The sequence below is a fragment of the Phytophthora ramorum genome, assembly GCF_020800215.1.
Source record: "Phytophthora ramorum isolate Pr-102 chromosome Unknown Phyram_PR-102_s0004, whole genome shotgun sequence".
Taxonomy (NCBI): domain Eukaryota; phylum Oomycota; class Peronosporomycetes; order Peronosporales; family Peronosporaceae; genus Phytophthora; species Phytophthora ramorum.
In genome coordinates, this window is record NW_027150650.1 from 288359 (window position 1) to 400983 (window position 112625).

The 112625-nt window shown below is 54.1% G+C and overlaps 19 protein-coding genes across 19 annotated transcripts; 14 read left to right on the plus strand and 5 right to left on the minus strand.

The window, feature by feature from the left end:
* Window positions 1-19589: 19589 nt before the first annotated feature.
* Window positions 19590-21758, plus strand: KRP23_4829 (uncharacterized protein; the record flags this gene model as incomplete). Its single annotated transcript, XM_067889834.1, has 1 exon — window positions 19590-21758. One exon carries the CDS (start codon window positions 19590-19592, stop codon window positions 21756-21758), a length of 2169 nt encoding a protein of 722 aa, XP_067746431.1.
* Window positions 21759-22335: 577 nt separating this feature from the next.
* KRP23_4830 (uncharacterized protein) lies at window positions 22336-23136 on the plus strand (the record flags this gene model as incomplete). Its single annotated transcript, XM_067889835.1, has 1 exon — window positions 22336-23136. The coding sequence occupies one exon, from the start codon at window positions 22336-22338 to the stop codon at window positions 23134-23136; it is 801 nt and encodes a 266-aa protein (XP_067746432.1).
* Window positions 23137-23359: 223 nt separating this feature from the next.
* On the plus strand, window positions 23360-24390 carry KRP23_4831 (uncharacterized protein; the record flags this gene model as incomplete). Its single annotated transcript, XM_067889836.1, has 3 exons — window positions 23360-23646; window positions 23720-23911; window positions 23991-24390. 3 exons carry the CDS (start codon window positions 23360-23362, stop codon window positions 24388-24390), a joined length of 879 nt encoding a protein of 292 aa, XP_067746433.1.
* Window positions 24391-24501: 111 nt separating this feature from the next.
* KRP23_4832 (Dynein axonemal heavy chain 6) lies at window positions 24502-42326 on the plus strand (the record flags this gene model as incomplete). Its single annotated transcript, XM_067889837.1, has 15 exons — window positions 24502-24687; window positions 24765-24894; window positions 24954-25388; window positions 25457-25578; window positions 25640-25830; window positions 25896-26118; window positions 26188-27885; window positions 27949-28197; window positions 28258-28485; window positions 28554-28802; window positions 28867-29835; window positions 29905-30075; window positions 30138-30347; window positions 30419-35161; window positions 35226-42326. The coding sequence occupies 15 exons, from the start codon at window positions 24502-24504 to the stop codon at window positions 42324-42326; spliced, it is 16905 nt and encodes a 5634-aa protein (XP_067746434.1).
* A 1677-nt stretch (window positions 42327-44003) lies between these two features.
* On the plus strand, window positions 44004-44548 carry KRP23_4833 (uncharacterized protein; the record flags this gene model as incomplete). The annotated part of the gene is made up of 2 exons (XM_067889838.1): window positions 44004-44042; window positions 44099-44548. The coding sequence occupies 2 exons, from the start codon at window positions 44004-44006 to the stop codon at window positions 44546-44548; spliced, it is 489 nt and encodes a 162-aa protein (XP_067746435.1).
* Window positions 44549-47750: 3202 nt separating this feature from the next.
* Window positions 47751-48485, plus strand: KRP23_4834 (Alpha carbonic anhydrase 3; the record flags this gene model as incomplete). The annotated part of the gene is made up of 1 exon (XM_067889839.1): window positions 47751-48485. One exon carries the CDS (start codon window positions 47751-47753, stop codon window positions 48483-48485), a length of 735 nt encoding a protein of 244 aa, XP_067746436.1.
* A 906-nt stretch (window positions 48486-49391) lies between these two features.
* Window positions 49392-50303, plus strand: KRP23_4835 (uncharacterized protein; the record flags this gene model as incomplete). Its single annotated transcript, XM_067889840.1, has 3 exons — window positions 49392-49832; window positions 49904-50179; window positions 50238-50303. The coding sequence occupies 3 exons, from the start codon at window positions 49392-49394 to the stop codon at window positions 50301-50303; spliced, it is 783 nt and encodes a 260-aa protein (XP_067746437.1).
* Window positions 50304-50494: 191 nt separating this feature from the next.
* Window positions 50495-51502, minus strand: KRP23_4836 (Protein LSM14-like protein A; the record flags this gene model as incomplete). Its single annotated transcript, XM_067889841.1, has 1 exon — window positions 50495-51502. One exon carries the CDS (start codon window positions 51500-51502, stop codon window positions 50495-50497), a length of 1008 nt encoding a protein of 335 aa, XP_067746438.1.
* A 135-nt stretch (window positions 51503-51637) lies between these two features.
* On the minus strand, window positions 51638-54603 carry KRP23_4837 (Cytochrome b5 domain-containing protein 1; the record flags this gene model as incomplete). Its single annotated transcript, XM_067889842.1, has 8 exons — window positions 51638-52888; window positions 52957-53276; window positions 53353-53378; window positions 53448-53516; window positions 53705-54162; window positions 54235-54308; window positions 54377-54440; window positions 54511-54603. The coding sequence occupies 8 exons, from the start codon at window positions 54601-54603 to the stop codon at window positions 51638-51640; spliced, it is 2355 nt and encodes a 784-aa protein (XP_067746439.1).
* A 25154-nt stretch (window positions 54604-79757) lies between these two features.
* Window positions 79758-80189, plus strand: KRP23_4838 (uncharacterized protein; the record flags this gene model as incomplete). The annotated part of the gene is made up of 1 exon (XM_067889844.1): window positions 79758-80189. One exon carries the CDS (start codon window positions 79758-79760, stop codon window positions 80187-80189), a length of 432 nt encoding a protein of 143 aa, XP_067746440.1.
* Window positions 80190-81308: 1119 nt separating this feature from the next.
* On the plus strand, window positions 81309-82364 carry KRP23_4839 (uncharacterized protein; the record flags this gene model as incomplete). The annotated part of the gene is made up of 1 exon (XM_067895857.1): window positions 81309-82364. One exon carries the CDS (start codon window positions 81309-81311, stop codon window positions 82362-82364), a length of 1056 nt encoding a protein of 351 aa, XP_067746441.1.
* A 4633-nt stretch (window positions 82365-86997) lies between these two features.
* On the plus strand, window positions 86998-88524 carry KRP23_4840 (Carbohydrate oxidase; the record flags this gene model as incomplete). Its single annotated transcript, XM_067889845.1, has 1 exon — window positions 86998-88524. One exon carries the CDS (start codon window positions 86998-87000, stop codon window positions 88522-88524), a length of 1527 nt encoding a protein of 508 aa, XP_067746442.1.
* A 1673-nt stretch (window positions 88525-90197) lies between these two features.
* Window positions 90198-90614, plus strand: KRP23_4841 (uncharacterized protein; the record flags this gene model as incomplete). The annotated part of the gene is made up of 1 exon (XM_067889846.1): window positions 90198-90614. The coding sequence occupies one exon, from the start codon at window positions 90198-90200 to the stop codon at window positions 90612-90614; it is 417 nt and encodes a 138-aa protein (XP_067746443.1).
* Window positions 90615-90848: 234 nt separating this feature from the next.
* Window positions 90849-91803, plus strand: KRP23_4842 (uncharacterized protein; the record flags this gene model as incomplete). The annotated part of the gene is made up of 3 exons (XM_067889847.1): window positions 90849-90944; window positions 91011-91086; window positions 91196-91803. 3 exons carry the CDS (start codon window positions 90849-90851, stop codon window positions 91801-91803), a joined length of 780 nt encoding a protein of 259 aa, XP_067746444.1.
* Window positions 91804-92535: 732 nt separating this feature from the next.
* KRP23_4843 (uncharacterized protein) lies at window positions 92536-92978 on the plus strand (the record flags this gene model as incomplete). The annotated part of the gene is made up of 2 exons (XM_067889848.1): window positions 92536-92611; window positions 92683-92978. 2 exons carry the CDS (start codon window positions 92536-92538, stop codon window positions 92976-92978), a joined length of 372 nt encoding a protein of 123 aa, XP_067746445.1.
* A 303-nt stretch (window positions 92979-93281) lies between these two features.
* KRP23_4844 (uncharacterized protein) lies at window positions 93282-94847 on the minus strand (the record flags this gene model as incomplete). The annotated part of the gene is made up of 3 exons (XM_067889849.1): window positions 93282-94228; window positions 94301-94517; window positions 94608-94847. 3 exons carry the CDS (start codon window positions 94845-94847, stop codon window positions 93282-93284), a joined length of 1404 nt encoding a protein of 467 aa, XP_067746446.1.
* Window positions 94848-106104: 11257 nt separating this feature from the next.
* KRP23_4845 (uncharacterized protein) lies at window positions 106105-107068 on the minus strand (the record flags this gene model as incomplete). The annotated part of the gene is made up of 7 exons (XM_067889850.1): window positions 106105-106233; window positions 106311-106371; window positions 106430-106502; window positions 106630-106701; window positions 106767-106797; window positions 106873-106924; window positions 106989-107068. The coding sequence occupies 7 exons, from the start codon at window positions 107066-107068 to the stop codon at window positions 106105-106107; spliced, it is 498 nt and encodes a 165-aa protein (XP_067746447.1).
* A 688-nt stretch (window positions 107069-107756) lies between these two features.
* On the plus strand, window positions 107757-108858 carry KRP23_4846 (Phospho-2-dehydro-3-deoxyheptonate aldolase, tyrosine-inhibited; the record flags this gene model as incomplete). Its single annotated transcript, XM_067889851.1, has 2 exons — window positions 107757-108209; window positions 108292-108858. The coding sequence occupies 2 exons, from the start codon at window positions 107757-107759 to the stop codon at window positions 108856-108858; spliced, it is 1020 nt and encodes a 339-aa protein (XP_067746448.1).
* Window positions 108859-109037: 179 nt separating this feature from the next.
* On the minus strand, window positions 109038-109706 carry KRP23_4847 (uncharacterized protein; the record flags this gene model as incomplete). Its single annotated transcript, XM_067889852.1, has 3 exons — window positions 109038-109239; window positions 109301-109556; window positions 109628-109706. 3 exons carry the CDS (start codon window positions 109704-109706, stop codon window positions 109038-109040), a joined length of 537 nt encoding a protein of 178 aa, XP_067746449.1.
* Between the last annotated feature and the right edge of the window lie 2919 nt (window positions 109707-112625).

Below are 112625 nucleotides of genomic sequence, written 5' to 3' on the forward strand. Positions count from 1 at the left end.
CCTTGCTTGAGGCAAACGACGGTTGGCACATGGACAGAGCAATCGAACACTTCAAAAGAGCAAACAGCAACCAGGAAAAGATGTTTCGAGTTATTTTTGTAGAGAAAGATCTGAATGAGATCCAAGTCTTATAAAGCTACGTCCCGACGGTTGTATCGTGATTCTTTATTTCCATGCGATTAAATATTTAAAAGATAAACGCGTGAAATCCGAGTTCGGCAACATATCATCCAAAGATCCCACTTCCATTGATGCTGCCGTTAACAAAAATAGGGTATGTTTCAAGTCAAAGAGAGTACGACCGGCCCTTCAAGTCCCTACTTAAGTTGAGTGTTCGCATAGGTCACGATGGTTTCTTTCAATATTTCGAGCGCAACTGGGATAGTTGCCAAGACATCGGGGTCATGCAGCGCCGCGCGCAGCTTCTTCACTTCAAAACCACACTAACAATCCGTTTTTGGGGATATAAAATATGATGTAGGTAGGTCCATGGATATACCAATAGCATTTGAGTTTAATATACGAATATGTAGTTGCATTGCACTTGTTCTGTTAGTACTAATATTGAATATCATGTTTTCCGAAATTCTTCCGAAACGGACATTGGCCTGGAAAGTTCAGGACGTTCAATGAGGACAGCACCTGGACTCCATTGCGGGCTCATTAGCCGGATGTACGGTCAATATGAAGCTGCATTTTGGTCTGTGCCGTAAGAAATGGAGATTTTGATCCGTTATTACAATCAGGTGTTAGTACAGCTCTACTAATCACGCAATAATGTCTTACTACTAAAACTATATATCGGTTGCTAAAATCAACATTACCATCGTCTCACGGTTTGCTTGACCAATGACACCACAATTATGGCACTGTACGAGACGGCACTGCTGGAAACGCCAATGATATCGCGTTTATAATATTCAGTTAGACGACTTTGGTGTTTGTTCTAGTAAAGCAGAGGCTCGGGGCATAATACAAATTTGTTTCATACTAATATTGTAGTACTATCGTTAGTCCTAACCATCACAATCCTATCAATCCCTCATATGCAGTCACTGGCGAAGACTTCACGAGAAGATATTAATTATGAACAATGGATCGTGAGAATTCAACTTACCACTTTAGTCGTAAACCAACCCCCTTAAACTACGAACGACAGCATTGTTCGCACACCACGGGTGGCAAAATTGAACTGAAGGCCTTGACTTCCTTTATTCGTAACCTATGATAGTGCTGCAACTAGAAACGATACCAGCAATCTGCATTGGTCAGGTGGAGAACTGTGTAAGCAGCAAGTATTTTGTAGAACTTCGTGTTGGGTCGTGCAATCGGACCATACAAGAAACCACCGCACTTGTTAACGACACTGACCTGAGGTTGCACTCGGGTTTCTCTCTGTGTTGCGTATCAGAAACTAGCACGGTTGAAAATGCCGTTATCATACGACTGGCGGCAAGTCGATCATGTACAAGAGAAATGCGCTTCCACGGAGAAGTTAGACTTGGTGCACTCTATCAATTCCTATGCCACCATGAAAAGCGCTGTTCAGTATGCTAGATAACCAACGACAGTCATCAGATGCGGTACATCCCTGTGTAGTGATAAGAATACTCGCCGCATTCGCCGGACATAATACTGCTGTCGTACACCTCGGGCGAGGAGAAATCACGCGAAGTGACGAATGCCCCGCCCCCGACTGGTCCTCTCCGGACGAACTCGAATTCTCCGGAGAAATCACCACGTGATCCAAGATCTCAAGATAGATTCGACGGGTCAGATCACAACCGGTGCTCGCATTGTGGATCTCGTAAGCATACGGATCTCGGCTGTTGGAGACGCCTTACGTGGCAAGCGAGGACACCCTGCGGATCACTGCCTGTTTGTCTGCCGTGGATGTGGCGAGCTTCATGATATGGGCAAATGTCCGATGGAGGAGTTCTACAATCAGATCCGCCAGTGGTACAACCCGACCAAGCATGCCGGGATGTTACCAGCGATGGCAGAGAATATGTTAAACTAGGACGCTCGTCGGTTTGGAAACCGATACGAGCCGAGCGTTATAGGTATTTCATTTATGCATTTGTGAATAAGCTATCACAAGATCAAGGTAGTCAACGACCAGATCTATGCGGTAATACATGTGATCTGCACGAGGAACAAGTTGCCAAGATCTCCAGCCTACGATCAGATGAATTTGACCGATCGGGGGTTGAAGTGTCGCTAGATCTACAGTCTGGAGAATCTCGCGGATATTGGGGCCAGCGTGACCAAGAGGAATGGTTTCGACCAACCGATGAAGAAGCTGCCACCGCGACCTCTGATCTAGATCTACCCCACATCAGTGAATTCCGCAGATCTGGCGCCAGACCCTCTATGGATCTCCTACCCGGAGAGTCGAGGGGGTATTGGAAACACCATGCGCCGAGGAAATGGTTTCGCCAAGCGAAACTGACTGGCAAGATCAACAATGAGAAGGCGATCTTACTCCTAGATACAGGTGCCGAGGTGTCCATTGTGGACACCACCTTTGCTCGTAAGGTTGGGTGCTATATCGACACGAGTCAGACCCAAGAATGTGTTGGAATTGGCGAGAACGTATACAGAGAACCCGGATCAAGATCACGTTAGGCGGAGTGTTCGTGTACTTTTTTGACATCTGGGTTGGAGATTTGTCCGGTCAGGAAGCTATTCTAGGCATGGATTTCATGGTCCCAGCCGGGATCAGACTGGATCTAGCCGAAGGATCCATTTTTCTGCCAGATGAGGTCCAGATCCAGCTTAGCGGACGACGCCAGCTCTATAATGACAAGGTGAAGATGCTACGGCTGCATCAGCACAGACAGATTGGAGTGGGAGAAACGGTGGAGCTGCCTATACGACTGCGACTGTCCGATCGAGAGAAGCTATGGATCACTCGCGGAGATCGCTGGGTTCCAGCCGTGGTCAAAGGACCAGGAAGAACAGGGTACCTGCAGATCACCAACATCAGTGAAAAGGTCCTAATTCTACAAGGCGATGAGAAGGTCGGCATGTGGTTGGCTGGAGACCACGTTCCCCGCTTGCCAGGTTTCGTTTCGGTCGGATCTCGTCGCTACATGGAGTGGCAGAATCCAGTACTCGAGTCTACTGTGGAGTCGAAACCGATGCAAGCAGATTCACCAGAACTCGATCAGGGGCCCGCAGTGGAGCGTCCAACATATGTGACCCCACGAACGATACTTCGGAGGAACCCGATCGCCCAGATCACCCTTGATCTGAGCAAACTCGCCACTGGAGACTCGGATCCGGACGTTGTAAGATCGCAAAAAGGAGTGGAGATTGCCCAGAAGTGAGACCGAGGCGACCGTCAAGACGAGGATAGAGCGGCAGGATATGATCAAGAAGGCCCAGGTGCAGAGCATGCAACGGAGTCAACATCGGAAAGGCCAGATCAAGATCAAAGTACTCCTGATCCGGCTCTAACCGCTGACCCATCTCAAGAGGAGGAGCACAGGATAATTGTTGTGGACGCAGAACTAGGCACGGTTGGCCAAGATCAAGGTAGACGCAATCCCGCCGATCAACCGGATCCGGAGCGCCGAACCGATCGACATGGTTTGCCTGCCCCACCAAAACTGCCGGAGCAACAGGACGTCGAGATCCCAGCCGAAACCGATCAGATGCGGAATGTCCCGTCTGGTTGCGTTTCCAGCGATTGTGCCGATCCGACGGCGGCCATCCCGACAGATCAGCTGGACACATCAAGTGTCAGCCAGAGACGGCACGAAGATCCAGACCCAGATCGACTGGACACATCAAGTACCGGCCAAAAACGGTACGAAGATCCAGATCGGTCGATTCCGGTGGTGGAGTCGGAACTGAACCAAAAACAGGTTGCGGAGCCGCCTGAAGATGGACATATTTATCACCACGAAGCTGGTGATCTGCTAGCTGAAGATGTGGAAGGCGAGATGGCAGTATTGCCAGAGATCACGGCTATTACGAGGGAAGTGACTATTGACGATATCCAGGTGGGTGATCCAGATCGCAGCACTCCAGATGAGATCGATCGTCTGCGGCAGATCATCTGGCGGAAACGACACATGTTGATAGGCAAAGGTAATGCCTTACCGCCAGCTGCCCGAGGAGTCGTGTGTGATATCGATGTAGGGGGAGCAAAGCCGATCGTGCAACGGGTGCGGAAAATAACACCGCAGTTCCGGGAGAAGGTGTCAGATCTGATCAAGGGGTTGCTGTCAGCAAAGATGATTCGACATTCGACATCGCCGTGGGTATCACCGATCGTGGTGATCATCAAAAAGAACGGGATCGACATCAGGCTGTGTATAGACTACCGACTGGTGAATGGTCTCACTCGACTAATGATCTACCCTATGCCTCTGATCAATGATCTATTAGAGGATCTGAACAAGGTGTCATGGTACTGTTCGCTGGACATGGCAAGCGGATTTTGGGTCGTGTCGATGACGGACCGAGCTCGCGCGATCTCGGCTTTCATAACTCCGTTCGGCCTGTTCGAGTGGAACCGGATGCCTTTCGGACTTAAGAATGCGCCTCAGATCTATCTGCGGCTTCTGGATAATGCGTTATATGGGTTTACACGGATCCTGCCTACTGACGAGCCAGGACTTGCTCCAGATCTTTTTGAGGCTGGAGAACCGGAAGATCCAGGTCGTCCGTCAGTGTTAGGACGCAGATCCTACATCGATGACATCATGGTAACAGCTGGATCTTGGGATCAACTGTGCCACCGAGTGGAGAATCTGCTCGAAGCGTGTGATAAATGGAACCTGTCTATAAGTGTGGTGAAGAGTTTTTGGGGTCTTCCCCGGGTGGAATACTTGGGACATCGAGTGTCCGACGATGGCATCGAAGCTAATCCGAAGGACTTGAAGACTTTGACGGATCTACCTTTTCCGGGATCACTCAGATCCATGCAGTCGTTTTTGGGCAGCCTGAACTATTACAGCCGATTGATCGAGGACTATGCGATCTATGCTGCCGTTCTATATGAATTACGTGAAGTGGTTACGTTCGCTGAGTTGAAGAAGCGTCCAGATCTTCGTCGGATCCTGGACCACAGTTCGTCTGAACCCGATCCCGAGATCTCCCACTCAACTACTGCAACCCCGGTAATGTCAGGTGTAGATGCAGCTGACGAGATGTGGGTCAGAGCATATAGGTCGTTTGCGGCGTTGAAGGACAAGATCGCCACCGCTCCAATTCTGCGCCACTTCGATCCCGATTTACTCCCAGTAGTAGTTGTATTCGCTAGCGAATGGGCTATTTCCGCCGCCTTGATGCAGAGTCACGATCAGATCTATTACCCGGTCACTTTTGCCAGTCGGACACTGAAGTCGAACGAGCTGAATTATAATGTGGTCGAGAAGGAAGTGTTGGCGTTGCTACGGATCCTGGATCTGAATTACAACCTTCTGGTAGGACGTGAGATCCGGATCCTGACTCGACATTCGACGTTAGCATGGTTGTTCCGATCACCGGGGCTACAGGGACGTCTGGGTCAATGGGCAGCTCTTCTGTCGCAATGGACACTTGAAATTATGAAGTGCACCAAAGGCGAAGACGAAATCCTAGGGGCGATGGCTGCCAGTATTACACCTAGGTCCGATGTGGAAGAGGCGTTGATCGCGATCGCGCCTAAGAAAGAACCCCGACGGCAGATCCAAGCTCCTGTACCCACGGTGAAGGCTGATGAAGAATTGTACGTGGTAAGCTTTGACGGATCGGCCCGAGTAAAACGAGGAGGAGGCGCGTACAGCGCGATCCTGTGGAAACTACCAGAATGGACCGTGCTGAAAGCCCGATCGGGTTATGCAGAAGGAATGACGGTGAATGAAGCGGAGTATAATGGTCTCTTGTTGTGTTTCGACCTCCTGGCTGAAGTGAGGCGTGGACGTTTAGTGATCTGCGGGGATTCCAACTTGGTGATCCGTCAAGTGAGAGGAGAAATTGATTGTAAGGCCCCAGGTTTGGTTCTGTTGAAACAGAAAGCTCTAGATCGAGTGCGAGAGTGGCCAGATCACGAACTGCTACATGTTAAGCGAGACTGGAATGGTTCCGCTGACAGCCTCGCCGGAGCTGCCCTTCAGCGACAGGCGGGAATCCTAGTGGACGAGGAAGACTATCCGGATTTGGTGACCCTAAACCGGTTGGACGAGATTCTAACCGTACAGTCCAAAGAATCCGTGGTCCGGGTTTCGCCGGTGATCACCCGATCTGGAGTCAGATCCGGATCCAGTCCGAAGGTAACGCAGGAAGAATTGGTGAGGGAGCTCAGGATAGAGCGAATTCGTCGGGCCCAGGATGAAGAGTCCTGGATCGCCGGAATGAAGAAGTATCTGGTTGGCCATGTAGCTACTTTGGCCCAGGAAGAAGCTCGATCTTACAGCAATCTGGCAATGGATTACGAGATGGATCTGGACGGATTACTCTTCTACTGTTCACCAAACCGAAAGTCGGACGAAGATCGAGATCTCGCGATGCGGTTGGTTGCACCCGAAACCCTCCATCAGGATATCCTGCACCACTACCATGCTAGTGTAGAGGGAGGCCACCAAGGGATCGGCCGCACTTACCAGCGGATCCGAGATCACTTCCACTGGAGAGGCCTGTACCGGAGTGTCCAACGGTATGTTGGGGAATGTGTAGACTGCGAGACCGGAAAAGGTCGGCCCACTATCCAAGGCGAGTCACCAGGGAATATCCAGGCGACCTATCCGTTCCAGATCATAGCCATGGATCACATACCTTCGCTGCCGAAATCGCATAGAGGCAACACGGAGTTGCTGATCTGGGTCGATCTGTTCACTGCCTATGTGATGGCCAAGGCCAGCTCATCCAGGACGGCTCAAACGATAGCGGAATCCTACGAAGAATGTGTGTTCCGCCGATTTGGCGCAAGCGAGGTGATTCGACACGATCGGGAGCCAGGATTTATGTCCGACTTCTTCCGATCGTTCAACAAGATCCTAGGACAGCGTCAGAGGGCCACTATGGCTTACCGACCGCAAGCAAATGGGACGGCGGAGCGCATGGTTCAAACGATCACGCGCGCACTCAAGATGCATGTCCAGGATCTGGATCAACAGGATTGAGACGAGTACGCCGAGCGGCTTACGTTTGCCCTTAACACAGCCCAAGATCGGATCCGAGGTGATACGCGTTTCTATTTGGTACATGGTTGGGATCCTAGATATACATTAGAGGCCACGATTCCGGTGGGTAGTACTCGACGTCAAGATCGTGATCCACGCCGATGGCGCTACCGGATCCAGCGTTATTATACGCGGGTCCGAGAACAAGGCAACGAAAGGCTCCGTGAGGCGATCGCAGATCGAGCAGATTCGCACAATGACGACGTCCGACCCCACTCGATAGAAGCTGAATCTTGCGTCTGGCTGTACCTGGATCGCGTGAAAGAAGGTTACGCCCGTAAGTTAGCGCACCTGTGGCACGGGCCATTTCGAGTGGCAGAGAAAATCCATGAGTATGCGGTCAAGCTCGAAACTGCCGGAACAGATTACCGTTTGTTCCCGGTGGTACATGTATCGAAGTTGAAGTTGGTGAAGGAGTTCCCAGATCGCCCGCTAGTTCAGTTGGTTGTGGACAATGTAGATCGGCTAGACTTTGATGAAGCGTTATTGCCGAAAGACAGCTGGATCTCGGATCTCGGATCCGATGAATACGAAGTCGAGAAGATCACGGATCTGAGATCCGGCAAGCGTACGAGATATAGACGGATCTATCGTGAGTTCCTAGTACACTGGCGTGAATATGAGGAGCCCAGCAGGATCGACGAAGCGGATCTCAACTGTGGTGCGTTGTTGCATGAGTTCCTACGGGATCGCGCGAATCACAACCGATTTGGTGTGATGCAGTCTCACGAAGAATAGTGTGGCGGGGCCCGTTTGTGTGGGTTGGCCACGCCGGCGGGAAATTGAAGAAGGAACTGTAGGAAGGCTGCAGTTTTGGAGGAGTGGGATGTATGTAAACATATGAGTATGCAATCGACGAAGAATAAGTGGTGACAACCCCGGATCGGGATCTGAAATCGGTGAATTGGGAAAGCAATATGAAGGAGCGGCTAATCAAGAGACGGGAGAACTACCTGAGCTAGCAGCCACGCTTCCGCAGGAATCACGGAGTAACTGGTGTAGCAGGATGCACACCGAGGAATTTGCCTGCGATGCGGGTAAGGCGGTACGCCGGGTGATCGTGAGGAGAGTCACGAAAATGATTGCGCCAAGGATCTGCCTCGTTGCATTCATCGAGAGTCTCCAGGAGCGTTGTCGGCTCGTCCTGTGATATAAGAGGATTAGCCAGCTTCGCGAGGCGTAAAACGACCCCAGGGCACCACGTGACCTTCTCCGATCTGGTGGGGAAGTGAAAGAAGTAAATGTCCAGTAGAACATCTAGTTCACACCATCCATCCCGCATAGCCAAGATCAGGAGCCAGAGTACATGCTTCCAGCGAGTTCCCGCGTGACCGCGCCGATTGCTACGACTCTTGCGATAGCGAGCTAAGCACGGGTTGGCCGAACACTTAGCCTTCGAGATCGGGAAAGAGTGTGCGCTCTCCCAGTAAGTCTGCAGATCGCGAGTCTCGTGGACTAAATACTCTCGGGCGAACTGTCCCGAGCGGCCGGCAGGTGCTGAATCGAAGGTGATAGCCTGGCCAGATTTTTCCAAGACCTCCCAGGGACGAGTCGTCAACAGATCCCGCACGTTCTGCTCGGTGATCAGCTCTTCGCAGTATTGGTCCTCTCGCAGCGGCGGCATCGCAGTCTCGTCCGTAGGGAACATCCACCCCGGTCGGATCGGGAGAGTGGGGAACAGCACAGCAATCGTGATATCCATGATCGTGCTCCGGTTAAGAGTGCGGACGATCCAAGGCTCCACATCCTGCACGTACATCACTCGACGCTGCGAACGTCCCGGGATGCAGACCGCATCCGGTCCGAAAGGAGCCGCAGGTAGCGTGGTGTTGGCTGGAAGCTGGGGATCAGAACCTGGGGAAGTAGCGTCCTGACGTGGGGATCTACCTCCATGGTCGGATCCAGGCGCAGGAGATCCACCTCCGGGATCCGATCCGGCAGGAGATCCAGACGGATCTCCCGATCCGCCTGCACCCTGGCGGGGCGAAGGTCGACGGGGAGGCGTCGCGTGTTTATGGCGGCGATCTTCAGATCGGGACTGGGCCAGAGCGCGCAAGGTGTCCTGATCGAAAGCCTCATCAGCGTCTTCGGCCTCAGCTGAGTCTTCCTCATCACCGTCCTCTTCAACATCACCCGACATTTCGGACGAGGAGGATCGAGAACGATGCTGGTCGGACCCGCTGCTACGCTCCGATCCATCCTCGGGAGGATGTTCGGGATCTTCAGAACCTTGGTCCGGAAATGTTCAATCTTGGCCCCCATCGTCGTCGATGTCGAGGGCTTCCTCCTGGCCGTCTTCATCTTCAATCGCGACGGGACGAGCCTTCTTATGAGGATGACGAGGTGAAGATCCGGACGACGGAGATCGGCTACGCGGATGTTTAGGCGAGGCAGGATCCGGAGATCCTGGGAGGTCACTCGGTGGACCACCGGAGCCGCCGTCCAGATCCCAGGTGCCTGACGTCTCAGGCAGATCATGAAGCGGAGACCCGTTACCTCTATGCTCAGGATCGGGTTGACTGTCCTGAGGGACTGAATCCGGTTCGCCCAGATCGGAACCCCGATCTGCGTGAGGGATGCCCTGATCAGGCACGTCACCTTCTGCAGATGGATGGTGTTCCGGGGAATGAGGAGCCAGAGTCTCTTGCGCGTTCGCTTGACGTGGGGGCGACGCACCAACCGCAGTGGCTACGATCGCCAAGCGCTGGAGGGCGACGTATCTCTCGATCATCACAGCGTTGTGATCACGCGCTAAGGCCGATCCCCGGTCGTTGAGGTCAGCCAGATCATGCTGTAGGCGCGATATGGTGCGACGGGCCACGTCCAGCTCCCCTCCTGTGGAAGCAAGTTGTGTGAGTTCCAGATCGATGAAACGGAGGCTTAGACAGCTGAACGTACCCAGATCGGTTACGTGACCGTTCAAACCGACGATCTCGCCCTGTAGGCGGGCAAGATCCCGCATTTTCTGACCCAGATCAGCGTCCAGTTTCGCGCGGTCAGCTAGAGCGACGGCGAGTTCGGATCGGGCGTGATCTCGGTCCGAATCGGTACGCGCTAACGTGTCCCGGAGGCGTTGGAGCTCCTCGTGGGTGGAATCACCCGCCGCAGCTGCCGCTCGTGCTTGATCTAGCTGAGCACTCCGGATCACCGCCTCGTTCTCAATGGTGTGGATCATCGCGTAAACGCTCTAGAAGATCCCCGGATACTCGCAGATCGTGGTTGGCATGCTCCAGAGCATGGTCAGCTTCATGGCGTTTCTCCTGGGCAACCTCAGCCTCGTCGCCAGCCAACTGCATCTCGCGAGTCAGAAGATCGCAATTTCCTCGATACTCGTCTCGCTGACGGGAGACGTGGCGAAGCTCACGCTCAAGGTCAGATATGATGGCGGCTTGCCGGCCAGCTCTCTGACGAATTGCAGGATCGGATCTGGCTGGTCACCGTCCGGATCGGATCGTGATTGCAGGTGAACGACCTCGTCTTGGAGGCGACCTATCTCCTCCTGCTGGCGATCGCACACTCGCTCACAGGCCCGCAGATCCTGAGTGGACGGTACGAGGGTTCGCTGTGCGTGCTCCTCCCCACGGAGGGCGGTGTCTCGAGCTTCCCGTACGATGCGAAGCTGGGATGACAGTAACGCCGCCCGCTCGGAGAGATCGTGTACCTGGCGGCGCAGCTGATCCGGGGTGGCGGCGACAGGCGATGTTGGCGGCAATTGGTCTGACGAGGGTGATGGCGCCCGATGCCCGCCGGGATCCTGGCCATCCATGGAGCGGCCTGAGGCTGATCCAGAAGCGGACATGTGGCAAAAGCGTCGAGGATGACGGGAGTACACGAAGGCGTGCCCGCAGTGATGCCGTTGTGCGGCAACAACTACGCGCAGGAGGCGGTTGTGGTGAAGTGCCTTCCAGAAAATGCGATCGGAAATGAAATGCAGAGGTCACAGTCCCGAGACAATGACAGTTGGACGGATCCGGACTAAGATGGCGATGCCGCCAAGAAAAGGACCAGAAAGGACGAGGCGAGTGATGGGCCCCGCCATCGGTGCTAGATCCGGCGGATGACCCAGGCGCGCAGCTGTACCAAGGTCGGGATCAAGATTTAAGTATACTCGAGGTACACCGCGGTTCGTGGAAGAATCGTTAAGGAAAGCGATGCCAAGTCAAAGAGGGCGATGTGCAGATTGAGGAAGTGACGGCGCACCCAGATCAAGCATCGCCGAGATGGGGAAGCCTTGGGGACCGAAGCTGGCTAGATCGGGATCTGGCCCCACAGTAAAGTTCGCCCGGATCACGATCTGGCTCGATACTAAGGCCGAGGCAGATCCCGGATCTTGATCTCGGATCCCGCCCAATAGTGGAGCATGGGATGGTGAGGTGTCGCAATCAGGTGATTACATCAAGGTACCCCGTACAGATGACGACGGAAAGGATGGGGAGATTGTAGAAAAGACGCAAAGTCGGTCGTACACCGTGGATGAGTGGATGCAGGATAGGATCAAGGATGTGATAGGACTTAACTATAAATCAGAATCGAATTTGCCCTGAACTACAAGAGTGCTTCGCCTCCGCCAAGAAACGGGAACTACATTGGCCCTACAAGGTGTTGGCAAGACAAGGAGTAGCTGATCTAGTGGTTGTGTAAGTCTGGATAATATATTGGCCAGATCTTACCTACTCTAGTGATCTATTATCAAGTGCAGATCCCAGATCCGACGGAGTTATTACTTGGCCCGAAGATCTCTCGATTTCTCAAACCCCCAGAGCCCCCGCTATAGGAAGCGGCAAGTAACGCAAAGGAAGGAGATATCCACACACCCAAAGGCAACCCCGGCCCCGGATCAAGTCCAAGCCGCCAGATGAGAGCCTGATTGAATCGCTCCGGATCTGGATCCATAACCGGCAGCAGAGCGAAGACTTCCGCGCTGCTCCACCCCATCCCCGCGTCCCGCCAGGACGGTCAAGAAACACAAAGCCACATCTCTTCGGAGCGCCGAGCGAGAAGATCCAGCCCACCAACGGGTAGTCAAGGTGAGAAGTTCAGTAGATCACGGATCATCGGGGGACCCCCTCCGTTAGTTGGTGTCTGGGCGCTGTTGGGAAGCCGGATCCAGTCTTAACCAGATTTTGACGGATCCCGCTACACCACAGAACTACCTGGTCAATACCTGAAGTTTTGACTGGGCGTGAATGATTGCCTTAATTATTTTTTTCTCCACAGGATCTCAGCGAGTCATTTAGTCGGAGGTGGCATTGGCGCTAACTATGTACATATTTTTTTGTCTCGGCAGGCATGGCATAGGTTTGGGGAAAGATTCATTATTTCCAACCATTTCTAGGCGCTAAAAAAAACGTTACAAAGCTAATCTGAAGCCGTGTCGATTCCACGAATCAATGCATGCCAAGCTAGGACACAGAAGGGAAAAAAGTTTTCCATCTACTTTTGCAGGCAATCATTCATGACCGGAGGAAGTACCTTCAATACAGAAGCCGTTGTAGCCGTAGTAACAGAGGGATTTCATCATCCACTTGCCGGCATTAACGAATCATAGGTGGCGGTGGGCACGCCATTGCGATCGCTCGGATGGCAAGTCCTTCGGGTTGCGATTATTCTTAGTGCAACCTGTCGAAGTGCTTGTAGAGAGAAATGGATTGGACCCAGCACTTCCACATGCTTCAGGGTGCAGCTTTCAAAGTCATTTCATAAATCCATGGGCAACTCGCCTGGTTATCTGGTTTTTCCAGATGTGGAATAGGCAACCTTCGGGCAACATTCATAGGCAGAAAGACCCTTGCACTTAAAGTGTGGCGATGAACAGCGTTGTAAAAACCTCTCGATTAAACGAAAGTTGGGGTGGATGATTACCAGTCTAGGGGCGGATGGGTAAAAATGGAGGTATAATCCAAAATCACGAAACAAACAGTCTATCTGGGATTTCCGGACAACACGAAGCCTGCGCTGCACTATGAAACGTGATCGTCCGACGCGGACTAGCACAGATCCTCTGATAGCTACTGCACGGTCAGATAAACGAAAATATGCGAGTGATACATCATTCATTAGATGTTTGACAGGGCATACACATATTCTACAGACCACTCAGATCCGATATGTGTGGGGATTTGCCAGGACTCCGCTGCATTGACGACTCCGGCATCAAGGTTTGCGTGCACGAGTGCTATGGACGACCCAGCTACCAAGTGCGCGTGGATGAAGCACTGCAAGCTACAACGCGTGCTGCTGCAGCATTGAGTGCAAGGGTGTAGTTGCTCTGCAACCACTTCACTTGCTGCAATGCAGGCAGCGTAGACAAGCAAGCTCCCAAGAGCGATGGGAGGCTTTGCAGGTAAGCCGCCTTGGCGGCGTAGGAAGCAGTCGAGTTCAGTTTAGCCTAACGAGTCAATCTCACTTTTGTATTTGCCTTTAAGCAAGCAGTTCAAGCGCAACACATCACAAAGTTAACTGTAGCCCTTGTGGACCGCTCAAGCACGCCGAACTCGACCCAGTACGAGAACGACGGCGACGTCATTATGACGCCGGCCCATCAACCTGTCTTCGAGTTCCTCCACGCTCCAAAGTTGGAGGGGTGGGGCCAAGATGCACTAGTCACGTGGAAGAAGCAACGGGAGCAGTACGAAGAATGCATCCGTCAACGCTGCGTCGAAAGCGGCGAGCGCCCTGAAGTGGCGATGCGGCCGATCAAGTTAACCTTCGAACCGAAGCTTCTCGAAGCATTGTGCCTGTACGAGCTGCAGAAGCCTGTCGATGACGTTATGGACAACGAGTTGAGGGCTCTGATCAACCAACGCGTACAGAGCGTGAAGAACGCCCAGGTCCCGGACTTGGACGCGCTCTTCAAGAAGCATTTGAACGTCGATATGCACGAAGATGATATCGACGCGCGGGTACTGAAGTACTTCCGCGATTTCTCCGATTTGGTCGAGAAGAATGGCCTTGGCGACATCCTTGGTGTGGGTGACCCGTTAAAGCCCGCGTACAACGAGCGAATGAAACTGCGTTGTAACTTCCTCGTCGACAACTTGGAGCCTGCAATCCTTCGGGATGAAGTGCGACGCCACACGAAGTTCGTGGACCAAGAGGCAAAGCGCAATGATTTTGTGCTGTTCAGGGTGATTAAGGAAAAGGCCTTGGCTCAGCACAAGTACCACGTTTTGACGAGAGATCAAAAAGGCAAGTTGAACTCTGACAAACGGGACAAGGCGACTACCGGTAGTGACAAGTCGCAAAGCAACGGCGGTAAGAAGTGGCCGCGCCCAACTGGAACTGGTGGTGCTCGTAGCAGTGGACCTTCAAAGACTACTGAGACGAAGAGCAAGCCTCCGAGGACCGGTTGCTGGCACTGCAAGGGTGATCATTGGCTGCGAGACTGTCCGACGGCTACGGAGGCCAACAAGGCTGTCGCCGTCGAACGGATGAAGGCCCTGCGCAATGGCTCGAAGGCCAAGAAGGTTACACCGTCTCTAGCAGTCGGTGAGGTGATCGTGAATGGCCTGATTTCGCTGCCATACTGCGCCGACTCTGGGGCCACCTCATCCTACATTGTGAGGCAGTCCGTGGAAGAGCTGATTGATCTCGGTGCTGAAGTCACCGTGAAGCCTCTGCCAGAGCCAATGGAGGTTACGGTAGCGGGTGGAGCTGTGATTGTGTGCCATGACTCAGTCAAGTTGGATTTGAGGCTGCAGACAGTAGCTGGCTCAGTCCATCTCACCGAGGTGACTTACACGGTGTTCGAAGGACAAGAGGAGGAGTTCATTTTGGGAAATGATATGCTTGTTTCTCTTGGAATTGACGTGAACGCTCAGCTTTCCCAGCTGGCAGGAGGACATGTCATGCAAGATAATGACCCCTTTGAACCCGAGGAACCTCAAGGATGGATCCGTCTGATGTACGCCTGAGGCAATGGTTACTGCAGCTGGTGAAAACGGATTCCCACTCGAGTATCTGCCGCCACTGCTGGATTTGGTGATGGAGTTTGAGGACGTGTTTCGGATTGAGCTTGGCAATGACCCGCCAGCCGATGTGGAGCCTCTGCGGATTACGATTCGAGCTGGATCCCAGCCATATCGCACGCGCCCTCGTCGTTACGCACCAGCCCAGAGTGATTTTCTCCGAGCGCATACGCAGCAGCTACTTGACATGGGATTCATACGACGCAACCAGCAAAGTCATTGGGCTTGTGCTGCCGTACCCGTGCCGAAGGCGAATCGTCCATCGACATTTAGGCTCACGATCGACTACAGACCGGTCAATGCAGTCACCGTACCAATAGCTGGAACGGCGCCCGATCTTGCTGCTGCTGCCCGTAATGTGCGAGGCGTGTGCGGGTTTGCCAATTTTGACATGACGAATGGATTCACGCAGCTTCCACTGCACCCGGACAGTCAAGAGGTGATGAGCTTCGTTACAGATGATGCAGTCTTCACGCCTACACGGGTGCCTCAAGGCGCAACCGACTCGGCCCTTCATTTCCAAAACCAGATGCAAGTGGTGTTTAGGAAGATGCTGTACAAGAATCTACTTGTATGGATCGACGACTTGTTGGTGTATGCCCGTTCACCCGTTGAGTTTATTGCTGTGCTCCGCCAGTTCTTCGAGTGTGTGCAAGGTGCCCGCCTGAAGCTCAGCGTGTTGAAAAGCTGTTTGTTTCAAACAGCAACGAAATGGTGTGGCAAGATTTTCAGTGGCGAAGGTATCGCGCACGATCCAGCACGAGTGAGTGGACTGCAGTCCTTGCCGCTCCCGGTTACGGCAGCGGACTTGCAGCAGTTTCTTTGTGCGGCCGGTTGGCTGCGCGACTCCATCATGGACTACAGTCGAGTCATGCAGCCGCTCCATATTTTGCTGGAAGCTGCGCTGCAACAAGTTGGCCGCACCAAGCGGTTGGCCGCAGGTTTTACGCTTTCGTGGAATGATGGCGACAAAGCAGCCTTCACGACCGCGCGCAACCTGCTCGCGACTACGCAGATGTTACATTTCCCTGACGACTCTGCCAGCCTGTGTGTTTTCAGCGATGCGTCTGAACGTGGTTGGGGGCTACTGGTCTCACAGGTCCGCGAGTGGAATGATGCATTGCCTGCTGTGGAGCAGCAGCATGAGCTTCTGCTGTGTAAGAGCGGTGTCTTTAGCGACACAGAGCAGCGCTGGAGTATCATTGAGAAGGAGGCATTCCCGATCATTTTCGCTGCGCGTAACCTGGGATACCTGCTTGTTCGTCGAGGTGGATTCCGTCTCTATTGCGATCATAAGAACCTCGTGTTCGTTTTCGCTCCAGACAAGGAAGTGAAACGCCATGTTCGCGGCAAGCTACAGCGCTGGGCGCTTTCCCTCACTGGTCTTGCGTTTCAAGTTGAACACATTGACGGCACCGATAATCTGTGGGCAGATTTGCTTTCTCGGTGGGGGCTTCCGGTTGAGGAGGCGGGGGTCAGTATGCAATGCAAGTTTATAACACGAAGCCGCGCTCGCGAGCTCGCAGAAGCTGCTGACACGGAGGAGTCTGAATCTGTTGTGGAACCAGAGGTGCGAGTGGACCAGGATCACACTCACCGTGTGGATCAAGTTCATCGTGGACATGAGCTCCCAGAGCACTCGGAGGTGCTAGTGGACCCGAACCACGCCGAACCTGTAGATCAAGTACAGCGGCTGCACATGATATCTGACGACTTCGAGTTTCCGTCGTTGGGGTCTATTCGTGCTGCACAAGAAGAACATGCAAGCAGCGCACCGTTGGAGGTGGGACGCGATGACAATGGCCTCGTGCTGGTGAATGATCGCCTTTGGGTTCCCGCCGTAGCAACGGAATTACTGCAACGAATTTTCGTGATAAGCCATTGCGGCTTGCAAGGCCACCGTGGGTTGGAGCCCATGGTATCGACAATTGAGTCGGTATTTTCTATCAGTGGGCTGTCCGCACTGTGTCGTCGTTTCCTCAGCCGTTGCTTGCTTTGCAAACATGTGAAAGGCGGCAACGTCATCACTCGGCCGTGGGGCCCAACTTACGACGCTACGGAGCCGAACGAACTATTGCTCTGGGATTTCCTGTTCACGGGTGAAAGCGCAGGTGCTAACAAGTACGTCCTGGTGTTGAAGGATGGACTCTCGCACTACTGCGAGTTGATAGCGTGTGGTACTGCCTCGAGCATCGTGGCAGCAACAGCTCTAATGGACTGGTGGAAGAGATTCGGAGCTCCTTCGGTCCTGATCTCGGACCAAGGAAGCCACTTTAAAAACGCTGTAGTACAGCAAGTGTGCAAGAAGCTGCAACTACGACAAGAGCTTGTGGTGGCCTACTCGCCCTGGATTAATGGCACGGTTGAACGAGTCAACCGTGACATTCTACAGGTGATGAGGGTTCTCTTGATGGAGCTCAAGCTGGACACCCATGAGTGGGTGTACCTGCTCCCGTTGGTGCAAGGTAATCTGAATCACACACCAGTGGCAATCGGTCGCCTGTGGAGACGTTTACTGGTCTACGACGACCATATCCTTTTGATCCTGCCATCATTGAGATGAATGGCAAACAGGTGGTGCTTACGGAGGACATCGCGCTAGCTGGTGATCGTATGGAACGTCTTCGTTCCGATCTCGCGGCAATGCACCGGGAGGTTGTTGACCTCCGTGAAAAACGCCGACTTCAGAACATGCAACAATCGAAGGGATCGCCGTGCAACTTAGCAGTTGGTGATTTCGTGCTCTGGTCGAGGATCGACCAGAGGCTAACAGCGGACAAGCTGCTCGCCAAATGGGTCGGACCCTTTGAGGTAGTGGAAACCCGCCCGCACTCGTTTGTCATCCGACACTTGGTGACAGACCAGACATTCGATGTCCATGGCTCGCGTTTGAAGTTTTACAGCGACAGCATGCTCAACGTGAACGAGGAGATGCTCGCTCACATCGGCAATCAGGGTATGCTTCTTGGAGTGGAAGCTATCAAACAGCATCGCAACGAACATGGTGATTGGCAGCTGTTTGTATCTTGGGTCGGCTTTCAAGACGAAGAGGATTCCTGGGAGTCACTGCGATCCATGAACGCCCAAGTACCGGCAACGGTGGCGCAGTACATACTTGCTGCTGAGGATCCCGCTCTGTCGGCTGCCTACAAGGCGATCGCTCAGCATTAGCTACCGTGCTCATGGTAGCCGATTTGGTACTGCGACAATGGCTACAACGAGGAGCAGCGCCACTTGTATATCTGCATTTGAGACCCGTAGGCGACGGAGCCCTTGGGGGGCTGTGTGGGGATTTGCCAGGACTCCGATGCATTGACGACTCCGGCATCAAGGTTTGCGTGCACGAGTGCTATGGACGACCCAGCTACCAAGTGCGCGTGGATGAAGCACTGCAAGCTACAACGCGTGCTGCTGCAGCATTGAGTGCAAGGGTGTAGTTGCTCTGCAATCACTTCACTTGCTGCAATGCAGGCAGCGTAGACAAGCAAGCTCCCAAGAGCGATGGGAGGCTTTGCAGGTAAGCCGCCTTGGCGGCGTAGGAAGCAGTCGAGTTCAGTTTAGCCTAACGAGTCAATCTCACTTTTGTATTTGCCTTTAAGTAAGCAGTTCAAGCGCAACACATCACAATATGTCCGATCGAATGACTTACAGAACTAACCTCACCCTACGCTTAGTTTTGGTCAAAATTCCGTCTTACGTTGACGAGAAAACTTCACATAATGATATGATACGGGGTTCTGATATTATACACATCGTTAGTGTTGTCCGATAGTTTACCATATTCATCCATATCACCGTGAAGGTGCGTACAGTGAGAGAATGAGGATGGGTGGGGCGGAAGTTGCGTATTCGATCTTGCAAGTTCCAGATATCAGTGGCCAAAAGAGGCGACTGAAGCTTTGTCACTCTCTTCCTCTGTGAGTAGAACGCTCTCTCCGTTGGAGTGTTGATGACAGGAGCAGAGCTTGCCAGCTCTTTAAAATGAGTAATATCGGAATAGTAATACAGTACTATAATATAACTAAGTATTCAGTACATTGGAAATACCCTTAATTGGAATTACTAAGTAGTATACTAAGTGTCCTAGTATTAAAACATTACTTAACGTACTAGCACAGTAATAGAATATTATATTGCAGTCATTTAAAATGTAAAGTAGTATCTACTGAGTGATTCAGTAGATTCTCCAACGCAGCCTCCCTCATACAGCCAGTGAATAACGAAAAGTGCTAATACTGCAAGCAGTCACTTGAGCGCCTCTTCCGGGCTGCAGCTCTACTGACAGGCAGTCGCTTGAGATACCTGCAGCTCTGGTCATTTGTCCTGTCATTTTTAAAAACGTTTAAATTTTTGATTCGTAATTAGGCAATACATGACTACCAATAACAAATATGGAAGACTTTCGACGCAATAATTGTCAGAGTAAAAAGTTGCAGTTGCACCAGCGATGGAGCTGCTGCGCGACGGCCTCCAGGACCCGCACGGTATCCTATCCGCGTCCTGGGTGCGTCCGGTGCTCCCTGAGGCCTCGCAGTTCCCGCCCGACGTCATGTTGCACGTGGACGGCTGCGTCTTCGCCTTGCACGAGGAGGTACTGCGTCTACGCTGGCCCTGGCTGCATTTGCAGCTGCAACAACTCCAAGCACCGGATAAGGGACAGTTTACTACAAATGGTTCAGACTTCAAACTTCACGTAGTAAAGCTTAAAGACCTGGATAAGAACCACAAAGCAGGCACCGCAGCGTGTCCACTGCAAACCATCACGTTGCTCAAGCCGCTGCTGTACACCACGTGCTTGGCTGCAGATCACCAACGTCAGGAGATCGAGGACGAAGACTCCAGCAGTTGCAGCGATGAAGAAGGTGGAAGTATTGATAGTGAAATGGGAGGTAGGAAGAGGCGACGAGGAAGTTTCAGGGCCCTGGGACACAAGGAGAATGAGAATCGACGACTGGGGAAGAAGCGAGCGAGAAAGGTGTTTGGTGCCGAGATGGCAGATGTGGTTATGGTTGAGAAGCCACGGGGGGTGATTCATGTGGAGCTTCTCGGAGCAGCGGCCATGGCCGTGGTGCCCGTGATCGAGTACGTGTACACGTTCAAGGTGCGACTACTGCACGAGTCGAGCGCGAGACAAACACTGAAATTGGCCGAGTGGGTCGGCATGGGGGACCGCATACGATACTCGTGTCTGCGGGTTGCTGTTAGACAGGTGACGTTGGATTCGTGGATGGAGCTGCTTGTGGCGTCTGCGGCGTTGACGAAAGAAGACATGAGGAGGAGAGTCTGCGACCGGTTAGTGGACTTTTTGTATGAATTGCAACCAGTGCAATATCAAGAAGCGATGGAGAAGATTAAGCCGGTGTGGATTCAGGTTATCGACGACCACGATATGCTGGTCCGTGTGGTTGTCGCTTTGATCAACAACGTGCGCCTTGTCGGGTTCTGGAGGGACTTGCTGGACGCAATGGTCAATTGGCTTAAGCTGAAGTTCGAGTCACCGCAGGTACCATCACTTCGCGCTATGCACCAGCATTTTGTTACAGACTGGGAGCCGTTCGTGGAGTTGTCTCGCGTCGAGTGCTTCACAAACACTCCCAGCGCCAATGCCGTGCCGCTCCACGTGACGCTGTATGAGTTCGGCGACTTCGTGCTGCAGGCGTGCATCAATGCAGCAGGCTCGTCACCGCTCTTGTGGCGTGTCATTCGTCGTTCTTCGCCCAACTTCTTCTCTGAAGACCCTGAGGTGGCGGTGGATTCGGCAGATCTAGCTAACGACCCCGAATTCTGGATCCGAGGCCAACTCATCGTCAAGTACCAACCTGCCAATCGAGGCGGTGGTGTCGTGACTGAAGAAACGCACATCGAGTACCAGCATTCGCGCCATCAGTATTGCATGTGGAAGACACTTGTATCTTCAACGCCAGCAACGTCAGTTCGGACCACCAGTCCGAATGACGAAGGCTGGGTGTACTACGAGGACCCGGTGCACAGCTACTACCGCCGGACTGTGTGCACCGTCAGCGGCAAACTGTTTTTGTGGGGCGACCCAATCTGCAGTCTATACCATCAGTTGCTTCAGACGACTTTGTTCTACAGCGCTCCGATCAACGTGGGCTCGGAAGTGGCCGACATCCTCATCGTGTCGGAGATGCAGAAGCTGCCTGTGGAGACGCTGGCCCTGGTACTCTGCAGCGATCGTCTGCGGGTCCCAGAGGGCGAGAAAACGCTTCTGCGCTGTCTGAACAAGATGGTGTTTGGGCTGGACGTTTACCACCTCGAGGCAGACGCTCAGCTGCCTCGACCATCCAGCGGTCGCATCGACGACGTAACGAAACTCTACCGATGCGTGCGCTGGTGCTTCGTCCCGCTGGACGACATGATGCAGGTGCTAACGTGGTCATCCCGCGCGCTGAAGCTGTACGAGATCATCGTGGACAGTTTGAGAGACCCAAACCGATCACGCAAGCGGCGACGTCCGTTTGGCTGGCGAAAGTTCCGGGACGCGTACATGACGAACGAAACGAATCTGAGCGAGTTCGAAATCGAGGCCGGCGACCTGCACCTCGCACCCAGCGGAGCCGCCGCGCTCACCGCACGCAGTCCTTCCTTTCGGTAGGCTCGCATTGAACACTGAAGCAAGAGTCAGCGAAGACGTTCGGAGCAAGTATGTATCGAGTTGAAGCCATCGTAATCAGAAAGAGTGGTCAACAGGCGGAGAAGTGTGGTCAGCCGAAAATCAACCTTGTCCACGAGCGGCAGAGCACCACAGACAACGTGGAGCTGACATGCTGCTGGCATGAAGTGAACCCACGCGGCTTCTACAGCTGTGACTACCACTGGTGTAGTCTACCAGCAGCAGCTCTTGGGTGCGCGGTACTAGACAGCAGCATTGGCTACAGCACGACTGGAAAGGCGACTTTACCCAAAGGTTTGGGCCAGAGCTACCACGCCGCGTTGGGTTCTGGTGCAAAATCAACCTCTGAGACGCGCGAGTCAAACGCAGGTCGCTCGATTCCCATGCACGAGCACCGTGCGGGATCCCTGGATAGTCAACTGCTGCGCCATAACCAAGGCAGTTACCGGTATTTGCTCCAACACTGTACCCAAAACCTGATCGAGGAGGATAGGCACCGCCTTGTGTTCGCTCATTTCCCGATTTGCGGCCTCGCACTCAAGCGCCTCAATCGATCAAGATGACGTCCGCCAAGCTGCAGCCTCTGCTGCTGCTGCCTCTGTTGGCGCTGTACGTGTCCATGGCCTTCGCCCAGAGTGCGTCCGCCTCGGACTCTGCGTCTCTCCGCGGCTCGTCGTCGTCCTCCTCTGACGGCATCGTCGAGAACATCTCGGACACGATTCAGGTCGGGCCCAGCATCGCCGCCATCATCGCCATCGTTGGCGGTGCCGCCATGGCTTCGTGTGGCTACAAGCTGCTGCGTCCCGCCATGTTCGCCTGCGGGTTCCTCGTGGGTGGCTACATCGTGTCGGCCGTCGTGCTGTACATCGTGGACGGCCACTCGTACGAGCGCACGGCCTTCTGGGTGGCCTTCCTCATCGGCGGCCTCATCGTTGGCTCGCTCGTGGTCTCCATCTACAACGCAGGCATCTTCCTCATTGGCGCAGCAGGCGGCGTCTTCCTCGCCACCATTGTCAACGCCTCGTTCGGCTACAGGATCTACCCGAACGACCCCACCACGGGGCTGCTCATCCTGGCCATTGTGTTGGGTCTGATCTGCGGCCTCTTGGCCTTCAAGATCGAGAGATTGGCTCTTATTGTCGCCACGGCGCTGGTCGGCTCGGTCGTGCTGGTCAACGGTGCTGGTTACTTTATCGGAGACTTTCCCCGACTCACGGACATCAAGGACTACCGCTACAAGGACGAGGACGGAGACTACGTGTACGACATCCCCAAGGAGTGGTGGGGCTACCTCGTGGGCATCCTCGTGGTCTTTGTGCTGGGACTCGCCATCCAGATCAAGAAGACTGGCAAGAAGTAACCAGATAGCCACTCTACTCTATTAGCCACGAGGTCCTAGTAACGCACAAGGAATCTCGCACTTTTGTGACTGTTCAGCACGTGTTTAGCGCTTCTACCGTGTACCAGCATGGCAATCTGTACAGATGGACGCACGTGCAGCAGACTTTACGAGAGCTTTCACAGATGGAGAACCCACGTCCGTTTGGCCAGGGTCTCTTCGTGAAGAGACTTTTGGCCTTGACATGGCGTTGGCTACACTGCAGGAAGAGGAGGTCGTTGAAGGGGGAACCACAGACGCTAAAGCAGATGGCCAGACAGCTACCAACTCGGAGTCCCAGCAAGATGGGGCCGGTGCAGTAAAGATGCCACGCGTCCTGAGCGCGTACGTCGCCGTCCTGCGTGAGCGAAAGGAAGGAGACTCGAGGGAGCAGATCGCGCTGCTGATGGGGAGTCGCAGCGTCTTGCCGCAGCGCGTGCTCTATCTGGTGGACTATATATCGCAGACAAACACGCCGCTGGTTCGGCTTTGGTGCGCTTGCTTCAATGCTGTCGTGGTGATGTAGCAGATCGCATGCTTATCTTGGCGCTCTGTCTACGTGTAGCTTGTCCAAGAACCCGCTCGGACCGGAAGGCGCTCGACTCTTAGGCAGCGCACTCGTGACCAACAACACGCTGCAGTTCCTGGAGCTGGACGCCTGCGATCTCGTCGGCAGCGCGTACCGGCCGCAACATGAAGGGATCCTCGCGCTGTCCAAGGGGATCCAGAGCGTTCGGTCGCGCCTGTGCTACATCAAGTAAGTGAACTTGTCCTTATGTCGTCATGCTACGTTCGTCACGTGTGTATGCCTTGCGTGTACGCTGCACGCTGCTCAGCATCGCGAGCAACGACTTGCAGCCCGAGGGCTGTCGTATCATGCTAGGCGCCTTGTCCTTCCACAAGACATTGACAGCGCTCGACATCTCGGATAATATGCTGAGCCTCTTCAACGACAAGCAGGGCTTCCTCGCGCTCTCGTACGTGCTGCAGTACAGCAAGCAGCTCTGCTGGCTCAACATGGCAGACAACCCGCTCACTTTGACAGCAGCTTCAGCAGTGAAGAAGAGTTTGGCCTCCAACCACTCGCTCACGAGTCTGTATGCGACGAACTGCGGTCTCTCACGAGATCAATGGCTAAGCTTTCAAGGTAGTAGCACTGAAGCCGCATCGCCAAGCAGAGCCAGCAAGAAACCGCAGCAGCGACCAAAGCAGCTCTTGCACACGTTGAAGTGCTAACATGGCTACATTTATTATCATTGCAATGATATATATCGCTCAATCATTATATTTAGTGCAATAATTGTATCCGTACGACCGGTCGTATATCCATCTTCCTGCGCACTCAATATGCAGGACCACGTGCTCTTTGGCGCTCCGCCGAAGCTGCGACCTCGCACGGCAGGGGTCTCTCGCAGCTCGCTGCCTCCAAATGGAATTGACTACGGTACTTCATCAACTTCAACTTCAATTCCTTCCGCTCCAGAGCGATTGGCCTCCACTGTGAACGCTCTCACGGGATCGCCCTCGTTGCTGGTACGTTTTGCTAGGCTCCTCATGCAAGCAATAAGTTGCGTCGTTTAATGTGCTTTTTGGTTGATTGGTTTTACAAGCTTCGGCAACGATTGCAAAGTCCCCGACCAGGGTCAGCCGCTCCACTGCAAACGCCACGAGCAGCAGCATCTAGAGACGACAAGGGCGTATTCATGAAGCCTCCTATGCGTCCAAAATCTGCAACAGCAGGTAGGTGCAGTGTTGGTGGAATGTTGGAGAAATTTGAGTTTTTGACACTGGTGGTACAGCTAGTCGAGTGAGTCGACATCGGATGCAGCTCGTACAAGAAGCCGCGGTTGCAGTAGGCAGCAATCAGAGCGAGGAGCTAGAGCAAAGATCAGAATCTGAGGTGGAGAAGGAGGATGCACTGAGACCAGGGATGGCGTCAATGGCTGGAAGACAATTCGGAGTGTTTGGCAAGCGTCCGTTTTCAGCGTCGCCTGCACCTTCTTCTCGGCCATTGACCCCGTCGAATCAAATGATGGAGGCGTCGAGTAGGTTTACTTCAGGAAAAAGTGCGAGTGGAGCCAAGAGACCTCATTCGGCTGCTGCGAGCACACGCTACCAGCCGTTCCGTGCTCGAGAAAAGAGCACATCGTCGCTTACGAGCTTGTCGGTCGTATCTCACACGGCCAAGGCGCCACGAAGTATGTCCACATCAAGCTCTCGAGGGTATTCTAGAGGTAAGTTACCGTGGTTGATTGCTGCAAGTTAAGATTTGGACTGAAAGTGTTTCTTTCTCTCTATCAAGGTGACCGGTTACTCGCATCAACCCGAGAAAGTGCCGACAACACCTTTGTTTATGCTGTACCTCGCCATCACTTTGAGTCTGGGCTGCCATACGACCCCTACGATATTATCCCCGTCACCCACGTACGTTTATGCAAGCTTTTGTGTCTAATTTGTTCTGACAAAGCTTGAATTTTGCCATTAGGAGGCGCTGTTTGGCGGAGGTAGTTTCAATCAGCTGCAGGATGCGCATTCGGACTACTACACAATTAGTCGCTCCGGCTACACTTTCCACCTCAAGAGCGATAATTTCCAATCCACGTTCCTCTCTTTGGGCGACTGGGAGGCCCAGAAGGCGCAGTTCACCCAGCTTCGTAGTTTGTCAACCTTTTCAGCGTAAGACCCCGCGATATTCTCGCAGCAGTCAAGTGCTAACTACACGATGTATGTGCGATTCACAGATTCCGATATCGCAAAGTGTTTCAGGGCTGGAGGCAATTGGTTCGATCAAACAAGCGTGAGGCAGCACGTGAAACCCTGATTTCAGATTGTTACTTCTCGTACCCCGTACTGCTCAAGGGAATGCTGGAAGTCCGCACAGAACTGGCAAACATCTCCAAACAACAGTTGATGTGGAATTTTGATGGCGAGACGATATCCTTGGAGAATTTCGCCGCTGCACATGTAGGTGGTGTGCTTTCAGGTTAAAAATGGTTGAATTCGTACTGATTATTGGCGGTGTGTGTGTTACAGACGAAGTTTGTGAAGGCACGGACCAAAGAATTTCGACAAGTTACCGCTCGTATCCAGAAAGTTTTGTCTGAGGTGTGTCAGGTATATCTAGACGACATGGCCCCACTGCATGCTGGCTTCCCAGGTCACGAGTTCGCCCTTTCCGTTCGCAAAAGCAGCAACTTCCACATTTTGGGAAGTTACGTCCAATGTGAGCAAGGTCTGGCCTCGGCACATCAGCAGCTGATGCAACACAAGCACTTTCGGTCGGCCAGAGTGACAACTTCGGATGCCGCTGAGGCTAGAGCAGCTTTGCTCATGTCTAGCATTGCGGAGCACGGCACGCGAGCGGAGAAAGTGAACGCCTTCTCTGTAAATCAAGCAGATGAACTGGAGGATATTCGCTGGACGATGGCGTCGATCAAGCGTCGAAAATGCCGACAACTCACGAAGTTTGTCATGCTAATAGACTTTCTACTGCTCGACACGTTCGCGCGTGTGGTGAAGCAAAGTCTCGAGCTTCTCAGCAGTTTCTTGCTGCGAGGAGCAAATGCAGGCACTGTACGGAGCCTGACGGACCGTGATGATCTAACCCGAGCAATGCACAACACCGTTAGCACTGCCCGGAAGCATTCGCTCCAACCAGCAGGCGAGGGCAATCTTGATGTCTCAAGCCAAGCTAGACAATCCCAACGCACACCGTTGACGAAACAGCAGATCAAATCGTTCCTGCATGCGGCCTGGGAGGGCAAGTTCCGTACGCTGCCATCAACTACGGGAGATCCAGCGGAACAGGAGAATTCTGCATCAGTCGCAGGACTGTCAGTCATGGCTATGGAAAACAGGCTAGAAGCGCTACTGCTCTTCGTCCTGAGCAAACATGCCGGCGCCACTGCAGAGGCTTTCACTGTGGACGACCTGTTTTCCGTCGCTGAGGGCACTTTACCGCAGCTACTCGTATTACCTCATTTCACCACAGCGAATATGTCGATCTACACGGTTTCCGGTACGGAAAACCTTGTTTCAACCGCTACGGCCAACATGAAGGGTGAAAATGAAGGTCTGTTGCCTTCTCTTGAGCAAGAAGTGCTGGCTATTTCGTGTCTTAGCCGTCGACCGCTTTTCACATTAGACGTGGGTACCAGCATTAAGGCAGAGAAGCGAGGTCGACGCAGTTACCAAGTCTGCTTCAAACCAGAGCTCGACGCGCTAGTGCGTACGCTACAGTCAATCATCATTGGATTCATGGAAGCTTTCCGCGATGTGCCGCCTTTGCTGTCCAGCCCGGAGCTGCGTTCCGTCCTCAACTTTGCAGACGACATTCGTGCTCTGAACTTGCATCCCTCGTTCAGAGGGAAGGGGCTGCGTGCAGCAACCAATACAACTCGGAGGCGGGTGAGCATTGCATCTGAAATGGACGGCACCGAAGACAATACTGAGGGTGGTGAAGATTGCGAGGAACACTTTCGATGTCCGGCTGACCGCCTTGTGGAGCGCATGGAAGAAGACAGGAATTACCTCTCAGTCCGTGATGAAATTCAGGACCTCACACGCAGTGCGCTGAACGGGGCCGAAGATCTTGCGTCTTGTTATGCCAAGGTGCTCGATCTTCGTCAACAAAATGAGAGCGTGAACTTTGACGTCAAAGCGCGTCAGTTCCGTCGGAACGAGTACACGCTTGATCAGATGAAAGAGGACGCCACCAACTTCACGGATCAGGTACGTTCAATAACGTCTTGTCTGGTACCTAACGCGACTCACATCCTGCTTTGATTTGTGCAGCTGGCAGCGCTGGAAACCCTGAAGTTGTGTACGGATGTCGAATTTCTCCACTTTGATATGCGTCAGCTTCAGGCGGACCTTGTACCATCGCCAGCGCGATGTTTGGATGTCATGCGAGAGCTGCTCCCAAAGCTCGCGCGTGAGAGGTGCGACCAGTTTCTCCACTACATCAGCCTCTCCAGCGCCAAGATCGAGAAGCCTGTGGTGCAGGACCTCGACGCCTTCACCACGTACCTCTTAAATCTTCGGGTTCGTGTTCAGTTGTTTTGCTCGGTTAACCTCACTGTTCTCACGTCTGACTTCATGTAGGACGTGTACGATGAAATTCTGGACAAGGGGCTAGACTTGACCTTCCTGCGCGAGTTTTTTCATGTGCTGGACACGCTCAAGTTTAATGCTCCAGTCGAGACAGCGAAGGTTTTTGAGTTGTGTGATCCCGAGTTCCAGGCGCTGAAATCGCACGTTCAAGAAGCGTATACGAGCCGCGACACCGATCTGCAACATTACGGGCCCTTGTTGGCGGAGAGTCTGAGCAAGGTACGCAAAAAGAGAGCTGCTGGCACCACTATGGAACGGGCATTGACTGGTGTGTTGCTGCGTACCAGCTTGAGCGAAGAACGAGTTGGCTGCAGTCTACAACAAGTGGCCAAGAAGTAGCAGCTCAAAGCAGCACTTGTCAGGACGCCCGTGATAGCGCCGCCAAGTTGTATCACGAAGCCACAGAAATGCAGCAGGAAGCGAGTAGACTGACCCGTATCCAGCGGGTTTTCGAGGAAGCGTCCAACGACCTTCGCCCTCCGAGTACAACATTCGAGGGCTTGAACGCGTTGGCTGCCGAGTTGAAATTGAAGAGCGTACGTTCTTGCTACGGATTGGTCACCTCTTCATCGCTGATGATTTCGTTTTTGAACGATCCAGGAACTGTGGGAAGCGGTGTGCGAGGCGGATGAACACTTGGAAGCGTGTAGCACGGATACTATTCGGTCAGTCGATCTGGACACGATGGGAGTCGTTGCAAGTCGCGTTGATCGAGTTGTCGAAAACATCCGACAATGCTCCGCGCAGGTAGTTGGGGTCTTTGAACTTGACCGTCTCGAGAAGTTACAAGCCACGCTGCACGGGCTAGCACCCGTCATTCGAGACCTACGAAATCCACACTTGGCGGAGCGTCACTGGAGCAAGCTAGAGCACAAGATGCAGTGCTCGCTCGTGTCTATCGTTGTTGAGACTGCTGCAAACTCCGAAGTCCCTGCAACGCTCGACTCTACGGATAGCACTGAGACTCTTGTCAGCAACCGACTTGATTTGCAAGTGCAGCAGCTGCTTGATGCTAACGCTGTTGCGTACGGCACAACCATTCGGCACGTATCCGAAGAAGCTTCAGCTGAGGCGGCAATGGCCGGCAGCTTTCTGAGCGTTGTGCGTACGTGGGAGGCGCAAGAAATTCCGGTGGAGTCCAAGAAAGATCGAGACGGCCGCGACGTGTTCTGCATCGGCGACTGCATTGAGCTCACGTCACTCATCGAGGAAAGCCAAGTGCTGCTTCGTGTCATGGACTTGTCGACGTATTCCCTCGTGGTTCAAGAACGACTGCCGAAAATGCTGCATGATCTGGAGCACACGAAGGAGTCCTTGGAGTTGCTCCAAATGTGTCAGCGGAAATGGGACTACACGCAGCGCTTGGTGTCCATCGACTTTGCACGGACGTTCCCTGAGCAAGCGAAGCAGCTGCAAAAGTACGACGGCGCGTGGCGCTCGTTGACGCTCGGTTTGTATAACCGCTCGTTGTGTCTCCCGTTTGGTGTGAGTCCCGAACATCGTCAAGCGCTGAAAGGAATTTTGGAGGGCTTTGAAGCTGCAGCGAAAACGTTAGCGGATCATCTCCTGGTAAGTTGTTTAGGTACGGTTACCAGTGTATGGCTAACGTTGCCGTCCTCTCCGACTCTTTTGGCACAGATCAAGCGCCAAGTCTTTCCAGCGTTCTTCAAACTCTCAGATTTGGAGCTCGCAACTTTGTTGTCAAAGTGCCGCGACGTGGGCTACATCCCGTCGTTTCTCTTCCAGTGCTTTGATAATGTCGGACAGATTGTCTTTGGCACTCGGGATGCCTTCCAGGACATCCTCCAAGTAAGTCCTGTGCGTTGCTACCTGTTGCTGGACCAGGTATTCACCATCTTCGTCTTCTCTAGGTAACATCCCGGGTTTATGGCGACTCGGAAGCGATTCCGATGGGGAAAAATCTGAAGGCTCGAGGCCCCGTAGAGCAGTGGCTTGCAGCGGTGGAGAAGCGTCTTGCCGAGCAACTTCGCCGATCTACCAAACAAGCGATCGACATCTTGTCCCGTCATGACAATTCTGGTTCGAGTCTGAAACTCGACACCAGTCACTTTCCGATTCAGGTCCGTGTCCAGTCGTACTTCTTTGCAGCTAATCACCTGCTAACGTTGGCTTGCTCGACGGTGTTTTGAAGACCATCTTGCTCGCAGATCGTGTCGTTCGCTGCCTGATAATCGAGAATGGACTGCAAAGTATCACCCCCAACAAGTTTGACCGGATTGTGAGCCAACTAGCAGTCTACAGCACTGACGTGAAGAGCCAAATCCAACCTCAAGACGCGACCGGCTCACCAACGGAGGTATCAGTCCTCACCCCACGTGAGATAGCACTGCGGACGTGTCTGTGCCTTCAGGAAATCCAATTTCGCGATGCATTCGCCAGCCACGTAGCCTCACAGCAGGCAGGCTCAGCGTCCTCTCTAGCGGCTGGAGGATTGGCGATTGACTGGGAGTTCCAGCTCAAGTACCGAATGGATGATGCCACAACGGTCGGCCACGAATGCCACGTCCAGATCAACACGCTGAGCATCCCGTACGGGTTTAACTACCTGACTCCAAACGAGGACACCGTGGTGACGCCTGGAAGTCTGCGGTCTCTCTTCTCGCTGTTTGCATGCGTCCGACACGCTCAAGGCTGCTTCCTCACAGGCCCGTCCGAAAGCGGTAAACGCACATTGAGTATGCAGGTTAGCTCCATGTTGGGCAGACGATCGTTCTCGGCAGCAGTAACATCATATGCACACGCAACTCGACTGCTCATCGGAGCGCTACATGCCGGAGGAACTTTCTGCGCGAATTTGCAGCTTGCAGCTAGTGTGGAGGCCAGCGCTCCGCTCATCAAGACGTTGGCGACGACGCTAGCGTCGATCGAACACGCAGTGCTGACAAAGAACCCGATCGTAGGACTGCATCGATCTCCGATCACGTTTGTTCCAGGTACTGCCATGCTGGTGATACTGCCTTCGACTAAGCCGTTGACGATGGCAGACGCGGAGGACATCAAAATCTGGACGGCGCCGCTGTGTCGCTTTGCTGTCGTTCAATGGGATTGGACGTACATTGTCGAGGCTCTATTGTCCAGTAAAGGGTTTGCTGCACCACGTGAGCTTGCCAAGCAGCTTCTAGCTCTGTGGCAGCTTGTCCGTTCAAGTGTTGAACTTGCTCAGGGAAAGCTACCAGCGTCTCACGAAACTCCATTCAGCTTGTCATCCTTCAAGAGTATCGTTCTTAATGCTGCCGCCCAGTTGGAAGCACACGCATCAACCCAGAGTGTTCAGGATTTCCAACAAATGTTGATTCAAAACAGCGTGCGGCAATATTTCCAAGCCCGCGTCAGCGCTGAGCAGCTCAAAGTACTGGAAACGGCACTTGAAAACGTTTTCTCGCGTGCTCACATCGCCTCCGACGTCTTCGATCAATGGAGGAGTTTTCAGGCTCTCGAGCAGCAGAAACGAACAGCAACATCTCCAGAATTGCAGGAGAGCATAGCGCTAGCACTGCGTGAGCTGCACTTTGTACCTCGCAAGAAGCTTCTCGATGCGGTGGCATCCCTTGCTGACGCGCTAACCTTCGGTGCAAGTGCAGTCCTGGTTGGGGCCCCAGGAGTGGGAAAGACAGCAGCGTATCAGGTACTAGCCAAAGCGCTTGAACTGTGTCTGCAACGGGGAGAACAAGGTGGAGCATCAACCACCCAAGAGGTCAAGCAAGGCCCCGTTCGAGCCAGCCCTGCTGTACTATCCAAGCGATCCAATTCGTTTTTGACCAGCAAGGCGGAAAAGAAGCTGCAAGCGAGTGTTGCAGTCAGCATTGTGCTGCCCATGGCACTAACAGTCTCTCAACTGTACGGAGGCGTGTCACTAGACGGCCAAGGTCGCATCCCAAGTATTCTAGGTCAGCTCATTCGCGAAGCTCAAGAGATCTACACCCCAACTGCGAGATGTGGTACCAATGACAATCCTAGTGAAGCCCAGCCGATGAAGTCTCTACTCGACTTTCCCAATCAAATTTGGGTGGTCTTCGACGATGCGCTGGACTTGCGTTGGCTTGAAGCGCTGCTAGCAGTACTCTCGAATTCATCACCATTACTGGCGTTTGAGGACGGTGAGTACATGACGTTGCCGCCAAACCTTCGGATTGTGTTCGAAGTCTCAAACCTTCGAGACGCGACTCCGACGTTTCTCCACTCGAACGCGATTCTTCCACTGAGTACCGACGATCCACAAGAAACGTTAACGACATCCAAGTCTCGACGCATGCGCAACGTGGACCCCTTCTCGCGAATGAACGTCGCGACGGCGTATCTGCACCGCTACCTCGAACTCCAGCGTGAAGTAGCTGCGTTGCACAAGTCTGAAGCCGCCAATTCGTCAACTTGGTCTCCCGTTGACACCTTCAATGTGGTCGAGCGTTGGCTGCTCAAAACCTCGCTTCTGTCGGAGCTTACTGCAGTTTTTGACGGAAGTGACGGAGCTGTCTACCTCTCGCAGCTTCAGCGCGTGACGAACCTGACTTCCATGCTGCAATCGCTGCTTAGCACCGCGAGTTCGCTACCGGAACCTACTCGCATCACTTCTTCGGACAAGGCTGGCGCTGACCCGACGAAGTTTGCTCAGGATGTTCCTCACGGTCAGATCCGAGTGGAAATGGCACTGGTGTACAGCTTACTCTGGGGGTTCGCAGCGTCTACGGGGGGTCAGAGAGCCATTCAAGGGCAGCTTAGCGATATGGTTCGACGCGAGTTTGACCACCTCACTCCTGCTTGGGTAACTTGCGGCTCGGACGTGAACTTGATGGAGACGCTGTTAGATCTCCAAGAGCTGCGCTTTGTTCCCGTCGTGAGTGCGTCAGGACAACCAACAATTCCTCCCCAAGTGGCGACTAGCAGTGGTCACAGCAGCATCAGCACTTTGTTCGTTCCTACCGTGTCAAGTCTCGTGGCTCACGCCGCAATCAAAGAAGCGCTTCGCTCGGGGAGAGGCGTATTGCTTCTCGGTGGTGATAGCACACGACGGACGACTCTCGCACGATATTTCCTCAGCCAACTTGATGTTCTCCGCGCTGTTGAATCGGCAGGTGGCGTCTCCAACATGCTGCGAGCTCAAAACGGGGACGACGATGGCGACAATGCTCGAAAGCCTGACGTAAAGTCGAATGAGGCTGCAACACTCGCGTCTGTGAAGCGCATTCGCCTGCGTCAAATCACACTGGTAACGCGGATGGCTCTGCGACTTCAGAAGGACTCGAACAGGGCGGAAGTTAGTCTTCAACCGTCTAGAGATGCTTCCGTCGCCAGTATCGCCACTGCCAGCGACAATGAATCCATGGCATCCGTTGTCGAGGCTGAGGAGGGGGCCCCTTTGGCCATAACTCCATCCACAGACACCTCCAAGACAGCCATGGTACGTCAATTTGACCGTGGCGACGTCATCCCCTTCTTCTTTGCGATGCCACAGACTGGGGCCGGAGATGTGGCCACAGAGCTCGCAAACTGCTTGGAACGGATGCTCCAACGTGAACGTACTGGTGTTTTCGAGCCACCTCCTGGCAAGACGGCTCTGCTCATCTTGGACGACTTGCACCTTGCAGTTCCACAAGAAGATGCTGCAAACTCAAGCTCGCAACTTCCGCTGTCCCCGTCCGTCTACGCGTATCTCCGCTACGTGCACGAACGCGGGGTAGTCTATCGCGGTACGAGTTGCTTGCCTACCTCGGTTGAGAACCTGATGCTTTTCACTACGATGCGCAGTGAGCATTTCCCAACTACTTCGCGTGAAGCAGCTTGTTCCGTCCGAGAAGAACCCCAACGTAAGCTTACGTCCAAGTTCTTCCCCGTTTTGACCCCGTCTTGTGGGCTTGAAGAGCTGCAGCACGTTTTCGGACAAGCGTTGGCGACGCACTGGGGTGTGAGCAACTCCAAATCTGCTACAGCAGTGACGCTCGCAACAGCGGTTCGACTCGTTTTGCCTGTGGTGTTCGCAGCCTCCACTGTGCTTTGGGATCGCCTTCGCGCGACGTACAAGTTCTGCCTTCACGACTTGGCGCGTGTGTACGAGGGTCTCGCCGGAGTTGGGACCTCGCTGCTTCCAGACGTGGAAACATTTCTACGCCTGTGGACGCACGAGTGCAATCGCACATTGCGAGAGCCTTCGCTTGGTCTCTGTTCCCTTCGCCAGGATCATGAAGTCGCTACCGAGATAGCAAATATGCGCAGTCTGATGTCGCAGGTTGCACAGCGTCGTGCTAGCGCTCGAGCGAGTCGCTTATCACTGAACCCGGAAGCAGGTGTGAGCTTCATTGTGGCCTCGAAACGCCAGTCGATGCAAGCTGGCCAACCTGCCAAGGACGAGAACGCCAGTCCGGCAAGTCTCTTAGCGCTGTTCATCGCTCGAAGCTCTGCGCCGACGGGGAAATCCAGTAGAAACTACAGTCGCCTCAGCCAGCAGTATAGCTCTTTCCAGGAGCAGCAGCATCACGCATCAATGGCAGGAGGACTCTGGGCGCATGTGCCGGCCAGCATTTACTACAGTGGAGGTTCCATCTCGACGAACACGCAAGGTGAAGGTGACGGCATTGCTGGGTCTGATGCTTTAGGGTTATTCAAACGCGTAGCCCGACGAAGCAGTGCGAGCTTCATGCGTCAAATGAGCCTCCAAGCTAGTGTAGCTGACGGCGACGCACATCATCGCACGCTTGGAAGGAATGGCCGATGGATTTACGCTGAGATCAGCTTCGAAGACGATAGTGAGGTGGTGTCTACTGCAGCGGTGCAGGAGTATTTCAGAGACCTGCAAACCTTCAGCTCGACGGCCATGACCTCAAGAAGGTCCAAAACTGCAGTAGCTTTGCCTCGGGACGTCTCTCCGGTTCCTTTTGCGCTGGTGCGTAGTTGTTGATTCAGTATCATCCGTTGAAGTGTCTAACGATTGCGTTTGATGTCGACAGGCTCGAGTGACCGCACAGGTTGACCGCGTCTTCGCACGACCAGCAGCGCGCTTGATTTTGCTAGAGAACAGCAATGGAGCTGCGGATACGTTGCTCCGCTTCACCAACTTGTCGAGATTGCCTCAATTCCAGGAAGCCATGCAAACCAACGGTGCAATCCTCACCATGTCAGGCCTACAGGACGATTCCAACGTGGTCGCCCGTGTTCATACTTGCTTGGCCGTGCGGTGGAAGCGTCTTCTGCTGGAACTCTACGAACGTGTGGGAGTTGCTGGTCAAGAGGCTACACTGGTAGTCAAGCGTCTCGACTTACTTCCTCCTGCTATCATGAACCAACTGCAAGCTCTCATGACAACAGGAGAAGTTCCAGGCTTGTTCTCTCTGGAAGAGCAGGTTCACCTCGCAACACGCGTCTGTGATGAGCGCTTACTGGAGTTGAAAACGAAGCACGCAGCTCAAGTCGCCCAAATTCGCTCAGAAGCAGAGTCTACGAGAGACCAGGCGCTGGCCATCCTGCATCAAAAGCAGCGCGACGCACCAGCTACTCCATTGCTGGAAGCCTTCCAGCTTGTGGAAACGCGCTACCAACGCGAACTGCGCTCGAAACTCGCTCGCGTTGATCTTCGATGGCAGCAGGATAGTGACGACCTCCGACGTGAACGCGAAGTCGAGAGCGAGAGCGTAGCAGCTACGGTCATGGCGCTCACGAGACCTCTCGGCGTCACTAGCGGGAAGTGGGCAAGCGCAGTGGCTCGCATGTGCTCGAAATTGCGCGTTGTCCTGCTAATTGACAAGAAGCACGAAAGGCGCGTGCGCTCTTCGAGCTCAAATGTCTTCGCAACGTGCGATGTCGTGTCAGTGCCGCAGCTCGGTCGCGATTCTCTTCGTACGCTGGTGTTTGGTCATTTCCACGCTCAGGTCCAGCAGCTACTGGGCGGAAACAGCCCAGCAGAAACAGGTTTGGTCGACTTCTTACATCAAACGCTGCGGAGTCTCTGGACTCTGGCGTGCATGGCTACCGACATGCACCTCGCTGTGGTCGACGCGTTCTCAGCAGAAGCAAGTGCCGATGAACAGAGCTGCCCTCCTCTAGTGAGAGCGTTTGCCATGGCCTCGATCTTCGCCAAACTCGTAGTGGACGGCTACAAGCGCGAAGAAGAAGCTCGAGCCAAAGCTTCGTGGTTTCTTGATCTTTCTAACCGCTTGGATCGAGACTTGGGCGCTTTGCGGTCGAGTGATGCCGTCCTCAGTGAGCAGCTCACGACGATCGCCCAACAGCTCACCACGCACGCAGCAAAGCTGGTCGAGCAAAAGGAAGACGCGGAACGAATACGCACTATCATGCAGCGCTTCCAGGTAGCGGCCGATGAACAGATTCTAGTCACCAACGAAGCTCAAGAAGTGGCGCAGCGCGAATTACAGGAACCCATGGCATGTCTGGAGGAAGCCAACCGTGCGCTGCTGCTCGTGGACAGGCGGCATATCGTGGAGATCAAGTCGTTTGTCAGCCCGCCGCCACTAGTTCACTTGGTGCTGGGCGCAGTGTGTGTGCTGTTCCAGCTTGAGCCGTCTTGGGAGAGCGCTCGACGCTTGCTGCTGGGAGATGCCAACGTAGTGCAGACTCTGCTTCAGTTCAACAAAGACGCAGTGTCCGCTGCAACGCTGACAAAGCTGGAAGCCGAGTTTCTTCGCGACGAGCGGTTCTGTCGTGAAGAAGTCGAGCGACAGAGCGTAGCTGCTGCCTCCATGGTCGGCTGGGTGCGTGCAATTTACCAGTACGCGTCGGCGCGACACCAAGTGCAGCCCACGCTCGATAAGCTCGAGAAGGCCCAGAGTCGCCTGAACCTCATCATGCAGGAGTTCCAGGTAAGCAAGCAGCGCGTCGTCGAGGCGGACGAAGCCTGGCAAGTGACTCAAGCTGCCATCGATGCTGCAACAACTCGGAAAGAGGCCTTGACGGGTGAGATCGCTTCGCTCGGTGCTCGGTGTGATAGTGGGGGGCTTGCAATGCAGGCACTGCAGGAAGACCGACAGCGTCAACAGGGAGCAGCAAGTGCCAGCTCCATGCGACGAGGTTTCTCGCTCACGTCCTGGAACGCTCTCCTTTCAGCTGGAGCGTTGGCGTACGCGTGTGAGCTCAGTCTTTCTCCACGTCGAGACCAAGTTTTCCAAGCGTGGGAATCTGCCTACTGCAGCTACGGAGGGTTGGCACCTGGCTGTCCACCGACTTCAACGTGCTGTACATTTGTGCCTTCTATTGCTGTGGTCCTGAAGGATTCGGCGCTGTCTGGTGAACAGACGAGAGACGTACAGGTTAACCGTGAGTGCGAGACGCCGTTGACTGCCTTGTTCACTGGAGACTATCCTGAAGATGGCAATCCAGAAGCAGAGAACACCATGAAGTTAGTCACCGCGATGGCGGGTGTGTGCTTCTCGCGACGCAGCCTTTGGGACGCTTTTCTGCTGTCTCTACTAGCAGCAACACCGACCTTACCTGTGGTGATGATCACTCGCTACTCTCCAGAACTCGAAGAATTGCTGGTGACTTGTGCTCGTCGTGTATGGCACTGGAACCAGCTGCGCATGGTACACGCTCGATCTCCTGACTTTGACGACGAGTTCCGCTTGGCTGCACGCTTGGGTCACCAACTGCTGGTGCTCGACGTCGAGCCCCTGGATTCAGAGCCGCAATCCGATTCGGAGCACGGTATCTGCTTGCATGCAGCGCTTGCCTGGACAACTGCCCGCGTCAATGGCGCTGAGAACCTGTTAGTGCCTCGCAGAACTCGAGAAGTTGACGGAGATGACACTCCGAACGCTGAGTCCGCCACAGATTTCATTCCACTGCACTCGAACTTCCGTTTGATCCTGACGTCTCACGCATCGCGGACATCGTTTGGCGAAGCGTTGGATATGACCCCCACGCTGGATGCACAGCTACACTCGAGCGACGTGGGGGACGTGATGCTTGACAAGATGTGGAGCAGCTCAGCTCTGAAAACGTCTGAGAGTGCAGACTCCGTCGCAAACACAGGAGGGGCCAAGTTGAAAAGGGCGCTGCGTGAACATGGCCAACTTGCACAGCAGTTCGAGGCATCACACGCTCAACTGACAAAGCTACTGGAGGCTGCAGCAGTAACCAGCCAGTTCCCACTTACACAGACTCAAGCTCTGCGAGATCGGATAGCTGCCATTCAAGAAGCACGACACGTTCTTCGAGATAAACGTCGCGAGATCCAGGAGCAGCTTGGCCTCGTGAAGCGTCAGTGCTCACCGTTCGCACGCACCGGCACTGCAGTTTTTAACGCGTTCAACCTCACTGTCTGCAGTTTCGGAGCAAACGCATCGCCACTATTGACGCTGCAGGTCTTCCTCCCAATGTTGCTCGATGCTGTGGTTCCATCGTCCACTCCACTCACTCCCGCCCCTAGTGGATCTCCAACACCAACTGCGCCGCTTTTGAAGGACGGCAAGCGGCATTCATCGATCCATCGCACAAGTCTGTTCGCTCGCACTGCTACCAGCTTGGTGTTGAGTGCATCAACGCGTGGACAACTCAGCTCGGTTGGCGTACAGCCAGACGTGCTGACAAAATTATTGATTCATATTGCGCCTCTGGTGCCACCGGCGTCACCACACGGAGAATGGTACAGGTTCCTCTTGCAGGTGATTGTTGGGTTGGAAGAGATCCAGCCCACCACGCAGAAAGTGCTTCACAGACCAGTGCAGGAAGACGAAGATCCCCAAGCGCAGGCCATTGATGCGAGAGCGAGTACTTCACGATCCGTCAAAACGATTCTGCTGCAAACCAAGCTTCGTACTGGAGGCACGCGCGATGCAAGCTTGTCATCGATAACCGCTGAGGCTTGCATGGCACTCGTAGTCGCCAATTCTAGACCCGATTTCCAACGGCGCGTTGTAAGCTTGATTTTCAACGGCTGCAAGGCCCCTATCGATGCTGGGAGCATTGACGACATGGTCCGGTTAGCTCTGCCTGAGATATCTTCGAGGAGTGACCGACTTCGTGTTGGTCTCGTTCTGTTTCCTGAGCTGGTACAGCACGTGTGCGATCGAGTGCTGGCTGGCTATGGCGTTCCTCTCAATTTCCACCATCGATGTTCAGGCGTAGCGAATGTCGGTAACGTTCTTGGTGACAGTGAAGGCACCAGGTTGCAGGAGGGATTCTGGTTGCGTACGATGAGGTCGCTACCTGAGGAGACTGCGGTGCTGGTTCTAACAAAGCACGATTTTCACAGTTTTGCCTTTGCACGACGGGTCTTTTTTCACGGAATTGAGGGGTCAACCGCGATACAAATCCGCGTACTTCAGCTGCTTGGCGAGAGACAATTCCAGGTTACTAACGAAGACGAAGCACCCGTGTCCGTACTAGCGAGGATCGACTCGGAGGTAAGCGTTCCGTTGGCTCAGCTGTACGTCCTTCCACGATGCGTGCATCCACCCGAAGAGAATCATCAGGAAGAAGCTCGACAGCTTTTGCTTATGGCAGATGACTTCAAGCATGTTGCGCAAATGGAGAACACCCAGCTAGAAGCGCTGGAAGCAGTACCGCTCGCAGTTGTCAGCATGAAGGGCGACGTTCCTGAGTATTGGGAAGCTCTGTTCCAGATTCTGAATCGTTCGTGTCAGCGAACTTCTTCCGCTGCTTTCCAGCGCCATGGCAGTGTGAATCTGATCTCAGGTGTGCTTGGCAACAACCTTGTACGGCGATCGAGTGTTGTGCCCAGCGAAACTTCAGCAAATGACTCAGCGTTCAACCCCCCAGTAGCTTTAAGTACTGTTGCAACGACTTCTAGTCGAGTGACGACCCAACGCACAAGTGTAGCGCACCGATCGTCGCAGTCTATGGTGCGTCGACTTTCGGCTATTGAGCTAGTTGCACCTGCATACCCGCGACTGGTGGCTGCAGTGGAGGATTTGCGTGCACTTCCAGTTCACCTCCGTGGGAACGTCGTATGCCTACGGGATGAACACGAAGAAGAAGTAGGTGCGTCAAGTGGTGACCAGACACCGCCATCCTTCTGCAAGTGCTTGCAGTCGACCATACTCCGGCTCACCTTGCATCCGTGCGTCCAAACGCTGTCTGCGCTTGCGAATCCGGGCGAGGACGATGCAAAAACACCACCAGCAGATCTCTGGCTGGTAGTTTCGGGGCTCGTCCTCTTCCACGCGACGCTACTTTTTCGTTCGCAAGTGCTGAGGTCTACGTACGTTGGCTCGCTGCCTCCTGTTGGCACAGGAGCCGCCTTCCATTACAGCGATGACGTGTTCCTCACTGCGATTCATCAGTGCTTGGTCGCGTTCACGGAAAAGCAGCGTCATCATCACAGTACCCAGCAGCGGCGCCAACCTGATAGAGGCTCGACTCTCAGTGAGGTGTTCCAGCGGCGGATATATCAGCAAGTAGTGCTGAGCTCGTATGCTCGCTTGGCTGTGGGTCAGCAGGAGGCAGCGTTTCTCAAAAGGCTATTCTCTGAATGTCTTCAGCTCGCCAATTGGGAAGATCCGTCGCTCAGGGAACTTGGTGTCAGCTCACGATCGTCTAGTATTCGAGGACCTAGTCGGCAAATGTCGGTCCACGACCAGCTTCGAGGCGTGAGTGTAACTGAGGACACGCCTTCATCGACAAGCAGTTCCATCACGCCTTTGATGAGAGCTCCTGGTTCCTTGACTGGGGCAATTCCCTTGACGAGAGCCCCGAGCTCCTTAGCCAGGACTAGAGCACCCAGTTCCGTGAGCGCGACTACCTGCTTGCTGGAGTTTCTTGCTTTTCCGGGTGAAGTTTTGGGGCAGGAAGACTTGACAATGAGTCAATGGCTTGAGCTCATGTGGGGTTATTCTGCAAGTCTCGACCAGCAAATGAGCAGTAAACTCCATGCACTGCTGCTTGGCCACCAGCAAGCCGCGAGCAACCGTCGTGGATCACTCGAAGACACCTCCAGGGACCTCCTGGTCAGCTCCGGTAGCGTTGGATTGACGGCATGTCTTCAACCGCAATGGATGCGGGCTTTCGGGTGGGCGGAAGAGAACCATGCTGGGTCCTTAGGTACTGCTGCTGATATAGCTGGTACTATTCCGGTCCGAGTCGCCATCGACGCTCTCCAAGCGATTCTCCATGAGGCTCTTCCTTCTCGCTTCGACTGCCAGAGCTGGAATAACATGGAGAGAACCGCGGAAGCTGAAAACAGCGATGGAGTTGGAGGTGTTCAACTGGAAAAACTGGAAGCAGATCCTGCACTGACAACCATGGTGGCCGTCTACAATCTGCAGGTCGAAGCTTGCTCTCTTGCTCTCGAGGCGGTGCTGGCAAACCTGATGGAGCTCGAGACACGGGCACACACCGTTCACGCAGTCGCCACCACGTTCTGTGAGCAGCTAGAGGAAGAGGAAGAGGTCGATCAAGACCATGAAGAAGACAACGATGAAGAGGACGAACGAAACGCCTTGCACCTCGTAGATATCGAGGACATCCATGTGCGCCAGCAAGTTGTAGCGATACTGCGCAACGAAGTTCCGCTAGGTTTCTTGGGTCGGTCTTCCTCAGCAGCCACTCCGACTACCTCGTTGCACGATCTGTTCCAGCACTTCCAGGACTGGTACGAATCCCTCACTCAGTCTCATTCCAGCACTGAACCGCGTCACTACTGGCTGCCTGGTATGCTCGCCAGCAATCTCCCAGTCTCCCGCCTCCTCGAAGCCGCCAAGACCCAATTCTGCTCCAAAATCTCAACTGAAGCTTCATCGCCAATCTTCACTCTGCGTCTCAACAACAACAACGGTGCAACCCAAAAAGACTCGAGTTTTCTCCCAGAAAACACGTTCGTCATCATCGACGGCGTCGTGCTGCTCGGAGCGTCCTGGAGCGAAGAATCCCAAAGTCTGCACTGGAGCGGAGACCTGCATCAACGAGTACAGCTTATCTGTTCCTTATCCTGTACCACCACCCAACCTCTGCAGCGAGTGCCTCTGCTGGCTTCCCACGACGGGTCGTCGCTGCTCGAATGTTCATTACCTGTCGAGTGCAAGGCACTCAACCCGCTCTCGACGCCGTTTTTGGTCCCCATAGGCTCGCACCTCCGCTAGAATATGAGTCAAAACAAGAAACCAATTGTTTTTATGTGTTGGTTTCCAAAACTGTGCCCGAGTGTATCGGCCTGATTTTGTTTTTGGTTATCCTGTCCCGGGCTTAAATAGACATTGGCTTGGGCATGCGCAGCGGCTTCTGCTCGAAGGCGCTGGGGCTCTTGAGCAGGCTGCCGGGAGACTTGGCGGGCGACTTGGGCGCGGCGTTGTGGGCATGCGTCTGCATCTGCGGCTCCGGCGAGAGTGGCGCGGGCTTGGGCTTGGGGGCGTCCTGAGCGTCCATAATGGTGGGGTCTAGGTTGCGGTGTCGTTGATTGAAGCGATTATTTCAATAGGTGTGGCACACGTAGTGCGATGTGGCGTACATAAAGGCAACTTCAACGAACTTTAAAAAGCAGGACCCATCAATCTGGCCAACGCGAGAAACTAACTTACCACGCCACGCCCCCGAGATAGAAACTTGCATCATCGTCGAGATGTGAAGGAAAATAATCGGACGCGCCCGTGGAAGGCCGTTTTGTCCAAAGCAATGACAGACGAGAGCCTGAAGAAGATTGCATCTCAAGGACTCATGTATGCACCGGGCTACTGCAGCCATGTACCAGCAGTTTGCGTGAAAGGAAAAGCAAAGATGGCAATGAAAAGGACGAGAACCAACAACCACTCTCCGCCAACGAACGAAAGCAAGGAGAACAAGGGGGTGATCTGCGCAAGCACCAACGCCTTTAGCGACAAGTTACGAAGCTCTAACACTATATGCGTTTCGCAGTTTTGATTTGCTGAGATGTGTTTGTTGTCATCCACAGAAGTAGAATAAACATAGCGACTCAAGTAGGCACCGTTTGGTAGATCATGCTCTGCAGTTGGTATTAGGGCTAAATACATGTATGGCAAGCAGGTCGGTATACAATTAGCTAAAAGCTATGACGGTTAAAATCGATCTGCATGTAGGGCAGGATGCCCAACTTGAAAGCATGTCATGCATATATATTTGTATGACTTGTGGTAAATGGCCCCTTGTAATGCAGACGACTGTATTTTCGATTGGCGTAAGTTTTAAGGATGCCTGGGCTGACAGCTTGAATTGTTGCATCCACGCTGTAGCTGACTGCTCAAGCGGGCCGTTCTCGTATACGATCGGTAAGATCGACTCAATAACAAAAGGATCGTGTCAGCAGTGCTGTAAGAATCCGCGAAGTCCTAATAGTCTGGCAACAATCGACAGAATTAATGGTGCGCATGTCACTTTCTCTTTGCTGCTAGCGGGAAAAGGATCGCAAGCAACCAGGTGAGCCCACATTGCATTGCGCTCTAGGACGCGGCGGCTTCCCCATGATCCATTTCACCGGTTTCTGCTCCCCATTCACAAGATCACTTGCCCGCGAGCGCGTCTCTCTTGTGGGGACACTTGAGCCCTTTGAGTGACTCGAGCGTTGGTCCTGAAGCACCGGAGTCGCTACGTCAGTGGCCGCCGCCACGTGTGGCACGCAGTGCGCCTCCCATTGGTCTAAGTGGCGTCGTCCAGTCGTGTCGCCGATACTTGACCGCTTCAACCAGAATCTTATTCACGGGGCAGCCGAGGCAGTGTCCGACGTCATCGAGCCCAGCCTCATTCTCCTCTCTGGCCTCAGGACGTCAGATCGATCACCAAGCAAGTAAACGCTCTCGTTTCCAGCCATGTCCACGGCCTTTTCGTACCAAGACTGCATCGCCCAGGTACGCAGCTCCGAAAGTGCCGAGCTGTTTACCCGCCTAACTCACGCGAACTGCAGGTGGACGAGTATCTTTCATCTGCGTCTGTGAGCGACGACGAGCCCGGGCTGGCGCTGCACTGGGACCAGAACGCGCTCTCGCAGTTCGTGGACGCGGCCAACGCCGTGGACGCCGCCGTGGCCATGCCCGAGTGGCTCACGCAGCCCCGCGGCAGCATCACGCGCGACTCGGTCGTGGACGACATGACGGCGTTCCTGTCCACGAAAGCTGGCGGGCGGTTCGGCCGCGTGCTGCTGGCGCCCAACAGCGTCGTGCAATTCGGCCAGCTTTGCGGCATGTTCGCGTACATGGAGAACGACGCGTTCGTGCGCGCCGCGGCCGAGGCGGCGGGCATCGGCGACGGCGCCACGCTGGCCAAGGTGTTTTGTGTCACCAAGGGCAGCGCCGCGGCCGCCGTGCCCATGGAGTTCCCTCCGCGCGAGAACCAGAGCAAGCGTCTCTTTTCATGAGTCGTCCGAGCTGCTACCGAGCTTCTACTAGTATGATAGTGTTTATCTGTGGTCGCCCCCCTCTCTCGGCCGGAGAAGCGATGGAAGAGAGGGGGAGCGACACACGCCTCCTTGTTCCTAGACCCACTAACATGTAAAGATTCGCCTTCTTCGCCATTCGTGCTCGCCGCCGGCACAGCAAATCCCCGTGCGTCCGCGTGGTCCTGATTTCTGCGCGAGGCCACATTGCGCGCACGACTTGGCGACGGCCTTCCGCACGAGTTCCACTGCCGCGCCCCGAACGCCTTCACTCTGCGTGCAAACGCTGCGAGTCCCATGGAGTCCAATGCGTCCAGCGATGGTTGAAGACGAGAGCAATTTGGAAAGTGCAAGCGAGTGGATGCACCGCCACGTGCCTGGCATCGCTTCGATTCGGAACCATTGCTGCGACCTGTGACTTGCATGGGCGGCCTTGATGAGCTCATGGCTACATGTTGACACGTCAGCGTCACGAACTGAAGCGTTGCTGATGAGTTTGCTGGTCCTTTCGGAGCGAAACTAGGAGATTTCCACTATGTTGCAGACCTGCAGGTGGCGCCGTATTTCCGGCGTAAGCGGGATTTCGAGATGATGGTGCTGGAGAGCAAGCGACACGTCGAGGAACGAGCCGAAGCATTTTCCAACGCTACACGCAGCATTGCTTTTTATGCGCCCGAGATGGATGAGGACGCGGCTGAGAGCTTCTGGGTGCACATGGTGGAGGAGAGATGTCAACGTCGCCGGGCGTGAAGGAGGCGGTGAGAATGCACAGCACTGTCGAGAATGTCGGGCAACGCATGCCCAAAGAGGACTTGTTGTAATTCCTCTCAGCCGCTAAAATACTCCACCAGCACAGCGGCATGGATCTTGGCCAGAGACAGCGTCGTGCATATCCCAATCATTACAGCAACATGAGCTTCATACTTCAAGTAGAATATTTTGCACGACATAAAGCTTGTTGGTATTGCAGCTGAAGAATTGGTACATTGGCAGCTTCCGATATGACAGGGCTGAGGAGGAGAAGTAGGATTGAGGCGCAGTGGGGGCTGCGGCGTCGAGTCTGGCATTGCAGATTAAGATTGCGACGATGCAAAAGGTAGATGACGCAGCAGCAGCGGGGATCAATGGCCAAGGCATGGTCATCAACTCCTCTTGGCGTTTTGATACACATGTCACTAATGGTGCCTCGAATGAATGACTACATAGGTCCCGTTTAATAAACACACCTCTTCGTTTTAATATCCTGATATTTCTGATCAATTATATAAAATAATTCAGTACAAATCCTCTTGCTTATCTTTAATCCCTCCGAAATCGATTCGGTGCCGACCCTGCGCTTATTGAGAGGGACCTCTGTATCGCGAGTTTAGTTGCCCTGGTACAAGTAACATCTGCAGGCATCTTCGTGTTTGTTGCTTGGTCCATGGCGCAATGGTTGGCTCCATGCTGATATCAATTGACCTTCGTGTTTGGAAACAAAGGTAACTGGTGCGAGAACGAATGCTATGCTGGTTGTCGACGTCAAAATTCGTATCAACTGATCTCGCAGCAACGAAAGCAGCAGCGTATCCTTGGGCCAAGGACCTTGGTGACGTTAAGGCCCAGCATGGAGTGTGGGGTGTACTAATCTAGAAGACACCTGCTGGTAAAGTTCAATCTGCCAAGTAGAAACTAGGGCATTGAAGTTCATTTCATTTTTAGGCTCGATCGACAACATCGACATCAACCGAACAATGCTGATGCTGTTGCTGCTCAATGAGAATAGGCAATGTTCTGAGCATTGCTCATGTAGTGGCCTCAGCGTGCGCCTTGCTTGCTACAGTGTGCTCTAAACCAGCTTGCCCCGATTGGAAGCTTCGTTTCCGAAAACTTGCCAAAGCTGGCACTTTCCTCAGTTGTTGGTGTTCGTGTTTACAGATGAGGCTGGCGTAATTGAGTAATGCATGCTAGTGAAGTAAACTAGCTGCGTGCGTGACAGCTTCGGGAGCTGATCCGGCCCCAACGAGAGCAAACTTCACCAGAATCACATGGAGAGATCATGTACCAGCAGTCGTTGAATGAGGCTCATGTAGCTTACATTATAAGTGCTTACTTCCTCACGCTCTGCAAGTCTCTGGGGCTGAGCAACGCTCTGCTTCCTCGCCTGGTTCTACTTGCAGATGTCAAGCCGCCGAACGCCAGCGAAGGTTGTCGACGTTTGCTCTTCCTGCACTTCGAGGTCGGCCGATTATTATCTCGCTAATCGCAGCCGTAAAACAATCATCTGCAGCAGAATGCAGATGGCAGATCTTCGCCAGCATAATAAACAGTTAGGCTCCGTGGAGGACGGAGCTTCGAGGACGGAGCTTCGAGTTGCCTGCACGTCGCCGGTCCTGGTCCTGGCCCTCCGCTCCGCTGTAGCAGCTATTCCCACTCACCCGCTAAAGCCGAGCACTCCATGCACCCGCAATGCACGGACGGGGCGTGTTGAGCGCTGGCTGGAGCAGTCTGTCCACCGGCGTACGCGAAATGTTGCTGCGATCCGTGGCTGTGCTCAACGAAAGCGCGAACACAGCGCTCCCCATGATCTCGCTTTCGACTTGCAGCGAGCTCGTTCCGAGTGGCGTGCGGCTCCACGATTCGCTACAAATCTGCACGCTCCTGCACCTTGCATGGGCTTCCTGTTAGAAAACCAACAGCTTTTGTTGCTTTTCTGGGCGCTGTTGGTTCTCTCTCGCTGTTTAACACCAGCGCCGGCAAAATGCAGCCACTTTGGCTCGCATGCATGGGCCGCTCCGAGTACTCGGCCGACTCGACCGCTTTTTTCCGAGCCCCACGCTTAGGACAGCCCACGACGGCCCCGAAGCAGCCAGCGCCTCTGCAATGAGCCCAGTGAGCCCAGCAATCGCCCGATCGCTGCTGCTGCGCTGGACGTAGGCGGGACCTCGTGGGGGAAGAAAATGATACTGCGGCCACCGTCGGGACGGCAACCGGCAACAACCCGAGCGCATCCTGGCCAAAGTCCGTTGAAGGCGGCAGAAAAACACGCGCTACACTCGAAACCGTTATGTGGCTTGAGCTCCCCAAAAAAGCTGAGGCTGCCGTTAGCTCCCGTTGTCAAACCAGCACTTGGTCGGCATCTTCGAAGCCGCCATTCTGCCTTTTGCCCTGTGGCCGCCACCTCCTCCTTCGACTCTCACCTGCCATGGGCTCCTCCGTCTCCAAAGTGCTGCACCACAAAGCGGCGGCCTACGCGGGCAAGAAAAAAGCTCCGACTTTGACCAAGCAGTCCCCCATCGACATCGTGGAGGACCCGACCACCCAATTGGTGACGCTGAGCGCGGCCGACAACTCGCTGCAGCTCGGACCTGCGTTGGCCGAGATGCAGCTCGTGCACGGGGGCGACAACTTTCAAGTGAACTGGAGCGACCACGAGCGCAACTTCCTCGTGCTCAATGGCAAAAAGTACTTCACGGTGCAGTTTCACTTCCACGCCCCGAGTGAGCACACGGTGGACGGCAACGCGCGCGCCATGGAGCTGCACTTGGTGCACCAGTCCGCGGACGGCGATCTCGCAGTCGTTGGGGTTTTCTTCCGGGAGGGAGACGAGAACGCCTTCCTGGCCCAATTCTGGGACGAGATCAGCACTTTGAAACGCGACAAACATGACCACGTTGCACTGGGCAAGATCGCCGGTGGCGACGAGCTTAACGCTCTGCTGGACGGCAAGATCTTCCGCTACTCGGGCTCATTGACGACGCCCCCGTACACGGAAGGGGTCGAGTGGATCGTCGTGAGTGACATGTTGGAGGCGTCTCCGGAGCAGCTCGAGCTGTACCGGAAGTTCCTCCCGAGGCCCAACGCTCGCGACACGCAGAAGCTCCACGGCCGCAATGTGGCGCTGTGCCAGTGCTCGAACGCGACCCCCATCGGCGCCTAAGAAGCGAGTTTTGTGGACCCCCATTGTATTTCGTTACGACAACGTACCAAGAGTGAGAAAAGTTAAACCATTTTGCAAGTACATGTATACCATTACGATCGTAAACTTGCTGTCCTTTACTGCAGCAGGAGTTTTTGCTGGGGTCGTGGGTCGCCGCTCACAATCGCCCGGAAGAGATGTGCCAGGGCCTGCATTTCGTCCTCGCGACCACGAGCGACTGTCCCAGTTGTGCCGTTGCAGGTGAACGGAGGCCGCATGTGCACTGCCAGGATACGGACTTCGGGTGACGGGCGGCGTGTTGTTGGTCTCCGCATGGACGATGTAGTCGGTTTCGACGCTAGCGACAGCATCGTCCCCATGTCGACAGGGTATCGATCGAGGTGTCGGGAACCCGCACGAAGTAGAAATGACGGAAGGGATCACATGTGCGTGGTGCGAAAGCTTCCAGAGCGGCATAGCGGCGTCCCCTTCGGCGAACGGTGCATGCTGTCGACATGGGTTTTAGTCCCGCGTCGACAGGAAGAGATCCGGTCATTAGTATTGAGCAACGTCCAGCGAGCTGATCCACGGCCCAATGCACAGGCTTTGCCGTTGACGGCGAGCTCCAGACCCTCCGAGACGCCGTAACTTACGACCCGTAAGTTCCTGGCTCCACGCTTTGCCAGATTCGCTGAAGTGCATCCGCGATGCCAATCCCAAGATCGCTTGCCCGCCTCAAGCTGAGCTGCCTGGAAGTCCTGCTCGCTCAAACGTCACCTCATTGAGATGTTCCAGTTTAATCACTAAGAATCACACTTCAAATGAACGAGCGGCGGAGACTCGACGACCGTCAAGGGTCGGTACAGTGGGGATGTGAACGCTCAGCGACAGCCATTGAGCAGCGAAGATCGTCCTTGCAGCGGTGCAATGGGAGGTGTGAAGTTAGTGTTGTTGTTGGGACTGTTGTCCTTTGCTGCGGTGCAGTCGGTGCCTTGGTGGGGTGACATCGGAGCTGCCCACGGAGCGAGAGCCATTCCGCTTTCGCTGGCTGACGTGTCGAGACAATTCGGACGTCGCGAGTCCGAGCGCAACGAACCGAGCGGGTTCCCGTGGCGCTCGTTGGCGGAGGATGGCGACGACACACTTTATCTGCGCTCAAGCAAACTGCCTCCGTTCGATGTGCTGGACACGGATCAGGACGACGCCGTCAGCCTCGACGAGTGGAAAGGATACGTACACAAGCTACTGGACAAGACGATGAGCATCATCAGCAGAGGAACCGATACCGTGTCGGTGACGTACTTACTGGACATTGCCAAGTTCCACTACGACAACCTCGGCGCCTGCATTGAAGCGAATCTGCTAGAGGTATCCGGATACGGCCGTGTGTTTTTGCTGTAGACACTGAAAGCTAACAAGATTTACTGCGTCTTTGCCAGATGAGCAGCACCAACTTCACCGAGATCGCGACGGAGCTCGAGCGCTGCTGCTACGTCAAGTTCCGCTACTCGCTGTTTGCCGGTCCGCCTCCGTTCGAACTGGTCGCCAACTCTGCCCCGACCATTTCAGCGCACGACATGGAGATGTGGCTCACCATGCAAATTGGCATCGCGCGTCACGATCTCGCCGAGAAGCGAGTGCTCAAACCCACGGAGAATGACGAGCTGCACCTGGAGCAGCTCGTGGCTTGCGCGCACAAGAAGCTCGGTCCTTGGGTACGATCCAAGCTCATAGTAACATGCGAACCAGTCCTAACTCCCGCTCTTTTCACAGGACGAGACGAGGCTGAATCGCGACCAGTTCTACGACGCACTCATGGAAATCGTCGGCAGCGTCTAGTGCTACACAACACAAGAATTGCGTACCAGCAGCCAATTGACTCGAAACAGACGTACTTGATGTCGACCTACCTGTTGGCAACCCCTCGTCTACAGCAGCAGGAAACAGGGAACAAGAGACGCGTGTGGCTGGTTCATCATCGATGAGTTAGCAGCATTTAATCCTATCCGGTACTTGTCCAGGGTCGCGCTTTACGGACCAGCGGGTTGCGGTCTGGGGAACCCGTCATTGTTGTTGCGTCCACGGCCGCCACCATTGCCGCGGCCTCCGTTCCAGTTGCCATTGCGGTATCCGCCACGTCGTCCTCGTCCGCGTCCGCGGAAGTTGCGGCGGTTGTTGAGCCCCACGGCTCCGAACGTCTCCGTGTTGAGCTTGCGCTCCTCCGCGCCGCTCATCCTCGCGCGCTGTCCTTCCAGACGGTCGAGAGCGTCGCATGAGATGGTGTCAAAGAACGACGACTTCTGGTACGACCCCTTGGACTCCTGGTTGGTGCTCTCCTCCAGTTTGGAGAACTCCTCCTGCTTGTCAAAGTCCCCCAGTCTCTCAGCAAAGTTGAACTCCCCAGAGGCGGCATCCGGTCCGACGCCCGCAACCTCTGCACCTCCAGGGACACGACGCTCCTTGCGCTTAAGCAAGTGGCCGCCCATGCCCGGGATCGTCCTATTACCTCCTCCCTGACGCCTCTGATTCTGATGCTGTATCTGAGGTTGCACCTGGGGCTGCACCTGAGGCTGCACCTGAGGCTGCACCTGAGGCTGCACCTGAGGCTGCACCTGAGGCTGCACCTGAGGCTGCACCTGAGTCTGAGACTGATCCTGCTTCTGGGCACTGGACACCGAGCCTGGCGTTAAAAGCGTCGGCTTGGGGGCTGCAGCTGGGGCTGGAGGTGCTCCTGACGGAAGTGGCGGCTGCGGCGGCTGTGGCGGCTGTGGAGCGGCCTCACACACGTGCAGGTCCTTGATCTCAGCGGCCTTGAAGGTTGCGTACTGCAGCACGTGGGGGGACGGCGGCACGTGCTCGGGGCGTCTCCCTTCAGTGCCGAACGACCGGACGCTCTGCAGGGCCACTGTGCTCTGGCGCGTGTCGATGTTGAACAGGAACCCTTCGTAGCGGATGTCCGTCTTGGAGACGAGCGAGATGCGGGAGCCCAGGTACGGGATGCCGTCCTGCGGCTTGTCCTGGCCTGCGGGCTGCTGCATCGTGCTTAGCGAATAGTTGAATGACGGAGGGGAGGTTTTGGATCGCAGGATGTTGCAGGAAGGTAACTGATGTGGTGGATGTAATGTTGGTGTGGTATACCTGCAACGAAAGTTGCTTGAATGTTGAAGTTGAAGTTACCAGTCGTCTGAGTTGTTGCTGCTGGACTGGTGCGAGTCGCTGTCTGAGTCGTAGGCGATTACGGCGCTGCGCTCGAGGATGCGCGCGATGGAGTCTGCGAACGGGGATTGACGCGTCTGCAGTGGCGGGCGACGGGGCTCCACGGGACGCAAGTGGCGACTCTGTTTCTGCAGGATTTGCTGGAGCAGAGCAGTTTGGTGCTGGACGGGGGCGTCGCGTTGAGGTTCACGCTTCTTAACTCTGCGGAGAGATTTCCCCAGTTGGATTTCCTCCAAGAAATTTGATGGATGAGGGTCGGAGGGTGGAGGCGGAGGCGGAGGCTGGTCGAGCTCTTCCATTGGAGGGGGAGGCGGGGGAATCTCTTCATCCTCCTCTTCGTAGGCATCGTAGTAGGCGTCAGACTTGCTCTGTTCGTCCAGTTCAGGAGGAGGCAGAGGTGGGGGAGGTGGGGGCAGGTTGTGGCTCGCTGATGGGTCGTAGTAGTACGACAACCCATGGTCTGTGAACTCGTCGGGACAGGTTGAGTCTGGTAGTGGGGGTGGAGGGGGTGGGATACCGTTCACGAACTCGTCATCTCGTTGCATCTCCATCGTAATCTCGTCGTCGTCCATTTCCTGCATGAAGGCGCCGCCCAGATTCGCCGGTGGATCAGGGGGAGACAGCACAGTAAGCTGCTCGTTACTGAGAGATTGGTGGCGAGTATGGCCTAACTTGTCCGGACTGTTTGGTAGCGGTGGCGGTGGCGGAGGAGGGGGAAACGCTGTCTGCTGACGTTCCTCAGCACGCGTCGGACTTTGCGTGATTGAAGCGAGACTCTGGTGGGCCTTCTTGCGTAGATCTCGCAGGCTAGGACTCCGGACACTTGACTGCGGTTGTTTCATCAACTCCTTCCCCTCGCCAGTGCCATAGATTTCTCTCCACGACCTGATCTTGAGGAACTTGACCTTCTGCTCGGCATCGTCGGTGCTTGCAGAACTCTTCGAGTCATCAGTGCTCGTCGTTTGCTGCTGCTGGTCAAGTTCCCTGGATTTACGGAGATTTTGCCGTTCGCGACGACGCTCTTCCTTGATCTCCAACGTTCGCTGATGTCTACCTTCCTCTTTCTTCAGCCATTCTTCCATGAAAAAGCCTGGATTGCTGTACTTCTTCCTCGAGATCGATGAGGTATGCGAACGTGAGCCTTGTTCAGAGCTGTCAACCTGATTCCCTGCAGTATCGCGCTGCTCAGTGTCGTAAAAGCTGTCCAGCTATCAAAACCGTCAGATTCGAGAGCCTACGACTAGCGTCACAGCGTTTGAAAGCATTAAGCTCGTACCAGTTCCAATGGCGGGATGCCTTCGCATCGCTCATAAACTTCGACGACCGTGGGAGGTCGATTCAAGTTGTTATTTGTGCCAATAGATGAGGACACGCTGGTAGTCTGGATGCAAAGCACGCGATCGCTCTCTTCTTGGGATGGCAGCAAGAGCAACAGGTCGGCTGCCGATTTTTTGCCGTTTTGCTGTCGAATTTGACTATCGACAACGTCTGCAAGGACGTCCACACGCTGATGAAGCTTCGTCATGCGATCCTGCACTTCAGCAGTCTCATTCTTGAGCTCTTGAAGAATATCTAAAGCGTGAGAAGCGACACTAGCTGGGGAAGTGCACGGGTGAATAAAGTAGTTAGTTCCCAAGCTAGATCCATGCTACGAAAGACTTGAAGTACCGACCAATTTGCCCTAGAACTCCCGTGATGCTTGAAAACAGCAAGAGCAACGTCAGATAAGGATCACTGTCCATGACGGTACATGCCAACGCTCTTTACCTCGTAGCACGAGCTTGGCGTAGAACATCTTCGGGTGCTCTCACACGCCCTTGTCCAGACGAATCAGTGCTACCACCAGGATCACTCGTTCCTGTCAATGAAGGAACATTCCGTGTGATCATATCTTCATTCAAGGTGAGCTTTAGGGCTACGAGTGTTAGCGACCCTTGGCTTTTTGGATATGAATGGAGGATCGATGCTTGATAGTAGTCAAGTGTATTCGCATTTGTCACCACGAAAAGCTCCTTGTGGCTTACATGATGGTTAGATCATCGTCGAAGTAAATGTGCAGTGTTGGCATGAACTGCTGCTCGTCCATGTCGAAGCGTTCAAATATCGGCGACTCGTCTGGGATGCCGTTCTCGTCCAGCGTGCGCTGCATATGCAAAGGCACGAACTCGTCGTCTTCCAGGTGCTTCCACGTGTAGCTCCCAGCGTGGGCATTGAGTCGCAGATAACGCGTTTGAATCTCGGCGAGGGTCTCTTCGCAGCACACTTCCAGCGAGTGTCGTTGTTGAGTCAGCACATTGACGACCTCCAGCCAGCGAGCCTTCTTCGTTAGTCGTCCGACAATGTATTGAGAGTCGCGCCACCACGGCAATAGATCCGCTGTTCGCCACTGAGCAGTAGGATCGGGCGGTGGCACGTGAAGAAAGCGTCCATACGGTAGGAATGGCACAGACAGGTTTCTCTCCGGGTCTACGTGGTATTTCACCTGGAAAGAATTGAAACAAATCGTTAGTCGGGTTGCCAGCATGAAAACGTCCCTATTCGACTAGGATATTACGTCTTCTGTGTCCGGGTCAAACCAATGAGAGAGATCTTCGCCAGAATGACGGATGAGCGGCTGAACGAGTGCACCTGCCCGTGACACGTAAGGAAGTTAGAACTGTGACTTCTCAGTTAGTGCACGATTTACACAAACCCACCAGAGTTCTCTTCAATCAGCGGGGAGAGATCCAACACACGGTGGTTGATTGTCACCCAGCAGTCCTAAAGCCACAGAAGCACAAGACTTGTCAGTCGTGAAAGGTTCACCACCATTAGCAGAGCTAGAAGACACCTTGGCTAAGTTGTGGGTCGCCACCTCACGCGGCGTGAAGTATCGAAGCCGGCCCTGCTTCGCATCGGAATCGCCAACCTTCGTCTCCGTCATGAATGTGCGTAAAGACTATTTGAAGCCCCGTGGCGAAAGAGTCGCTATCTTTGCGGGTGTAGCCATCTGTTGCGTAACGACACGGCATCGTCGCATGCAGGACAAACTTCTAAAGTACTTGCAAACGATATCTGTAGCTTCTGATGATCAAAAGATCAAAGCAATTTATCATCCTTGGCAATGGATAGTATTCCTGTATACCGAAGAGTGAATTGTCGACACAATCTCAACATCGCTTGGTCGAATCGTTTTAACCGCGCGCGAACGGGGTCAGGTTGCCTAAATAATGGAGCTCATGCCTACAAACACGAAAACAATAGCGCAGGTTTCTCCTCGGACACAGCGTACTATAATGCACCAGAAAAATATGCAAGATAGAGATCGTCTACAGGAAAAGGTGACCTTGAATAGCAGGAGCATGGGTTTCCAAACAAAAGCCAGTTGGAACGATGGAGAGAAGCCCAAAGTTCTCTGCAAGAGAATGAGGAGGGCTTGTATGCGCTCGATCCCAGCGTAAATCAAGATTTTCGCCACCGAGTTAATTAGTTTGGTTTAGATAGTTGTCATTGACGCCGTGCACGGGTAGCTACCGCAGGGAGGCGGAAAAGCACAACAAGGTAAGTTACATGTACAGCGCGTCCAGTATTATTATCATAAACTCGATATACTCGGCCCGTGCTGTAGAACATGCTCAGAATCAGTGATAGGAAAAATGCTGGTCTCATACTCCGGAAAAATATTGCAACTCCATTGCTAGAGTGCACAATGGAGTGACATAATAGGCTTCTTGATGCACAGGACCTAGAATGCTGTGCTCAAATCGGCTTACAGGGTCAACTGCGATTTCGATTGCTTCAATCTCTAAAATCAAACAACCGCTTGATAATAAAAAACGTAATTTAAATTCCTTTCTTTCCGAACAGCAGTTACAGGGTTATATACGGTCATGATTGTAGCGGATCCCTGGTACGGACTAATATCAGCGTACAGACAACGACGAAAAAATCCGACCGACATAAAAAACCTGGCATTTAACACTGGCACCACGCTCCCTCCATATTAAATCAATCCTGATTTCAACCAATCCGATCGCATTTTAGAATTGTTTTAGCCAATAGGTTACCAAAATAAAATGAATGGCTCGCAGATAAAACGCCCCAGGTGTGACGGGAGTCACACAGCACCTTGTGCTTGAGGAAGTGCTAGGAGTATACCAACTCCAAGTGAACGGCAATTCACTAGTTCCCGGTATTGGGGAACGGTTGGCATAAAAAACAACATAGATTGTAGACTGATATATTCGTAGTTAGCTACCTAGAAATCGTCCTGCAATACAATTCCTAAGTCAACTATAGTTTCTCTTATATGTTGTATGTATGGGTGGCTGTGGGCCAGCATCCACGTGTCAGTGGTGTTGGGTACACCGTGTACCCAACTCGGAAGAGTGACGGGCACTCTTAATGTAATCCCGTTACACAAGGGCTGTTGCTAATTCTCCGACTCAGTCTACGCTACGAACCGCATCGAACGAAGCCACAGTATCAAGACAATGCGTGAGGCGTTAACACTGCTGGAGTGCGTTGGTGTCAAGGCTGCCTCGCAGCAACTCAATTTCGTCCGTGGGACGATCTACGATTAGGAGAAGCAGAAGAATGCAATTTTCATCTTCAGGGCACATGCTTCGTTGAGGACGATGAAAGGTCAAGGGTGCAAGGACATTTTTTCTGGCGTCACTGACCTAGTGACGTACATGAAGGACGTTCGCCGCGACGAAGCCGTAAGTTACGCTTTTAGTCATGCTGTTGTTTTGTAGTGTCACGAAGATTTAGCCAATTCTAATTTTACGGTTCCGTGCCTTTTATATTTAAAACGCATAGGTTTTATCTACGGCTGGAATGATCGAGTTCATGTGAGAAATTCGCCCAGGCTGGATGAAATCCTATTTTGACGGTAAGGACGAAGGTGAAGCTGCGCTCGAGCGTACGGTTCAGCGCATCACCGATCGGTAATATTTGATGATAATTTATAATGCTTTTTTTTAACTTAAAAACATGTTATTGCTTTTTTCTGCTTGAAATAGCCACGGGTTCTCCTCTCAGAAGCCCCCAGCCGCCAAAACGTCGTACGTCTGACCTAGAGGAAACGCGGGCAATGGTTGCCCTAGATTTTTCTGCCCAACATGAAGCCTTTGATAGAGATGGCGGTTTAATGTTAACGAAGCTGTGATAGTGTTCAACATGCCACCGATCAAGGCTTGGCTGCGATAGACCAGAATGATTTGACGCGCATTTTGGGTGCAAACAAGCACGCCGGCCGCATGACAGCAGAGCTGACTGTACGCGACGATGTTAAGCATTAATATTTGTGATATTATGGATTGTTTTATTAATATGTGTGCTGTTACCGATTTTTTAATTAATTTTTAATTGGTTCTATGATTATAGGAAAGAAAATGCCGATTCACTTCAGCATATGCGGTGATCTGGGTGGACAAATCGAGCAAAATGAACTCGAGGAGTATTTCGATGGACACTTCTACGCTGTACAAGAGAATGCATGGATGGATAGCTCGGTATGGAAATACTATGTTGAAAACTGATAAAATTTAAAATAGACGCACCAGCTGTCCTTCTTGTTGACAATTTCGAATGTCACGTATCGGAAGAAGGACAGCGGCTTGTGGCCGAAGAAGCCAACGCTACGGTGGTTCCATTACCCCCAAACAGCATCGCTGTTTGTCAACCACTAGATGTGGGGGCAATGGCACCACTTAAAGCTATAATTATAAGCAGCAGGAATCTACGGGCGGGAGGAATTGCTAAGGAAAAACGCATCCGTGATATCCAGTCTACCATTGCTGCTTGGGACACCTTAACAGAAGCGACAATAATTCGTAGCTTCCAAAAGGCTATTCGTAAGTATCCGGAGGTAACAGTTTGAAATACAGTCTTTTTCTGTTCATTCATCTGTTATTTGGATTTGATTTTACAAATCATTTTTTTTACTAATCAAATGCACTGTCGTATTTTTTTTGTCGGGATTGGTGATTTCTGTGACGGGGGTCACACGCACCTTAGCCTTAGAGGAAGCGTTAACGCGCTAACCACAAACAGACGCCTGGCGTCTCTGTTGTAAGCTTGCCTTCCAGTCGTTTCCGGGTACCGAGTACCAAACGACTTGTGAACTTCCAGGTTAGAGTTAAACTGTCTGTATTAATCTCCCTTGTAAGGTCCTAACTACTGTAAACTAGCTGCATACTGAACTCCTGTCTAAACTGATGATCTTCCAAATGGGTGGCCCCCATTTGATCCGCTACGGTAAGTCCGACTCCGTATCTAGTGTGATGTACACCATCGTACTTAACGTGCTGCAGAGTGCCACACTCCAACTCGTGTGAAGTACGTACTCGTACTTAAGGTGACCAGTGTGGACCACACCGAAGAACAATGGGTCTCCCCTATTACAAGTTCTTTTGCTCGGCAACGGTGTAGGCCAGCGTGGCCCCATTACAATTTCTATTTTAGTATGGAAGTTGGCTTTCAGTGGTGTCGGATTTCTCCGTCGTTGTCTGTACAGCACGTGAAACCTCGCAAGGTCGTAACTAACGACTAGACGATGCATGAGAGGATGACGACATCTCGAGTATTGTATACTGCATAGTAAGGAAGCATATAGGAAAGACGAAACTAACAGAAACCACTGTAGCTAGCGCAGCAGTGGATGCATTGAATACCAGAATTCATTTCACTTTCAAGCAAGGACCCGGATTCTCAACCTGCAAGCATTCAGGGTCGGACGAGACAACAATGATTTTGGATTTGTGCAGAAGAAATTTCGTCGGCGAGATGCAAGGTGATATCAAAACTATACTACAGTACTCGGGCAGCTTCAATGACAAGATAGATAATTTACGAAACGAGGCCAGACACTTCGGGCAGCTCGTCGAAAGTGACAATCTGGATTCCGACAATAGTGTGCATTTTATAGAGAATAGGCTCACTCATCATGAGCGAACGATGCAACCTTATCATTCGCTTCATGACTGAAAGCGCCTTCAACGCTATGGGTGCAGGGCTGCCGTTTATGGCATGATTATTTATTGCCAACAGCGGCGAAAGACAAATAATGCAGTGTAACTAAGTGAAGCCTCTGTATACATAATAACATGCTGAACCAGCAAAACATTTTGTTATGACATAATGATTGCCAGTTGCACTTGCTTATCTGTGGAGACTGTCTACTGTGCGTACGTTATCGATCGGATTGGTTGTAGGAAACTTGGACTTGGTAGAGAAAAAGGAAAAGGAGAAGTGATCACTGTCTTTAGGCCGGCCGGTCACCTAAGGCTGCATGAGCTCGTACAGCTCGTTCTCGTACGCTAGGTCCTATTTGTAGCCGTCAGCCGAGACCTCTGGTGCGCGCGAGTGCAGCATCCCAGCTTCACTTCCGACATACGTCCCATTAGCTAGCATTTTGGCGCAGGAACAAGATTTGTAACAAGGTAATCGGGTGGAGGCTGTTGCGCTCGTGAACGAACGTCGTTCGGGCAATGGTGAAGAATCTCTCCACGATATTTGATGTAGGCGGGATGCTGGGGAGCAGGACATACTGTTACTTTTCTTGGACGAGGTGTCGGTGGTTTTGGAGGTGCTCCACAAAGGACCCGTGCTCCTTACCGTCCGAAGGAGGCTCTGGCGTCTCGCCAACAATAAATGACCGCAGCACTGCTTTTTCCGCACGTATCAATCAAGCGGTTTTTTTTCCACGAAGGACACGAACGCAGACAGACTCGAAGTCCGGGCTGTGGAAGATGTCGGCGCTTGGCCCTGCATATACACCGATTAGATTATTCGTTGCACAACCAAAGCAAACGTGCCAAGATACGCAGTGTACTGCACTTTGATGGCAAGAAGGCCGTTAAACCACTCACGTACGTCCAGAAGGTCAACCTGGCTTCCCTGGAGAGCCTTCGACACTGATTCCACGTCCTTGAGTGCTTTTAAGAGTGTGCGCAGGCGACGTCTGCAGGCTGGGGTAGGAAGAAGGTCAACAATATCTTCGTCCTCGTTGCTGAGGTGCTCTGGCAGATTGAAGTATCAATGCAACATTTGAAAGTTGAGCACAGCTAAGTTGAGCCTTTGCGAAGCACATCCAACCAACGGAACACCGACGATAGCGAGGCGTCTGGCGACGCTGCAGTTGTCACCTACAATAAATACACACAGGTCCAGCTGCTTGCCGAAATCACGGGGCAGCATGTTGGCTAGAAAATATCTGTGTGCAACAGCAGAAAGGTCGCCATCAGGGCCATTCAAGAGAGGGTCAAGCATGGCAAGGGGGTATTTGCCTTGCCATTTAACTCATAATAGTGATATAGTGCTCGGACATATGGGTCCACCCATCAAGGATGAGCCCAAAACGTTCCGACATCTCAGAGACAATCGATCTCTCCACTTCCAGCGCGACCCCCTCCAATGTGGTCCGTAGCGTTTCGATGTAAATGAGATCCAGTGTCGTGTAGCTAGTTGCAAAGCATTAAGTACAAATCATTAATAATCAATGACATATATCTGATCGAGTAGTTGTATAACCTGCAAATAATGTGCCGTCTGAACACGCGATTCCCACAAAACATGATCGGCAGGTTGCTCGAGATGATCCAAAACAACCATCCGTAGATATGTTGTGCGGACCATCGCACGTAGTTCAGCAGGGATCTCGTCTCAGCCGTTGTGGCTTCGAGCATCTCTGCCTCGAAGTTGGGATACTCCTGCCGGACATGCTGCATTAGATTCGAAAGCCCGTTGCGGCGTATCTGCTTTCTAACCGTGCCGCAGCGACAGCGAAAATACTCGCGAATAACGTCATCTGTAACGGGGTTACACGTACCCGTTAGTGTATCGTACACGAATAGTGTGTTTCATACAAATGGTGTGCACACCCAAGTTGGTGTGTGTACACGAGACTTAGGTTGGTGGCCTCACAGCCACCCGTCATGCATATTACTAGGCTCCACTATGGTAGATAGTGAGTGTTATACATTTACCCCACTGGCGGCCTTGCCGCGAATAACAACAATAAAAATCAGTTCACGTTTTGAAGTCTAGTGTCTATTAGCCTTATTTAAGGTATTAATAACTCTAGGAGTCTGTAGATCGCATATCTACAGACTGTACTTGGTTCTGGTATAGAACCTAGGATTACAACCGAACTAAGACTCTGAGAGTCTACGTCTTCCTCTGACGCAAGCTACGGCAGCCCCGCTGCACTTGGTAGCACTCGTAATCAATCCTACACCTGAGTCTTACGACTCTCCCTGCGTGAGGATGGAGCAATTTGCCCACTTACCCCCGAACCAACAGGACGGGCTTAAAAAGCTGATGTCCTTGTTGGGCCCGGAAGGGGTGGCTTATCTTGCTTCGCAAGGCCCCGACGCGATTAATGCGCGTCTGGAGGCGTTCTCGAGTTATGAGAATGCTCTGTTGGAACATCTACAACAGAAGATGACGGCTGTGACAGCGTCTACGACGCCCAAGCCAGCATCGGATGGAGCTCCACGAGCTAAGCCGCTCATGGTGAGCGTGAAGACCTTTGAGGGCAAGGAAGGAGAGAATCTCCTGCTCTGGATTAGAGAGGTCGAGATGGCCATGGCGTCCGCCATACTCCAGACGGAGCAACAGCGCGTGGCGCTGGCCGTGCCCAAGCTGGGTGGCCGGGCCCGGGAGTGGGCCCTAACGTGTGGCACGTCGGTGGACAGCGCGTTCCCATCCTGGGACCAGCTGAAGCTTCAGCTGTCGCGAGTGTTCTCGCCGCCTGACCAGGCCTATCGCGTGCGATCACGCTTCCTGGCTACCCGCCAAGGAAAGAAGGAGTTGGTGGACTTCGTCCAAGCGTTACGAACTCTTATTGCCGGTATGGCTGCGGACCCTCTTCCGGAGGCGGTCGCGGTGACCATCTTCATGGAAAGCCTCCGCACTGGCGTGGCCAGAACGGAAGTATTCCGAGTTCACCCCACCTTTTTTTTGAAGAGGCAGTGAGCGTGGCGTTGAACGCCGAGTTCAACTTTAGGTCGGACCGAGCCGGGTGGGGAACGTCGCAGACGAACTCATCCGGAGCCGCCGGCTCCTCGGGTGGACCCGAGCCGATGGATCTCAGCCATGCTGAAGACGAAGAAGCTGAGCTTCTTGCTGCCGAGCAGCGCATCGGCATCCGCCAGTGCTTTGTGTGTGGGAGCACGCAGCACCTGCGACCAGGTTGTCCACTGCGTAAGCAGCGCCAGGCTCCGGCGAGCCGAAGCCCTGCTTCTTACCAGAAACCTGGTTCGTGGCGGGGAAACGTCAACGCTTAGTAGGCACGGGGCGGCCTACTGGGGAAGAACTAAGTTCTGTTGAGCCTCAGCAAGGAGGTCAGCAGGGCTTAGCCCCGAAGAGCACCGTGCTCTTTAACACGGAACGTGTATGCAAGCCGGGCTTGCTGGTCGTTGAAGCGACCGTGAAGGGCTTTGATAAGCCGTGAACGATATTGATCGATTCGGGAGCGTCGGGCAATTATGCTTGACGCTCCACGATGGAAGGTAGTCGGCAGTATGCCGAGGCGCTGGTAGCGCGTACGAGTGATATTATCACTGTCCGTCTCGCGACGGGAACCCGTGTTACGGTGCCCAAGGTTCCTGTGAACCTTGGCGTGAAGTTTCTGGACTTCGATAGCGTTGAACGCTGACTGGTCCTTGACCTGGATTCGAGATATGATCTCATACTGGGCATGGCATGGCTGGAACGCCATGAGCCATGTATTGATTGGAGGTCTAAGACCTTAGGCGCTACGCGGTTGCCTCCTGGTGAAGCTTTGGCGAGTCATGAACCCACCTCTGCTAGGAAGCAAAAGCGCTATTGGCGCGAGCACTGGACCGAGACGGTCAACGTGCTAGACATCGGCGTGTCGGAGTTGATTGACACTCATGATGTCGTAGACAAGAGTCCCGAAGGGGCTGTACGTGGAGCGGCACGTAATCCGCTGAGCGGGACTCGTTGTGATAACGAGCCATCGCTGCAGGCCGCTGATGGCATGGTCGGCAGAAAGCCGAGGCATCGTGAGCATAGCCCTGATGATGCGCGTGGAGCGGCACGTTATCCGCTGAGCGGTGAGCGCCGCGATGGCGGAGAATCGCTGCGTGCCAACGATGGCGCGGTCGGCCACGAGCCGAGGCATCCTAGGCCCAGCCCTAACGATGCGTGTGGAGTGGCACATAACCCACTGGGTGGGGACTGCGAGCTATGCAGCTCCTCGCCGGATGTCGAGTTTGACGTCGACGCTCCGATGAAGCAACAAGAGGTGGAAACACCTGAGGACACCTTTGGTGTGAATATGCAGGCCTCCCCTGTTAGAGGGTGCTGCGTGTGCATGTGCGTGTGTGCACCAGGTGTGGGTGCAAGGCGTGTGTGCGTGCGCGTGCCTCTACGCGTGTGCGGGGGGATTTGTGGCGGCGTCAAGTGCTCATGATGAGACGCGCAGGTTGCGTGCGCGTGAGAACAAGCGTGTGGGAGCGTGTCCAAGTGCTCAAGCGGCGTGGACATGCGTGTGGGTGCATAGTAGGAGATACATATGTAGGAGTAGGGTGTGCGTGACTTTGGTCATGCAGTATGGTGTAGTGGGTTAAGTGCCGGGTCTTTGATCCGAAGGGTGTGGGTTCGAGTCCCCACATGGACGTTTTTCTTTTTGCCGACAAGAGAGCGTAGGAGGCAGGCTAGCAGCTAAAACTCACTCAATCAATCTCACTTTTGGTTTTGCAATCTCGGCCCGAAGCCGTCTTCTAAGCTTTCAACTCTCCGCAGCTCGTAGCCCAACTTCCTTTTGGTTATGAGCCCAAGTACCGACACCAAGTTCAAGGTCGAGCCTTTCGACGGCTCGAACTACTCGCTGTGGAGCTACAAGATGAAGATGTACCTGATGTCCAAGGGATTGTGGGAAGCTGTCTCCGGGGAAGCCGGATCGACGGCGAAGGAGCAACAAGCGCACGCGGCGATTGTGCTCAACCTAAACGACTCGCAGTTGATGCACGTGGTGACGTCCACGACTGCGAAGGAGGCGTGGGACACGTTGAAGAAGTTCCACAAGACTCAAGACATGGCGAACCGGCTGTGGCTCAAGGAAAAGTTCTCGGCGTTCAAGTTCACGGCGTCCTCCGTCGGCAAGCACGTGACGGAGTTGGAGAAGCTCGTGATGGAGATGAAGAACGCGGGGTGTGAGCCAACTGAGGAAGACGTCTGCGCGACGATGCTGCGGAGTCTGCCATCGAGCTACGAGGCTCTGGTTCAAGCGTTTCGCATGTCAGTGAGTGAGTTCAAGCTTGCAGACCTGGTGAGCAAGCTGATTGCGGAAGAAGTGCGTCAGAAGGACTCGAACCGCATCGAAGAGGCGACTGCGCTTCTTGCCGGCAAGGGCAATGGGAAGCAGCAGCAGAAGAAGAAGAACCCACGCGGGATGCGCAAGAAGGGGCCCTTCGGGAAGTGTTTCAACTGTGGCAAGCCTGGCCACTATGCGAGGGATTGCCGTTCCGAGGCAAGTCCCGATGAAGATGTCCAAGACCAGTCGAACGTTGCGTTCCACGCGACGGAAGCTTTTGCTAGCGAGTGCTGGGTGATGGACAGCGGTGCTTCGGCACACATGTGCAAGACACGCGACGCGTTTCAAGAGTACTCGGGTGTAAAGACTGCGCGCACCATATCGAGCGCAAAGAACAGCGCGAGCTTGAAGATTCTCGGGGTTGGAACAGTTGTTCTGCGTGTCTGGACTGGTAGTGCGTGGATAAACGCGCGACTGGAAAACACACTGCACGTTCAAGATTTGAACAAGAACCTGTTCTCTCTCACGGCTGCAACGGCACGCGGCATGACCGTGACTATGGACAGCGAGCAGTGCGTTGTGAAACGCGGCGGCCAAGTGGTGGCGACGGGCAGGAAGCAAGGCAAGCTGATGTTCCTCAACATTGAGGGCGGCGACGAGTGCCATGCGGCTGAAGACAATATGGATTTGTGGCACCGGCGACTCGGCCACGCGTCTTTCGGCACGCTGAACTCCATGATCAAGGACGGGAAACTCAAGGGTGCGCTGGCAGAGCCTGGAACCGTGTGTGGCGTGTGTGCGACTGCGAAGCAGGCACGCAAGCCTTTCAAGTCGACCAAGGAGGGACTCGAAGCCAGGGAGAGCGCACGCAAGGACACCACTGTGTGCTCTGATGTGTTGGGGCCCGTCACTCCTGCATCCAAGTCGGGCTACAAGTACATTGTGAGCTTCATCATGATGAAGAGTCGCTTTGTGACAATCTACCCATTGCGCAAGAAGAGCGAAGTGTGTGAGGCGTTCAAGAAGTTTCTCAAGGAGGCAGAAACAAGTGCGGGCATCAAGGTCAAGGTGCTACGCAGTGACAACGGCGGTGAATACTGCAACGCGGGGATGGTGGCTCTGTGCGACGAGAAGACCATCAAGCAAGAGTTCACGGTGCCTTACAACCCGCAACAGAACGGCATGGCAGAGCGGATGAACCGTACGCTGGTCGAAATGACACGCTGCATGCTGGAGGAGAGCGGGATGGACAAGTCGTACTGGTGCGAGGCCATCATGACAGCTGCAGACATTCGGAACGTGTTGCCTAACACGTCAAGCCCACACGCAAGCCCATTCCAGCTGGTTTTCAAGAGGGCGCCACGTCTGGAGCACATGCGCGTTTTTGGGACCGAGTGCTACGCCCATGTGACCAAGCAGAAACGCAAAAAGCTAGACAACTCGGGGATCAAGTGCGTGTTTCTCGGCTACGCCAAGCAACACAAAGCATATCGACTCCTGGACCCCAGCGACGGATCGATCGTGATTTCAAGGAGTGTGGCGTTTGCTGAAGCGCCACCGGTCACAATGGCGAAGACGCGCAACCAGGAGGTGATCGACATCATCGACAACGATGAAGAAGAGGAGCGCACCGAAGAACCCAGTGTTGACGACGGTTTCAGCACGCCCCCGACACGCCCACTCCACGAACCCGAGGAGCACAGCGGTCCGACCGGATCTGTGCCAACGCGTGGCTCTAGCACGCCAGGGAGAGACGGCGAAGAGGAGTGGATGGTGCGTCCGGCACGCAAAAGGCGTGGAGTCGTGCGCTACCAAGACGAATTTCCCGGGACTCGAAGGGGTGAGTTCAACCTGGACGACTACGAGGCTGAGTTCGATTCCCTCTACTGCTTCCTCACCGAAGACGACGACGGTGAGCGCGCGGTGTCGTACGATGAAGTCATGCGGAGCAAGTACAAGGACGAATGGCTGCGCGCCATGGAAAGCGAAATGAAGTCGCTTGAGGATCACCGCACCTGGAAGTTGGTGGACATGCCGTCAGACAAGAAGGCGATCGGGTGCAAGTGGGTGTTCCGTATCAAGCGTGACCCGAGCGGGAAGATCATCAAGTTCAAGGCTCGTCTTGTGGCGAAGGGCTTCACGCAACGTCCAGGGGTCGACTACACGGAGACTTTCGCTCCTGTAGCACGCAAAGAGTCCATCAACACGGCGGTGGCGATTGCAGCAGAGGAAGACATGGAGGCTGAAAATGTGGATGTGGACACCGCGTTTCTCTACGGCGACGTTGAAGAGGAGCTCTATATGGACCAGCCGGACGGATTTGAAGACCAAGTCAACCCAACCAAGAAGTGCCTGTTGATGCAAGCGCTTTACGGCACGAAGCAAGCGGCACGCCAATGGAACAGCAAGCTGAACAAGCACCTGGAGGGCCAAGGTTTCCATCGGTCAGCGGCGGATCCGTGTGTGTATGTTCGGCGTTCGGACTCGAAGTTCAGCATCATTATCGTCTACGTGGACGACCTCATGATCTTCAGCAGGACGAAAGCGGAGATCGGTGAGATCAAGAAGGCGCTGAAGCGCGAGTTCAGCATCAAGGAGCTCGGTGAGCTGAAGTACTGTCTCGGCATCGAGATCCACCGCAACCGCGACGACAAGACCATCGTCATGAATCAGCGAGCGTATATTCAACGACTCGCGGAGAAGTTCGGCGTGGAAAAGTGCAAGGCAGTGCACACACCAGCGGACAGCAACTCGAAGCTGGTGAAGCCGTCAGAAGACGAAGATTTCGTGCCCAGGTACCCGTATCGCGAGTTGGTGGGGGCTTTGATGTACCTCGCAACTTGTACGCGCCCGGACATTGCTCAAGCTGTGGGTGAAGTGGCCAAGTTTTGCGAGCGGTACAACAAGTCTCACTGGGTGGCTGCGAAGCGGATTTTGAAGTACTTGAAGACCACTCAGGATCTGGGACTCGTGTTCAACGGCGGGACTAAGGGAGAGCTGATCGGCTACGCGGATGCGAACTGGGCAGGTGATTTGGACACCCGGCGCTCGACTACTGGCTACGTGTTCTTCCTGAACGGGAGTGCAATTTCGTGGAAGTCGAAGCGGCAACCGACAGTGGCAACCTCGAGCACGGAGGCAGAGTACATGGCACTGTACAACGCCACTCAAGAGGCAGTGTGGCTGCGTCAGCTACTACTGGACGTGGGGTGTGAGTGTGTGGGTGCGACTACCATTTTTCAGGACAACCAAGGTTGCATTGCGCTGGCCAAGAACCCAGCGTACCACTCACGCACCAAGCACATCGACTTGAAGTATCACTTCTTGCGCGAGAAGGTGGAAGACAAGGTCATCGTGCTCGAGTACAAGCCGACAGACGAGATGATCGCAGACGGGTTTACCAAGGCACTGGCACGACCCAAGCACCGCCAGTTTCTCGTCGGACTCGGCATGGACGCCTAAGACGCCAAGCACAGCGCATCAAGGGAGAGTGTTAGAGGGTGCTGCGTGTGCATGTGCGTGTGTGCACCAGGTGTGGGTGCAAGGCGTGTGTGCGTGCGCGTGCCTCTACGCGTGTGCGGGGGGATTTGTGGCGGCGTCAAGTGCTCATGATGAGACGCGCAGGTTGCGTGCGCGTGAGAACAAGCGTGTGGGAGCGTGTCCAAGTGCTCAAGCGGCGTGGACATGCGTGTGGGTGCATAGTAGGAGATACATATGTAGGAGTAGGGTGTGCGTGACTTTGGTCATGCAGTATGGTGTAGTGGGTTAAGTGCCGGATCTTTGATCCGAAGGGTGTGGGTTCGAGTCCCCACATGGACGTTTTTCTTTTTGCCGACAAGAGAGCGTAGGAGGCAGGCTAGCAGCTAAAACTCACTCAATCAATCTCACTTTTGGTTTTGCAATCTCGGCCCGAAGCCGTCTTCTAAGCTTTCAACTCTCCGCAGCTCGTAGCCCAACTTCCTTTTTCCCCGAGGCGTATGGTCTCCGCGAGGAGACGGCAGCGACGCCGTGTGGCAGCTGCGAGACGCAAAGCGTCTGTTATGACACAGCAAGTGTCGGGGGTGGTGGATAGCGAACAGCTATATACACTCGTTAATGGAGTGACCGGCGAGGTCGCTGGCGACGTCAGCCTTGAGGCTGTTCCCGCCGCAGATGCTCTGCTAGAGCTGGACGAAATGTCAATTGCCGAGTTCGGCGAGGCCTTAAAGGCGGGCGAATTAGCCGAGGTCGCTTTTATACGACCTGAAGATGAGTTAAACTCGTCGTCCCTTATGGACGAAACAGTCCTGGAGGACACGAAGCAGGCGCTTAGTGCGCGTAGTGGATCGGCGATCCTGAAGGATCCTTCAGATCCGTACTATCCCTTGGTTAAGGAATACCAAGATGTCGTTTCCAACGATCCGCCTTCTGGCCTACCTCCAGATCGAGGCGTGCGTCATGAGATTGACCTGGTCCCTGGAACCAAATACTGCGTAACAAGGCAGTGGCCCTTGCCAAGGGAGCAGTGTGACGTCATTGACGCGTTCTTCCGTGCGAAACACGAGGCGGGCATGGTGCGCGAGAGCAAGTCTCCGCACTCGACGCCGACATTCTGTGTCAGAAAGTCAAACGGCAAGTGGCGCATTGTCCACGCTTTCAATAAGCTCAATGCCGCCACCATTCCGGCGCAGACGCCTATTCCTAGGAAGGATGTTCTCCAGAACAACATGGTTGGATGCACAGCATACAGTGCGCTCGACTTAGTCGATGGTTATTACCAGTTGCTCATGCGTGCGAGCGACATTCCGCTGACAGCGGTCAGCACCCCGAGCGGGATGCTCTGGGAGTGGTTGGTGATGCCCCAGGGGCTGTCGAACGCGCCCGCGACGTTCAATCGTCTAGTGACGCAGCTCTTCCGGCCCCATCGGGCGTATGCACAGACATACTTCGACGACATTTTCGTCCACAATCGTGCCGAGCACGGGAAGTCAGATGTGGACAACCACATAGACCATTTGCGAGCGGTGCTCGAGTGCATGCGCACTAATAATTTGTACGCTAACGCATCCAAATGCATCTTCGGTGCTGAAGAGATCCCCTTCTTAGGGTGCTTCATCGGGAAGCGCGGCCTTCGAGCGGATCCCTCTAAGGTCAAAGCCATTGTTGACTGGCCGGTTCCCAAGAACCAAAAAGACTTACGCAAGTGGCTTGGCCTCGCCAACTATTTGCATAAGTACAGCGAGAACTACGCTGATATGGCTCGGCCATTGTCCAATCTCCTCAAGAAGGATGCGGAGTGGGCCTGGGACACCGAGCATCAAGTTGCCTTCGAGGCGGTTAAGGAGAGTCTCCTACACGCGCCGATCCTGGCGTTGCCAGACCCCGATCGTCCGTTTAGTGTCGTCTGTGACGCATCGGACTTTGCCATCGGTTGTGCACTGCTGCAAGCAGACACTGAAGGGCGTGAACGCGTAATTGCGTTTGAGTCTCGCCAGCTTAAAGCTGCAGAGAAGAACTATCCAGTTCATGACAAGGAGCTACTTGCAATGAAGTATGCTCTAGTCAAATTCAGGGTTCACCTGCTAGGCTCTAAGCCATTTGTCATCTTTACTGATCATGCGTCACTACGCACTGCGACTCAGTCGCCTCACCTCTCGCAGAGGATGGCCCGCTGGCTCTCCTTCTTTGCGGAGTACAACTTCGAGGTGAAGTACAAGCCTGGCAGGCAGAACGGGTTAGCGGACGCGCTGTCCCGCAGACCCGACTATGAGTTATCTCATGCCACGACTGTGACGTCGTCCGTGACGGACTTGATCCGCGCTGCGTATGCGCGTGACGACATGTGTGTCGCTCTGCTACGTGCTCTTGGGAGCAAGGAGTTTGAATACTCGGACTGTAAGCTGTCGGCGCGCTTACGCGCGAGGCTGCATCGATATTCGCTTGATGGTGGCCTGCTGTATTACAGCACCGATCCGGAGGATACTCCACGTATTGTGGTCCCTCACGATGAGGATCTGAAATATCGTATCCTCTATGAGGCACACGATACTGCGCTTAGTGGCCACCTTGGTCGTGAAAAGACCTATGGCTCTGTGAGCCTCTCGTATTGGTGGCCCAAGCTTTACAAGTGGACGAGCACGTATGTGCGCACGTGTGAGACGTGTCAGCGGGTGAAGCCCTCACCGCATGCGGCCGCGCCGCTGGCAAGCTTGCCTGTACCCTCTGGGTGTTGGGAGTCCATGAGTATGGACTTTGTGTTCGGCCTTCCGAAGGACTCGGATGGCAACACGGGCATCGTGGTCTTTGTCGACCTTTTGAGCAAGATGGCTCATCTAGCGGCGGTGCCGGACACCATTGATGGTAAAGGTACAGCCAAGCTGTTTATCGACCGGGTTTTCCGCCAGCACGGGCTGCCCGAGTCGATCGTCTCGGATAGAGACCCCCGTTTCACGGGTAAGTTCTGGTCGTCCGTCTTCAAGGTGCTGGGCACCCGATTGGACATGTCCACAACGGATCATCCACAGACCGATGGTCAGACCGAGCGCGTTAATCGCGTTGTGGAGGACGTCCTCCGCAGCGTTTGCGTCGAAACGCCCAAGCGTTGGAGCACCATGCTTCCACTCGTGGATTTCGCATTGAATAATGCTGTTCATGCCTCCACAGGCTTTACCCCGTTCTACGTGAATGGCCTCACCCACCCTCGCGTCCCGTTGACGCTACCACTCCGCGGTTCCGGGCTTGGTGGGGGAGAGATAGCCGGTCGGCTTGCTGATGTCAGCCCTCTCACTGTTCGTAAACAGGTTGACGAGTTTCTGTCAACGCGTCTGAGTGTACTTCGACACGTACGTGACGCTATGGCTGAGAGCCAAGACCAACAAAAGGAAAATGCAGATGCCAGGGGCAGAGGTAACATTGAAAGTTACGCAGTCGGAGACTTGGTTTTATTAAACGCAAAAAACCTACCTATACATGCAGTTTCTGCGGTCTTCAAGACGAAGCTGCGCCCACGCTTCATCGGACCTTTCAAAGTCATGGCCAAGAAGGGCCTAGCGTATACGCTCAACCTCCCGAAGAAGATGCACACCCATCCGGTGTTTTATGTGGGCTTGCTCAAGCCGTACCGGGACCCAGCGCGGGTGAGCGCGGAGGCGCTGGCACCGGGACGTGCACAGGTGGCGCAGCCACAGCACCCTGCTGAAGTCGCAGCAGAAGGTCGACTTGACCCTCCAACCTCGCCAGACCTCGCTCAAGGTCGGAGACCCGGTTCGCCAGCGCAGCTGGGGCCTCGAACCAGTCGACGCGCTCCCGGAGCTGATCAATCTCATGCCATGAGCGATCATAGGCGTTCTCGGCCTGATGGAGAGTCTCACGGAGACGTACGACCTTCCGGCGCAGCGATCCCATCGCGTTCCAAGCGTCCTCAAGCTCCGAACGATGCACCCAGTGCAACTCAGCGTCCGCCACCGGCGTTGCTCGATGAGCAGGGCAATCGCCACTTCCATGTGGAACGGATTGTGGCTCGGCGTCGCCGCCAAAATCAATACCAGTATCTGGTGAAGTGGCGACGGTACCCCCACTCGCAGAACTCATGGGAGTTTGAGGTACCCCTCCGGCAAGACTGCCCTGACGTCGTGGACGCTTTTGATCGAAACGATCGACGGCGCCCTGGGGGCGCGTCGGTCGCCACCCGCTTCCCGGCAGTAGGTCGGGGAGCGAGGAGGTCAACAGCTGAGCTCAAGCTTTGACCCTGGGCTGCTGCAGCCGACGATACACCTTGTGGAAGGTCTGCAGAGCTCGGAGGATCATGTTGAGGAGCCCGCGCAGGGCGGGGCTGGAGGCCCGAAGGAAGTTGGCGTTTCGCCTTTAACTTCGCGAACGAGAACCGGAGCCAACGCTCTAACAGGACGTCGTCCTTCTTGAAGCTAGCTTGCAGCGCGACAATGGAAGAGAGCTTACGAGCCCCTTCTGTAGCGGGGCTACACATTCGGTTCACCTCCTACCTTAGTGCAACATACACTAAGGCATACATTCAGGTGACCACCACAGGGTGGTCCACATCCATAGCAAAAGGCATATGACTGGTAGAAAGTAACACCTTTCTACCAATGAGAGTCATTCAATAGATAGGGGTTCTGCCAGCCATCCAATGGCAGAACCTCTCATTAGAAATATCAGTTTTAGGAGGAAACCCCATTTACAATCAATACAGTTCTCATTTACCACCAAAGCTTTCGTTTGGTTCATTTATCTTGGTTTAAGTATACTTGTGGATACAAGAATACTGAACTTAAGTAAATTACTCCTACGCTTCCTCATACACGTGCGCACACGTGTAAGCTTAAGTAGTGGGTCTAAGCAGACCCATTACACCTTCCACCCAGAGCTCGAATTAAAAGGAAGTTGGGCTACGAGCTGCGGAGAGTTGAAGGCTTAGAAGACGGCTTCGGGCCGAGATTGCAAAACCAAAAGTGAGATTGATTGAGTGAGTTTTAGCTGCTAGCCTGCCTCCTACGCTCTCTTGTCGGCAAAAAGAAAAACGTCCATGTGGGGACTCGAACCCACACCCTTCGGATCAAAGATCCGGCACTTAACCCACTACACCATACTGCATGACCAAAGTCACGCACACCCTACTCCTACATATGTATCTCCTACTATGCACCCACACGCATGTCCACGCCGCTTGAGCACTTGGACACGCTCCCACACGCTTGTTCTCACGCGCACGCAACCTGCGCGTCTCATCATGAGCACTTGACGCCGCCACAAAGCCCCCCCCGCACACACGTAGAGGCACGCGCACGCACACACGCCTTGCACCCACACCTGGTGCACACTCGCACATGCACACGCAGCACCCTCTAACACTCTCCCTTGATGCGCTTGGCGTCTTAGGCGTCCATGCCGAGTCCGACGAGAAACTGGCGGTGCTTGGGTCGCGCCAGTGCCTTGGTAAACCCGTCTGCGATCATCTCGTCTGTCGGTTTGTACTCGAGCACGATGACCTTGTCTTCCACCTTCTCGCGCAAGAAGTGATACTTCAAGTCGATGTGCTTGGTGCGTGAGTGGTACGCTGGGTTCTTGGCCAGCGCAATGCAACCTTGGTTGTCCTGAAAAATGGTAGTCGCAGCCACACACTCACACCCCACGTCCAGTAGTAGCTGACGCAGCCACACTGCCTCTTGAGTGGCGTTGTACAGTGCCATGTACTCTGCCTCCGTGCTCGAGGTTGCCACTGTCGGTTGCCGTTTCGACTTCCACGAAATTGCACTCCCGTTCAGGAAGAACACATAGCCAGTAGTCGAGCGCCGGGTGTCCAAATCACCTGCCCAGCTCGCATCCGCGTAGCCGATCAGCTCTCCCTTAGTCCCGCCGTTGAACACGAGTCCCAGGTCCTGAGTGGTCTTCAAGTACTTCAAAATCCGCTTCGCAGCCACCCAGTGAGACTTGTTGTACCGCTCGCAAAACTTGGCCACTTCACCCACAGCTTGAGCAATGTCCGGGCGCGTACAAGTTGCGAGGTACATCAAAGCCCCCACCAACTCGCGATACGGGTACCTGGGCACGAAAACTTCGTCTTCTGCCGGCTTCACCAGCTTCGAGTTGCTGTCCGCTGGTGTGTGCACTGCCTTGCACTTTTCCACGCCGAACTTCTCCGCGAGTCGTTGAATATACGCTCGCTGATTCATGACGATGGTCTTGTCGTCGCGGTTGCGGTGGATCTCGATGCCGAGACAGTACTTCAGCTCACCGAGCTCCTTGATGCTGAACTCGCGCTTCAGCGCCTTCTTGATCTCACCGATCTCCGCTTTCGTCCTGCTGAAGATCATGAGGTCGTCCACGTAGACGATAATGATGCTGAACTTCGAGTCCGAACGCCGAACATACACACACGGATCCGCCGCTGACCGATGGAAACCTTGGCCCTCCAGGTGCTTGTTCAGCTTGCTGTTCCATTGGCGTGCCGCTTGCTTCGTGCCGTAAAGCGCTTGCATCAACAGGCACTTCTTGGTTGGGTTGACTTGGTCTTCAAATCCGTCCGGCTGGTCCATATAGAGCTCCTCTTCAACGTCGCCGTAGAGAAACGCGGTGTCCACATCCACATTTTCAGCCTCCATGTCTTCCTCTGCTGCAATCGCCACCGCCGTGTTGATGGACTCTTTGCGTGCTACAGGAGCGAAAGTCTCCGTGTAGTCGACCCCTGGACGTTGCGTGAAGCCCTTCGCCACAAGACGAGCCTTGAACTTGATGATCTTCCCGCTCGGGTCACGCTTGATACGGAACACCCACTTGCACCCGATCGCCTTCTTGTCTGACGGCATGTCCACCAACTTCCAGGTGCGGTGATCCTCAAGCGACTTCATTTCGCTTTCCATGGCGCGCAGCCATTCGTCCTTGTACTTGCTCCGCATGACTTCATCGTACGACACCGCGCGCTCACCGTCGTCGTCTTCGGTGAGGAAGCAGTAGAGGGAATCGAACTCAGCCTCGTAGTCGTCCAGGTTGAACTCACCCCTTCGAGTCCCGGGAAATTCGTCTTGGTAGCGCACGACTCCACGCCTTTTGCGTGCCGGACGCACCATCCACTCCTCTTCGCCGTCTCTCCCTGGCGTGCTAGAGCCACGCGTTGGCACAGATCCGGTCGGACCGCTGTGCTCCTCGGGTTCGTGGAGTGGGCGTGTCGGGGGCGTGCTGAAACCGTCGTCAACACTGGGTTCTTCGGTGCGCTCCTCTTCTTCATCGTTGTCGATGATGTCGATCACCTCCTGGTTGCGCGTCTTCGCCATTGTGACCGGTGGCGCTTCAGCAAACGTCACACACCTTGAAATCACGATCGATCCGTCGCTGGGGTCCAGGAGTCGATATGCTTTGTGTTGCTTGGCGTAGCCGAGAAACACGCACTTGATCCCCGAGTTGTCTAGCTTTTTGCGTTTCTGCTTGGTCACATGGGCGTAGCACTCGGTCCCAAAAACGCGCATGTGCTCCAGACGTGGCGCCCTCTTGAAAACCAGCTGGAATGGGCTTGCGTGTGGGCTTGACGTGTTAGGCAACACGTTCCGAATGTCTGCAGCTGTCATGATGGCCTCGCACCAGTACGACTTGTCCATCCCGCTCTCCTCCAGCATGCAGCGTGTCATTTCGACCAGCGTACGGTTCATCCGCTCTGCCATGCCGTTCTGTTGCGGGTTGTAAGGCACCGTGAACTCTTGCTTGATGGTCTTCTCGTCGCACAGAGCCACCATCCCCGCGTTGCAGTATTCACCGCCGTTGTCACTGCGTAGCACCTTGACCTTGATGCCCGCACTTGTTTCTGCCTCCTTGAGAAACTTCTTGAACGCCTCACACACTTCGCTCTTCTTGCGCAGTGGGTAGATTGTCACAAAGCGACTCTTCATCATGATGAAGCTCACAATGTACTTGTAGCCCGACTTGGATGCAGGAGTGACGGGCCCCAACACATCAGAGCACACAGTGGTGTCCTTGCGTGCGCTCTCCCTGGCTTCGAGTCCCTCCTTGGTCGACTTGAAAGGCTTGCGTGCCTGCTTCGCAGTCGCACACACGCCACACACGGTTCCAGGCTCTGCCAGCGCACCCTTGAGTTTCCCGTCCTTGATCATGGGGTTCAGCGTGCCGAAAGACGCGTGGCCGAGTCGCCGGTGCCACAAATCCATATTGTCTTCAGCCGCATGGCACTCGTCGCCGCCCTCAATGTTGAGGAACATCAGCTTGCCTTGCTTCCTGCCCGTCGCCACCACTTGGCTGCCGCGTTTCACAACGCACTGCTCGCTGTCCATAGTCACGGTCATGCCGCGTGCCGTTGCAGCCGTGAGAGAGAACAGGTTCTTGTTCAAATCTTGAACGTGCAGTGTGTTTTCCAGTCGCGCGTTTATCCACGCACTACCAGTCCAGACACGCAGAACAACTGTTCCAACCCCGAGAATCTTCAAGCTCGCGCTGCTCTTTGCGCTCGATATGGTGCGCGCAGTCTTTACACCCGAGTACTCTTGAAACGCGTCGCGTGTCTTGCACATGTGTGCCGAAGCACCGCTGTCCATCACCCAGCACTCGCTAGCAAAAGCTTCCGTCACGTGGAACGCAACGTTCGACTGGTCTTGGACATCTTCATCGGGACTTGCCTCGGAACGGCAATCCCGCGCATAGTGGCCAGGCTTGCCACAGTTGAAACACTTCCCGAAGGGCCCCTTCTTGCGCATCCCGCGTGGGTTCTTCTTCTTCTGCTGCTGCTTCCCATTGCCCTTGCCGGCAAGAAGCGCAGTCGCCTCTTCGATGCGGTTCGAGTCCTTCTGACGCACTTCTTCCGCAATCAGCTTGCTCACCAGGTCTGCAAGCTTGAACTCACTCACTGACATGCGAAACGCTTGAACCAGAGCCTCGTAGCTCGATGGCAGACTCCGCAGCATCGTCGCGAAGACGTCTTCCTCAGTTGGCTCACACCCCGCGTTCTTCATCTCCATCACGAGCTTCTCCAACTCCGTCACGTGCTTGCCGACGGAGGACGCCGTGAACTTGAACGCCGAGAACTTTTCCTTGAGCCACAGCCGGTTCGCCATGTCTTGAGTCTTGTGGAACTTCTTCAACGTGTCCCACGCCTCCTTCGCAGTCGTGGACGTCACCACGTGCATCAACTGCGAGTCGTTCAGGTTGAGCACAATCGCCGCGTGCGCTTGTTGCTCCTTCGCCGTCGATCCGGCTTCCCCGGAGACAGCTTCCCACAATCCCTTGGACATCAGGTACATCTTCATCTTGTAGCTCCACAGCGAGTAGTTCGAGCCGTCGAAAGGCTCGACCTTGAACTTGGTGTCGGTACTTGGGCTCATAACCAAAAGGAAGTTGGGCTACGAGCTGCGGAGAGTTGAAGGCTTAGAAGACGGCTTCGGGCCGAGATTGCAAAACCAAAAGTGAGATTGATTGAGTGAGTTTTAGCTGCTAGCCTGCCTCCTACGCTCTCTTGTCGGCAAAAAGAAAAACGTCCATGTGGGGACTCGAACCCACACCCTTCGGATCAAAGATCCGGCACTTATCCCACTACACCATACTGCATGACCAAAGTCACGCACACCCTACTCCTACATATGTAACTCCTACTATGCACCCACACGCATGTCCACGCCGCTTGAGCACTTGGACACGCTCCCACACGCTTGTTCTCACGCGCACGCAACCTGCGCGTCTCATCATGAGCACTTGACGCCGCCACAAAGCCCCCCCCCGCACACACGTAGAGGCACGCGCACGCACACACACCTTGCACCCACACCTGGTGCACACTCGCACATGCACACGCAGCACCCTCTAACAGAATTGAGCGACATCCTGCTCCTGGCGTTCGCCAGCCAGTAGGACCACTGGATACGTCCGCATTTGCGGCACGGACGCCCCCCGGGCTTGGAGCTGCAGGCGCTCACGGTACTCGCGTTGAGTGGTAAGCTGAGGCGTTAGCAACCTCTGACGGAGGTCTTCTCGCTGAGCGACCTCTTCGTTGGAATGGACCGCGGGTCCGATGACATAGTCATTCAACAGTTGCGACGCCGCAAGGCGAGCCACTTCGTTGGGGTCGCGTGGCTCAAAGCCGTAGTCACGGCGGCTCGGGTGGAGCAGAGGCCGTGCTATCGGACGCTGGGCGCGGGGCGCCTCTTCCATCGCGGCCAGTTGCTGGCTTTGGACCTCGTCGAGGTTGTTGGAGACAACGTTGGCCTCCATAGGCTCGTCCTCGTCTCGCGACGGGAGTGACGACGTTGTCCGCAACGCGGTCAGACCTGACACAGCGTCGCTACGTTCTACGAACGGATTGGGCGTGCGTAGGTCACGCTTATCGGTCGTGCGACCCCGTGGAGGCTCCTCATCCTCTTCCCGGAGGCAGGTATCACTGCCGTAGTCGACCTCCTCTCCCTCTTCGAGGCCTTCAAAGAGGGTTTCATTCGCGCGGCGAATACGCGGCTTCGGCGCGTCTGCTGAGCTTTTCGGGGCCGACATAGCGACGCGAGCTTGTTTAAGCTGCTGCTTGGAGTAATACTCCGCCACAGAGAGCGTGGTTCTCGCCACAGGCGCCGATGCGTTGTGGCCAGCGGCCGAGGAAGCACTACGTGCGGACGAGTTAGGCGGGCTGTGCCCGGGCGGCGACGAGGCGGAGCGTGGGCTGCGGTTGGCACTCAGTGCTGCTGCTTGTCGTGGGCTGTGCCCGGGAGATAAAGACGCGGAGCGTGGAGTACGGTCAACAGACCAAGAAGCTTTCTGGCTGCCAGCCATCGATGATCCACGGGCGTGGTGCGCTTGTTGAACTTGGAAAGTTCTTGAGCGAGGTCCGAAGACCAAGCAGCGATACCTCTGATGAGGGAAAGTGACGAGTGTCGACACGTGGTGTCAACAGTCTGGTGAGGGAGGGTGTAACGGGGTTACACGTACCCGTTAGTGTATCGTACACGAATAGTGTGTTTCACACAAATGGTGTGCACACCCAAGTTGGTGTGTGTACACGAGACTTAGGTTGGTGGCCTCACAGCCACCCGTCATGCATATTACTAGGCTCCACTATGGTAGATAGTGAGTGTTATACATTTACCCCACTGGCGGCCTTGCCGCGAATAACAACAATAAAAATCAGTTCACGTTTTGAAGTCTAATGTCTATTAGCCTTATTTAAGGTATTAATAACTATAGGAGTCTGTAGATCGCATATCTACAGACTGTACTTGGTTCTGGTATAGAACCTAGGATTACAACCGAACTAAGACTCTGAGAGTCTACGTCTTCCTCTGACGCAAGCTACGGCAGCCCCGCTGCATCATCGAAGTCATCACGGCACAGCTGAAAAAGAAACTAGTGATCTGGGCTGGTGTGAACGCCAGGTGGACAGGGCGGGAGGCGATAGCCATCGCTTGGAGGTGCTCGGAGAGAGGAGGGGGTTGTTGTTGTTGGTGTGTTGAAAAATGATATTGAAAAGCGGTAGAACACTCTCGGGGGTAGCCAAAGCTGCAACGGTTGGTGTTGGGAGGCTCCTATCCGCGCCAGACATATTGATGGTCTGGACATGATTATGGTTTTGGAGAAGTATACAAAACCAAGTCAATATGCAAAACAAGCCCTTGTGTCCAGCCATTCATACCACCCACAAAACTTGTCTTACTAGTACCAAATTCACTGGTGAGGAAGAGGATAGGTCTCCGTGCATTTAAAGCTCTCGCCCATGCCTGAGTGAGCCATTTTATGAACGTTAGAGCCTCCAAGACATTCGTCATTCTCCGACCAAAATGCTGCAGCTCTTCTACCCCGATAACTCCAAAGTGCCATGACTGAGCGCTACCAGCATGCTATCGACGCCGTTGATGCTGGCATGTACATTCGCGAAGCAGCCGGGCGTTTTGGAGTGACACGCGAGTCGCTTCGTCTTCGAATTCGCGGCGTTGTGCCGATCTCCTGCAGACGTGGCCCCCAACTAGTGTACATCTCGGACGAAGCTGACGCCGGGCTGCCACTTTCTGCAGACTTTGGATGTCGGAGTTTTTCAACCATACAAAGCGTTGTATAACGCGGCAGTTCGAGATTTCCCGCTACAGGGAGGGGGCCTTCCAGTCAAAGACGACGTTGCGCGCATGGCATGCGGGCCGTTTGAAACTGCCTTTTCGTCAGCCAATGTGAGACGCGGCTTTAGAGACAGTGGGATTTTCCCGCTGTCTCTAGAGGTGATGCTACAGAAGATGGTTGGGGGCGGGACGACAGGAAAGGAGCGCTCATCGACGATACCGGTTCGGCACCACGCAGTTCTGGAGCCTCATTTCAATGGAGAAATTGTCTCCAAACGCGTTCAAGCTCCCATGAAGAGGCGCCGGCTGAGTCTTGACACGCTTCACGTGGCACGTCTGCCACTCTCTATGCTGATCGAGCCCGCAGTGAGACCGCGTCCCAAAGGCGACTTCGTCGATGCCAACGCCTGCGGGGGCAAGCTGCTGACATACAAGGAGATGGAGGCGGCCGTCAAGATGAAAGTGGCGGCGGCGGAAGCGAAGAAGCAAGCGAAACAGGAAGCATCGGCAGCAAGAGCTGCACGCAAGGTGGAAACTGCTGCGCGAAAAGCAGCACGTCAGCAAGCTGCAGCAACAGGGAGACTGAAGCGCCAAGTGGCAGCGCAGCATAAGAAGGCAGTGGCATCCGGCAGAAGATGCAGGGCGCAGTTAGCTGGGACCGCGCTCACTCAAGGGCCTGTAGCTCTCGACCAGAACTCAGTTGTAGCTTTCGCCGACGTTTAGACCTGCATACTGAACACAAGTAATTTTCTGCTGCCCATATTTGTGTCCACCATATTTTCCCTGTGACGTGTGACTATTAATACTTGGATTTTGACAGAGGTCCTGAGGTGACCATCAACACGTCTGGCGCGGATACAAGTGTTTATGAATCTGTACGTAAGCTATGATATTCTGACGTCGCTTATGATATGTGATGGGTTTTGGCATTTATTTATGATATGTATGTTCATTATTGATATGAGCATGTTAAAATCGGCTGCCCTGGGTGCGTGCCATGCTGACGAGACCTACTCCAACTAGAAAGAGACCTCAGAGAACCGCCTCCTTCCAGGATACGCACCATAACTCCCGTGCATCTGTCCCAAAGGCCCTTGTATCTCACGCAAAAGTCTGCGCGGCTGACGCCACGAATAAATCGAGCATAGACTGTAGATCTCCCAAATCCAAGAAGCTCCGCTCCGTGAGCCGTAGGCGGCGAGCGGTCCGTCCACCGCGGCGCTGGAGGAGCTGCAGTCCGCCTACGCAGCCTTCAACGAGCTATATAGCTTTCACATGTACATGGCCTCGCTCGACCCGAGCTTCGTCGAGGTCCGCAGGGTGACAAACCACCTGCGCGGGTGAATGACTACTGCGACCGGTTGATGCTGTGGTTCGTGGTCTGATAGGCGAAGATGGTGCCCACGAGAGGGATCCCCACGGTGGTCAAGCTGCGGTACGGGTGATCATACACACGAAGTTGGCTGCTTATTCGTGCAAGCGGCCTACTGCTGGGCCCCACGGCCTTTCACGACATCATGGTCAAACGCGACCGCATTGAGGAGAACGATCAAGACGCGCCCGAGATTCAGGAGCACAAAGTCTAAAGCCTTGTCGAACTCCCATTCGAATGGTATTTCGAGAGACTTGCTACAGTCTGGTAAACGCGGTCTAGAAGAACGGAAGTATTGAGGTAACGAGTAAGGATACGAGTTGCATACATTCCCCCATACTTCAAAAGCGTACGGTTTTCAAAATGCCCCTTTACGCCAATGATTTGCCGCTAATGGAGCTCTTCGGTTATGCTCCGTTCTGAACACTATTATAGTGTAATACGTGTGTGCTCTGACGGAGGCATGCCAGATGGAGACGATGATAGACTGTGGGCTTTGCTGTTCTCGACTCATTTTACAATTTATTTCGTACGAGCGAAGACCAGTCATGCGTGCGTGCTTGGTCCTGCTTGCGGCTGCGTTCGCTAATAGCAATGTAACATTAGCAGGCCCCGTGTCCGGCCCCTCGACAGCATCTACGCTGGTGAATGATTTCCAGCCGGAAGGGAGCAGCAAGCGATTCTTAAGAAGTTATGACATGAGTGACCTGAACGTGAACGAGGGTGCCGGCGCCGGCGAAGAAGAACGAGGCATTGACTTAACGAAACTTGACGACGTGATCAATGTGGTGAAAGGCGACAAGGTGATGGATGCGGCAAAACTTGACGACGTGATTAATGCAGCGAAAACCAACAAGGTGATCGATGCGGCGAAAGCCGACGACGTGATCAATACGGCGAATGCTGACAAGGTGATCGATGCGGCGAAAGCTAACAAGGTGATCGATGCGGCGAAAGCTGACAAGGTGATCGATGCGGCGAAAGCCGACGACGTGATCGATGAGGCGAAACTCGACGACTTGTTAAAGCCTGATAAAATCGCGCTTGCACTGAAGGATCCTGACGAAGAGATGGCTCTATTCGCTCAGTGGCATCAGACTAAAGAGCTGTCAACAGCGATTCTTAAGCGACTGCACGCTAACGGCGGCTTTTTCAAGAACACGGACATTATCTTCAGATATAACGGCTACAGAACCAGATTCGCTTACAACCAACAACTCACCCCCTGGCTGGATACGAAGACACTCGATGCAACATTAAATGCGTTGCAAAACCATGGTACGAAAAAGATGACGGAGCAATTTGAAGTTTGGTTGAAGGACCGAAGAACCAAACAACAGATCGCTGATGCGCTGAAACCGCATCCGAAAATTGCCAAGAAGTACAAGGCGCTGGAAACTCACTATGGACACTTCGTGGATTTCCAACCGATAAAAGCTAAACGGGCTGCTGCAGAGAAGGCCAAAAAGGCTGCCGAGGAGGCTGCTGAGGCCAAAAAAGCTGCCGAGGTTGTTGAGGCTAGCTAGGCTGCCGCGACAAACGTATGCAGCGCTCTCTGTTGCTTCTTCTGTTGTGAGCGGAAGCCACTTTAGATCTTAAAAGACTTGAACTGTGAACAGTGCATCCATCAACCTATTGACATGATGATCAAGGAGATCAAGATGACAATGGTTTGCATAGTCAGCAAAATGTCGAGCGAATATCATGACGAACAACTATTTTCTAGTATCGGCTACACCAATCCGGCAAGGCAGCCCGCTCCAGTTTCCATGAGGACAAAGTCGCGCGTGGGTCGCAAGCAACCTCAAATTTAGAGCGACAAAATTCCGGCTTTCAGGACTGAGTGTCGTCATATCCTTGTCAAGATCCTGCAAGATCCTACTATATGTAGAAGTCTTGCCAATCGTTTGCTGCAATGACTCCGCACTATTAAGTTTATCCAGGATTTCTAATCAAAATAGGCCGACGTTCAGTAGTTACTTCAGTATGCAGTATATTGTCAAGAGCAGCAGAAAGCTGGTGGCTCATACTCAAGAAAATCAGATTTAATGTTCCTCGCTGTGCTGGAAGGAGCAGACAAACGCTCCCGGATAAATCTCGCATTCAAAACAATGCGCGCGAAGGCGGTTCGACGAAAGTCAACGACTATACCGACAAATTGATTAACCCAGACAAGACCAAGCCTTGTTAAGTGATGCTGGCGACGAGGTGGGCTATTCGCTCAGCAGCATGAAAATGAAAGATAAGTTGAGAGCATCAGTGCACGTATTATAACTGAAATGGTGCGATCACAGGCTACTATTTCTTACGGGGGAACTGCTTTGCGTGAAGAATGCATTCCAACGAGTAGGGTGCGAAATTGAGGAATGTCATTTCGCCATTTTAAAAAAAAAAGGCTGCGGTAATTTGCGCCGAATTCCCGCATTTAATAAGGCCTCCCATGACAACCATCATGTTGCACATTCACTCCGCGAGCTCATCTCCAGTACCTGTGGACGAAATGGATGCGCGGTACACGACTAAAATCGCGTCGTTTGCTCATCTCGCCGTGACCTCCAGTCGTTTGCCTCTGCCAGCACAACTTGATTGTCCTTGCGCTTTCTTTCTGCGTCAAGGCGAGCGTGAGGCTCACGGGTGAGCGTCTGTGTAGCTTCACCAACACCAACGTTTCTACAGCTAATGACAAGCGCTCTGCTGGTCCAATCTTGTCCACAGAGTTCATCGCGTCACGTTTGGACGCGTGCATGGCCTGGTCTCCTTTAATCAGCGCGCATGATCCGAACGATTAAAGTGCGTGGCCTCTGTCGCCGCTGATCAGCGCGGTCTTGTGTGTGTGTAACCCCACTCGACAAGTCGTGAAGCAAACCTTGGACAGGCTGCTGCTATGAATGTCGACCGGAATCCCCATACCGGTCCAATTGCCTCGGGTTTGTCGAGCCGCTCGACATCGTGGACAAACTGGCAAGGAGGATGCGTTGATCTGTGTGTGCGTGCTCAGGTTTCTGCCTTTGAAGACTGCACCGCGGCAAGGACAGTGCAAGCTGTCCCCCCATCTCTCTGGCCGCTCCTGCTTTCGTTCACGTCAATCCTTTTTGCACACAGGAGGTGAGACCGTACGTCTGCGACCGCCCGCGCTTTGGGGGCGAGAGCTCACTCCCCAATTCCATCCACGATGGCAACGTCGAAGATCAAGTCGCCGGCGCTCGAGTCGCCCTCCACCGCGTACGCGAGCGTCTGGGATGAGCGTCCGCGCAAGTACAAGAACGTGCTGTTCCAGGTGTGCGTCTTCATCCTCATGATGGAGCTGTCGGAGCGTCTCAGCTACTACGGCATCAACCAAGGCCTCAAGAACTTCATGCAGAAGATCGGCTGGAGCCTCGTGTCCGCCAGCGCCTTGAAGAGCACGTGGACGTCCATCTGCTACATCACGCCGCTGTTCGGCGCGTACCTGGCCGACGAGAAGTGGGGTCGCTTCCGCACCATCCTGACCTTCGGTGTCTGGTACTGCGTGGGCGACTTCCTCGTGGCCATCGCGGCTCACCCGGACATCATGACGGAGGAGGCCATCGTGAACCCAATCTTCGTTATCGGCTTGTTCGTGGGCATCGGCGTCGGAACGGGTGCCATCAAGTCCAACGTGATCACGTTCGGAGCCGACCAGTTCGACCCGAACGACCCGAGTGAAGTGCACCAGAAGGCGACGTACTTCTCCTACTTCTACTTCTGCATCAACTTCGGCGCCGCCTTCTCGTACGGATACCTGTCGGTGCTGTGCGTTGACGGCTCTGCTCAGATCCCTGCCGAGTACGGCTACTTCGCCACCTACATGATCTGTGCGGCGGTGATGGTCGTGGCCATCGTCTTCTTCATCATTGGCTCGCCGCGCTACGTGCACATGCCGCCCAAGGACCGCACGATCTCGACGCTGCTGCGTCTGCTCAAGCAGAGCGCACGCACGTCTCGCAACGGTGCGCTTGTCGTCACTGGTGCGCTGCTACTCTTGTTCTCGCTGGCCGTCAACATCGCGTCGGCTTTCAGTGCCGACAGCGGTCGCGTGGGCGAAGCGCTCTCGTACGTGGCAGCTGCTATGGTGCTGAGCGGCGTGGTGTGCTGGGTGGTCGGCGCGCACGACCAGTCCTTCCTGGACGTCATGAAGGAGAGCCACGGAGGCGAGTACGACGACGAGCTCGTGGACGGCTACAAGAAGCTCGTGAGCACGCTGCCGTTCGCCGCCTACACCATCATCTGGCAGTGCGCGTACGACCAAACGGACGCCAACTTCCAGTCGATCACGCAGCAGTGCGACCTGCGGCTGGACCGCAGCGACCCGGACAGCTCGCAGATCCCCGGCGCCATGCTCGGCGTCTTCGACCCGATCTTCATCGTCATCTGCATCCCCATCCTGGACTCGGTCGTGTACCCCATGTACGAGAAGCGGTTCGGCAAGGCTCCGAGCCACTTCGGCCGAGTCTGCGCGGGGCTCATCGTGGCGGCCGTCGGCATCTTCTGGTCGGGCATCTTCGAGTCCATCCGCCGCAACGCTGGAGCGCTGCAGAACGCCAACGGAGACCCGATCCTGGACGGGGGCAGTAGCCAGCCCATGAACGACATCACGTGGGCTGCGGCCATCCCCAACTACGTCTTCATCGCCATGGCCGAGTGCCTCATCAACGTCACGGCCTACGACGTCTTCTACTCGGTCGTGCCGCTCACGCTCAAGAGCACGTCGCAGAGCGTCAACCTCTTCATGACGTCCGTGGGCAGCGTCATGACGTCGGTCTTCACCGTCATGTTCTCGCCCTACCTCCCGTCGGACGACCTCAACGACGGCCATCTCGAGTACATGTTTTACGCGGTGGGCGCCGTCAGCGTCGTCAACTTCTTCGCCTTCTACTTCACGATGAAGAAGATGAACTTCGGCATGTCCAGCAGCTCCAGTGACGACGAGTTCGACCTCCAGGGGAAGGAGTCCGTAGCCTCGCGCCACAGCGTCGCCGCTTCCAAGTAAGTCACGCGTTGTAGTTTACAGTAACATCAAGTATCAACCTCTGTTTTTCATCAAAACCGCCGTCTCGTGACTTCAGCGATGCTGTATAGTGCTATGAACTACTACAGTAGCACAGTGCTTTGTCCTCTAAGCTTACACGAAAGCTACCGCTAGCTGCGTTGTAGCTATGAGCCACGTTGCAAGTGCATAACTATTGTTTGTAGATGTTGAGGCCAATGACATGACAGTGGAGGAGACAGTTTGACTGCGATACCAAGTGGGCATCGATAGCAAACTTTGCGCTTCCTGCAGCCTTCGGCACATTCCGTCCAAATTTACCAAACCTGGGGAGGTTTTGAAACACCTTTCGCTTGCGATAAACGGTACTACAATGAACACCGCGGCAAGACTCAGAATCGTAGACAACGTTGAATGAATGCAATCGGTTCTCTAGTTCGTCACCTACTCGAAGCAACCTATCAAAAGTGTCAGGATGGGTCTTGCAGTTGCAATTTTCCCTAAAGGGTCCACACTTGTGCTTGTATTCCGCTGTTATCAAAATCGCAATGGGGCATTCGCAGTAAGCAGCAAAACCCTTTATCATATTATTTGCACAGTGTGAGAGGATGCTGTTTGCTCACCACACTGCTGCTGTTGTCGTTACCGCCCGCGATAAACCAAAACGTATACTGTGGATGTGGACCGAAGTGCCAGTTCATTTGGTTCTGGTGCTCGCTCTTAATAAAGGCTCAACGATAACAACCGTGTACTAACGTAGTAAGTTGCAAATCAAAGAAACGCGATACATGTGCATGCTTGATTTTCTCCTGCTCAATTGTCAAGAGCAGGTCATAAACAACTTATTTGATAGTAAAATGAGGCGCCTCGAACGAAAGGGCCGGTGCCAGCGCCACACATGTACAAGACTCGTCGGGTTGCTATAATACCCGTTAGCTTAGCCATAAGGTATTGTGAGAAAAACATGGTTTCACGATCCTAGGCTCGACCGACGGAACGGAACGCTCAATGACAGGCGCTTCTTACAATTTCACGATTAATTCGCAGCGGAACGCGCTCTTCCGGGGGAAGGTTCAAGAGCCACAGCACAATAAACAGTTCCAGATTAGCCGCCAATCACTCAAGTCTTCTTCACCTCGAACACAAGGCACACGATGGTTGCTTCGGTCTCCAGTACCAGTCGCGCGATTTTCGCTCTTTGTTCCTTCATCGCTGCCCAGGGTAGCTTTGCCGCCGCTGCTACCCCTGGTAGTGACATTGGCTCGTGTCTGACCAATGCTGGAATTGAAAACTCGATGCCTACGACGGCGACCTGGACGACTGACACGGAGGCGTGGAATTCGCGAGTGAGCCCCGTACCTTCGGCCGTTGCCTACCCCAAGACGGAGGAAGAAGTGTCTGCCGCCCTCAAGTGCGCTGCCGATGCCGGCGTGAAGGTTACGACCCTGGGTGGCAACCGCTCGTTCTCCAGCATGGGCTTCGGCCGCAACGACGGCGCTCTCATCATGAACCTCAAGTACCTGAAGCATCTAGAGTACGACGAGTCCACTCAGCTCCTGTCGTACGGTGGCCCCGTCATGATCTCGGAGGCGGCCAACTACATGTGGAGCAACTTTAGTCGCGCTCTGCCCCATGGTCGTTGCCCCGACGTCGGTATGACAGGTGTGGCCGCTTCGGGTTTCGGTACGCTGTCTCGCTCCAGCGGCACTGTGCTCGACAACATTGAGGCCGTGCGTGTCGCCCTCGCGAACGGTTCCATTGTGGACGCCGATGCCAAGCAGAACTCGGACTTGTTCTGGGGTGTGCGTGGTGCCGCCAGCTCCATGGGCGTGGTGCTCGACTTCAAGATCAAGACGCTCGAGCCTCCTTCGCTACGTGTTACGAACTACACCATTGCCTTCAACTCGAGCTACAAGCCGACCCAGCAGGACAATGTCGACGCCCTCATCGGTACCCAGACATGGGCTCTGAGCAAGGACAACAACGACTTGGTTTCCATCCGCTTCGGCCTCAACACTGCGTCCGTCTTGAAGGGGTTCTTCTACGGCTCATCGGAGGAGGCCAAAACTGTGCTGGGGTCTCTGTTGAAGAACTTGCCGTCCTCGATGGGTCTCACCACGACCGAGTCCGACTTCTGGAAGTCCGAGGACTTCGCGACCCCCGGGATCATGAAGGAGACGCTCAGCCCTCGTCGGTACTTTTACATCGCGTCGGTGACGATCCCCAGCGCCACCCCGCTCGACAACTCCACTGCTTGGCAACTATTCTCCAGCACAGTGTACGCGCCGAAGATTCCGGATGCCAAGGCTTCTGGCTTCGTTGACATTTGGGGCGGTGAGTTCGCGAAGGGCGTGACTGCTGATGCGTCGGCCTGGAAGCACGACGACAACCTGCACCTTGTCCGGTGGGACATTCGTTCGTCGGCCTACAACGTCTCCTTCGCTGACAGCTCCATCACCACCCTGCGCGGCAATTTCTACCAGTTCGTGGACGCTTACAAGGCTTCGGGCGGCGTGCCTGGTGGCTTCACCACGTACCGTGACGACAAATGGACTGTGTCCGAGATGGCCGAGTATTTGTACGGCGGCGGTAACTTCGACAAGCTGCAGAAGATCAAAACGGAGTACGACCCGAACGAGGTGTTCAACACGGACCCTCAAGCCATCCCGGCTCTGGCTTAGGCGACTGTCTTACCAGCCTTTGCTCAGAACCTAATACTACTGTACTGACGAAAGCGAGGATTTTATTGCCTTGATCGAGCTGTCTTGCCAACAGGACACGAACGGTTCTTTTGCATGGTGGGGGGATAGACAACAGATATGGATCTCTTGGTGGGAAGCGAAGAGAGGTCACGGCCTTGTGGGAGCTTTGCATACTTCACATCTTGGGGCAGCTCCGATTTACAGGTCATCTGTAAGCAACTCTTCTGCAGCTATCATGGCGTTGCCGTGGCGAGTTTAAAAAAACTCCTCGGTAAATCCTAAAGATGCGTAAGTACCGCACGTAATTGTAGTGAGAGGTGGTGCTGCCGTCGAAACTAATTTTCAGCTGAAGGGCATCACATGACTTTAAGTATACCGTCGACGAGGAGCTCCTCTTATTTGCGCTCAGTTGCTCGACCTACACATTACGGCCACCCTTTAAATGCTGGATATTTTGTCTCGATTCACGGATCAACGGTGCTCCGAACTAGACTACAATCTCCGCGCATAGTTCGTGATAATTTGGAAAGTAAATCCCAGACTTTTGGCATACCGTTACACTGCAAATAATCCATCCTGCTTGCAGTGGGATGCTAGCATAGCAGGAAGTGGAATTAAAGCACAAATCGAGAAATTGGCATGTGTTGCTGGCAGGCGCAAAAAGCGAGCAAGCGTATTTGCTTGAGTGCCTGTTCTGTATTTGATTTCGTGTGGCCTCTATCCTGTGGTAGAACCAAAGAATCGCTATGGCGGGGTCTGATAAACTCTGGCTGGCTCTTCACTCGTCTAATTTCTTGCAGTTTTGCAGAGAATGGTTCCGTAACCACCACCAAGAAGCGAGGAGTTGAAAGTAGCTTCAGTATGTGTATACACAAAAGGGCTGAGCATGTGCAATAGTGGAGGTTTTCTGCCAGTTATCAATATCCTTGGGCATGATGCTCGGAGCGAGATTCAAATGGTAATGAAAGTCGAATGCCAGAAATTGCAATCTCACTGCGCTCAAACTAGCACATACGCCGTCTACTATAATTTTGCACGCGCCTTCTAATCGCCCAACTGGCCTATCGCCCACAACCACTCATTAAATCTTTGCCCAGACTAAGACGTATGTTACACATCTACTGAGTTGAAGTGAACGCTAATGAGATCATCGACGTGGTGATTGGGTGCAGACACCCATCCGCCAGGTCATTCTGCCCTCATATCTTCTATTGGACAGAGGCCTAATCCTCACTGTGCTGCTTGTATTGACTAAGTGATACTGATTGCTTTTGTACTGCTTCAGGTCGTCATCTAAGAAAGTAATGCCCCTTGTTGCTGTATTTCCCATTACCGCCGCCATGGCGACAACAAAAAAGCATGGTGCCAGATTGGAGAAAGTGAAGATGGCGAGAATAATTGCAGATCGTACGCGGCGCCAAGTTCCTGGCCCCTCGCGAACTCAAATTATCTCATTTCCAGTGTCGACACTGGACACACCAAAACTCATCACTTGGCCCACTTGAGTCGGGTAATGGTCATCACTCATCTACACTCCCATTCCAATCTCCTTCAGTTCCGTTACCACCGCACCTTTGGAAGTTGAACACTTTTCATTTTCCTGTTCGAAGGCCAGGACCACTCGAACCCCCAAAGGATACCTTTTCACAACAATGCGCGTCTCCATCACCACCTCAACCCTGCTGCTCGCGTTCGTCTCAGTGGCATCCGCCCAGGAGCTCTGCGGGTCAAGCGTGAGTGAGTCCATCGTCGCCACTTTGGACAACAGCGTGCTCTTCAGCACCTGCGCGACTGCAGAAATCGGCGTCGAAACCCGCGTGTCGTCGCTCTTCGACGTGCTGCACTTCGCCGCCAAAGATTTCCTCATCTTCTGTCGAGCATCGGGTTGTCTTTCCCCAGTGCGCGAACTGGCGGACTCCATTCCTCCCAACTGCCTCATCAAGTATCACGGATCGAACCACAACTTGTCCGAAGAGGTCTCTGCGCTCCACCACGAGTGCATTGAGACAACAGACGCAGCCGACCAAGCAGCTGAAGACGACATGTCCAGATACTTCCTAGACGTTTAAAACTATTGAAATCAAGGTAAAGTAATCTGTTAAAAGACAAAACTAAGTTAATGATCTCCACTCTCCACTCTAGTCGCAGATATTTTTTTCCCTCAGCTTCTGACTATTTTTGAAGCATTTGGATTGGATGATAAACTAAATTCGTATTATCCAATCCCCACCCGTCATTTATACTCAGAATATAAACGGCAACTAGAGACGAAGTGCGCAAGGCGCCACCTTTCTTCCGACGCCATGGCTGCCGTGTGCGAGGGCCTGCTAGCCAAGCTCAACGAGCTCATGGACTTCCTGCGCTTCGCCAAGCTCCCGAACGCCGAGTTTCGCGGTGTCGTATGTGCAAGACAAACCACCTTGCGCAAATTTTCGTTAATTCTCACGTAGTTTTCGCTGCAATAGGTGACTTTCATGTTCCGGGCGTCCCCCACTGACAAGGACACAATTGCCTGCATGCGCAGCATCGATATGCGTCGAGGTGGCTCTTTTCCAATGAAAAAATACCTATTTACTACGAGAAATAGGTGGATAAATGCTGTAAAGTGCTGACCTACTTTTTGTGTGTGTTTTCGCAATGGACACTGCAGGTTTAGAGGTTGACAACACGACGCTGCACCCTCAAGACCCTTTCTTGCCAGAGGTGGCGGTGGTGTACGTGAGTCTCGCGGACTTTCTGTACATGTACTCGGGAGAGGCGACGGCCTCGGAGATCGCGGGCATGGTTATGTCCGGTCGAGTGTCGGTGCCCTGGAGCTCCTACGGCAAGCTGAAGGCCTTTGCTGAGTGCTTTGACTTCTCCACAGACAAGTGGGACGCCTACTATGCAGATTTGGCGGCGCGCGGAGTTGTGGTGGAGATCCCGCAGTGCGCACAGGCGTGCTGCAAGCAGAGCACCAAGGAGGACATTGAAGCCAATTGGCTGCTGGTGTCGGACGCCACGACCACAAACGGAGGAGGAGATTGGGAGGTCGTCTCGGACCTGCAGTGTCTGAATGTGACCAAGGAGAAGCGCGAGGAAATGGACAAGGTCTTTGATTTCACGCCACTCGAGGAGTGGCTGGCCAAGTTGTGGAACGGAAATGGAGCGAGGAACGGAGACGCGAGGCCCGCCAGATCGTTGCAGACGAACGTCAAGAACTCGCTCAGCGACCTCAAATCGATGGCCGGGAAGCTCTTCGTGTCGCTGGAGGCGTAGGTGGCAACAGCAAAAGCAAGCACCGGCGTCCATGCTGGCTTGCGTAAAGTTGTAGTATCATACCACATTGCAATCATCATGTACAAGTGGGTTATGCTGTAGCGCGTTAATGTACACAGCAGCCCGCGTGCTTACGCTGTGCCGAAGCCATTTTCACTTAGGCTTTGCGATTGCGGACAGTGTCCGACGTTGGCGCACGAGACTGCAACCTCCACTTTCAGTTGGGAATCGTCCCTAGAGCTACGCAGTAGTAGTAGCAGTACTGTGCACTGCTGGGTGTTCTGAGTGAATTGTATGCCGTTTTGACTTGCGCGGGACAACAACATGGTATGCACATGTAGGACAAGTTGCACATGCAGGATCGATAGTTTATGGCGTGCAAATCGACGTCGGCCCGAGGCTGCGACAGCGTGCCAGTAAACTCGTGTTTACGGCTGCCACCGACATGCCCGTCACAGCGTCAACGGTAACCTTGGTTGCCACCAGTCATTGCCTTGACTACATGCGTGTCCTGGCACTGCCAGTCATTGCTTGACGGGCAGCCAGCCGACTGCTCGAAAATGCAAATGAAGGTCGCTGCTGGGACAAATTAGGATGCGCCGTCGGAAGTGACTGCCCCAAACGTGCTGAAAAGCGCATCGTACAGCGCGAATGACAACCTGCACTTCACAGCAATGGACTTGCACTGCGTCTTGCAGCTTGGCCTCGCCGACCGGCAGCGACGCTCTTCAGATGGTGTTCCTCAGCCCCACGCGCGAGAGCTTCTACGTCGCCACCAATATCCAGCACTTCGGACACTTCGCCAGCCGTAATCTTGCCTTTACTATGCACTCGAGAATGTTTGCGCGCACGTGCCCGTTCAACGACATGATGATGCAGTCGTTTGGGCGTCTCCGAGCAGAGCTCATTCCGCATTTTGCCACGTGCAGCGCAAGCGACTCGAACCTCCTCCAGCCATGCGCAACCTGTTCCACCGCAGCGACAAGCGCCAGTCCTCCGGCAGCGACGACGGCGTCGAGATCAAAGAGCGTCGCAGCAGCATCTTCCGACGACACCGCGACGTCGAAGAGATCGTGGAGCTCATGCGCCCGAGGGACACCCTCGTGAGCCGCATCAGCGACAGCTCCGAGAGCCCCAAGGAACTTCGTCGACGACGACGCCGCAGTCTGCTCTAAAGCCTCCAGCCGTATTGAGCCCAATCTATTCCAGTGACACGAACGCAAGTGCTGCATTCCTCCATCCAGACGAGCACCGAAGCTCCAAAGCTAATGTAGCAGTTAACTCCATCTAATTTATCTGCCTTTCATCAACTTCTTATTTGTCTCGTGACTTCGAGTGCTGCTAGCCTAGAAACGGTGGTGAGCATACCACAACAACCTCAAGTTAGATCCACGTCGTCTTCATTGGATGATAACAGCAAAAACTCGGCCATTGCAGACTGCTAGGGTGATATCCTTCCCTGTTCCTGTCTAGTGCCTCTAGTTCTTAGTAAAGATCTGGATGTTGGTGACCGTGAAGGACGCGCTCGAGTCGTCCTTCTTCTGCTCCTCGAGGATGATGCGGAAGCTCTCGAAGAAGGGGAAGCCCGACGTGGCGTCGTGGCCGCCGGCCGTGGCGCACGAGTCCGTGGCGTCCACGCCCCAGAACAGCTCGGCGTTGTTGTAGATCTTGGACGTGACGCCGCCGCTGCCAGTGGCGACGTCGTACGTGTCCGCTCCGTTGATCTTGCCGCCCTTGGTGATGGTCGGGTTCTGGATGAGCTGGATGAACTGGCCCGTGCCGTCCGAGCCCCACACGGCGGCGATCGAGTTCTTCTCGTCGTTGGAGAACTGCGCCGTGCAGCCCGACGTCATGGGCTCCGAGTTGTCGTACCACGAGCTCTTGGAAGGGCTGGCAGGGCAGAAGCACGGGCTGCCGTTCTCCGTGGCCGGGCCCATGTGCATCGTCAGCTGGCCGTAGCTCGAGACGTCGGAAAAGCCTCCGAAGCCGGTAAAGTCGTACGCCGGGTTGTCCGCGGCGTCCTGCGTGAACATCTCGAACAGGTCGAGCTCCCCCCAGTAGGGCCAGCCGTTGCCCTTCCCAAACTGCGACTCGAGCTTGGTGTTAAGCATCCAAATGTTCGTGTCGCTCGTGCTCGTGCGCTCCCACTCGATGTACACGACCTTCTCGCCGCTCCATCCCTCGACGGTGCGGATAGGCTCGGCGCTGTTGTCCGGGTTCAGCGTGATGCCGCTGCTAGTGACCATGTCCGAGGACACGCTGGCACCGCTGGCGTACTGCCAGTTAGAAGCGTCCGTCCAGTCAAAGTCTACGGCGCTGTAGGCCAGAGCCTCGCCTGAGGAGCTCTGTGAAGCAGCCTGCGTCGACGTGGGCGTGGGCGTGGGCGTCGGCGTTGCAGAAGTAGATGCCGAACCGTCCGTTGAGTCTGCAAATGCCAAACACAATACCAAAACATTAGCTGGAGATCTCCCAGCAACCACAGTCGATGCGAACGTACTCAGCGACCATCCCTGGCCGGCCGAAGCCTCGCCAGCAACGGAGCCCGAGGTCGAGCCGGAGTTGTTGTACGAGCTCCACCCAGCGCTGGCCGAAGCAGAGCCCGAGACCGAGTCCTTGGCAGCCTGCACGGCGCCGGCGTCTGCGTCCACCTGCGTCTGCTGACCGCTCTTGGTCGCGTCGTTCGCGGCACTCGAGGAGGACACTTGGTTGTCCTTCTGCAGCCGTTATAGATAGCACAGATTAAAAGAATCCATGAGTGAAATGTCCAACAGCGTACCACCTCCATCAGAGATTCGATGACTCACCTGCGCGGACTCCGTATTGGCCGACTCACTGTCGCTCGACGTGACACCGACCGTGACGCCAATGACGACCACAGCCAGGAAGGCCAGGCCGGCGTAGATGGGCTTCTTGCGGCGCTGGAGCTTCTCCTTGAGCGAGTCCATGTCGTCCTTCTCGTCGTACGCAGCGGGCATCACGTGCACGCTCTCGTCCATGTTGCGCGTCGTGCTCACGTCCGCGTAGTCGTCCAGCGTATGCGTCATGTTGGCTCCTTTTTCCTGTCCGAGCGCTTTTGCTGTTTGGCTTCGAGTGTCTGGTATCAAGACGTCGGCCGCTCGCGTCCTGATTGAAAATGGAGACCCCCGCCCAGCCAGATAGGCGGACAACGCGTCAGGTGCGGGCTTTTACTGGTCTCGGGCCAATTTGTGGCACTCAGTCGTCGACTCGCGGCAGATGCCGGACGAGAAAACGGCGATGCACATCAAGCAGCATGTCGATGAGAGTGCGACATACTTTAATTAAGAGATCGGTGTTCAGCACGTAATTTATGCGACTGTAATTTTCACCTGCGATAGAACATGTGTACCGTGCTGTGCCCGGGAAATGGTCGATCTTTAGCGATATCTAACCTGTTATAATTGATGAAACCTATTTTGGTCCCGTCAAATTAGTCGCACCCAAATCGCTAAGAGTTCAGCGTGAAAAGAGTCCGACTCTCAAAGTGAGACCAGTGTGCGTGTGCAAGCAAGTCGACTACAGCGACTGCAATACGGAAAAGCATCAAGCATTGGCATTTGACTCTCTCCGCAGCAGCACCACACGAGATTCGAGTCGGTCTTGCAGATGCAATCTCGAATTTGTAGTCGGCGGCGTCACATGGCACTTGTTCTCCTCGACCGGGTGGCCTGCACGTCGCACAGAGCCATTTGTATCGCCACCAAGTGGTGACAGGGCCGGTCTATGGTCCCTATTGCGTTGGTTGCCAAGTTCAAGGCCGTCGTCTTGCCGGACAGCGGAAGGTCTGGTGTCTGTCCATTCACGTTGAAGTTGACTCGTCGTGTATGTCGCTGTGGCACATGCCTTGCCATCCTGGGGAGTTTATATGGGTGTGTGGTCGATGTACTCGATGAGGCTGCAGTCTGCACTGGAAGTCGTACGCTTCAGTTTGAAAAACTAAGAATTCAGTATCCTACCTATTGTCGTAGGAGACTGTGTAGCCAAGACGGCGCGAATTGGTGGCGATATGCATGTGTGTCAGCCCGTTTGAGACCTAACGTGGCGACGATCACGTTGCTTTGTGGAGCAATGGAACATGCACTGATGGACGAGAACGCTATGCTGGCCAGGGTCGACACACAAGTCGCTGCCTGTAGCTTCTGCTTGCCGGTGTACAGTGATCTCATCGTGTGTTTGAATCTAACATCATCAAGTCATGCATGTTAATCCGTGTAGCTGACAAACACACAACCTGTTCAGGTCAACAGCCAAAAATACAAAACGTCTTGAACCTCACCTTTTCGCAATATACCAAAATGGTGGGTCCCTCATTCACATGGCTCAAGCACCAGGCAGCCGCCTCGTGGCATCGCAGCCAGATTGGCCATCGAAGTGAATACTCCATCGAGCGGTTGCTGGCTTTTCGAGACTACTACGAGCGCACGTCGATCTCTCGGGTGCTAGCGATATGCGTCTTCTCACCGGTTCCTGCACTGCTCACCGCGATAGTAATTGACTGCATCCCGCTGAAATCGCCTTCAGAAGGCTGGCAAGCCAACTACGCGGTTTGGATTCGATTAACTGTGGCAATGACGACCGAAGCTCTGGGGGTGGTGTTTCAAGTGCGAGCAGTTGTTGAACCGGGGACGATCTCGATCGTGAACGCTGTCAAGATCGCACTGGGGACAGCTATTAGTACCGTACTGGTGGCCATGATGCTGGCAGCTTTGTGGAAATTCCCGACTCCTTTCGGTTATGTACTGGCCGTCACCCCGTTTGTGTTGTTTTTCTCCATCTTCACTGTTATGGCTATGAGTCCAGCGTTGACGCGGTCACCTGTACTGCGACAGCAGTTCAAGTCACAAATATGCATCGTTGCCAACCAAGGAGCTGTGGCCATTTGCTATCCGATCTTTAGCGCTATCTTCAATCGTCTGTCGAGAAACCAGCAGACCGCCTTCATTTTTGTGATGCCCATGATCAAATTTCTTGCCAAGCAGAATATTGCCAACGCAGCAGAAATTTACCGCGAATATGCCGGTCCTGTCGTAGTTTTCTCGGTGGATCTTTTCAACGTTTACTATGTTGCGATCTGCATGCAGGCATCGAAATCGATAGCTACTACCTTGGTTATCATGGCGACAGACAGTTTTCACGTTGTCCTTGCTGTTCGTGCAATTTTCCGGCGCAAAATTCGTGTCCAAACAAGTCGAGGGCCCACCGCGCCGATTATTGAACAACCAGAGAATTACCTTCATGACTTACCGGCACAAATTCGAGGGGTGTTTAAGGATTCAATGGTGTCGAATGCCTACAATCAACGTATTCGTCTCTTTGCTCCATTTCCGCTCCAAATTTCAGATGAGAGCGAAGAAGTCATGAGCGACTTGGTCAAAACCAAGAGATTTACAAGTGATAGAGTTTCAAACCGTCGGTGTTCAAGCAAAGATGCCACAAAGAGACATTCAGGCAGTGAGTCGGCTAGATCAGGTCTATCAATGCCGACCATATCTGCACTGAAGCGACATCAAATCGTCCCAGCCGACCCAACAAGATCCGACATACAAACACTTGTCGACAACAGGGAAAAGGCCATATATGACGCACTCCAAGCACTATTTCACTCTGAATACGTTCTTCTCGCCGAGTACATTGAGTTCATGGTCCCTATGCTATACGCATTTTACCTCGCGGTGATTTATCACCTACCAGTGGCAGCGTATTATCCACACACGGAATCAATGACAGCACAGAAACTAGAGGAGACGGTGACAAACGTCTTGATTTATGCTGCGCTCGAGTTCGTAGAGTTCGGCGCTCTTCTTATTGTTTTGAAGCGGAAGTTTGGGTTTTTCCCATTGTACCAGTTGGCATTCGCTTTGGAAACGCAGGCCCTCGTCCTGCAGTGTCACCTCTTCGTGTGGACTATTACGATTCTACATTTAACACTCGCGCATTATGGTACGCCGTGCCTTAGTACCGAGATTGGTACTTTGTGTCTCTCTTTTGATCGTAGTTGCTGACTTGCTGTGAGTGCACAGGCGTCGATTTCAATATTCTACTTAAGTAGCTCGTTAGACCTCTTCGGGGATGGCAGGTGAGATCCTCTTCGAGATCACGCAGGAGGATTCGATGGCAGTGGTTCCTTCCGAGCACATGCAAACAGAGTGGAGCTGTCGACCTATCGCTACAGGACGCAGTATGTGTCCGATGTGGCACCGACGGCAGCAAACTCGACAGAGAGGAGACAGTCGGCACGTTTCGCATTGCACGAAGATGCCAAGTACACTCCTCGTCGTGGATTGCGAGCTCTTGCACGTACAAAACGAAGCTGAATACGACAAATGTCTTGGTAAGTGGTGGGTGATCCACGAATCTACACAGAGCATCGTTAAAACTCACCTTTGCTGCTCTGTTCTTGGTGGCACAATGCTGGCACAATCCTGCCCAAGGGGAATTTCCTCCATCGATCAACTTGGCCGTCTGAAACCCATGAAAAGAAGTTCACGAATTCAGCAATTTGAGTTATTCTCATGGTGCTTTTCAACGTACGGATGCGGAGCTGAGCCAAAGCGTGGTGGTGGCCAATAGAGAGCTGCGTGATGAAGCTCGCGCTGGGGATGTTACTGGGCAAGTCAACTCGCCATGGCACAAATGTTGTCCGTCCGTCTGACCGACACGTTTGACCGTAGCGAGCATCGCCCCACGTAAACACTTCGCCGTCTCCTATATATATTACGCGCGTTAGAACAGCAAGTGGATGCAATCGAGCTCAGTCCAGCCAACAGACCTGTGAGTGCCGCAGAGTATCGCGATCCCGCCCCGATATCTGCGACGTGGACGTTGACGAATTCGTCCAGGAATGAAGGCATGTCAACATGGTCGGCACTGGAGGCAACTCCTAGCTGTCCCAGTTGATTGCCTCCGAACGCATACAGGAACGTCTGTGCACCAACGCTGCACAGTACTAGCGAATGATCTGCTCCAGCGGTGACCTTACTCGCTCCCAACCCTCTAAAGAAGGCGTTCTCGCAAGGAAGACACTCGTTGTTTTCGCCACCCAAACCCAAGCATCCGTGTTGCCCGCGTCCCCACACCAAGATAACTGTGCGCTGCGTGGCTAGACCTTCCTCGTGTTGCTTTGCAGACGGTGATTCGAGCGATTCATGCTGGTTTAATGGAGGTGGTCCCTCTCTTGGAACGAATACGCCAAGCACGTGACTCGTTCCTGCAGCAACATCAATCGTGACGAAGTCGTTTAGAGCTTCAATGCGCGCAGGGGAACTCGCATCCGCCACCTCGTCATGGCCTAGCTGTCCAAAGCATCCACGACCCCAAGAGAAGACAGCCCCACCCGTCGAAACTGCGACTACGAAGTGATTTCCTGCGGAGATCTTAACGATGGCGTGTCCAGCTAACCCCTCCACCAGTCTTGGAGTTCTTTCGACAACAACGATTTTGGGCGGTGCTTCAGTATCTTCCCTCTCACCATCTTCTTCTGCACGATTAGTATCGTGCTCTTGGTCTCCAATGTCTGTGTCGGTCTTGTCTTCTCCAGCGTCAAACCTTTCACTACTTGGTGAATCTTCTTGCTCCTGCTCTCCATGACCAAGCTGACCGAAGATCTGCGTCCCCCAAGAGTACAGACGGCCGTGATCTGCGTCGAAAGCAACAGTATGAGCAAATCAACACCCAAGTCTCCAACCTGTAAAACTCAATGCCCAGCTCACCATCAAGTGCGTACGCCGCGAGGTGTCCAGCTTCGATTCCGACAATATTTGCTCTGCTAGCTGGGAGCCCAACCTCTTGCATTGGAACCTCGACAGGTTTCCACATCGCGCAGCCATCTTGCTTCAAGAATAATCGTCCGGACTGGAAAATTCGGTTGTCATCTACATTTCCAGAGCACCAGACTTCACCAAAACCGCTAACACTTCCTCATACCGACACCACCTACCTGAAAGGAAGAGACTCAATCGATTCCCTGCCGATACTGCTCGAATAATCGCACGACGGAAGATTGCTACCCGCTTGATCTCCACGATGCGTCGAGTATTGTTGTGTCCTAGTGCGCCGTCAGTATACCCATACCCCCACGAAACAGGTCGCGTTTCTTGTGAAGCTTGCTGAGCTGCTCGAAACACGGTACTTGCAACCCGATACGCTTCTCCGAGCGTAGTTCCTGGAAACCAAACAGTATTTGGACCTGGAGGCGGCAATCCATCCGTTGGAGACAACCCTTTGAACGATTCTCTCTCGAGGAATGTTGCAGTCTCATGGTACTTCGGTCGACGCGCCACTCGCTTCCTCGTTTGCTGGATTGGGGTCGTCGGCCGTTGTTCTTGACCCACTGGTAGCTGTACAACCGGAGCTGGTTGCTCTGTAGTCACCGACTTGACAGCCGATCGGTGCTTGCTCTTTGCGGTCGGTGAGGCTTGAGGCATCGCGCCAGGAATCGATCACGCTGGACACGTCGCCGACCTTTCACTGCAGAGCGACACCAACGGGACGAGCATTGTCTTTATTGATATCAGTCGGCGTCTAACCACGCTGCTAGTCTGCATCGGGAGTGCTCGGCTGGATCGGAGACAGCATTTGGTGCTGCATTTCGTAGATCGGGGACAAGCCTCTCGTTCTGCGGACGTCACAGAGCAGCGTGAAGAGGCCCAAGGCACTGAAGAGAAGTTGGACCGCACCGAGGGTGAGGGCACACGTGCTGAGCAGTGAATAGTTGTCACGTGCGACTCGCATCAACTCGACACGACACCAACCGCGTCCTGGCACGGGGCAATGCTCCTCGGAAAGATCCTTCTCGCACTCGTCGATTCGACTGGAGCAGTATCTGCCCCCAACACCGTTCACTTCTTCAACCGCAGCCTTCACAGAGGAGTCCCAGGACGTGCTGGCGCTGAGGTACCCTTGGATGATGCCAACCTGGTCATATCCGCAGCACTTGAGCTCGTTCTGGACATCCTGCCATCCTGAGTTGCTCTTCAAGACCTGCATGTGCAGCCTGGAGATGACTTCGGTCTCGAAAACCTCGACCCGACCGCTTGAAAAGTCCGCTGCTTGTGCTAACGCGACAACGTGGACTAGAGATAGCGCCATCGCACCAGCGACGACCACGACAATTGCCCCGATAGCTCCTAGAATAATGAACTACAGAGGTGAAGAAGTTAGTGGTCGACATTCAAGATAGAGACCTGCTAGAGGATACGCACCATCCCGAGTGAGTAGTTGCGGTTCCCCTCCGTGACGATTTTTCGATGGTGAAGGAGCCCGTAGAGCCCCAAGCAGGACGCGATGGTGATCGCCAGTCCGCCATACGCAGCCAAGTTAAATGGGAGCGTGGGGGCCAAGTTCCCACCGTCCTTGAAGTACATCAAGTACAACACGAGGCAGGCCAAGATGAGCCCGAGTATGGTCGCCACCACGGTCCAGAAGTACAGGACAATCTCTACGAGACGCGTGAACGGGGAGTCAGCAGCGGCCTCGCTAAGCCTGCTCAGTCGTGGCACTTGACGAGGCGGCTGGGACGCACGCGGAGGAGAGAGCACTCCTCCTGCAGCAATTGGTCTCTTCAAACGAAGCTGGGGGAGGATCTGCGCGGGTGACGTGCCATTGCTGTCGCTTTGGGTCATTTTGGCAGTGCGTGCGGAGCTCTTCGCCTGCAAGTGGGCAGTTTCGTGTCCTGCTCTTGACTGGACTTCTCCTTGCCTGCCTGCAAGTCACACGTAGCTATTTTCGAGGACGCACACGAGAAGAGAACAAGACATTACCGACTGATGGAAAGCAGGCGACCAATTCTTTCGTAACGCAACCAGCCTCAGCAATACTCTAACTTCCGGGTAATAGCGACCGCATGATAGGCGCCTGTTTGCATCAAAGAGCACCACGTTAGCAAGCTGTCTCGGACCATTAGCGACCTCATGAACGTACCACAAGCGACCTGAGAGAACTCGAACTCTTCCAGGACGCCGATCTTCTTCACACGAGCGTCTTCGGCGTCCAACGGGACGCCGTTCCCTGCTGCTGGCGACCCCCACATGTAGAGGTGCCCCGAGTTCGTGCACACCGCTGTAGTGAATGTACCGCAGGAAATGCCACGAAGACCCGCGTTCGTAGGCACGGTGATTTCCTCCGGAGACAGGACGACCATGTCTTGCGCAGTAATATGCTCCACGCCTAGCTGCCCCGCAGCAGCGTCGCCCCAGCCATATAACACACCTCCACTGGTAGCAGCTAGCGTGTGGTAGCCGCCACACGCAATGGAGGTGACAACGGGTGACTCGCTTGACAGGTTTTCTCCATCGAACTCGACGTCCACGCTACTTGTCCAAGGACCTTCCAGAAGACGAGGCTCCAAGCAGTTATCTCGGTTGCCATGGCCAAGAGCGCCAGAGCTTCCGAACCCCCACGTGAAGACATCACCCTCGTCACTGAGAGCGCACGAATGGCACTCGCCCGCATCGACTGCTGTGATCCTGTAGCCCTCCATGCCGCGGACAATGAATGGCAGCTCCTCGTCTGTCTCGGCGCCATTGCCTAGCCGTCCGCCGAAGCCAGCGCCAAACGCAAACACTTTGCCCTTCTTCGTCAGAGCTAGCGTGTGCTCTCGGCCGCAAGCCACAGCGCCAACGTTCTTGAGGCTAGTCACACGCGAAGGGAACAGACTACTGCCAGTCTCTCCAGTGCCGAGACGACCAGCTTCTCCCCATCCGAAGCCAAAACAAGTCGCCGCTCGAAGTCACTGCCATCGTGTGCTCCCGACCGCAAGACACATCGACCACGCCGCCGACTTGGATGCCCTCCGCTTGGATGAGACTTGTAAAGTAGCCCACCGCCTTCGGGTCCGTGCAGCTCTCCTCCACGCCGTGTCCTAAGCGGCCACACTCGCCATGGCCAAAGGTGTACAAGTGTCGGTCATCCGTGATGAGTGCTGTATGTCGGTATCCACACGCGATCTGAACGACACGGCGCGCGGCGAGGGAACAGCAGCATGCTCACTGAAGACGCGTTCTCTGCGGTGGGCCGCAGTGCCAGCGTTGCAGCACGCTCGCCGTTGCTGATGTGAGCCTCCTCGTCCAACGACAGGCCCGAGGAGCTTCCCCAAGCCAAAGCAAGTCCTGGCACGGGTCCTTCGTCTCCGACACCTGCACGAACGCTAGTCATGCGAGTCGAGATCTCTTCGTTGTTCACAAGTGCGTCTCCTGCTACGAGCAATGAGTTGTTGGCCAATGGAGGCAAGAAGAAGCACTCGATGAACCAGAGCGCATCTCCTCGCGACGAGTACATCGACGAAGACATTGATGAATCCTCAGGGTTGAAGCTGAAAGGCGCTTGGTATTTGTCTGCCCACGACACGTCGGAGCACATACTCGTGACAGTGTTGTTGTCAACGGTGTTCCAGCTGCTAGACGGACTCAAGGGCGTTGAAGACGTCGAGGCAAACCCCATTTCGCACAGGGACGCTCGTGTCTCCGCGACAGCAACAGGATCGCGTCGCATTGCTTCAATACGGCGACAATAGGCATCGACGTTAGGCATGGCCAACATCCATGACCGCCGTGACTGCTGACGCTGGAATTGCTCTCGCAAAGAAAAGAGAGGATGCTCGTGCTCTGGTTCCTCCGTGGCAAAATCTATCGTCGAGTACTGGATGGAGTACACAGGATGAGATGACGAGCCCTTGGCGAATTGGGACGGATTGGCCGGTCGATAGAAGAATCTCAGCCACTCCAGCAGCTCATCACACTCCTCCATGGCTTTTGCCAGCTCCTGACCAGTGCCAACCAGCTCCAAACAGCGCAGAGCGAGCTTGTACTCGATCGGGAAGAGCGCCTTGCTTGAAGCCATGCGCAGGAAGGCGAAGCTGCAGTGCTCTCGAACGATAGCGGACGACTTACTATTTTCCGACGGATGGTACGAAGGAGCTGCCGCAGCTCGAAGTGCCAAGCTCAAATGTGCCCTTACAACCGTCAGGTCCTGCCACGACTGGATCGACTTCTCCAATCGAGTAAGCTGCGGATGATCCAGACTCTGTCGAAAAATCTGGGACAGTACTCGGTAGTATTGAGTCCACGTCGCCAGCTCCGTCCGCACTCCTGTCTTACTTTTGCTGGCATTTTGCAGCTCGCCGTTCAGGAACGGCAATTCGGGCTTCAGTGCCTCGTATTGCACGCGGAAGAACTGCAAATGGCTCCACAGCAAGCCTTGATCAATACGCATGGCAAGTTTTGGGTCTTCTTCTTCGTAATTGAACGTCAGGTCGTCTTCAGTCCGCAGGAAAGGCACCGACACAAATCGGTTTTCGTGCAGCTCGGGCAGGATCGATTTGGTCAATCGAGCTTGGAAAACGTGCAGCAAACTGTTGAAGAGGATGGCCGGGTTCACCTTCAAAATGTCGCGATATTTATCCAGGCAGGAGCCTGGAGAATTCACCGCTTGATTTTGTGCCTTCGTATCCATCGCAAAACTCGATGAAAACGCCCCCAGCGAATGCATGATCGGGCCGTCGATATCCCAGAACTGATCCCCAGAGCACTCCTGGATCGGGCACTGTCCGTTGGGAAGGTTCTTGTGGAAAAGACCGTGCATGATGGAGTCGATGAACTTGATCAAACGTGGCTTTCTCGACTTCCAGCGACTGGTTCTTCCCGTGTCTTCGTTCAGCATGCGGTACCGGAACAGGTTCTTGGCCAGTCGAGCCACAATCTCACTAGCTACAAGCACCTTCACGCCAAGTTGGTCTCGGTCGCTCAGGTACTGGAACACCAGGGGCAAGAAACGCATATTCACGCCGCCTTCTCGCATCGCCTGGCGCAAATGCAGCGTGTCAATGACGTACGTGCCTGCATTGCTGTCGGTCGATCCTCCCGTCCCAAGACTCTGAGCCATGGAACTCAGCGAAGACATTCGTCGGCGCAGTTGGGGTTGACTTATCGGCTCGAACTCGGAACGTTGGAGTGTAGACGACGTTAATGTCGACGAGAAGACGTCTTCAGGTCGAGGCATGGATGACATCGTGTTGGACCGAGTCAAGCGACTACGAGATGAGCTCCACTGGGACTGACTCCACGCCCTTGCGCGCCCAGTCATCCCAAATCCGGGGTTCTTGGCCTCCGGACTGTCTCCCAGAGTGACAAGCTGGGCTGCGAACTCCTTGATGTGCTGCACGAATAACTTCTTCACCCCGTCCTCATACTCCCGTGCTACTTGTATGCCTGGATCGGCGGGACGAGAACGTCCGATGTGGCTTCGAGTAAACGACGGGGTTGATGCTGCTAAGGCATAAATGGCGCTGTTCTTCTTCACGCCCTGCAGCTTCCGGACGAGCGGGTGGATATCCACATCGTGCTTCAACACAAAAGCCTCGGGCAGATCCAACTGCAGTTTGCTTTTCTCCGCGTCCACAGTGATGACAATGTTGCCTGTCAGAGGGCGATCAGTAGAATGCCTGCCAGTCTGCAGTAAAAACTCCTTGGCGGCGAAATTCTCGACAGGCGATGCTCCGTTGTCCAGCTCGTAGTACACAAGATCCAGGTATGGGATCCAGTGGGGCTTTTGTCTGCACTAGCTCCTTCACGTCGAGAGCAGTCAACATTTCAACGCGGCTGGAGCCGTCACTCACGCCGTGATCTGCGCGAATCAGTAGTCCATGCACCATCGACGAACGCAGCGAGTTCACCAGCACATTGTCGTAGCGCGGATGCACTCTTACTAACGTGGGTGCCACATTGCCTGGAAACTTGCGAACAACGAGCTCTGGTAGCTCCTGATACGGGAAATACCTCAGCATCTTGGCTTCCCGAAGCGCCATGCTCAACCCAGCAAGATCGCGGCTGTCGACCGCCGCGAGGGTCGAGCGTTCGCTCCGCAAAGGTTCGGCGATCGCTACCACGCTAACCCCACGGATCGAAAAGGCAGAAACCAGTGGGAAGGACGGCAACTTCGCCAGCACCACCCGTAGGGCGCCAGGCAGCTTCCCATTCTCCGATATGCTTTCGGAGAGGAAGAGCTCAATAAGCGAGCGGAACTTGGCAAACAGCGCCGTCTCTTTTGCCAGTCGTTTGTGTCCTTGCCAGCTCTTGGATGCGAACTCAAGGTGGATACCCGCCAGCTTCATCTCATCGACATCATCACGCCTCGTATACGCCGCCCCAACATCACTGTCATTGCCTTGATACGATGTAGCTATGGAGGAGAGGGACGACGTGGACATCGATGACAGAAATCTTGGGTGAGCTGCCTGGTTGTCTACCGCACTTTGTGAGAATTCAACCGCCCTTTGGTCGCCTCCACCGTTTAGAGCATAGTCGCTGGCAGCTCTTTCAAACGACTCAATGCGAGCAAGGCCTCGCGCATCTCGCTGCTGGACCGACGAGAAGAAATTTCTGCTAAAATCTCGGCGAACAGCTCGAACTGCATCCAAATCTAAAAATTGAGACAACAATCAGAACACGTCACAATGTACAGCATGACACTAGCACGGAACCAAGTACACGACGTACCGTATGCAGACGCAACCGTCTCTGGCGTGCAGCAAACGGTTCTCTGTCATTCTTCAGTGAGCTACAGCAACAATCAACATTAACAAACAACTCCATATCAACTGGAGTAAAGTTCTCACCGCAGACAAAAGTTCCACTCGCTGAACCAGTCCGGTCCGCCATCGCAGGCACCAGTTCCCGTCGGTCGCGCAGCTTGAGCGTCAGCATCCGCCTCAAATTAGCCATCCACGCGCGTCGACCCGCGCTGTTCTCATCTGCAGTCTCCATCATGCCACTCAGCCAACCGGGCATCTTGCAACGCTGGGAAGCCGATGGAAACTTGGGTGGGTCCGTACTGCAGCTCGAAGTAGTAATACCCGTTGGCCTGAGCGATTGTAGCTGCGAAAGTTGCCTAAAAAACATAACAAATAAACATCAACTTTGCTCGACCCCACATTTCGTATCATCAGGTCTCGCCTTGACCAGGTCCATCTCCTTGGTCTTGACCCTGTGTCGACATTTGGCAAACACAAAAACAACTCAAACATACAATACTTAAATAAAAATAGATTGGATAAAGTACCCATTCGCCTTCTCTGTAGCGTAAAAAGCCTTCAGCCGTCACCACAGCCGCTCTGCACCGAAATAAGAGCGACGAATTAGCGACGAAAGCTCAGTTTTAGGCGACGCAATGCGCACCGACTGTGCCATGCGCGCAGGATGCCGGCGTTGCGCTTCCAGATGGTACCGCTGAGTCGCGGAGGAGGCAGCTCCGCCATGATCCGCGTCGTCCGTGGCGAGAGGAAGCGGAGGCGACTTATGCGCGGCGTCGTACGGGCACGTCGTCTTTGGCGCAACTTAGGTGGCGATCAGCCAATCAACGCGGTCTGAACTTTTTGTTTGGAATGTCTGGGCTCGACTGTTGAGACCTTTGCGATCATTGCTGTGGTTTGAAGCTTCTTCGCCATTTTGATTAATGGCTTCATGGGCAAATTGAATGCGGCTACTCCTCGCCGCTTCAGGGATAAAAGAAGCAACCGCAGCAGATAATGTGCGTTGAGGAACTGTCTTTCAAAGATTCCTCCGGACTTTCTTATTGGTGAGGAAGTCCAATCTTCAGAACACCGAAACATGATGACCGACGCGCTCGAGCAGGTCAATGCACAACTCACCGCGATGATACACATTTACGCTAACCAGTGTTGAGGTTAGTTTTACTATGAATACGTAGCGTTATCGTGGCAAAAATGAAAACACGATCAATTTGTACCCCCTGGCGTATAAATAAAACCCCGTTAATGTGACCTTTGGATACTTTCAGTATCAATAATGGCTACATTCGTTACTTTGTCCGTCATATGCGGTCCACCATTTTACTGTTCCGGGGGTATAATTCACAAACTGCAACTGCCAGTGCTTCATTTCTCAACTTGCCGTCTACCCACAAGTGAATCTTCAGCATTGTCAATGCCCAGCCACAGTGAGCCCGAGACCAACCACGCCGCCAAGCGCCAGCGCCTGGAGGACCGCAACGTGCTGGCCATCAAACCGCTCGTGCCGCCCGCCTGCGTCCTGGAGGAACTGCCCGTGACGCCGGAGGTGCACGACCTGGTGGACAAGACGCGCACGGACATCTCCCGCATCCTGCACGGTCAGGACGACCGCCTCGTGGTGGTCGTGGGCCCGTGCTCCATCCACGACGTGGCTGCCGCCATGGACTACGCTGCGCGCCAGTCGCTGGCCCAGGAGCTCGACGGCGAGCTGCTGGTCATCATGCGCACGTACTTCGAGAAGCCGCGCACGACCGTCGGCTGGAAGGGACTCATCAACGACCCGGACCTGGACCAGTCCTTCCGCATCAACAAGGGCATCCGCATCGCACGCAAATTGCTGTTGGACGTGAACGCGCTGGGGCTGCCCGTGAGTTGAGTTCTTGGACACCATCTCGCCGCAGTTCACGGCCGACCTGGTGTGGGGGGCTATTGGCGCTCGCACGACCGAGTCCCAGCTGCACCGTGAGCTCACGAGTGGCCTGTCCATGCCTGTGGGCTTCAAGAACGGCACCGGCGGCAACCCCAAGGTGGCAGTGGACGCGGCCGTGGCGTCCTCACAGCCGCACAACTTCTTGGGTTTGAACGAGCACGGACTCGCGTCCATTGTGCGCACCAAGGGCAACAAGGACTGCCACGTGATTCTACGTGGAGGCTCGAGCGGCCCCAACTACGAGCAGAAGTTCATCGACGAGGCCGCCGAGATGCTCACCAAGGCCAAGCAGCCGTCCAAGATCATGGTCGACTGCTCGCACGGCAACTCCCGCAAACTGCACGCCAACCAGCCCAAGGTGGCCAGCTACCTGGCGGGGATTGTGGCGGAGGGCCACGCGAACGTGCTCGGGCTCATGATCGAGTCCAACATCGTGGAGGGCAACCAGTCGCTCGGCGACGACCCGTCCAAGCTCGTCTACGGCAAGAGCATCACGGACGCCTGCATCAACTGGGAAGACACGGTCACGGTGCTGAAGGAGCTTGCGGCTGCTGTCACCAAGCGCCGCGAGAACGCCGCCAAGTAGGCTCAGATACCTGTAATGTGCAATCCAATAGACTTGTAAACGTACGACGTCTTCAGCCATATGCATGCTCGAACCATTCGATCCAGGGGTCTAAAGAGCACAGCCAAACAGACACAAATCATGCAGTTTGCAGGCACTGACGCATTAGTTGTGCTCAACAACGTTCAAAATGTGAGCAATCACCACTGCACGCTCACTCGCCCCTGCTTCTTACGTCGACGCACTGGCATTGGCACTGTTCTACCATCGTCCCCAACTGATTGTTGCGGCCTCGGTTGAGAACGGAAGCCCCGACCGCGACCACGACCGCCTCCAGCCCGCCTATGAGCTGGTGATGCCGACGAAGCCCATCCCCACACTACCAGATTTTCACCACGTACGCTGTACCATTCCAAATGTTAGTGCAAGCTATCAGATAGCACCATAACCGCATCGCACGTACCTCACTAGTCGTGTGGTTATCCGCGAGTCGTCCTTCACGACAGCAGCAACTTTCGGCCAGACAGACTTGCAAAGCCATGCACGATCTTGCAGTGACTGCTTCTCGAACAAGTCGTCACGCAGATGGTCAGCCGGATAGAACGGGTCAGCCTTGCGCGTCCGGTCCAAGAGAAAGAAGCGCACTTCCTTGACGAACCGATCGACCAATTGGCGTTCCGTGCGATACAGGAGGAACTGTCGGTAGCCGAAGACTAACGCTGTGCCCAAGGCCACCGCCAGTGCTATTAGCTTGACATGAGAGTAGAGCTGGTGTTTGGCCCGGCATGACCACGGTACCACGCCACCACCACGACGAGCTGATTCTGGTCTTCGGTCACGAAAATGTCCTTAAGGTCGCGCAGGGCCATGTCTAGTGCTCGATTAAACACGTACTCGCGTGGAAGCGTCGACACAGCCTTGCCGAACGAGATTGAACGTGTTACGAAGACCTGTACGTCAGAAAGAAGCACCTCAATCGACGCCGTTAGGTCATTCGTGGGCTGTACATCCTCATCAGACGTAAGGAAGCCCCACAAAGAGATGTTGTCGCATGCGCTCTTAGCAGCCTTCTCAGTAACAAACTTCTGGATGCTGAGTGCAAGGTTGTCAAGGTTCTTCTGCACTTCGGGATTCTCCACACACAGTCCATATTGCAGCTCGTACGGCGGCGCACACGATATCACGGAGCCATTCAGGCAGTTGCCATACACTGGGCACGGTTGGCACACGGGCCGAGAACCACGCGCAGCCACAGCAGTAGTGCCAATAAATGGCTGTAGCGCCTTCGACCGATCAAAGTGGTCGGCGGGGTCAGCCAGTACGCAAGACCCGTCATTCGCATCGATCCATTCGCTGTCACAGAAGGGCAGGGTGGTTCCATCATCTTCTTCATGAAAGGCGCAGCCACAACCAGAACACAAAGTAGCAGTGCACCTGACACTAGCCACAGCAAAAACTGTCGCCAGTTCATGTGCATGACCTTGCTCAGACGATTAATCTTGCTCTCCGTCGTTCCTCGTCCGTCTCGGCCTCCTCATCTTCCAGCTGCGCGCGCTCTGTATCTCTATCTTCCTCCACTTCCACTTCCTCGGCTTCTTTCTCCACTACCACCGACACTCCAGTCTCACTCTCACGCTGAAACAAATTCCTTTCGACCTCTGGACTTTGTGGCGAGGTCTTTAAGCCAGCATCTTCAACCCCCCGAGGTTGTTTCTCCTTCATAGCCGAGTACTGGCTCCTCAGCTTCAGTCTTCGTCTACGCAGCGCTTCTCGGTCTCGCAGCTCACTGTCCGTCAGCGCTTCTTCCGACGGGAACCTGCGTTTAATCCTGGTGTGCTCATCCGCATGAGCGTCTGCAAGATATCATCTCCTCCACCATCTCCAGACTTCCAACGTTTCTCACCGCCGTCAAGTCCACGACGCCCTCCATACCTCCACTGCTCGTCAACGGCACAGCCCCCTGCGCTTTATGAAGGTGCCGAGACGGTGGCGTCTCCAGCAAACTCGCACCCGTCGGATTGAACTCTGACACGTACGAAACCCCTGTCACCACTGACTCAACTGCAGCAGAAGAAACATAAGGAGCTCTAGCTGTAGAACTAGTGTCAATATAGGAGGCCGAGGCTGGGGACTATGGACCGACGGGTCTGCGTAGAGCGTGAGCTGCTCCACGGCCTTCATTTTCCTCCTCTTGTGTTGCGGTTCTGCAGCTGCAGCTCTAATAGTGGGTCCTGCGCTTGTAGTAGGAGCAGCACGTCGCGTCTTGAGCTTCGGACGAGTGCTGGGGGTGAGTATAGGCGCTACAGGAGACGCAGGAGAGGTTGACGACGGCGACGCTTGGAGCTGGAGGCGGTGGTGGTCGCACTGGGGGATCTACGCTTAGTGCGAGTGCCTGGAAGGCGAATGGGGCGCTCCATGGACGGCTGTAGACGCGGACTGGGGGTGGCAACTTGTCCGCGTTGGCGGGATGGAAAATGAGACTTTGGCCAAGTCGTACTTAGAGGGGGTGATTCCACCATTTAATGGGCGATTTTATTATAAATATGGGAGGTGTTTACTGGACTTTTGCTGCCTCATAGCCTTGTAATCAATCATGAGAAATGATTATGCACCGATGGGTTTGGACTCCAAATAGGAGGGGGTGAAAACCGCCTCGCTCGACAAGCCGAAACAACACCTGCCCTTTTAAAGTCCGCGAAGGCAACACATGGACGTTAATCCAGGATTCAAACGTCAGCTCGCATTCTCAGGTGAGCCTGGGGCGATAGAACCTATCTCGAAAATCGGAGGTGGTTTCCTGTGCCTTGATGACACCCGTCCTCACTGCACTGTATAATTTATCCGCGGTAGAAAAATGCGGCCTCGATGACATAGCAGAGCCGATATAGATTTCACAGTCAAATATAATTTTCAGTGGATCAGTGTGGCGACTCACTCTCGTGCTGATCATTTCTACTTTTGGTTCGTGGCGAACACTTTGAGAATGGAGGACCTGGATTTGCTTCTGCTGGATGGAGAGGATGAAGGAAGTGGTGTCCGCGGCCATGGCGTTCATTGACGCAGTTGGAGGCGGCGAAGCTAAAAGTTCAAGCGCCAGCAGTGACGAGAGCGTCTCGAGCGCCGCCTCTAAACTCGAGACGAAGAAACCAACCCGACGGAAGCGTAAAACGCAGCCAGGATACTCGACGGAGCATGGACGACGCAAAAAAGCCGAGGTACTCGCGCTACGAGCTGAAGTGCACGGTCTGGAAGAGTGGGTGACGCACCTGACGCGCGGCAAACCTGGTAAACTGCTCGTCGCGTCTTGGGGAAGAGTCCACCCTACCAAATGCCAGCCAGCAGTCACCGACGATGGCGATGTTAGAATTCCAAAACTACAGCAGTCGGAGAACGTGAACGAGAAACTGAAAGCCATCCTCGCCAGTCAAACAAAGTTTGGCAAGTCGATTCTTGCGGCGATTCAGCAGACATCCGCTTTCGCGGTGAGTACCCTTACAGCTCCATATCGTCTTGGTCGGAATGATGCTAACTAACTCATTCATTCAGGACAAAGAGTTTGTCTTTAACGTCCCTCGCCCAATTCCTCAATCGCTTGAAAATGCTGCAGTCATTGCTCAGTTGAGAGATGGCGCTCGCTTTCTGTACTTGGATCAGAGCTCAGTGGTCCCGCAACCATCATCAGATGCTTACAGCTGCGTAATGGTGCCGAAGATTCACCCAAGTCGAGGCAAGATGTTCGAGAGCTCGACGGTTTGCTCTGCCCTGCTCGATGAAGGTCGCCAGCGATA